This window comes from Bos indicus, chromosome 3 (genome assembly GCF_029378745.1).
Source record: "Bos indicus isolate NIAB-ARS_2022 breed Sahiwal x Tharparkar chromosome 3, NIAB-ARS_B.indTharparkar_mat_pri_1.0, whole genome shotgun sequence".
NCBI lineage: Eukaryota > Metazoa > Chordata > Mammalia > Artiodactyla > Bovidae > Bos > Bos indicus.
This window is the reverse complement of record NC_091762.1, coordinates 12,783,781-12,901,599: the sequence shown is the minus strand read 5'-3', so window position 1 is coordinate 12,901,599 and position 117,819 is coordinate 12,783,781. Positions and strand designations below refer to the sequence as shown.

Below are 117,819 nucleotides of genomic sequence, written 5' to 3'. Positions count from 1 at the left end.
AGAGACATTACTTTTCCAACAAAGGCCCATCTAGTAAAGACTATGGTTTTTCCATCGGTCATCTCTGGATGTGAGAGTTGGACTATAAAGAAAGCTGAGTGCCGAAGAATTGATGCTTTTGAACTGTGGTGTTGGAGAAGACTCTTGAGAGTCCCTTGGACTGCAAGGAGATTCAACCAGTCCATCCTAAAGGAGATCAGTCGTGGGTGTTCATTGGAAGGACTGATGTTGAAGCTGAAATTCCAATACTTTGGCCACCTGATGCGAAGAGCTGACTCATTTGAAAAGACCCTGATGCTGGGAAAGATTGAGGGCAGAAGGAGAAGGGGACAACAGAGGATGAGATCGCATCACCTACTCGATGGACATGGGTTTGGGTGGACTCTGGGAGTTGGTGATGGACAGGGAGGCCTGGCATGCTGTGGTTCATAGGGTTGCAAAGAGTCAGACACGACAGAGCGACTGAACTGAACTGAATTTACATACAGTAAAAGTCACCTATTTTAAACATACAAGATTTTCTTGTGTTTCGTAGAGAAAAATATTAATTTTTATGCAACGGTGTTTTAGATCCATTCAGGTTTTTACCTCCTGGGTTGGAGTGGGGACATTTGGGTCTGGTATTTGCCTCCATTTATTATGAGTAAGGCCGTGCCCCCTTTCTGTTTGGATCTCCCCCTTAGAACCTAAATGTTAGGGCCAGGTGGTGTTGTCTGCGTAGCTACTCAGTTGCTGAAACAGGTGGGGTTAGACATGGGAACCATTCTGAGAGCTAAGCCTCTGTGGCTTTTCTCTGAATTTGCTAGAAACACTTGCATTTCAGGCCAGTACCCTTGGCTTTTATGTGCTAAGTCACTTCAGCCGTGTCTGACTCTTTGTGACCCTATGGACTGTAGCCCTCCAAGCTCCTCTGTCCATGGGATTCTCCAGGCAAGAATACTGGAGTGGGCTGCCATGCCCTCCTCCAGGGGATCTTCCTGACCCTGGGGTCAAACACATGGGGTCGAACATGTCTCTTACATCTCCTGTTTTGGCAGGAAGGTTCTTTACCACCAGTGCCACCTGGGTTTATAAGCTGGTTCTATTTCCTGGTGAGAGGAGTGCCCCTTTGAGTTTTGTGTGTGTGTGTCTTTCCATTTCCACATGACCCAGCCACTCTGGGAGCCATCATTGCTAATATCGTCATCTCTAGGAGCCAAGCTTGGAGAAAACAGCATGCTGGCAAACACCGCTCCCTGAAAACCCCCTTTGAGAGAAATCCTTGGGTGAGATTGAAGAGATTTGCAGAAGTTACAATGCTGTTGTTGGTTTTTTTTTTTTCCCTGTACCGGATACAGCAGGCTATTTTGTCTTTTGCAGGACTGATATTTGGGTTCACTTGGAATTAAGCAGTTTCCCACACTTGAGAAGTTCGTCTGTGTTGGTGCAGAGAATCCCCAATGCAAAAGTTCGGCAAGAATGTTGAAGCTACAATGGAAGTTGGGAAACTTTTTTCAACAAATGTTCAGACACGTCCTCACATGTCTGATTGTGTACAGTAGCACCACAGGAAAGAGCTAATAGCTCAGGTGAGCTGATGGGGCTACTCTCCTTATCCTTTAATTTTCAGAAACTGGGAGTGAGTGGACCCCTCTCATGGATTCCTAGCTTTTCGCTTGATTCCGCAGCATTGAATGCGGTTCTGCCCAGTCCCCTTTCAGACCCTGCCTCTGAAGACCCAGAACTAAGGCTGTTGAGCCGAGCTGAGTCAAGCTAGGAGAAGAACCCAGATACTTGGCCTCACAGATGAGACCAGCTGCAGAGGCTCGTAGCTCTGGAGCCAGTAGTGTTTGAAGCAAAAGCTGGTGGAGGCAGCTATGGTGGGGCCTTGGGGCTAGGAGGACCTCCAGAGCAGGGGTGAAGCAGCTATGCATCTGCACCTCGTGGGGCTGTCAGGAAGGATGGAGGGGATCTGGTAGTTTTTGCTGCTCAGGGTCTGACCAGCTCTCATTGGCTGAGAAGCACAAAGAAAATGTTAATAGTAATTGTAACAGTTTATAACTCTTTTAGGAGGATATTTCAAAAATAATTAGCATTATAATGAATTAAAACTGCAAGAGACTGTGTAGAATGGGATATGAGTACATTCAGTTAATGAGATTGCTTTCTTCAAATTATTGGCTCATCAAAGAATGGGTTGATAGTTTAAAATGAGTACATTTTTATATAAGCATTTTAAAAGTGATTTTAATGATGATCCATCGTGTTTGTTCCCTAAAGTGTTAGTTTCCCTGGTGGCTCAGATGGTAAAAGGTTTGCCTGCAATGCGCGAGACCTGGCTTGGATCCCTGGGTGGCAAAGATCCCGTGGAGAAGGAAATGACAACCCACTCCAGTATTCTTGCCTAGAGAATCCCATGGACGGAGGAGCCTGGCAGGCTACAGTCCATGGGGTCACAAAGAATTGTACACGACTGAGCGACTTCACTTTATCGTATTTGTAGACTCAAGTCCATAGCCAGTAGACCCCCCAAAAGTGTGAATACACATTCATCCAATTAAATTAGAAATTGCCAACTTAGTTCTGACAGAATGACACTATCCACCACATTAAACTTATATTAATTATATTGCTCCATTTCTATTTTATACTTAAAAATTTTTATTTTTATGAAATAGCCATATGGTGTATAGATTTTTTATTTGTATACCTTTGAGTAATGTAGTAATGAAATAAGTTTGTGAAAATTGCAGTTCAGAGTGTGCATGCTGCTGCTGCTAAGTCACTTCAGTTGTGTCTGACTCCATGTGACCCCATAGACGGCAGCCCACCAGGCTCCCCCATCCCTGGGATTCTCCAGGCAAGAACACTGGAGTGGGTTGCCATTTCCTTCTCCAATGCATGAAAGTGAAAAGTGAAAGTGAAGTCTCTTGGTCGTGTCCGACTCTTCGAGACCCCATAGACTGCAGCCTACCAGGCTCCTCCGCCCATGGGATTTTCCAGGCAAGAGTACTGGAATGGGTTGCCATTGCCTTCTCCGTCAAAGTGTGCATGGTGACTTTTAAAAAGAAATAGAACTGCCATACGACCCAGCAATCCCACTGCTGGGCATACACACCGAGGAAACCAGAATTGAAAGAGACATGTGTACCCCAATGTTCATCGCAGCGCTGTTTATAATAGCCAGGACGTGGAAGCAACCTAGCTGTCCATCAGCAGATGAATGGATAAGAAAGCTGTGGTTCATATACACAATGGAGTATTACTCAGCCATTAAAAAGAACACATTTGAATCAGTTCTAATGAGGTGGATGAAACTGGAGCCTATTATACAGAGTGAAGTAAGCCAGAAAGAAAAACACCAATACAGTATACTAACGCATATATATGGAATTTAGAAAGATGGTAATGACAACCCTGTATGCAAGACAGCAAAAGAGACACAGTATAGAACAGTCTTTTGGATTCTGTGGGAGAGGGAGGGGGGGATGATTTGGGAGAATGGCATTAAAACATGTATAATATCATATAAGAAACGAATTGCCAGTCCCGGTTCGATGCAGGATACAGGAAGCTTGGGGCTGGTGCACTGGGATGACCCAGAGGGATGGTATGGAGAGGGAGGTGGGGGTGGGGTTCAGGATGGGGAACACGTGTACACCCGTGGTGGATGCTTGTTGATGTATGGCAAAACCAATACAATATTGTAAAGTAAAATAATAATAATAAGTAAAAAATAAAATAAATAAGTAAATAAATAAAACAAAAAAATAAAAGAAATCTGATTCTCAGCCTAAGGCGCAAGTAGTATCTGTCACGCTTGATGTCAGTGACACCTAGTAGCCTGAGGCAGAACTGCACATTCACTGGTGATTTAAACAGCCTCCTCTTGAATAAATTTTAGTATTTATCTGGTCTTGAAATGAGGTGACCACCAGTCCCTGTGGCTCTGCAGCTATTTGAAGCAACTATATGGAACAGCGAATTACATTTCTGTGCTAGGAACAGGACGTGGAAACAAATGATGACTTTTAGAGTGAGGAAGTCTTCAGGAAGGCATTTCTCACATTACAGTGGGCTGACAATACACACAGTTTGACTTGAAATTCTCCTGTTTTTTTCTTTTTGTATGTGTGGTGGCTCTAACATTCCTTGAACTTGTGCCCTCTGGGTAATAAGCTACCCACCACCGGAAGTGTTTAACCATCAGATAATGACCAGTTAGGGATTCTATTGGGTTAGCCAAAAAGTTCATTCAGATTTTTCCATAAGATAGTACAAAAACTCAGATGAACTTTTTGGCCAACCAAGTATTAAAGTGTCTTCTGCACTGGACGAGGAGATGGATTAGACAGCCTCTTGGTCCCCTTGCTGCCTTGAGAATCTTTGAACTCAGAACTGAATCTGATTCCAGTGAGTCTGTGGCAGATAGAGATGAGAAAGAAGGGACTGCTTCACAGCAGGTGGGCAGGACCCCTGGATCCAGGGCATGGGCCCAGGCCCACTCTGCTCCATCCCCTTCTGAAATGTGTCCATTCAAGTCTCCACTTTCACCATCTCCACATCAGGGGCTTATATCAGGGAGCTCTTATCAGGGTCAGTTGAACAAAAAGTTGCCACTGCCCTCTCCCCTGGGGTATCCTAGAAGGCACTTTGCCTCCCAGAGGACAGTGGTGCTCAGGCCGTGGACTGTCCTGAGCCAGACCTGAGGGGGTACTGCTCTGTCTTATGGGATGGGAGTCTTGCCAAATGAATGAGGAGATAACCCAGTCAGCTCAGGGCAGGTTGGGCTCATAATCCTTGTCCTGCTGGTTAAGGATGGTCTCGCCTTCACTCAGACACAGTGCAGGAGCTCCATGGAGCTTGAGACAGGACATGCTCTATGGATGGAAACCAAGGAGGCCTTTCCCTGACCCTGTCTTGAGCGGCCCCAGGAGAAAAAGGAGAAAAGTGCAGCATTTTACTTATAGTGAACAGTGGCTGAAAAACAAGACCTGTTGTTTACATGAGAAATCTTAATGACGTGAGGTTACAGAGCACTGATGTGTCATTGCATTAGTTTTATACCTGGTATTTGTGTGATGATGACAGCCCAAAATAGGTACAAGATTAACCAAAACACTGGGGACACTCCCCAAATCAACTTAATGGGGGACATACTCCAAAATACAAAATATTGTGTGGGAGATATGTGTTGAAGACTGCCCCACAGATGACTCTGACCTCCTGTTTGCCTCCCACATGGGTGTGACTCTTCTCAGCTCCCTGAAATTGAAGGTGTCCTGCCTGGATGAAGTAGGTTTCCTCCCCAGAAGTAATGGAGCAGAGGCTGAAGGAACTCTTGGCAAGGACCAGAGATTCTCAAATGTTTTTGCCCCTGACCCACAGTAAGAAATACATATTACATCACTGACCCTATGACATACGATGAACCTTGATGGTGTCTATTGTTTTCTATTCTACTTCACTTTACCATTTTATGGCCCACTAATTTGCTTTTAGAACATTGGGACTTTGAGATTTTGCTTTTTTAATTAGTGTATCCTTAGCTGCAGAAGATGGCTTGGAATACAGTAAATGCCTAATAAACACTGGTTAAATGATGGAGAATTAATATGGACTTATGACTTGTGCCAGGACACTTGTGGTTTGTGATGCCTTCAACAGTTTGTGACTTGTTTGTGTGTGTTTTAAAGTTACCTGTTGCATCTGACTGTTTTGTGACTCATTAATTTTATTTGGAGAGTGTAACTTTTTGTCTTTTTAAAAGTAGTTCCCTGTATGGAATTGATTTGGAGTAGGTGTGTGTCCCCAGTTATTTTTGGTTAATTGGGTGTATGTGAGTGTGAAAAAAGTGTGTGTGGTTTTGACTGCCGTAGTCACAGAAGTACCAGATATAAAACTAAAGCAATGACACACTCGTACTTTGTAACTGACGTAATCAAAGTTCCACATATAAAAACTGTGTCTTATTCTTCAGGCTGTTATTTACCACATACACATAAGGTTCCACTTAGAAGACTCTTCCTGCATCTCTTGACTCACAGGGCCTGGTAAAGGACGTCTCCTCTGCATCAGGACATGTGATGCCCCTGACTCTGGAGGCCAGTGGGTAAAAGACTATGTGACACAGTGACCCAGTGGGGAAGAGGCACATGTGCTTCAAACCAAGTTTCTCTGCTCCAGAGACAACGGTACTGCTTAAACCAGTGGTTCTGAGTGGGTCTCTGTACCAGCAGCATGGCCATCACCTGGAACTTACTGGAAATGCAAACTCGTGGGCTCTATGTCAGAGCATCATAAATTCTTTGAGTAGGGCCAGGCAATCCATGGTCCAGTAGGCCGTCCAGGTGAGTCTGATGCCGCCTGGAGTTTGAGAACCACTGCACTGGAGGAAGATGCCTGAGCCTGGAGAAGGGTCTTTCTTTTTTGAGTGTTAATTCTTGGCGTGTTTTTTTTTTTTTTTTTTTTTAGTTTTATTGAAGTATACTTGATTTACAACATTCTGTTAATTTCTGCTATAGAGCAAAGTGATTCAGTTATACGTACATATTCTTTTTCATATTCTTTTCCACTATGATTTATCACGGGATATTGAGTATAGTTCCCTGTGCTCTACAGTAGGACCTTTTGTTTATTCATCCTATACACAGGAGGTTTGAAAAGCTCTTTTTGAAAAGAGGAGCTGTGCTCCAAATTGTGAACAGACCAAGGGAAAAAATTATGCTTTTGTCACTGTGAAAGGGTCAAAGGTGGCCATGGGCTTAATGTGTCCAATGGAGATCCAGGGGTCAGGGCAGTAGACTGACCGAGTAATCCCAATAAGAACACAAGCGTGAGGCTAACTAACATGCCTTAACAAAGGCTAGGAAGGAGAATGACAACAATATAAAGCTGTTCAAAACAAATGTGATAAATTTACAGAGGTCATGGAGAGAGAGGTGTTGAAAGGATAGGAGACATTCATAACAAGTGCCGCTGTGACTGAGGTCCTATTTATACAGGAGAGAGTTACAGGGATCCTGAGATAAGAACTTGTGTTCTAAAGAAATGTTGAAAACAAAAAAGAACAAAGGAGAGTGTGGGCAGCACAAGAGAATTCTCATTAAGTGAAAGAGGCGCCTATCACTAAGAGGAGCGTGGTGGCCTCGTTGCTGCAGGCTCTCCAGAATCGGGAAGAGATCAGCTGCACAGAGTTTCTGCATAGCCCTTCTCAGCAATGCCCTGAGGACTTTCCTTGGAATTGGGTTCCAGGCCATTGAGCCCTGTGCTGTAGGCCCTGGGTCTGTGCTGTTGGAGGGAGATGCTACGCACCCTGGAAGATCTACCTAACCTAAGCTCTGAGATCCACATGTTATGCACGATGACCTGACCATCCCCTCCGTGATTTGTTTCCTGCCTACCAACGACCAACTGTAGATTGTGTGTGTGACTTGACTGAGCTTGACAAGAATTATCTCAGGATCAAGTAACCTTGAGCCCTGGGAGACTTGGAGCTGAGCAGGACCCCTCCCCCATACTCTCTGCTTTACCTCTCTCTAAAGTACCTAGATAACAGTACCTGGTGCAAATTTCCTGAGTTGTTTTACAGATGCTCAACCCCCACCAAAGTGGAAGATGTTAACTGTTTGATGACCATGAGCTTGTAGCGTCCAGACATACTGGAGCTTACGGATTGATACCATTAATCCCTCGACACCATCCTGTTATCTCACCATCAATCAGTCAAACAATTGTGCATAAACTGACCACACATCCTGCAACTCCTCTCCCTCACCTTGTCTTTAAAAATGCCTCCCTGAAACCCACTGGGAAGTTCAGGCTTTTTGAGCATTAGCTGCTTGAACTACTTGTCTGGCTCAATAAACTCTTTGTCAGCCTACTGTAAAGTCTACACTTTCCTTCAGTACAACCTGTGTTAGTAGATTTGCTTTACTGTGCCTGGGTGAGCAGACCCAAATTGGGTTCCATAATACACCAGAATTCTTCAGGGAGTCTGACCTTTGGGCTCACTTGGGAGCCCCTGGCAGCATGGCAGCATTGAGTGCAATCCTAGGGTTTCCACGTGGGGACAGGATGGTCCCTATGGAGACATGAGGGGTGGGGGGTGTCTGATGTCCCACAAGGATTGGAGTTGGTTGTTTAGCCTGGGGATGAAGCACAGGTTTGTGGGTCCCACATATTCTGGACCAACTGGTGACCATGCAGGCTCTGCAGAGACCCAGCTAGGTCACATCCTAACTGGGTGAGCTCAGGCAGGGTACTGAACTTCACTGAGTCTCTGTTTCCCTTTTCTCTAAAATGAGAAAATGAATATATTAGTTGCACCTACCCCATAGTGCCGGGCTTCCTTGGTGGCTCAGTCAGTAAAGAACCTGCCTGCAATGCAGGAGACTGCTTCAGTCCCTGGGTCGGGAAGATCTCCTGGAGGAGGGAATGGCAACCCACTCCAGTATTCTTGCCTGGAGAATCCCATGGACAAGTGAGCCCTGTGGGCTAGAGCCCATGGGGTTGCAAAGAGTCGGACCGACTGAAGTGACTTAGTATGCATGCCCTGCTTTAAGGAGGCTCTAACCCTTTTGACCCTTTTCACCATCATGGCTGACGAAGCAAGTGAACTAATAAATTCACTCTTCTCACCTCTTGCCCCTGGCTGAGAGAAACACACATGCATGCCCCCTCCAGAAGGTACTGGGCACTGGCACACTTTCTTTCATCGGGTTGAATGTTTCTCAGCTCCTTTACATACAGCACAAAGGCAAATTTTCTGGTATGTTTGTGGATGTCAGTCCAAAGACCAGGGAGCAGTTCAGGTGAGGAATTGAGCCACCTTACCTCCCCATTCTGCCATTGCCCTACTCAGAAGCTTTCTTTCTGGATGCTTCTGGCTTTGTCTTTTTACAAGTCTCCTTTTCTTTTAATACAGGCATGCTCCTTTGCTGAGTGTTCATGGGAACATTGGTAATAGCCCCACACAGTATAGCCTGTGTCTGTTTGCTTGATAAATTCTTCCATATGTGCTGGGGCAAGCTGATGTTCTTACATACATTGATCACTGTCCTAGTCAAGCCTCTTCCCGCAGTATTACCAAGGGCCCTTTTGCAATTGTATGTAGATGGCCAGACTGGAGTGATGGTCTGGTTGTGAGAGAGGGAAAGTATAAATTTCTCCATTGAGAAGCCACCAGCCCTTTAGTGGCTCTGCTGGTGCCTGCTTGGTGGATATGAGGCTATCCTGAGTTCATCTGTCAGGCTGAGACTGCTTCCCATCATTTTTCTTGAGTTGTTTTTTTTTTTTTTCCTATTTGTTTGAAAGAACTCATTTTATTACTTGAATTGTCAGTCTTACAAAAATAGCTTTCACAAACAACAAAGTGTAGGTGTTTCTCTATAAAATATATATGTATACTGTGAAAGCCTTTTGCATCCAAGTGGGGAGTTTTTGAGGCTTCAGACAGTAAGTCATTGATCATCAAAAGTTGACCTTCCCCTTGAGGAAATGGTTACTATCTTCAAGTGACAGCAGCAAGCTCGCCCCAAAGGGATGCATGAGAATTCGTGTTGTGTACCCTTACATAGCTGTGCCAAGGGCAGGAAAATGTTTCTTCAAGTCCATGTGATGATATTTTAATGTCATATTTTAATTTTTTTAGTTTTGGTTTCTGGTTTTCCTTTTTTAAATAGCCCTCTTACCAGAAATGGGCAGAGGCAGGTGGAGGTGAGAGGGCCTGGGGAAGTGGGAACCCACGAGAAGGGTGCTGCCAGCGTATGTCAGGGATTCAGAGACCCGAAGCCCAGTTTTTAAATTATCATTTGGATATTTTATGTATTTTCTTGATGTGCTTTTTTCCTCCAGCTTCCTCTCTTTCATTGAGCACTTCCTATTGTGCAACATCTCGCTTTGATGCTCGAATGCTTGCTTGTTATCATTGGCTTTTCTAGAAAACACGGCAGACAATGAAGCTGCCTCTGGAGACCTGATACCTGCCTCACCCGCTGGCCACACAGCTGCCACATGCCTTGCTTTTGGTCACCTGAACCCTGCAGATGTTCTGTTTCTATGCCCCCGTGGACCCACCACACAGGATTAGTGGTTTTCAAGGGCCTTAAAAGAAGGATGGAAACTGAAGGTTCCCTCCATTTTGAGGCCAGTGACCTAATGAATGTGGCTCCCGGTCCTGCTGTGGATTGAGAGCCTGAGTAGTATCTGTGATTTCGCCAGCCTTCCTGTCGGAATCCCAGATCTGCCTACACCCCCATCCCTTCCCTTCCACAGGGCCCAGGGCCTAACGTTTTTCTTTCCCTTTAAAGCTTTCCCCAGCCATTTTAACTGGACTTTTCTCTCCCCTGACTCTGACTCTGTACTCAGCTCCCTTGTGCCTGCTTATTCCTGGACCTCTTTGATTTGGGGATTTTGTTAATACTCCGTTGTTGTTGTTCAGTCATTCAGTCATGTCTGACTCTTTGCAACCCCATGGACTGCAGCATGCCAGGCTTCCCTGTCCTTCACCATCTCCTGGAGATTACTCAAATTCATGTCCATTGAGTTGGTGATACTGTCCAACCATCTTATCCTCTGTCATCCTCTTCTTCTCCTGCTTTCAATCTTTCCCAGCATCAGGGTCTTTTCCAATGAGTTGGCTCTTCCCATCAGGTGGCCAAAGTATTGGAGTTTCAGCTTCAGCATCAGTCCTTCCAATAAATACTCAGCGTTGATTTCCTTTAGAATTGACTGGTTTGATCTCCTTGCAGTCCAAGGGACTCTAAGGAGTCTTCTCCAAAACCATAGTTCAAAAGCATCAGTTCTTCTGTGCTCAGCCTTCTTTATGGTCCAATACCTTGCTCAGGAAATATAAGCTAGGGATACAAAAGTAGGCAAGGTATAAAGTTCAGTAACCTCTGAAACTTAATAGTAGTGTAACCTGAGGCTTAAGAGCTGCTGAGAGCTTTTGCGAAAACGTGGGTTGCAGGCCCTGGGGCAGCTGCCAACGTAAGGAAGGAGAGAACGGTTGGGAGTTATGGCCCCAAGTCTCAGGTGTATTTTTTTTCATCCTTCTTGAGAGCTGGGAATAGGGCAGGGTTTGTTTAAGAAGTGGAAGACAGTAATTACCAAATCACTACAAAGTGATCACCAAATTACACAATCATTACATTGGGTTTAGGTTTTAATTTTTTAAAATTCAGAAATTGCTTAAAATTTTGTTGTTGGAAGAGAGTAATGAAATCATTCCCTTGACACTACGACTATCTTTTCAGCATTCAAAATAAATCCTTGAATACTGTGTATTTTGGAAGTTTGACAAGTTTACTGAATTGTTTGTATCGACCTATGAAAATTTTCAAGTCACTTTTTATTCTTACCCTAATTATTTTTTATAACTTAACTTATCTAAAAGCATTTCCACACACTCATCTAAATGTGAGTAAAGCTCCTCCTGGTGGTGAGTCTGAGTATTGAAGTCCCACCATCCTTTTTTGTTCAAGGATTCCAGCAGTATATGACCCAAGCTGCCTTAAGTGCAGACTGTGCCAACATTTTGCTAAAGCTCTTATTTGCACTGACGGGTGTGTGTGTGTGTGTTAGGGGGTGGGTGGGCAGAATGTGCACAGAGGCTGTGGAGACAGAAAGACCATGGGTTGTATTTAGGCAGGACCAACTTGTCCCTCTGCATCCCAGTCCCTTTATCAGCAAGGCTGGATTCCTTGCCCCTGAAAGGACCCTCATTACACAGGGGAGTTGTGTGCTCCCCATTAACCTGAGGCTGCCCATGTCTGAGGCACTGCTGGCTATACACAGAATGCCAGCTCCTGCCGCTGGCAAAGCCACTGGCCGCCAGCTGCTGCCTCCCTCTGTCCTCCTTCCCAGTCCAAGCCCTGAGATTGTTACTGGGGACTCTGCTCCCAGACCTGCCACCAGCCCAGAGAGCAGTGACATCTAGTGGTCACTGGGTAGAACTGCAGCTTTACTTTGAATTTTCAATTTGCCGGTAATAACTACTTAGATGCACCTCCACGCTAAATAAACATATTTGTGTGTAAAAAATACATGTTAGCGAACTTATGGTTTCCAGGGGAGAAATAATGGGAGGAAGATATAGTTAGGAAGTTTGGGATGGACAGGGACACACTGCTATATTTTAAAAGGCTAAACAACAAGGACCTATTATATAGCACAGGGAACTCTGCTCATTTATGGGGCAGCCTGGATGGGAGGGGAGTTTGGGAGAGTAGGGATACATGTATATGTATAGCTCAGTTCCTTTGCTGTCCACCTGAAACTATCACAACATTGTTAATCGGCTAAAGTCTAATATAAAATAAAAAGTTAAAAAAAATTCATGTTCATGATTAAAACTAGAACAATAGATAAAGATATTCAGTTTTTAAAAAAGCTTAAATTCCATATATATGCGTTAGTATACTGTATTGGTGTTTTTCCTTCTGGCTTACTTCACTCTGTGTAATAGGCTCCAGTTTCATCCACCTCATTAGAACTGATTCAAATGTATTCTTTTTAATGGCTGAGTAATACTCGACCCAGAGGGATGGTATGGCGAGGGAGGAGGGAGGAGGGTTCAGGATGGGGAACACATGAGAAATAAAGGAATAAAAATAAATAAATAAAATAAAATAAAATTACTTACTTTCTGATATTAAAAAAAAATAAAAAAGCTTAAGTTTCTCTTCCTTGTTGCTCCATGTTTACTCCTGCAATGAGCAATTTCTGTTTTGAATAATCTGGATATTAGCCCACAAATGTAAATAATGTAATAATATGTAAATTCTTGATTTATCAACTTTAAGTAATATCTGTTAACTACCTTGAAGGAACGATAAGGAATTTAGGGCATTAGAAGGGCTTCCTTTCTCTCTGCCCCCTCTACTTGCTGGCTTTGATCTGTAAGGTTACTAGGTTTTCCAGTGGTTGTGTGTGTGTTAGTTGCTCTGTTGTGTCCGACTTTTTGCAGCCCCATGAACTGGAGCCCATCAGGCTCCTGTGTCCATGGACACAGGAGACACTTCTGTTTCTTGGTGTGTCACCGTTGGACAAAATCTACTGATTTTCCACTCCACAAAACAAGGAAATCAGTTCATGTATATGTCCCTCTGCTTTCCGCCTCCACATTTCTGTCAGCCATACTATCACTTTTATATTGAGCATGTTTATAGTAGCTAAATGCTGGAGTCACCATAATTAAGTGTCCTATGTTTTAGATTGATTCTGAAAACTGAAACCCCTTAAATAGTATTTAAGGCATTATGATTCTGTAAACATTATTCATTGCAGAAGCAACTGCTGTGATTAGCCCACAAAAAAGAAAAGTAACATGTAATTAAACCTTGGGCACTCAGAGGAGAATGTTCTATGAATGTAATCCACTTTTCTTCCACTCTGTCATTTTTCCAATTATCCCACACTTTAATTTGCACCAAATTTGAACCATGACTTTTCTTTTTTAAAAAATTAATTTATTTATTTTAATTGGAGGCTAATTACTTTACAATATTGTGGTGGTTTTTGCCACATGTTGACATGAATCAGCCACGGATGTACATGTGCCCCATCCTGAAGCCCTCTCCCAGCTCCCTCCCCATCCCATTCCTCAGGGTTGTCCCAGTGCACCGGCTTTGAGTGCCCTGTTTCATGCATCGAACCTGGACTGGTGATCTACTTCACATATGGTAATATACATGTTTCAATGCTGTTCTTTCAAATCATCCCACCCTCTCCTTCTCCCAGAGTCCAAAAGTCTGTTCTTTATATCTGTGTCTCTTTTGCTGTCTCACATATAGGGTCATTGTTATCATCTTTCTAAAATTCCATATATATGTGCTAATATACTATAATGGTGTTTTTCTTTCTGACTTACTTCACTCTGTATAATAAGCTCCAGGTTCATCTACCTCATTAGAACTGATTCAAATGTGTTCCTTTTAATAGCTAACCAATATTCCACTGTGTGTATGTACCACAGCTTTCTTGCCCATTCATCTGCCAATGGACATCTAGGTTGCTTCCATGACCTAGCTATTTTAAACAGTGCTGCTATAAACATTGGGATACACATGTGTCTTTCAATTCTGGTTTCCTCAGTGTGTATGCCCAGCAGTGGGATTGCTGGGTCATATGGCAATTCTTTTTCCAGTTGTTTAAGGAATCTCCACACTGTTCTCCATAGTGGCCGTACTAGTTTGCATTCCCATCAACAGTGTAAGAGGGTTCCCTTTTCTCTACACCCTCTCTGGTGTTTATTGTTTGTAGACTTTTTGATAGTAGCTATTCTGACTGGTGTGAGATGGTACCTCATGTGGTTTTGATTTGCATTTCTGTGATAATGAGTGATGTTGAGCATCTTTTCATGTGTTTGTTAGCCATCTGTATGTCTTCTTTGAAAGAAATCAAAGATGACACAAATAGATGGAGAAATATATAATGTTCATGGATCGGAAGAATCAATATAGTGAAAATGAGTATACTACCCAAAGCAATCTATAGATTCGATGCAATTCCTATCAAGCTACCAACAGTATTTTTCACAGAACTAGAACAAATAATTTCACAATTTTTATGGAAATACAAAGAAACCTCAAATAACCAAAGCAATCTTGAGAAAGAAGAATGGAACTGGAGGAATCAACCTGCCTGACTTCAGGCTCTACTATAAAGCCACAGTCATCAAGACAGTATGGTACTGGCACAAAGACAGAAATATAGATCAATGGAACAAAATAAAAAGCCCAGAGATAAATTCATGCACCTATGGACACCTTATCTTTGACAAAGGAGGCAAGAATATACAATAGAGAAAAGACAATCTCCTTAACAAGTAGTGCTGGGAAAACTAGTCAACCACCTGTAAAAGAATGAAACTAGAACACTTTCTAACACCATACACAAAAATATACTCAAAATGGATTAAAGATCTAAATGTAAGACCAGAAACTGTAAAACTCCTAGAGGAAAACATAGGCAAAACACTTTCCAACATAAGTCACAGCAGGATCCTCTATGACCCACCTCCCAGAGTAATGGAATTAGAAGCAAAAATAAACAAATGTGACCTAATTAAACTTAAAAGCTTTTTCACAATGAAAGAACCCCTAAGCAAGGTGAAAAGACAGCCTTCAGAATAGGAGAAAATAATAGCAAATGAAGCAACTGTCAAAGAACTAATATAAAAAATATACAAGCAGCTCATGCAGCTCAATACCAGAAAAATAAATCACCTAATCAAAAAATGGGCCAAAAAACTAAACAGACATTTCTCCAAAGAACCATGACTTTCTTATACTTGATTTCCCCCAAGGTTCCTAATTGTCATTTCAGTTGTTGTTATTGGAGAATCATATATCTTCATCTTATCTTTTAGAATTAACTCAGACCTGCCTAGGACCTTTGAGTTCTTATTCATATAATTTGTACAATATAGGTGACTTGCTTTCTGAATACAATCTTCACAGAACCCTCTGTCTTTGGACCATTGCTTTCTAGGGTTGCTATGCTGTTGTCAGCTTCAGATTTTTCTCATTCCACACCCAAGTCCCATGTTTTCTTGGATCTTGGATTGCTTTTCTTCTTTGAATTTATTTTTATTGCCAAAGTTTAGATTTGCTGGAGCACATACTCCCATGACATAGCAGTTAAGAGTTGACTTCCTGAGTTTGAAACCTGGCTTCATCATTTATTCATTTTGTGGTCTTAGACAACTGTGTGTGCAGGGCTTTGATATCATCATCTATAAAATGGGCATAATTCAGCTCCCTCACTGCTTATTTAAGGATGGGCTAAGATAATACAAAGCTTTGGTTTTTCTAGTAATCATATATGGATGTGAGAGTTGGACTATAAAGAAAGCTGAGGGCCGAAGAATTGATGCTTTTGAACTGTGGTGTTGGAGAAGACTCCTGAGAGTCCCTTGGACTGCAAGGAGATCAAACCAGTCAATCCTAAAGGAAATCAGTCCTGAATGTTCATTGGAAGGACTGACATTGAAGCTGAAGCTCCAATTCTTTGGCCACCTAATGTGAAGAACTGACTCCATTGGAAAAGACCCTGATGCTGAGAAACATTGAAGGCAGTAGGAGAATAGGATGACAGAGGATGAGATGGTTGGATAGGATCACTGACTCGATGGACATGAGTTTGAATAAGCTCCGGGAGTTGGTGATAGATAGGGAAGCCTGGCGTGCTGCAGTCCATGGGTTTGCAAAGAGTTGGACATGACTGAGTGACTGAACTGAAGATAATACATGCAAACTGTTAGGACAGTCACAAATAAATGATAAAAATTAATATTTTGGTGGATTTAGAGAAAGAGAGGAGTAAATTGTTGTGCTCATTGACCATTTGACCATCCTAAAACATGGCAGGCCACCAAAGTGAATTTTTGAAGTGGTCATGAAGGAGTTCCCTGCCACTGGGCACTCCCTTGATGGTCTTGTGCTGTCTTTATGCCAATGATTCCCACATGCATGTCTCCAGACCTCTCTTTCCATCCCAGACTTTCATCCCTGACTGTCTATTTGACATCTCCACTTACACATCCAATACATATCTCAAATGCAACTTGTTCAAAACTAAACTCCTGATCTTTTCCCCCAAACTTGTTTCACTTCCACCATTCTCCAGCTCAGGACTGAGTTGTCATCCTTCTTGTTGCTCAGGTCAACTATTTCACAGTCATGTTGAGTTTTTTTTTTTTTTTTCTCTTTCATATTTTACATCTACTCTATCAGGAAATCCTGTACACTCTGTGTCCAAAATATATCCAGTATCCCGCCCCTTCTGATCACCCCCCTTATCTGAGCCATCATGCCGTCATCACCTCTCACCTGGACCATGCAGTAGCCTCCTAACTGGTCTCTCCACCTCCACCATTGTTCCCTGCCATCTATTCTAAAACTTGTCAGATATAATACTGCCTTGCAGCCTATGCCCTCTTCCCAGGATCCTCCTCCCTTGAAGGCCTATTAGCTGTCCAGTGAACCTATCCTGCCTTTGTTCAGATGTCACCTTTTCAGTGAGGACTTCCTTGACCACCCTACTTAAAACTGCAGCCTGCTGGCCACTCCTGGTCCTCCTTACTCTGCTCTACATCTTCTTTCTCCATGGCACATGTCACCCTCTAAATTACTACATCTATTACTTATTATCATGTTTATTGTTTCATATATTTTCCTCAGCTAGGTTGTCAGCTTCTTGAAGGCAGAGTCTTGAACTATTGTGTTCACCAATGTATTCCAAGTGCCTAGTGCGCTGCCAGACTCAGTTGTAGGCAAAATAAAATTTGGTGAACTAGTGAAAGAATGGCAGCGAGGAGAACTGGGGTTCTCCCACACTGGTGTACTCCACCAGCCCAGCTGTTTGAAGGTGACCCCTGGAGGAAGCAATCTAGTTAATAAGTCCAAGGAGCAGAATCTCCTTAAAGGTGACAGTTACAGGGAGGTGGCTTCCAGAGTGCAAGGTTAACAGGCAGCATGAGGATTTTCCACGACAACATTCACTGGTCCAGTTGGTCTCAAGGCTTCCCTCCACCTCCAACCTTCTGTAATTTCAGACCATGTGAAGTGCTGAGCTTCCTGTACCTTGATATATTCCATCATAGGCTGGATGGTGTCTCAGGAAGGATAATGTGGAGGGAATCAAGCATGAGAAAAGTATTAATAGTGGATGACCTTCAAGTTCTCCTCTAAAAATAAGATTTGATCACATCCCTCAAATCCTGAGTCACAGCCTTGGAATCCCTGGTCCTGCTGGGTTCCCCGAGCCATTCCCTGACCTTCTCTACACCCCTGTTATTCCATGGTTATGGGCACAGAAGTTCTCCTCCTCCTGCCCCCACACATAGAACTTATTCTATTTTTGCCAAGGCACTGTAAAGTGTCCTTGATGAAGAGAGGGTAGCCTGGACCAATAGAAGGAGGGTAAGTGAGGGATATCTTCCTTTCAACCTTATTCTTCATCTCTTCTAATTCTCACCCAGTCTCATTGACATGGCCACATGGCCAGTTCTGGACCAGACCTATCCATTGGGTTTGTACTGTGATTCTCCACTTGAAGACTTAAGTGGACATGCAGGTTCATAAGTGTGGAACAAGCACAGGAGAGATGTGAATGAGAATGGTAATGGTCAAGCAGAAAGGGAAGCTGAGAGCTGGAGCATGGAGGAAAAGCCTTGAAATACCCATCAACCCAAGCACTCTCATTTTCTCTCTTTCATACCAGCCTTTGATCTCCTCAGCTACCAGATACCAGCAAACCTAGAGCTACAGGATATTCTGGGCCCTGGCCCAAGGAATTAGAATTTATTCAAAGCTCTTTTGTGAGCAAACAACATGATCTTTTGTCAATAAGAGACCTGGGAGAGTATATCTAGCAAAATCACCCTTTTGCTTTTATTTCTCCGCTAAATGATCAGATAAAATCCAGATTACATAGGTCAGTCCCTGAAATACTAAAGGCACATATTCTGACACCTCCAATCTAATTATCCCATTCCTTTCACATTAAAAGGGCTAACAAATTATTTTCCACTCTCTTCTTCTGGAGTATCTTTTTGGCAGTTCAGCAGCTGCTTCACTGTAATGATGGAGTAGGGACCAATAACAGCAAACAGATAGCAATACAAACTTTGTAATGAACACAGGTACCTCACCACCTGCTCTGAGAACACCTGCACAATGTTTATACAAACATTATCTCTTTCGATAAATTACACAGCCAAGCAGCTGTTGTTATTTTTTCTGTTTTATGGGTGAGGGAAACAGAGCTTGGAGAGGCCAGATAGTTAGCAGTAGGAGACCGTACAGGAGCCAGGCCTCTGACTCCAGGTGTCATGATTCATGTAGCCCTCTACTACTGATTCATGAAGCCCTCTAAGGACCCTGGGTGAAGAGGCGAAGAGTATGCACTGAAGAGCTATGAAGCTGCTAGCTCCAACTTACTAGTGCGTGCTCTTTTCTTTCTATGGCTAAAATGTATTTATCTATTTATTTATTTTAAAAATGTAATTGAAGTATAGTTGATTTACAATGTTGTGTTAGTTTCAGGTATACAGCAAAGTGATTCAGTTATATAATATATATATGTGTGTGTGTGTATATATATATTCAGTTATATATTATATGTAAGGGGCTTCCCAGGTGGCGCTAGTGGTAAAGAATCTGCCTGCGATGCAGGAGACATAAGCACCGTGGGTTCGATCCTTGGGTTGGGAAGATCCCCTGGAGGAGGGCATGGCAACTCACTCCAATATTCATGTCTGGAGAATCCATTCAATCATACATATATATTCTTTTTCAGGTTGTTTTCCCTTATAGCTTAGTACAAAATATTGAATATATTTTCCTGTGCTGTATAGTAGATCCTTGTTGGTCATCTATTTTATATACAGTAGTATGTATATGTTTACTCCAATTTCCTAATTTATCCTTCCCCCATGCCCTTTCCCCTTTGGTAATCACAAGTTTGTTTTCTATGTCTGTGCATCTATTTCTGTTTTGTACATAATTTCATTTGTGTCATTTTTTTTTAGATTCCACATAATCATGATATCATATATTTGTCTTTGTCTGACTTACTTCACTTAGTATGATAATCTCTAGGACCATCCATGTTACTGAAAATGGCATTATTTCATCCTTTTTATGTCTGACTAGTATTCTATTATATATATGTACCTCATCTTTATCCATGAACATCTAGGTTACTTCCATTTCTAGCATAATGCCCTAGCATGCTGCCTTATATTTATTAATTCTTCAATAAATCACAACTATTCTTATGAATTAGATCTCTGCTGAGTGGGTAGTATTGATCAGAGGCGATCAGAAGAGCGGAAAGACAGCAAGGTTGTCTAGTCGACATAGAAGTTAAATCAGGAGATTTTGTATGAGTCAGCCAGATATCAAAGAGAAAGATGGACTTTGAGAAAGGACAAAGGACAAAAACAGAAAGAGAAAGCCAGTGTATCTTTGAAATGCTTAGCATTCTTTTAATCACCAAAGTGATGGAGGCCAGGCAGGTACCTCTCCTCTTTGAGGATATCCTCACCCCCTGCCCCCAAAGAAACACTACTCTTCCCTGTCAGAGTTCTGAACCAATTAAGAAGAAAACCAAAACATATATTGTAGCCTGTAGATCGCTTTTATGTTGATGATGATAAATTTTACATACAACTTGATTGGGCCATGTGGTGCCTAGACAGTTGTACAAATACTGTTCTAGGTATGTCTGTGAAGGTGTTTTTGAATGAGATTAGCATTTGCATTGGCCAACTGAGTAAAGCAGACTGTCCTTCTTAATATGGGTGGACCTCATCAATCAATTGAAAGCTGGAAAGAACAAAAAAGGCTGGCCCTCTTCTAAGTGAGAGAGAATTTCTCCTGCCTGACTAGCAGGGACATCCACTTTTCTCCAATTTTGGACTCAAATGGAAATATTGGCTCTTCCTAGGTCTCTAACCTTTTGGCGTTGGAACTAGAATTACACCAACAGCTCTTCTGGTTCTCCAGATTTGCATTTGGCAAACTGGGGACTTGTCAGCCTCCATAATTGCATGAGCCAACTCCTTATAATAAACCAATCCCTCTTCTAGATAGATAGATAGATAGTAGATAGATCTACTACCGGCTCTGTTTCTCTGGAGAATCTTAATGCAATGATTAATAAAGCTGAAGCATGAGAACCAAATGGGGTGGCTAACTACCTCTCCCCAGGCTGGAACTTGAGACAGGCCACCTGAAGGAAAGTTTCAGCCCTCAGAGAAGACACACTTATCTAGATTACAGGCTCACACTGGTCCTGGGTAGAGAGGAAGAAAACAGGGAACAAATCCCATGCCTAGAATTTGGATAGAATAGACTTGTCAGTTAAGACATGTGGACAAATGGCCATCATCCACTAACTGGGGAAGAATAGGGAGTGTTTAGAGAAAATCTTAAAGCTCCCTAGATTTTGGTTCAGCTCACTGTTGTTGTTAAGCCTGTGGTCAGTTACAGGTGTGGGCAACAAAAAAAAAATATCTACTGATCCCATCTATGTATCCCCAAACCAAATATTCCATCTCTGTATAGCCTCCTGGGAACAGAGCTGGGAAGCTGGGGTTTTATAGAGAGCTCCAAAATGGGTCAGAGCAGTGACTAACAAAAGTCCACTCCAGCTCACGGTGCACCTGAAGCTGAGAGTTTCTTCTCTATTACCCATAACTACTTATTTCATCTATATTTCCTAACCATCTATCAGAGGTCCTGTAGTGAGGTCTGGTGATATTTACTTCTCCAATCATAACATGCCAACACAAAGATACTCTGATGTTGAAAACAAACTCCACCCCATTAGGAAATGTTCAGGAAAGAAAGGCAGTTCAAAAATTAAATTCTCAAGGATTCTAAAGTAAAATATTTTAGATGAAAAGCCTCAGTCATCGTCCCTGGTGTCCTGTGTGGCTTTATCCTTGGCCAACGTGTCTCAGTGCCTGAGCCAAACAGGATTCTCATGACCCCAGTAGTGGGAAATCATGGCACGAAGGGCTGGGTGAGTTCTTTCAGCACCTCAGGGCGCCTATCAGTTTGATGCCAAGTGTCTGAGGTGCTTCTCCCCTACCTGATTTATTTTAAAAGTTTTCAAACCTCAGAAAAGCTGGAAAAGAGAACAGTACAATGAAAATCTGTATGCCCTCCCTTCATTCACCAATTAAGTTTTTTGCCACATTTGTGCTCTTTCTTTCACATGAATCATTTGAAAGCATTCAAAATATATTTTAAAATATTTATATAATAATATTAGGTTATTGATTCAATATTATCAATAATGTATAGCCCATATTCAATGTCCCCTAATTTCTCCTACGGCTTTTTTGGGATCCAGAATCCAATCACGGTTCCTATGAGATCGTCATGTCTCTTCAGTCTCCCTTGGTCTCATTGCTCTTTTCTTTTCATCTTTTGTGACACTGGCAGTTTTGAGGAATCTCCCTCAGAATGGCCCACATTCGAAATTTGTCTCCTCACGTAGGTTCTCGGTCAGCTTCTTTGACAACAACTCTGTGAAAGGGAGACTGGACTTCCCATTGCACCACATTAGAGATCACCCATGGGCCCCCACTACTGGTGATGCCACATTTGATCACTTAGTGAAGACTGGCCCTGCCAGATCTCTCCATTGCAAAGGTAAAATTCCCCTTTTGATTAGCAAGTACTGTGGACAGAGATGAATTGAGACCATGTGGATCTCTCAAGCAGCCTCTCATCCAATAATTTTAACATCCATGGGTGATCCTTGGCTGAGTCTATTGTTACCATGGGATTGCAAAGTGGTGATTTCCTAATGTCAGCATTTTTTCTACATTTATTATTTGTTGTCTTCTGTAAATAAGAGCTTTTGCCTGCTCTTTTTTTCCTTTGAGAATAATTATCTCATACATTCTTTTAAAGCTTAATGTGTTATCATTTATTACTACTAATATTATTTTTCATGCTCCAATTATCCAAAGGCAAACTTATAGATTGTGTACCTTACAATTTGCTATATACTGAATGCTTGTGACCCCTTCAAATTTATATGTTGAAACCTAATCCTCAATATAATAGTATTAGGAGGTGAGGGCCTTTGGTAGGTGGGTAGGTCATGCAGGCAGAGACCCTCATGAAGGGGATTAATGCCTTTATGAAAAGACCCCAGGGAGCTCTTTTTACCCTTTCTGCCATGTGAAGACATATTTAAGTACCAAAAAGCAAACGCTCACCAGATACTAAATCTGCCAGCACCTTGATTGTGGATTTCACAGATTCTAGCACCCTAAAGGAATAAGTTTCTGCTGTTCATAAGCTACTCTGTCTATGGTATTTTTGTTATGGCAGCCAGAGTGGACAAATATACTATTTAAAAGAATCCAGAGAGTTAATAGGACATGTCAGAGTATCTGGTGCCACCAGACCTTACACTTACCGACTTTAGAAAAGAAGCTAATATCAAGGTCCTAAAACATTTATCCCAACATAATTGGGCCCCAAGAGTGTAGTTTTAGCATTACCAAAGAGACTGGTGTCTGAATCATGGAGGGTAGATGGAAAAGATTCCCCAGAATTAAATCTTTATAAAGTTTAGAGTCTATAATTCTTGACCTACCACAAAACTAAAATGGAAGAAATCTTAAGATTTGTTTGCAACTATGAATTCACCATCCTGGGAAAGGGGTAGAAATTCACCTAGGAGACATCTTTCTTTTCCACTGAAGTATTTTAAAATTTCCTTTTTAGAGCCTGGTAGCACCACCTTCTCAGAGCTGCACTGAGTATGAACTTTATTGGGTCTGTGGCCCCAAAATCAGAGACAGTGAGCAGATCTTTTCCTTTAGTCCTGAGTTGTTCTTGCTGTTGTCATCTCTCAATTTGCAGCCAGGCCTGAAACCCTGGCTCCCAGGGATGCATTCCCCGTGTTCTGTCTTTGTATTAGTTGAAGTTCTGTAGTGGAGACAAGTGTCCTCCCTTATGCTCTGTAAGGCAGCACAGGGCTGCAGTTCAGGCTCATGTCTCTAGTGTTTGGTGTCCTTGTCGGTTAGATCAGCAGACCCAGCCCTGCCTATCTTGGCAAGGCCCTAATGTTGAACAGCTTGCAAAGCTCTGTGACACACATGGAAATAGCTGCCATTACACTGAAAGCAGAAAAGACTGCCCTGGCTTTCAATACACCAAAGGCCTTGAATGAACGTATTCTGTTTAATGGCTGAAGCTTGGCCACAGACCATAGCTGTTCAGAAAAACCGTTTGGTTGAAGGAAAAATGAGCCCCTTTTCCAGGCTGCTATCTTTGCTGGGCCCTTGACTTTCATCTAGAAGATAGCCTGAAGCAGAAGCTCATGAGCTGACACACTATGGGTGAGTATAATCTCAGGGAAGCAGGAGGGAGAGGGGGTAGGACAGAGGCTGGGAAAGAATACATAAGATTGTGTAGCACTCCAGTGTTCTTGCCTGGAGAATCCCAGGGACGGGGGAGCCTGGTGGGCTGCTGTCTATGGGGTCGCACGGAGTCGGACACGACTGAAGCAACTTAGCAGCAGCAGCCCTAACTCGGGATTTGCCACTAGGTGGCACCAGTGGTTAAAAAGAACTCAAAAACAAAACCTGCTTGCCAATACAGGAGACCTAAGAGACAGGTTCAATCCTTAAGTTGGGAAGATCCCCTGGAGAAGGGCACGCCAACCCACTTAGTATTCTTGCATGGAGAATCCCATCGAGGAGCCTGGCTGTCTACAGTCCATAGGGTGGCAAAGATTTGGACACGACTGAAGCAGCTTGGCATGCATGCACCCTAAACTTGCCACAGTTTTGCAACAAATCAATTGCTTTTTCACTCAGGGAGCCCTCAAAGAAGTTATGTAAATAAAGCTTTGCAGCACTGAATGGTGCATTTAGGCAGGGGACTGTGGAGAGGAGAAAAGGGGCAAAATCTTTCCATTGCTTCCAATATCCCATTGTCAGAATCAACTTCTCTGCACATTTGCACTTCAGCCTGATTGGGAGCCCTAGACTATAGAGGGAAGGTTCATGGCATGAGTATGAGAGAGGTTCTGCCTCCGAGTGCCAGAAGGAACTGGAACCTTTGACCAGCAGAAGCAGCTGCCTGAATTCACAACCACAGGAATAGTGCTCTATGTCTGGGGCCGCTGCAACCAGAAGAGTATGTGCACTTGCTCACCATAGCTTAATGGTCAATGTGTGCATCCCCAGCCCTACAGCCCTTGGTCAAAACTTTGCCCAAGTTCTAGTGACCTGCCACCAAACAGTGCATTCTGAGGCTTAGAGCTCCTCTCTCAAGTTCAGCCCCCGAAAGCCAACTCAGCTCCAAACATTGTCATTAAAAAAAAAAAAAAAACAGTAAAAAATACCCACATGGTTTATATCTGGTAAACACCACCAAAGCGTAGAGCTGTCTGCCCTGCCTGGAACAGAAACCTCCATCTCTTGCTATGCATTTGGTTCCCCTGAATTCTTTATTTTGCTTCTCAATGTTTGAAGCCTCCTGTGCAAAACACTGAGGTCAGGGTTATACCTGTGAAACTGTCAGTATTCCATTGTAGAGGCAGACCCTTTGGAATTTAGAACAGAGAGGAACATGCAATCCTGCGGGTCGCTCTTGGCCATAAAAAAAGAGGGGCTGGACTATGCTCTCCTTCTAAAACCACTGGAGGCCAGAAGTGTGATGCTAATAGAACTCTCTTCGCATCAGAGGAAACTACAAGAGTGGGAAATAAAGTGTGCTCTCTAACATCCCCAAGCCCCAGGGCACTCATGTCAGGATCTCTTAAATGCTCTCTCATTGGCTCTGCTCTCTGTTTGAGGATCAACAGTTCTCCTTGAGTGGTAAGGTGAGGGGTGGAGTCCTGCCTTCTCCTGGCTGGAGTGGGGAGAGAAAGTAAAATGCCCATTGCTCCTCACCAACCACCATCTCCTCCCCCATCACCCATTTCAGCAAACTCTGACCAACAGCTGATAGAGGAGGTGTAAGAAGCCAGGGAGGTGCTCAAGAATCATGCAGCCACTTCCGAGTCAATCCTGTGGGATTGTGTCAAAAGTTCCTCTGCAGCACATGTAAGTTGCTATCAACTTTTGAGCTCAGCTTTGAGGCTTTAGGTGTTATTCTGAGGAAAATAGGGAAAGTCTATTCAATACTGTTGCACATTCATTTATTCACTATAAACTGAGTCTCTGTGATTCACCAGGCCCTGTGTTGTATGCTGAGGCTGATATGAGGATGATAGGAGGGTTATACACTAGAACTAGCTGTAACACTCAACTCTAGATAGGCTTTAAGTAGTCTGGGGAGAGAAGTATATGTGCACGTGTGCACACACACACACTTTTGTACGAAGTATAAGAAACATAGATGCCAAAGGTTATGGAAACCCATTGAGAGAAATGAGGCCTCACTGAGTGGTGACTTTTGAATTAGGTGTTGAAGGATGAGTGAGTTTGGTAGAAAAAAAGGGGGGAAAAGTCATGGCTTCTTGAAAGAAGGTGGTGTGTGTAGGAAATGGAAAGAAGTTTGTGTGGCCGGAATACATGGTAAGTGTTCTTGTCTGTTAAAGGAGATATTGGGAGACAGTGCTGTAAATGTAAGTTGGATCTAGGTCAGGAAGAGCTTTATACCCCATGATGGAGCCTGAACTCTGAATAACTGAAGGATTTCAAGCAGAGTAATAAGTGGAGCTGGGTTTTAGAAAGATCATACTAGCAACTCTGTTGGGAGGGCATCCTGGCACATCTGTTGGGAGTGGTTGTGCCAGGAGGGAATCCGGAAGTGGAGAAAGCACTTGTGAGACTACTATGTAGTCCTGGTGGTAGGTGACAAGGGCGTGTACTAAGGCAGTGGGGGTGGACACTAAAGGGAGATGTGATTTGGGAGATAGTTCAAAAATAAAGTTGACTAGGAATTCCATGGTGGTCCAGTGATTAAGACTCCATGCTTCTATTGCATGCCCCCCCACCCCCGGATTTGATTCCTCATCGGGGGCCTAGGGTCCTGCATGCTGTGTGGTGTGTCCAAGGAAAGACAGTTGACTGAACTGGCTTGGGCGACCAATTCGATGTAGAGACTCGGAGATGGCTATGCATCTTCTGTCTTGGGTGATTAGATAGAGTGCTATCTGCAACTAGGAAAAGAAGAAGATGGAAAACACAGAGAGAGGGGGGCAGAGAGAAGACAAAGAAAAGCAGAAGAAGAAGGGGGAAGGGAGGATAAGAAGAAGGGAAAGGGAGGAGCAGGGAGGAAGAGATAGGGAAGGAGATAAGGAAGAAAAGGAAGAGAGGAGGGAAGGAAGGAAGGAAGAGAACACAGGAAGGAGAGCAGATTTCATGGGGACAACAGACTGGGTTTTATGTCATGTTTGAGATACCTGCAGGTCACTCAGGTTTGAACAAAACACAGCACTCATCTCAAACTGATAGATGGCTCTCATAACAATGATTTTTACTGAGATTATATGTATGTATGTATGTATGTATGTATGTATGTATGTATATATATAAAAGCTCTGAGATTGAAGGACATATATGCACTTCTCTGGGTTATAGATGAATTTGTGGAGGTGATGTTTATTTGTCAGGGGATTTGATAGACATCCAATTTGACAACCATTCGTTGAGCATCAGTTGATACCAGGCACCATGCTGGCTACCCGGGCTTTGCTTTTAAGGAACTCAGTCTTGTTGATGACCCAAAAATGCACATGTCTTTGTAGCAGAGGAACCATGTAGAGGAAAGAGCACTCTCCTGGGTTTAGTTTAGTTTAGTATGTGCTTTGCCACTAACTGGTTGCTTAATTTTCAGCTAGTTACACTTCCTCTCTGGTTCTCAACTTCCAACCACAAAGTTAGAGAAGTGGTTTAGATTAAACTATGCTGGGAGGGATTGGGGGCAGGAGGAGAAGGGGACGACAGAGGATGAGATGGCTGGATGGCATCACTGACTCAATGGACATGAGTCTGAGTGAACTCCGGGAGTTGGTGATGGACAGGGAGGCCTGGCGTGCTGTGATTCATGGGGTCGCAAAGAGTCAGACATGACTGAGCAACTGAACTAAACTGATGTTCCCTCCAAACATCAACCATTAGTGATTCCAAGTCTCACTGTATAGAAGTGCTATGGGTTCTCTGAGTTACACAGCAAATCCCTACTGGCTGTCTCACGTATGGTATTATAAATTTCCCTGTTACCGTCTCCATACATCTCACCCTCTCCCTCCTCCCCTCCTGCTGTGTCCTGAGGTCTGTTTTCTATGTCTGTTTCTCCATTGCTGCCCTGAAAATAAATTCATCAGTACCATCTTTCTAGATTCCGGGTATGTGCATCTGTATATGATACTTATATTTCTCTTTCTGACTTACCTCACTCTGCATAATAGGCTCTAGGTATGACTCAGGGGACTCAAACAGGGGCTCTGTGACAATCCAGAAGAGTGGGGTGAGGAGGGAGATGAGAGAGAGGTTCAGGAGGGAAGGGAGATGGGTGTACCTATGACTGATTTTTGTTGATGTATGACAGAAAACCACAAAATTCTGTGAAGCAAATATCATTCAGTTAAAAAAACAAAGTGGGCCAAAAAAAAAAAAAAAAATGCTATAACATCCCGAAGACAGATCCGTCCTAGGAAGGGCTGACATTTGACTCAGGGCTTGGTGAATGAACAGGATTCCAGGATATGCAAATAACAGGAAAGCCCTTCTATGGAGGAAGTACAAAGAGTCTATATTAGAAAATGGGGAAGATCACCCTGCGACTGAGAATAGGGTGTGGTGAACAACAACTGTGGGAAAGCCTGGAGAGGGAAGTGGGCAGCACTGGGTGGAGAAGGATCATGAACTCCTTGCTAAGGGTTTTATTCTAGGCAATGGGGCTTGGAAATGATTCCCTCTGTACAATCCACTGGAGGTGGAGATCAAGATAAGGTGTGATGGGCATCATAAAAATGGAGCAAAGCATCCTATGGCTCAGAGGTGAGACAGATCAACTTTGAATGAAGAAGGCTAAGGGGTGTATTTATTCACAGTGTATTCAATCCCTTTATGGGAAAAATATGAGGCCCAAGGTGAGGAAACAAAGATAGTGGCGGCTACTTTTTCCCGGACCCAGGGTGACTGATGCATCCCAGCATATATAAGAGAAGTTCTTTTAGCAACAGCAGCTGATGGTGTTCTGGTGGAAGAACAGTGCAGAAATCCTGTGAGCTATATCAGTGGCCCACATGAAGTTGGGCAATGGACAGACAGAGCCCTCGCCACTTCTCCATGAACCTCTGCCAAAACCTACAAGGTCTGGGTATTTGGTAGACTCCTAGGATTAGTAGACTCTTAGGATCAGTAGCATCAGCATCATATGGGAGCTTGCTATACATACAGGGTCTTAGCCTCCATCCAGACCCACTGAATAAGACTCTGTGATCCCCAGGTGACCCATAAGCACTTTGAAGTTTGAGAAACCTTCTTGCTTTCTGAACAGATCTCTCCTCACTCAAACTCCTTCTCTGAATTTACTTCCTATTTCCTGGATTTCCTAGGAAGCACACTGTATCAGATGCCAGTTTGAGGGTAAAAATATATCATAATGATCCACAATATCTTCCTCATTTATTTATTCATTCATTCATTCAAATAGTAATAAAGCACCTGCTATATTTCAATGTGCATTCTATTTGCATCTCTGGTCCTCCTGGCCATGACTGTGCTAGGTTCCTTCTGGCAGGATGGGAAGGATCTAGGTCCGAGTGTGTGAAATCCACATACTTGGACAGGTAGATATTGTTACATGGGCAGGAGAGAAGTTATCCTGGTGTCAGATACTGAGCTTAGAGTTTCAGACACACAGGTGAGTATGGAACGCAGTCCCACCATGGAGAGGTCTATAACAAATCCAGTGTACACATCTCATGGGTGTGTGCTATCGCATTCGGCAGAGCCCACCATAGCCATACCAGACTGATGGCAACTGAGAAAAGCATTGACTGAGAGCAGGTTGTATTCATGGCAGAGCTTGGGTGTTGTCATCATGGAAGAATAGTGGGGATATGTCTGAAGCTCAAGCACAATAAGGAAGCCAGGCAACATCATGGGCCCTGGGTTGGGAACAATATGCTGTTTGGGATATGTGGCAGGGCTGTCAATTTGGAAGTAGACAGGAGTCCCTTGGGGCCCTGTGTTTTGTTCAGATGAGGGTGTGGGCACTTGGGGCACTGGCTGCTGGGTGTGGCCTGGGGTGGCTTAAATCTTCCCACTTCAATGTCCCTTCCACGACCCTGCAAGAATGGCTCTGGAGTGCAGAGGTTGAGGCAGCAGTCTGGAGCTATGTGGACTCATCTGTGAGGAGTTAATGGATCCAAGAACTGGGGCTTAGAGGCTGCGGTGGAAGCTCCCTTCACCTGGGAGTAGATGACACATGAATCCTGGGAGAAAGAGCACACAGGTGAGGGCCAGAGACCGGTGGGCCTGAGATGGGAGGGTGCACAGGGCATGGGACTCACCGTGTTCTTAAAAGGCTCTGGTTCAGAGGCCGCTGTGGAAAGAAGGGAAGCATTCAAATGTGAACTCAATTCTCCACTTGTATCCAAGCTACAAGAAGGCCCAGCCACAGCCTTCTCCATGGGGCCCGCACAGCCACTGAACCTTTTCTAAGACCCTCAGCCTCACAGCTTCCACCAGCTATCTCTGCAGCATCACTACACTCTTTGTTCCCCATGCAGAGCTCCCCCAGGGGCTCTCAAAAGGAAGAAATCAACTTTTATTTTGTTTATGCTTTGATCATAGATTAATAGTGAATATTATGGAGAGGGGCTTCCCATGTGGCTCAATGGTAAAGAAGCCACCTGCCAGCGTAGATGTGGGTTCAATCCCTGGGTCGAGAAGATCCCCTGGAGGAGGAAATGGCAACCCACTCCAGTATTCTTGCCATGAGAACCCCATGGACAGAGGAGCCTGGTGGGTTACAGACCACGGGATCACTAAGTCAGACACTGACTGAGCATGCACGCACATTATGGAGAAGCAGCTGGCTTCGAGCAGATTCCAGATCCAGACCACCTAAACTGAGCTCCAGGACAGCTGTGCCACCTCTGTGGCCTTGGATAAGTCACTCAGTATCTCCTGCTTTAGTTGTCTCATCTGTATGATGGGAATAATAATATCTATCTATAGGGTTGTGTGTCCATGTGATTTCTAATATCTGTTATACATTGAGCAATTCCAATGTGAGGGTACAATTCTGAAGGCTATTAACAAACAAACTATAAATATGTATGTATATTTTTAAGGCATATACAATTTAACATTTATTTATAGTACTCAGAACTGTACCAGGCACATAAGAACTGCTCAACACATGTTGATATGATACTAGAAGTTGCTAGTATTATTACTATATTTTCTTAAAGCTGGAAGGAAATATGGCATTCATCAAGCAGGACTTTGTCTTTTAGCTTGGAGTGAATTCTAAGGCTCCCTGGAACTGTCCTGAGAAGCAGAGCTTGGCCCAACACTTGGATTCTGGAGACAAACTGTTCTGTGACTTCAGGCTGGTCATTTAAGGTCTCTTTGCCTCCATTTCCTCATCTAAGAAGTGGGGATAATAGCAATACTCTCATCAAAGGGGATTATAAGTGTGAATAGTTCATTCATGTTAGAGGTCAAGAGGCCACTGAACCAAGAATAGAACAAAAAAAACAGTTCATTTGTCATTTGATTTTATATAAGAGGGATCAAAAAAAGGGGGGGGGGGAGCAGAATAGCTAAAATCACGTGGCAGATTTTTTCAGAATAGAATTAGAACAGCCCCAAAAGTTGTTCTTTCCTTTGGCTGCAGGCAGAAGCCAGGCTGGGATTGTTCACTGCAGACCATCTACCAGGGGGGAGAAATAATGATGCAGCCAGACAACCAGCATAGACTCATCATAAAAGGTGCTCAGATTCTGTTGCTGCTATAGCATCTCTACATCTGCTTCCTCATCTGGTCCTTACAATAACCCTATGAGAGAGTGTGTTTAGCTGAATAATGTCTCCCACAAAGATGTCCATGTCCTGACCCCTAGAACCTGTGAATATGTGACTCTAGATGGTGAAAGGGATTTTTGCACATGTGATTAAGATTAAGGACCTTGAAATGGAGGGATTTTCCTAGATTACCCAGGTGGGACTTTAAGGAGAACTTTAAAATCTGAGAACCTTTCCTAGCTGTGATCAGAGGCAGCACTGACTATTGAAGGAATGGTTAGATAGATGCCACATTGCTGCTTTAAGGACAGAGGGATGGGACCATGAGCCATGGAAAGGGGTATCCTTTAGAAGCTGGAAAAGGCAAGGAAATATATTCTTCCCTGGAGCTTCCAGGAAGGAACTCTGTGGACACTTATTTTGGTCCAGTGAGACCTGAGTTAGATGTCTGATTTACAGCACAGTAAGATAATTAACTAGTATTGTTTAAGCCCTTGTGGTTGTTTGCCACAGCAGCAGTAAAAAAAAGATACAGGCATTAAAGACAGTCCTGTCTCATTTCACAGACAGGACATGGAAGCTCTGAGGGATTAAGTGACTGCCCAGGGCAATGGATTCATTACTCAGATGATGCTGAGGCCATCGATAGAGAATGGAGAAAGCAGTTCTGCACAATAAGCTTGAGTTAATCCCAGTAATATAGCTGGGCATAACTCAAGAAGTCCAGTGACCCAGAACAAGGGGCACATCTATGTCTGGTTGGCCCAGACCCACTGAAGGGGTGGAGACTGAGCCACACACAGCAATCAACCACCAAAATCAAGGGTCCTTGGGTCTTACCTGTGAGTTTGTTCTCCTTCTTCACACTCCAGACTTCCGAGTACACCACCTCTCCTCTGTTAGGATTTACTTGGAGAGAAGTTGACACTTGAGAGGATTCTAAGATTCTTGCCCCCTTGTCTTGCTACTTCTTTGTCCCCCAGTCATAGCTTATTCTCTAGAGGGAGCAGAGCCCTCTGAGCCTCTGCACTGTCCCTTCCTCATTTCCTGTCCCACCCCTTCCCAGACCAACCCTGGGGTCCCTGCCGAAATGGAGGGTCTTCAGTCCTCACCATTGCTGTATACTGGTTGCAGTTCTATCCAGCCTGGTACATTGTGGTAGGTGGACTCTTGGGGATCTGGGGCTGAAGGATTCCTATGAAACAGAAACATTGATGTTTCCCAGAAATCCTGAAAAAGTAGATCTAAGGATCATTCCCTGTTAGCAAGTCTTTATCACAGGATAGTTGCCAAGCCTGGAAACATAGATGAGTGTACAATAAATACTCTATTGTTAGAGATGATTAAATTATAAATCATAATATTAATCCAGACTTTATGGTATGTATCTGGTATGTACTAAGCACTGTGCTAGTACCTATAACAATATTAAGTTGATTCTGTTTTTTTCTCTATTTTATAGATGGGAAAAAAATGGAGGTTCTAACAGATGATCTGCTGAAGACTATGTAACTAGAAAAGGAAAGAACCAAGATTCAAACCTGGCTCCAAAGTCTATACTTTCAGAAATATTGGTATCTCAGAGAAATCCATAATCAGAAAGGCTCAGAGGAACTCGGGATGGTTTGGATGTTGCTACTATGAGCTTGCCCAGGAATAGTTGTGGTGTGGCTCCTAAAGTCAACCTTGGGAATCCAAGATGGCAGCCCCTTCTTCACAGGCCCCACCTCCTATTAGCAGAGAGGTGTCTCTGGATGGCCAAGTTGTGTGACTTCATCTTCTTGGCTGTCATCACAACAGATATTGGTTAGGCTGGGCTGGCCATGACCTAATCAGAGCTTTCCAGGCTTATTAACCTTAGAGCATGTTAGGAAATAGATGGGTTCTGTGCTCATGGTGATCACTCATACAAACTAGGCAACAGTGGACCAAGGACGTAAGTTTATAAATAAAAAGCAATCACTTGCTGAAAGGGAAAAAAAAATGGAGAAGGAAATGGCAGTATTCTTGCCTGGAGAAGTCCATGGACAGAGGAGCCTGGAGGGTTACAGTCCATGGGGTTGCAAAGAGTCAGACGCAACTGAGCATACAGGCATGAAAGAAAAAAAGGCCTGTTTAGCTAAGTTGGTGGGTGAGAAAGTCCAGGGAATTGCCTTGAGATAACCCAAGGGAGGTGGCAACATGGAATTGGTATAACCCATCTCAGTGACATGAAGCAGTGACTGTGCTCTCAGCAGTGAAAGTGAAAGTGTTAGTCCCTCAGTCATGTCCCACTCTTTAAGACCCCATGGACTGTAGCATGCCAGGCTCCTCTGTCCTTGGAATTCTCCAGGCAAGAATACTGGAGTGGGTAGCTATATCCTTCTCCCAGGGATCTTCCCAACCCAGGGATCAAATCCAGGTCTCCCACATTGAGAGCGGATTCTTTACCATCTGAGCCACCAGGGAATCCCCGTTCTTAGCAGTAGCCAGATTCAATTTCATTTTTATACCCAGTGGCATTTCATTAACCATATGGGAATACAGCCAGGCCTTACCTGGAGGAGTCAACTGTAGGCTTTCCTCCTGAAAGGAAAGCAGAGAAGCATTGAGTCCAGGAAAAGGAAGACTTCACAAGTCTTCCTGTGAGCAGAGCTCATAGGAAGCTCATCTAGAACCTGCCAGAAGTCACTGTCACTAAAATGTGAACCATGCTTTGATATTCACAATGGAGGTAGCAGATTGGGCAAAAACTACTGATCCTGGCTTCCAGAAGTTTATAGTTATAATGCAAAAGGGTAGCCCACAATCCATAATTGTTTAACCTGGAGTTTGTGAAGAACAATGCTCAATAGCTGGATTGGGAAAAGAGACTTATCTACTATGAAAGTACAATACATTTACAAAATTAATAAGTTATCAAAATTTCATTTGATTTCTGTTCTTGCTCCCATTTCTCAGAGTTTTTCTTCTTCTATTCCTGTTCCTAGGGAGTCTTTCAAGGGTAGCAAGGGAGATACACTGCAATTTGTCACGTTGGATAAACTACATCTTGTAAAAGCAACTTCCACCCAAAAGGGCTGTTTTGGCAACTTGGCATTTGAAGAAGACAAATTCTGGAGGATCTAGAGGGGAAGGTAGGAGATGTGGAATTGTGCAGAAAGGAACTGTTGAGAGCTTGGGGGTGGTTCCAAAGGCAGCATGAGCCTAAAGGAACAGAGATGGGAAGGACAGGGACTCAAGCAAAGGTTAGCCAGGGAGTCACCCACCTGCTTTTCTCAGGAGCCAGCAGTAGAACAGCAGTGCCACGGCAGCAATGGCCATCATGCTGAGCAGCCCCCCGGTGACACTGGTGGCAATAAGGCTGTTTTTGCTCCCTGTCAGTCCTGAGGGGGAGACCCCAGGCATGAGCCAGAGGGAGAGGCTTGTGGTCTTGAACTGCCTGACCCCTGAAGCTGATGCCTGGGAGAGAGGATGAACCAAGGGGAGCAGGACTCTTGAGATTAAGCAGGTATAGATGTGGCCCAGGAAATGGCTCTTCTCTTTGTGGGGAAGACTATATCTGTGGCTGATGCAAGGGTTGAGGGTCAGGATGGATGATACTAACTGATGAACATTAAATTCAATGGTCCTCCTTGGCTTTCCTTTCCCATCCAAATTACATGCTCTCAGAAACACTTCTGAAATTAACAACTTGGAATGCTTCCTGCTTTGTGTACCTGTTCCTGAGAGGCACCACCCTGGTCAAGTATTGAGAGGGCACTCAGAGCATCCTTGGAGGACATTTTTTGTCCTCCATGCCCTGGGGCCTGGGCATGGAAAACTTACCCATGACCGAAAGTGTCACTGCCTCACTGCGCTGGGGACCCAGGCCATTGTCGGCCTCACAGGAGTAGGTCCCAGAATGATCTGCAGTCAGCGAGAGGTTTAAGGACACTCCTTGTCCAGAGTGAGACGTGCTGGTCTCCAGGGTGATGTTATTGTGATAAAACCAGTACAGGATCGGGGTAGAGCCTCTCTGAGCCTCACAGCGAAGTTCTAATACATCACCCACCACAACCTGGGCCCTGGCGGTCCTCAGGGTGAGGACAGGGCGAGACACTGGAACTGGGGGAAAACAAAAAGTCAACAGAAGGTCCTATTGCCAACATATTTATAAAGGAACAAAAAATAATGTAAACAAATAATAAAAGTCAGTTCACAACCTAGGAAAATGGGTTGAAAACATGTATGACAGACAAAGCTAGTGACCTGAATCCACGAACAGCTTTTAATGCACAAGAATATCCAACAGGAAAGTGTGAAAAGGCTATGAGCCACTAGAAACTTCAAATAGCCAATAAATATATAAAAATATTATCTTCCTCATTATTTATTAACTGTTTACACACAAAATACCCATCAGATTGGCAAAGGTTAATACAGGCAGATAATTATGATGGAGTTGTGGATTAACAGGCACCTTGATAGGCTCTTGGTGGGAACGCATATTTGAGACACTTTCTTGAATGGAGATTTGGCAGTATTGACCAAATTGAAAATGCACTTAAATTTTGACCCAGCAAATCTACTTATAAGACTATTTTCTTTAGGGCTACTAACATGAGTAACATGGGAGAACAAGATGGCAGAGGAGTTGGTGGACATGGAGTACATCTCTCCCCACGGATACATCAGGAATGCACCTTCAGACACAGAAGTGCACGCAGAACACCAGCTGCGAGACGACAGAAATACATGACCAGCGGAAAAGAATATATAGACCCATGCAAAACTCGGTAGGATGAAGGAACTAGGGGGGAAAACAGAAGTGTTACTAGGACTGGACCTACCCTCCTAGGTGGGGGAACTGAAACAGGGGTCCGGTCCCCACATTGGGGCAATGTCTGAGTCGGAGGAGAAACATTTAAGGTTGAGAGGGAAACAGCTCATCTGCGGCAGCCTAAATGGAATGAGAACCAGAGAGTCCTTGCCACAGCCATATATACCCTGGACAGGGACACAGGTCCCCTGGAAGGTTCAGTAGCTGGGAGCTGAAGTGTAGGGATTGTGGAGCAATCCCAGGGTGAGGGCTGCTGTTGACTGTGGAGAAACAGATTGAGGGGATATGAAGGAGGAGATTGTGGTGGGAAATGTGGAGGAAAGCCGGACAGCCATGGAAGCAAGGCGATACTGCTGAGTCACACTTAGGGGGTGGAGTCATCACCATACCCTTTCTCTCCCAACATGCCAGCATCTGCAGCTAAACAATAGAGAGGCTGGCCCATCAAATGCCTGATGAACTGAGGACCCCACCCAGGGTGCCCCTTAAAATGCCTGATATGCTGATCTACAGAGTAGGAACCCAGTCAAGGGGGGCCCTCTATGTGTCAGACACACCAAACAACAGAGAAGGACCCCAGGCAAGGGAGCCCTCTAAGTGCCAGAACAGGTGGAGCTATGGAGAAAAACTAGTCAAAGAGGCTTTTTGATCGCCAGCTACAAGAGGCTTGAAGAAAGACTCTGATAGGGCCATAACTCCTGTGGTTATGTGCCTCCTGTGGAGGCAGTCCATGTCCTGGACTTGTCCACACCAAGTGTGCCACCAGGGTCCCCACAAGTCAAGCAGCTGCACCACCTTCACACTCAACCCTCACTGGGGCAGAGCTGCCATAGGCAAAAAAAAAAAAAAAAAAAAATCTTGCATCTATGCACTCAGGGTTGCTTCAGTCGTGTCTAATTCTTCTCTGTGAGGGGGGATCTCCAGGCAAGAATACTGGAGCGTATTGGCCAATACTGGTTGCCATACCCTTTTAGAGCACTATATTTCCTGCTGCCATAGCCTCCAACTCCCCTGAGTACCTGGTGCTGCCAGAACCCCTGAGACCCAAGCAGCTGCACCACCTCCACATCTAGCCCTCACTGAGGCAGGCCCAAGTCCTCCAGGGCAGCCTCAGGAACAAACCCCAGTGGACAATCCACATCAGACGTGGAAATAAAGCCACAATTGAAACCCAGGGGCAGTGTGGCTAAGGAAGAAGACCCCAAACCTTCCCACCAGCTGTACAAGCTGCAGATTAAATCTATATGATCAACTAGGCAGACTATGTGTCTATGGAATATATAAAAGGACATTGAGAGCTCCCACAAAAGAAAACGCACTAGTTCTGATAGGTGGACATTGGAGGCAAGAACACACAGGAGTAAGACCAGATTAGAATCTGAGTTGCCCCCACAGCAGGTCCAGAGATCAGCACAGTGTTAGAGGGCATCCTAGGGAGGTGAGAAGAAAAAGATCTACAAAATCAACCCCAAACAATTAAGAAAATGGCAATAGGTACATATATATCAATAATTACTTTAAGTGTTAATGGATTAAATGCTCCCACCAAAAGACACAGACTGGCTGAATGGATAAAAAAACAAGACCTATATATATGCTGTCTACAAGAAACCCACTTCAGACCTAAAGACACTTACAGACTGAAAGTGAGAAGATGGAAAAATATATTCCATGCAAATGGGAAGCAAAAGAAAGCTGGAGTAGCAATCCTCATATCAGACAAAATAGACTTTAAGATAAAGAAGATTACAGGAGATAAGGAAGGACACTACTTAATGATCAAGGGATCAATCCAAGAGGGAGACATAACAATTGTAAATATCTGTGTACCCAATATAGGAGCACCTCAATACATAAGACAAACGCTAACATACATAAAAGGAGAAATTGATAGTAACACAATAATGCTAGGAGATTTTAACACGCCACTCACACCAATGGACAGATCATCAAAACAGAAAATTAATAAGGAAACACAAGTCTTAAATGATACATTAGATGAGATGGGTCTCATTGATGTCTACAGCACATTCCATCCAAATGCAGAAGAATACACATTCTTCTCAAGTACACATGGAACATTCTCCAGAATAGACCACATATTGGGTCACAAATAAAACTTCAGTAAATTTAAGAAAATTGAAGTCATATCAAGTATCTTCTCTGACCACAACACTATGAGACTAGGTCTCAATTACAAGAAAAAACTGTAAAAACACAAACACATGGAGATTAAACAATAAATTTCTAAATAACCAACAGGTTACTGAAGAAACCAAAAGGGAAATAAAAAAATTTATAGAAATAAATGACAATGAAAACACAACAACTCAAAACCTATGGGATGCAGCAAAAGCCGTTCTAAGAGGGAAGTTTATAGCAATACAATCCTACCTCAAAAAATAAGAAAAACATCAAATAGACAACCTAACTTTACACCTAAAACAACTGGAAAGTGAAGAACAAAAAAACCCCAAAATTAGTAGAAGGAAAGAAATCATAAAGATCTGAGCAGAAATAAATGAAAAAGAAATGAAAGAAACAGTAGTAAAGATTCATACAACTAAAAGCTGGTTCTTTGAGAAGATAAACAAAATTGACAAATCTTTAGCCACACTCATCAAGAAAAAAGAGAGAAGAATCAAATCAACAAAATTAGAAATGAAAAAATTGAAGTTACAACAGAGAAGGCAGAAATACAAAGGATTATGAGACAATTATGAACAGTCATATGGCAGTAAAATGGATAGCCTGGGAGAAATGGACAGATTCTTAGAAAAGTTCAATCTTCCAAGACTGAGCCAGGAAGAAATAGAAATTATGAACAACCCAATTACAAGCATTGAAATTGAAGCTGTGATCAAAAATCTCCCAAAAGCCCAGGACCAGATGGCTTCACAGGAGAATTCTATCAAACGTTTAGAAAAGAGCTAATGCCTATCCTTCTAAAACTCTTTCAAAATCTTGCAGAGGAAGGAACACTTCCAAACTCACTCTACAAGACCACCCTCACCCTGATACCAAAACCAGACAAAGACAACACAAAAAAAGAAAACTACAGGTGAATATAACTGATGAGCATAGATGCAAAACTCCTCAACAAAATTTTAGCAAATAAAATTCAGGAACACATCAAAAAGCTCATACACCATAATCAAGTTGGATTTATTCCAGGGATGCAAGGATTCTTCAATATATGGAAATCAATCAATGTGATATACCATATTAACAAATTGAAAGATAAAAACCATATGATAATCTCAATAGAGGTAGAAAAAGCCTTTGACAAAATTCAGCACCTGTTTATACTTAAAACTCTTCAAAAAACTGGCATAGAAAAAAATCTACCTCAGTTAAGGCCAAATATGATAAGCCTACAGCAAACATTACTCTCAATGGTGAAAAACTGAAAGCATTCTCCCTATATCAGGAACAAGACAAGAGTGTTCACTTTCACCACTATTATTCAACATAGTTCTGGAAGTCCTAGCTACAGCAATCATAGAAGAACAAGAAATAAAAGGAATCTAGATCAGAAAAAAAGAAGTAAAGCTCTCACTGTTTGCAGATGACATGGTACTGTACATAGAAAACCCTAAGGATAGTATCAGAAAATTATTAGAGCTAATCAGTAAATTTCACAAAGTTTTAGGATACAAAATCAATACACAGAAATCACTTGAGTTTCTATATGCTAACAATGAAAACTCAGAAAGAGAATTTAAGGAATCAATCCCATTCAGCACTGCAACAAAAAAGAATTAAATGTCTAGGAATAAACTTACCTAAGGAGACAAAACAACTGTACACAGAAAATTATAAGACACTAATGAAAGAAATCAAATATGGAATAAATAGATGGAGAGATATTCCATGTACCTGGGTAGGAAGAATCAATATTGTGAAAATGACTATACTGCCAAACGCAATCTATAGACTCAATACGATCCCTATTAAATTACCAATGGCATTTTTCACAGAACTAGAACAAAAAAATTCACAATTTAAATGGAAACACAAAAGACCCCAAATAGTCAAAACAGTCTTGAGAAAGAAGAATGTAGCTGATGGAATCAACCTTCGTGACTTCAGATTATACTACAAAGCTACAGTCATCAAGATAATATGATACTGACACAAACAAAAATATAGACTAATGGAACCCATAGGTGCATGGGTTTATTTCTAGGCTTTCTATCTAGAAATAAACCCATGCACCTATAGGTACCTTATTTTTGACAAAGGAGGCAAGAATATACAATGGGGCAAAGACAGCCTCTTCAATAAATGGTGCTGGGAAAACTGGACAGCTACATGTAAAAGAATGAAATGAGAACACTTCCTAACACCACACACAGAGATAAACTCAAAATGGATTACAGACCTAAGTGTAAGACCAGAAACTATAAAACTCTTAGAGAAAAACATAGGCAGAACACTCAGTGACATGAATCAAAGCAAGATCCTCTATGACACACCTCCTAGAGTAATGGAAATGAAAATAAAAGTAAACAAGTGAGACCTGATTAAACTTAAAAGTTTTGCACAGCAAACGAAACTATAAGCAAGGTGAAAAGACAACCTTCAGAATGGGAGAAAATAATGGCAAATGAAGCAACTGACAAAGGATTAATTTTCAAAATATACAAGCAGTTCATACAACTCAATACCAGAAAAACAACCAACCCAATTAAAAAGTGGGAAAAGGACCTAAACAGACTTTTCTCCAAAGACATACAGATGGCTAACAAACACATGAAAAGATGTTTAGTATTGCTCACTATTAGAGAAATGCAAATCAAAACTACAATGAGATATCACCTCACACTGGTCAGAATGGCTGTCCTCCAAAAGTCTCCAAACAATAAATGCTGGAGAGGCTGTGGAGAAAAGGGAATGCTCTTGCACTGTTGGTGGGAATGTAAATTGATACAGCCACTATGGAAGACGGTATGGAGATTCCTTTAAAAAACTAGGAATAAAACCACCATCAGTTCAGTTCAGTTCAGTCACTCAGACGTGTCCGTCTCTTTGCGACCCCATGAATCGCAGCATGCCAGGCCTCCCTGTCCATCACCAACTTCCAGAGGTCACTCAGACTCATATCCATCGAGTCAGTGATACCATCCAGCCATCTCATCCTCTGTCGTCCCCTTCTCCTCCTGCCCGCAATCCCTCCCAGCACCTGACTCTTTTCCAATGAGTCAATTCTTCGCATGAGGTGGCCAAAGTATTGGAGTTTCAACTTTATTATCATTCCTTCCAAAGAAATCCCAGGGCTGATCTCCTTCAGAATGGACTGGTTGGATCTCCTTGCAGTCCAAGGGACTCTCAAGAGTCTTCTCCAATACCACAGTCCAAAATCATCAATTCTTTGGTGTTCAGCTTTCTTCACAGACTAACTCTCATATCCATACATGACCACTGGAGAAACCATAGCCTTGACTAGACGGACCTTTGTTGGCAAAGTAATGTCTCTGCTTTTGAATATGCTATCTAGGTTGGTCATAACTTTCCTTCCAAGGAGTAAGCGTCTTTTAATTTCATGGCTGCAGTCACCATCTGCAGTGATTTTGGAGCCCCCCAAAATAAAGTCTGACACTGTTTCCACTGTTTCCCCATCTATTTCCCATGAAGTGATGGGACCGGATGCCATGATCTTAGTTTTCTGAATGTTGAGTTTTAAGCCAACTTTTTCACTCTCCTCTTTTGCCTTCATCAAGAGGCCTTTTAGTTCCTCTTCACTTTCTGCCATAGGGTGGTGTCATCTGCATATCTGAGGTTATTGAGATTTCTCCCAGCAATCTTGATTCCAGCTTGTGCTTCTTCCAGCCCAGCGTTTCTCATGATGTACTCTGCATAGAAGTTAAATAAGCAGGGTAACAATATACAGCCTTGACATACTCCTTTTCCTATTTGGAACCAGTCTGTTGTTCCATGTCCAGTTCTAGCTGTTGCTTCCTGACCTGCATATAGGTTTCTCAAGAGGCAGGTCAGGTGGTCTGGTATTTCCATCTCTTTCAGAATTTTCCACAGTTTCTTGTGATCCACACAGTCAAAGGCTTTGGCATAGTCAATAAAGCAGAAATAGATGTTTTTCTGGAACTCTCTTGCTTTTTCTATGATCCAGAGGATGTTGGCAATTTGATCTCTAATTCCTCTGCCTTTTCTAAAACCAGCTTGAACATCAGGAAGTTCACGGTTCACGTATTGCTGAAGCCTGGCTTGGAGAATTTTAAGCATTTCTTTACTAGCATGTGAGATGAGTGCAATTGTGTGGTAGTTTGAGCATTCTTTGGCATTGCCTTTCTTTGGGATTGGAATGAAAACTGACCTTTTCCAGTCCTGTGGCCACTGCTGAGTTTTCCAAATTTGCTGGCATATTGAGTGCAGCACTTTCACAGCATCATCTTTCAGGATTTGAAAGAGCTCAACTGGAATTCCAGCACCTCTACTATCTTTGTTCGTAGTGATGCTTTCTAAGGCCCACTTGACTTCACATTCCAGGATATCTGGCTCTAGGTCAGTGATCACACCATTGTGATTATCTGGGTCATGATGATCTTTTTTGTACAGTTCTTTTGTGTATTCTTGCCACGTCTTCTTAATATCTTCTGCTTCTGTTTGGTCCATACCATTTCTGTCCTTTATTGAGCTCATCTTTGCATGAAATGTTCCCTTGGTATCTCTAATTTTCTTGAAGAGATCTCTAGTCTTTCCCATTCTGTTGTTTTCCTCTATTTCTTTGCATTGATTGCTGAGGAAGGCTTTCTGATTTCTTCTTGCTATTCTTTAGAACTCTGCATTCAGATGTTTATATCTTTCCTTTTCTCCTTTGCTTTTGGTTTCTTTTCTTTTCACAGCTATTTGTAAGGCCTCCCCAGACAGCCATTTTGCTTTTTTGCATTTCTTTTCCATGCGCGGGTGCAGGAGGGCCTAGAGGAGCTATTCTACTTTCAAGATCAGAAGGGGCAGCAGTGAGGAGATACCCCTCTTCCAACGTAAGGAGCAGTGGCTGCGCTTTGCTGGAGCAGCCATGAAGAGATACCCCACATCCAAGGTAAGAGAAACCCAAGTAAAACCATCATATGACCTAACAATCCCACTCCTAGGCATATACTCTGAGGAAATCAAAATTGAAAAAGACACATGTATCCCATTGTTCATTGAAGCACTATTTACAATAGCTAGAACATGGAAGCAACCTAGATGTCCATGAACAGATGAATGGATAAAGAAGTTGTGGTACATATACACAATGGAATATTAGTCATAAAAAAGAATGCATTTGAGTCATTTCTAATGAGGTGGATGAACCTAGAACCTATTATACAGAGTGAAGTAAGTCAGAGAAAGATAAATACCGTATTCTAATGCCTATATACATAATCTAGAAAAATGTTACTGAGGGATTTATTTATAGGGCAGCAATGGAGAAACAGACATAGAGAATAGACTTATGGACATAGGGAGAGGGGAGGAGAGGGTGAGATGAATGGAAAGAATAACATGGAAACTTATATTACCATATGTAAAATAGATAGCTAACAGGAATTTGATGTATGGCTCAGGAAACTCAAACAGGGGCTTTGCATCAACCTAGAGGGGTGGGGTGGGGAGGGAGATGGGAGGGAGATTCAAAAGGGAGGGGATATATGTATACCTATGGCTGATTCATGTTGTGGTTTGACAAAAAACAACAAAATTCTGTAAAGCAATTATCCTTCAATCAATCGATAAATAAATTAAAAAAAAAAAAGCATGACTAACACATCATTGTAAAATAACTATACTTCAATTTAGAGAAGGAGAGATTCCCTGGTGATGACAGTGGTTGAGAATATGTCTGCTAACACTGAGGATGTGGGTTTGATCCCTGGTTGGGAAAGTTTCCACATGCCATGGGGTGAGTGAGCCCGTGCACCACAACTCCTGAAGCCTGCATGCTCTAGAGCCTGTGCTCTGCAAAAGGACAGGTCACCACAATGAGAGCCCCCACACCGCAACTAGAGAGTATCCCCTGCTTGCTGCAACTGGAGCCCATGCACAGCAACAAAGACTCAGCACAGCCAGATATACATAAATAAACATGTAACTTTACAAAAGGATTTGCAAATATATCTGCACAAATATTTCTGTTGTAGGTTTTTTGCAATTGCTAAAAACTAGAGACAATCTAATCAACTTACTTATAAAACTTGAAAGACGCCCAAAATAAAATTTTAAGTAAAAAATGCAAGCTGCGTAACTATACATGTAGTATGATTCTACTTGTAAAATTTCTATGCCTTTATAATATATTTTAATATTTCTAGAAAAATACACCTGCAAATATTGACAGTGGTTATGTCTTGGAAGCATGTAGGTATGAAAGTGTGTCCACGCAGGTAGAAAGAGAACTTTACTTTTCATATTGTCCCTTTCGTACAATTTGATTTCTTTTTGTCATGAAGGTTCATGTATTCCTTCAAATAATAAATTATTAAAAAGTCGTGTTAAAGCATGAGATCACATCAAAGGGATGACAGGTGTCATAATGTAGATTTACATTAAGAGTTGGATAGGCTTGTTTTTCAATGTGGCTTTACCATTGTTAACTGTGTCTGTAAGCTCATTACTTCCCCTCTCTAAACTTCAGTTTCCTCTCCTGCAAACTGAAGATAAAAAATGATCTCATTTATAACTCAGTTCTTCATCTTAAAGATTAAAGGAGATGTGTGAGGCATATTTATCCCTGGTAGTGAAAAAGGCTCAAGTGTAGAGGTTAGTTGGGAGTCAGTGAAAGAAAAACCTGGCCCAACATTTTTGGAGCAGAAAAACCTATACTTAGAATTCTTTAGTTTCCCTTTTGTATCATAGTCATAGATCAAAATGCAGTCTATGTTCTTAAAAACCTTCTTTGCATTTTTACTGAGAGTTCTTTTTTTAATCACACTCAAGAAGACTTCTTTAACTGTGCTGTTGGGAAAGTCAAGGCTCCTAAACAGTAACCACAGTAAGGACCCCAGACTTCAGTTAGAGGTTCTGTGGGCAGGAAGTACGCTGGGCTGTTACCCAGCAAAGAGTAGTCCTGGAGCTCCGTTTTGGAGGCCAGGGAGAGAAGATAGTCAGTCCTTGGTTGTGATGCTGTGGGCAGGACCAACTCACTTCTGACACTGAGTGACACTGACTCACTACGCTGGACCCACAAGCCATTGTCAGCCTCACAGGAGTAGTTTCCAGAATGTTCTGTGGTCAGGGAGAGGTTGAAGGATGTTCCTCCTCCAGAGAGGCTTGAGAAGCTCCCCAGGGCGACATCCTCATGGTAAAACTGGTACCTGATGGGGGGAGAGCCTCTCTGGGTCTCACAGTGAATTTCCAGTATGTCCCCCACCACAGCCTGGACCCTGGGAGTCCTGAGGGTGAGGACAGGATGAGACACTGGAACTGAGGGAAGAAAAAGGGTTAACCATCATTTTCTATTGTATAAATGTGTTCCACCATAGAAAAGACATTTCAAACAGAAAAATATCTTTCTCAGTTTTTAATGACCTTGTGATATCACTAAGAACTGAGCTATAATTTCTTCAAATCTGAAGAAATAGTATCATTTGTGTAGTGTTATATATACATATATATATATAGTGTTATATAGTTTGGAGTACTTAATCAGTTCAGTTCAGTCTCTCAGTTGTGTCCAACCCTTTGCGACCCGTGGACTGTGGCACATCAAGCTTCCCTGTCTGTCACCAACTCCTGGAGCTTACTCAAACTCATGTCCATTGAGTCAGTGAGGCCATCCAACCATCTCATCCTGTCATCCCCTTCTCCTCCGGCCTTCAATCTTGCCCAGCATCAGGGTCTTTTCCAATGAGTCAGTTATTCATATCAGGTGGCCAAAGTATTGGAGTTTCAGCCTCAGCATCAGTCCTTCCAATGAGTATTTAGAACTGATTTCCTTTTGGACTGGTTGGCTCTCCTTGAAGTCCAAGGGATTCTCAAGAATCTTCTCCAACTCCATAGTTCAACAGCATCAATTTTTCAGTGCTCAGCTTTCTTTATAGTTCAACTCTCACATCCATACATGAGTACTGGAAACACTATAACTTTGACTAGACAGACCTTTGTTGGCAAAGTAATGTCTCTGCTTTTTAATATGCTGTCTATGTTTGCCATAGTTTTTCTTCCAAGGAGCAAGTGTCTTTTAATTTCATGGCTGCAGTCACCATCTGCAGTGATCTTGGAGCCTGAAAAAATAAAGTCTCTCACGGTTTCCATTGTTTCCGCATCTATTTGCCATGAGACCAGATGCCATAATCTTAGTTTTTTGAATGTTGAGTTTTAAGCCAGCTTTTTCACTCTCCTCTTTCACTTTCATCAAGAGGCTCTTTAGTTCCTCTTCACTTTCTGCCATAAGGGTGGGGTCATCTGCATATCTAAGGTTACTGATATTTCACACTATCATAGCAAACACCCTCTTCCAACAATACAAGAGACAACTCTATACATAGACATCACCAGATGTTCAATACTGAAATCAGGTTGATTATATTCTTTGCAACCGAAGATGAAGCAGCTATGCAGTCAGCAGAAACAAGACCAGGAGTGGACTGTGCCTCAGATCATGAACTCCTTATTGCAAAATTCAAATTTAAATTGAAGAAAGTAAAAGAAAACCACTAGACCATTCATGTATGACCTAAATCAAATCCCTTACAATTACACAGCAGAAGTGACAAATAGATTCAAGGGATTAGATCTGATAGACAGAGTGCCTGAAGAACTATGGATGAAGGTTCATAACATTGTACAGGAGTCAGTGATCAAAATCATCCCCAAGAAAAAGAAATGAAAAAGGCAAAATGATTGTCTGAGCAGGCCTTACAAATAGCTGAGAAAAGAAGAGAAGTGAAAGACAAAGGAGAAAAAAAAGATATGTCCAGCTGAATGCAGACTTCCAAAGAATAGCAGGGAGTACTTAATACACAATCTCAAAAATGTTTGAGGTATCTGAAAATAAAGATTAAATTGAAACTCAAGTATCAGAGTAGTCAAAAGAAGTAATCAGTTCAATAGAAAATGAGAAACAAGGAAGACTGTTGTTTATATAGCCAGGGATGTAATTGAGCCTTGGCTACATCAAAAATAAGACCCAAAAGAGAATAGATATTGATCAAATTATTGGCTCACTTTTATATTTATTCATCTATCAGAAATTAATTTAGCAATTAATAAGCCTTAGGAACAGGATGGTATACTGGGGATTCAACAGTAAGAAAGACACAGGCTCTCCTCTCATGAAGACTACAATCTAGATGAGATGTTAAGGAGCAGTTAAATAAAAATACAAGTATTTTTATTTTATTGATATAAAGAATAGGATGCTATGAAATGTATAGTACTGGGGCTTGATCTAGTATGGGTTAGTCAAGGAATGCTTCCTCACAAAGTGACATTTGGATTAATCAGGTGAAGAAGGGAATGAAGACTGCACAGGTGGGTAAACTGTATGTGCAAAGGCCCTGAGATGGTAGGAAAGTTGGAGCTTTTGTGTTATTGAAACAAGGTAACAGCAGCGCTATGGGAAGCATTTGAAGAATGCCAAGAAATAGGAGGCTGAAGAGCTAGGCAGAGCTTCACAAGCCATGGTATGGATTTTGATCCTTCTTCACAGAGCAATGGGAAATCTGTAAGTGTCTCTCTACAGAGGCATGAGATGATCAAAGCTATCTTAAAAAAAAAAAAAAAAAAAAGACAATTCTGATCTCAGTGTGTAAAATAGATCGTAATGGCACAAAATTGGAGTGGAAATGTTATTAGAAGTGGAGTGGAGTAGTGGCATTGCAGTAATTGAAATGATGGTAGATATAACTATGATAGTAGCAGTAAAGATAGAAAAAAAGATTTGAGAAATATTTAGAAAAAATAAAAGCAACAGGACTTAATGATTAACTGGCTATGGAGAGCAAGGGAGAGAAACGTCAAGGAAGACTCTTGGATTTTTTGCTTTGCGTATCTGAATGAACAGAGTTATCTTTCACAGAAGTGGGGATAATTTGAAAGAGGACCAGGTCTGGGGGGAATTCCATGCATTTTAAAAGTGTTTCAGGTCATGAACTTTTAAGAGATATGGCATAAGCATGTACTCACCTGGGAGGTTTTGTAGTTAAAAGTTTAATAATGAGAAAATAGAAAGAGAAATTAAGGAAACAATTCCATTCACCATTGCAACGAAAAGAATAAAATACTTAGGAATATATCTACCTAAAGAAACTAAAGACCTATATATAGAAAACTATAAAACACTGGTGAAAGAAATCAAAGAGGACACTAATAGATGGAGAAATATACCATGTTCATGGATTCGAAGAATCAATATAGTGAAAATGAGTATACTACCCAAAGCAATTTATAGATTCAATGCAATCCCTATCAAGCTACCAACAGTATTCTTCACAGAGCTAGAACAAATAATTTCACAATTTGTATGGAAATACAAAAAACCTTGAATAGCCAAAGCTATCTTGAGAAAGAAGAATGGAACTGGAGGAATCAACTTGCCTGACTTCAGGCTCTACTATAAAGCCACAGTCATCAAGACAGTATGGTACTGGCACAAAGACAGAAATATAGATCAATGGAACAAAATAGAAGGCCCAGAGATAAATCCACACACATATGGACACCTTATCTTTGACAAAGGAGGCAAGAATATACAATGGATTAAAGACAATCTCTTTAACAAGTGCTGCTGGGAAAACTGGTCAACCACTTGTAAAAGAATGAAACTAGAACACTTTCTAACACCATACACAAAAATAAACTCAAAATGGATTAAAGATCTAAATGTAAGACCAGAAACTATAAAACTCCTAGAGAAGAACATAGGCAAAACACTCTCCGACATACATCACAGCAGGATCCTCTATGATCCACCTCCCAGAATATTGGAAATAAAAGCAAAAATAAACAAATGGGACCTAATTAAACTTAAAAGCTTCTGCACAACAAAGGAAACTATTAGCAAGGTGAAAAGACAGCCTTCAGAGTGGGAGAAAATAATAGCAAATGAAGCAACAGACAAACAACTAATCTCAAAAATATACAAGCAACTCCTACAGCTCAATTCCAGAAAAATAAACGACCCGATCAAAAAATGGGCCAAAGAACTAAATAGACATTTCTCCAAAGAAGACATACATATGGCTAACAAACACATGAAAAGATGCTCAACATCACTCATTATCACAGAAATGCAAATCAAAACCACTATGAGGTACCATTTCACACCAGTCAGAATGGCTGTGATCCAAAAGTCTACAAGCAATAAATGCTGGAGAGGGTGTGGAGAAAAGGGAACCCTCTTACACTGTTGGTGGGAATGCAAACTAGTACAGCCACTATGGAGAACAGTGTGGAGATTCCTTAAAAAGCTGGAAATAGAACTGCCTTATGACCTAGCAATCGCACTGCTGGGCATACACACTGAGGAAACCAGAATTGAAAGAGACACGTGTACCCCAATGTTCATCGCAGCACTGTTTATAATAGCCAGGACATGGAAGCAACCTAGATGTCCATCAGCAGATGAATGGATAAGAAAGCTGTGGTACATATACACAATGGAGTATTACTCAGCCATTAAAAAGAAGATGTTTGAATCAGTTCTAATGAGGTGGATGACACTGGAGCCTATTATACACAGTGAAGCAAGCCAGAAAGAAAAACACCAATACAGTATACTAACGCATATATATGGAATTTAGAAAGATAGTAACAATAACCCTGTATACGAGACAGCAAAAGAGACACTGATATATAGAACAGTCTTTTGGACTCTGTGGGAGAGGGAGAGGGTGGGGTGATTTGGGAGAATGGCATTGGAATATGTATAATATCATATATGAAACGAGTCACCAGTCCAGGTTCGATGCACAAAACTGGATGCTTGGGGCTGTTGCACTGGGACAACCCAGAGGGATGGTATGGGGAGGGAGGAGGGAGGAGGGTTCAGGATGGGGAACACATGTATACCTGTGGCAGATTCATCTTGATATATGGCAAAACCAATACAGTATTGTAAAGTTAAATAAAATTAAATAAAAAAAAAATACACCACGAAACAAAATAAGACAATGCATTCAAAAATAGCTTGTATGAAAGTTACAGCAAAATCTTCCTCTGGCAGAACGGAATCTACCTACCAGGTTCAGGAACATAACGTTTGTTTATGCCATTACTGAAAAATGGGGAGCTGTTTGCTAAGATGGGAGCCTGGAGCCTGGGTCACTCTGGTGACTCACATAGAAAATTCTTTCCTCTGTTGTACAGCAGAAACTAACCCAACATTGGAAAGCAATTATATTCCAATTTTAAAAAAAAGAAAAGAATCACTTATATAGATGACATCCCCAGGATCATCCAGAGAAAGAACATATTAATATATAAGACAAGAGGATACATGCCGGACAAAATTCTGGAACACACCAATGCTTAGTTCATCTATAAGGTGAGGAGCTAGTAAAGGAGACTGAGAGGGAATGGCAGAGAGAGATGATCCAGGAGACAGTGAAATCATTGAAGACAAGGAAGGGATGGCTTCCAGAAGAATAAAAAGATAAACAACATAGACTGTTTCTGAGAGATCAAGTAAGGTGAGGATTGGAAAATGGCCATTGGATTTAAAGCCATGGAAGTCATTAGTGACCTTTGTAAGAATAATTTTGGTATAAAGTTCAGAAGAAACCAAGGCTTAATCTTAGTGGATAATAAGGAAATGGAGGCAACCTGTGCAACTGACTCTTCTTTTGGAAATTTAGTCATAAGAGAACAGTGGCTGGAGGGATGTGTACTTGGTTGCTCAGTCGTGTCCAGCTTATGGTCCCATGGACTGTAGCTTGCCAGGCTCTTCTGTACATAGAATTTCCCAGGCAAGAATGCTGGAATGGGTTGCCATTTCCTACTATAGAGGATCTTCCCTACCCAGGGACCAAACTCACCTCTTTTGTGTCTCTTGCATTAGCAGGTAAATTCTTTACCACCTGGGAAGCCCAACTGGAGACATAAATGAGATCAAATGGGTTTTTTTTCCCCTTAGACATGGGGGAGATATAGCATGTTAAACTAAATAGGAAGGATCCTATAGAGCAGGTGTTAAGGGACATAAGAGAGAAAGTTGTTCAAAATGTCTGAGAATGCAAGCAAGGATGGAATCTATTATAGAAATGAGATGGTGATTTTCACCTTTTATAGGAAGCAGTCTTCTATTCTGTACCTTAGGAAGAGGAAGGATAAGTTACTGGATGGATACAAAGACAAACAGGAGCCAAGGATGTGATTGTCTGGGAGGAAGTAAAGGTGCTAATGAACTGGGAGTTCTGTTGAGGTCTGAGGACAACAGTGATTAGAGGAGTTGAAGAAACAAGCAGAAGGACAGAAGGCTGTGGTCAGGTAAGTGGAGTAGTGTGTGTACGGGGGAGTGCATGAGAGTTGTGGAAAGGATGACAAGCCATGGTGTTGAGTGGGTCATCCATGTGGGGTTACAGTCATAGAAAGATGACAGAGTGTAGAGTGGAAGACTATGAGAGTGGTGTCAAGCTTGCACTGGAAGTGGGCATGACTAGGAGGCCACCCCATAATGGCCAGGTGGGAGAGAGTGCTACTGTTGAATGACAAGTAAAAGAGAATTCAGGAGAATGATGTTGAGAAGCCTTTTAGCAGGAGTTCAGGGTGAGGATCTGAGCTGCCCTGGGACAGTGGCAGGAGAGGCTAGAGCAAAATTTATGAGGCCGTGAAAGAATGAGTTGGTCTTTTTATTGATTGACAGATAGAGGAAAGCACAACTAAATCTCTTCTGAGACAAGCTGAACTTTATAATTTCTTTTAAACTTTTTTTTGCTCATCATTGTTGGCCAGGATGCAACTTGCATTTGAAAAGCCTTTATTCCTACATTAGGATACTTTGGGTCACAATGGCTGCAGTGTTGCTACCAGGAGAGGCAAAGCAAGCAAAACGAAGGCTCAAGTTCCTAAAAATGTAGAATATAGAACTCTCAGATGGAGGCTGTGTAGACAGCAGGCTAGCAATGATGTCCCACAGCAAGTGTCCCTGGGGTAACTCCAATCTCGGCTACTGGGAAAGGTGGGGGAGACGGTCAGTCTCTGGTTGTGCTGTAGTTGGGTCCACTTACCTCTGACACTGAGTGACACTGTGTAACTACGCTGGACTCCCTGGCCATTGTTGGCCTCACAGAAGTAGTTCCCAGAATGCTCTGTCTTCAGAATGAGGTTGAAGGAAGCACCCCCTCCAGAGGCACTTGAGCTGCTCCCGAGGGTGACATCCTCATGATAAAACTGGTACAGGATCGGGGGAGAGCCTCTCTGGACCTCACAGTGAAGCTCTACCACGTCCCCTACCACAGCCTGGTCCCTGGGAGGCCTGAGTGTGAGAACAGGGCGAGATACTGGAACTGAAAGCAAAAACGAGTTAGTTGATATCAGTATCTTTTCCCATTTCCTCTATTTTTGTTTTCCAGAGGTTACCTCTGCTGATAATTTGGTGACACTTTCTAGATCTTTTCTACGTGTAAGAACACTCAGCCTTATCAACACAAATAAATGCATAAAAAACCCACATATATGCATGGGAGCACAAGACACGTACTGGTCTACAAGCTGATTTTCCCAATTAGCAAAATATCATGACCATCATTCTATGTTATTACTTAAGGATCTATCTCACTTGCTTAAAAAATAAATTTTATTGAGGTATAATTTACACGCATAAAAAGCAACTCTTTTAAATTTAAAATTTGATATTTTAGGGTAAATATTGCTTGGTTATTTTTAACAACCACAAAGCATCCCACAGTATGAATTTACTGTAACACACTTAAGCAATCCCCCTTTATGGAACTTTAGGTTGCTATCTTTTTCTAATTTTGAATAAGGCTCCATACACAATTCTGTATATATATCATTGTGCTTTGTCAATACATTTCTTAGGATAAATTCTTACAAGTGGGATTTCTGGAACTGTGATATAAGTATTCAAATAATGATATATAATGCTACATTGTTCTTCAAAAAGTTTCAACCAATTTGCACTTACATTCATGGTTTATAAGAGTCTCCTTCCCCCACTCTCTGATCAATTATAGTCACATAAACACACAGACTTATTTTCCTTATTATGTCTCTTTTCCTAATCTTAAACTTTACAGTTGTTTGTCTGAAGAATTTACTTATTCTATCCTATGGGAACCTTACACTTTACTGATTTTTTATGGACTACTAGTGAATTATAATCCATTAATTGATGAGTTGCAGTCTGTAAAAGTATTCAATTATTTGCAGAATGAAAACTTTTGAATCTGTCATTAATTTTTCTAAATTACCAAATGAATTTTTGTCCTCCATTATGAAATAGGAATAAAATTGGTTTTTTTATTTCCTCAATTCCCTCTGACTGATTTTTCTTTGTTACATGTATTTTTAACTGTTTTCAGTTCAGTTAAGTTCAGTCGCTCAGTTGTGTCCAATTCTTTGTGACCCTATGGACTGCAGCACACCAGGCTTCCCTGTCCATCACCGACTCCCGGAACTTGCTCAAACTCATGTCCACCAAATCACTGATGCCATCCAACCATCCCATTCCCTGTTGTCCCCTTCTCCTCCTGCCTTCAATCTTTCCCAGCATCAGGGTCTTTTCCAATGAAGTCAGTTCTTCATATCAGGTGGCCAAAGTACTAGAGTTTCAGCTTCAGCATCAGTCCTTCCAATGAATATTCAGGACTAATTTCCTTTAGTATGGACTGGTTGGATCTCCTTGCAGTCCAAGGGACTCTCAAGAGTTTTCTCCAACATCACAGTTCAAAAGCATCACTTCTTTGGTGCTCAGCTTTCAGTATGGTCAACTCTCACATTCATACACAACTACTGGAAAAAACAGCTTTGACTAGATGGACCTTTGTTGCCTTTTACTGTTTTAACATTTATAATAGTTGCTTTCTATTCTGTAGCCATAACTCTTATATTGCCTAGCCTTTGTTTTTTGTCTTAATCAGTGATTTTCAACCCTATTTGTACAATATTTTCAACTGAGGATGTGTTAAAAAAAAAAAAAAAAAGGATTATGAGTCCTCATCTGAAAGATTCTGAAGTAAACTGGTCTGGAGAGAGCTTAATAAAATATCTTTTTCAATATTCCTAGGTGACTCTTTTTTTATTTAATTTTTAATTGGAGGATAATCACTTTATAATATTGTGATGGTTCTTCCATACATCAACATCAGTCTAATATGGAGCCAAGGCTGAGACCTACTGATGTGAATAGATTCAGTATTCACTTTTCATATCACAGTTTCTTCATTTTGAGTCTTTTATATTAATTTTTATCTCTGCTAGGCTAGAATTTGTCATCAAATAATTTTTCAAGAGGGGTTAATGGGTACTAAGTTCTTTGAATCCTTGCACATTTGAAAATGTCTTTTTGATTTGATATCAGTTCAGTTCAGTTCAGTCACTCAGTCGTGTCCGACTTTTTGCCACCCCATGAACTGCAGCATGCCAGGCCTCCCTGTCCATCACCAAATCCCACAGTCCACCCAAACCCATGTCCATTGTGTCGGTGATGCCATCCAACCATCTCATCCTCTGTCATCCCCTTCTCCTCCTGCCCTCAATCTTTCCAGCATCGTGGTCTTTTCAAATGAGTCAGCTCTTCGCATCAGGTGGCCAAAGTATTGGAGTTTCAGCTTCAAAATCAGTCCTACCAATGAACACCCAGGACTGATCTCCTTTAAGATGGACTGATTGGATCTCCTTGCAGTCCAAGGGGCTCTCAAGAGTCTTCTCCAACACCACAGTTGAACCACTGTTTTGAACCACAGTTCAAAAGCATCATTTCTTCTGCATTCAGCTTTTTTATAGTCCAACTCTCACATCCATACATGACCACTGGAAAAACCATAGCCTTGAATAGACGGACCTTTGTTGACAAAATAATGTCTCTGCTTTTTAATATGCTGTCTAGGTTGGTCATAACTTTCCTTCCGAGGAGTAAGCATCTTTTAATTTCATGGCTGCAGTCACCATCTGCAGTGATTTTGGAGCCCAGAAAAATAAAGTCTCTCACTGTTTCCACTGTTTCTCCATCTATTTGCCATAAAGTGATGGGACCGGATGCCATGATCTTTGTTTTCTGAATGTTGAGGTTTGTTGTTGTTGTTTTTTTTTTTTTAATTTAATTAATTTATTTATTTTACTTTACAATATTGTATTGGTTTTGCCATACATTGACTTGAATCTGCCATGAGTGTACATGTGTTCCCCATCCTGAACCCCCCTCCCACCTCTCTCCCCATCCCATCCCTCTGGGTCATCCCAGTGCACCAGCCCTGAGCACCCTATATCATGCATCAAACCTGGACTGGCGATTTATTTCACATATGATATTTTACATGTTTCAATGCCATTCTCCCATATCTTCCCACCCTTGCCCTGAGTTTTAAGCCAACTTTTTCACTTTCCTCTTTCACTTTCAAGAGGCTCTTTAGTTCTTCAGTTTCTGCCATAAGAGTGGTGTCATCTGTATATCTGAGGTTATTGATAAAACTCTCAATTCTCATTTCTCCTCTGAAACTGCCAGTATGAACATTGCTTCTCTCTTTTAGTATTGACTTCTATGTAAAATCTAAGACAACTTAATATTTTTTCTTTCTGAGATGACTGGGTTGTGATTTTTTTGCCATGATCATACACACACACACACACACTCGTGCATGTGCACGTGGATATTTTTAGCCTTGAAAATCAATAACCTCATCAAGATATGTCTTTTAATCTACATACTCAAGTTTTCTTCAAGTCAAGAAATTTTTAAGTAAATCTTTGAGTTTTGTTTCTCTCTTTAGACACTTAATTATCGACACTTGTGGTCTTCATTATCTGATCTCCATATTTTAATTTCTTTTTCCTTTTTCTGTGTCTTCCTACCTTGGGTTCCATATTATTTTCTCATACCAACTCCATTCAGTTAACAGATTTCAGAAGTATGCATTTCCGTCAAATTTGGATTTTATTTCTAAAATAGCTTTATTGTTTTCTTTGGTTTCTCTCCTGACCTCTGATATATATATATATATATACACACATACATACTTGTTTTTCTTTTATGTTATCTTATCATCTCTTCTTTAACCTCATTAATTTCCCCATTGTACTTTTCTCCCCCTGGAGTCCATAAGTCTTTATGGACATAAGTCTTTTCTTTAATTGTATTAAGAATATCCAGAAAACTTTTTTGTTCCCTAAAGCAATTCTTCTTCTTAAAGTTATTAGGAATTTTGTGCTTTTTCTCTCCCTTTTATAGTTTTAAATGCATCGAAGCAAAAATTCCCATATTAGACTTCTTTTGTTTATGGCTTATACTTCAATGAATAAAGTTATATTCAGGCTCTTGTATTTGCTTGAGAATGCTCTGTGTATGTGTGTGTGTTGATAGATTCAAAATGGGCATATCTTATCAGTTTATATTCCCACGAAATTTCCATGTCTTCTCTTTGGGGTATATTCCCTCAAAAAGAAAAAAAAACACACACACAAAACAAATTATTTTGTCAGAGAGTCTGCATGGCTCAGTGTGAAGCTGCTCAATTTGTGTGTTAATTTAAGGCTCATTTATTTCTGTTCAGTTGGTATAAGCAGATGCGAAGACCAGTATTCTCTCCCTAGTCTTTTCTTCCTCATCTCACCTGAAAGACTTTTTGTCCAAGGAATTACAAATGCTCACTGAAGACCTACTTTGTGCCAGACACCGAGTAGGTACAGGGATGCAGAGCAGACCAAAACTAAAAAGGTTCCATTTTCATGAAGCTTATACTCTGGTATTCAGAAAGATACACATGAAACAAGAAATAAAACGGTTTTAGATAACATTAAATTTGAGAAGAAAATAAAACATGGTCATGAGAAAGAGGATGTCTTTAGGACTTGGGACTTTCCTTGATAGCTCAGCTTCAGGCTTTAGAGTTTGAATCTCAGAGCATTTACATTTCATAAGTAATCTCTTTACTCAACAATTTATATAGAGGCAGTGTCTTCCTTTGGTCATGTTTTACTATGATCTGAAACAAGAACTGTCAAGGAGCAAGAGATCTTTCAGACTGATCACTTTCAAGATAGGACCATAGTAATAAGGACTCCAGATGGACTCATGGGTTCCTAACAGGAACCCACAGACCATAACAGGAACTTGCCTAATTTAAAGTCTGACCAGACCACACTTGCAGTTACCATCATATTCTGACTAATTCCTGTTTCTCAAACCCTAAAAGTGATTCCCCTAACTCCTCCCCACCACCTTGAAGGATGATGAGACTCTGTCAAAGTGATGCTCTCCTTTGCTTTTCCAGGTAAAAAAAAAAGGGACACCCACCTTATTTCTTCCAGAGAATCATGAATTCATTACCTTTGGGTTCTTATTCCAACTCAAATCACAGAATGCTGGGGCTTTAAGGAACACTAATTACTGTCTTACCTAACTTTCAAGAGAAAGTTAAACAGTAAGACAAAGAAAATTTTAAAATTTTGCCTAAATTTTGAACTAGCTATTTTCACAACTAGGGCTAGAATTCGGGTATTCTTATCCAAACTGATATCACACAACTCAAGCAAGATGTTTTACATGTACACTGCTCATTCTAGGAAACCTCAGAGGCCCTGCTGTGTATATCATTCCTAGAAAAACTATTTTCTTCAATGTAGTTCATTATATGTCATGCTGTCCCAATTGACCCTGCTCCCTCTGCTACCACTTGTTGAACTGGAGGTGGGCAGTTGGTTTAAGAAAATTTCATGTGTAGACTTGCCTGTGGCTTATGAGGTGTCTTAGAGCTAGGCTGCTTGGCTAATTAGACTTGTTAGAAGCACTGCTTTGGTAGCAAACCATACAGCATTGGCAGCTGGGGCAGACGTTAAAATACAGAGCAGGATATCCTATTGCAAAGTCTAAGACAGTCACTGATGAAATTTTCAGGAGGTTTGAGGCAAGATAAGTTCATAAGGTAGAGTCTTAAGAATAAGAGTGAAAGCACTTAGGAGCAATACGAAAAATAGGGCAGAAGGACAGAGAAAGGAAACAGATGGCAGGGCTAGGAGTAGATAATAATGAAAGGATCTAGCTCATCAAGCATCAATATAACCTGTTTTTGAGAAATAAGTTGAATTCTGAGAAATCTCTCAGTTCTTATTCCATGAATCTAGATATGTTGTCTTCCTTTTTTTTTATTCCCTGGATTTACTTAGCAAACCCTCACCCCCCAGAGACATCAAGGTCTTTTTATTTCTTATCTAAAATGATCTGATACATCTGACTCAAGATTTCTCTGTCTTTCTTTCTGCTTCTATGAAAAGAAAACTGAACTTTCACTCTCTTCTACACGAAGATTCCAAAAGTAAACGGAAGCAATTTTGATCCTAAAATGACACTTTTTCACGGTTCTATAGGCAACCATGAACTGTACACTGATAATTCGTATACATGTACAAATATATGTCATACTGCAACAAAACTGTTGAAAACATAATACAAAGAAATGACACGTGTTATTACTGAGTTAAGTCAAAATATCCCAGAAACCCCAGAAAAACCAGTGAGTTGGCTTCTAGGAGGCCATTTCTTCTCTTCCTTTCACTTTCAGCCCTCTTTAAACCTACTGTAAGAGTCTGAACTGGAGAAGGCAATGGCACCCCACTCCAGTACTCTTGCCTGGAAAATCCCATGGATGGAGGGTAAAAGCCTGGTAGGCTGTAGTCCATGGGGTCGCTAAGAGTCGGACATGACTGAGCGACTTCACTTTCACTTTTCACTTTCATGCATTGGAGAAGGAAATGGCAACCCACTCCAGCCTGGAGAATCCCATGGATGGGGAAGCCTGGTGGGCTGCCATCTATGAGGTCACACAGAGTCAGACACCATTGAAGCGACTTAGCAGCAGCAGCAGCAGCAGCAAGAGTCTGAACTGCTGCAGAAGCTTTTGGAGAAAGTAAGCTCTTGCCCACTATATGTCCATATGCCTGAGCTTGTAGCTAAATTAATATGTAGGTATTAGTGGGGAGATATGAGATGCTTCTGTGCATCCAGTTAAGAGAAATTGGTTTGGAGACTGAACATGCAGGGCCTGAAAAAATAATTTGGGAACATAAAAGTGTTAGTCTCTCAGTCATGTCCAACTCTTTGTGATCCCATGGCCTGTAACCAGCCAGGCTCCTCTGTCCATGGAATTTTCCAGGCAAGTATACTGGAGTAGGTTGCCATTTCCTACTCCAGGGTATCTTCCTGACCCAGGGCTGAAAACTGGGTCTTCTGCACTGTAGGCATATTCTTTACCATCTGAGCCACCAGGGACTTTTGGGAAAATAAATTCATTTGGTAAAAGTGGGGGAAGGTGTTGAGCTATCTTAGGGGCCTAGTTGAGTGAGGGCTGAATGAGGACTGAAGCCCACAGACAGATGGTTCTTTGAGAAGGGAAACAAGATGACCATTAGGTTGATGGTGTAGGAAACAGGGAGATCCATGAAAATCTCTGAAAGGAGTTGGCATGACAAGGATCTGGGTCAGGGATGGGTCACTAACAGGAATCCAGAACTTACCAATGACAGAGAGGTTAATGGTCTCACTGCTCTGAGGGCCAAAGCCATTGTCAGCTGTGCAGTAGTAGTTCCCAGAATGCTCTGCAGCCACAGAGAAGCTATAGGACCTTGTTCTCCATGAAGTAGCTTCTATCCTTGTGAGCAACACATCTTCATGAAAAAACTGGTACCAGATGGGCGAAGACCCTCTCTGAACTTCACACTGAAGTCTCACCTCATTTCCCACAAGAGTCCAGGTTCCAGGAGGGCTGAGGGTGAGGACAGGTTGAGACACGGGCACTGAGGGAGAGAAAAACTTAGTCGACAGTTGCTTCTGCCACTGCCTGGAACTGTTAATCAGTGACTAGTGAAATATCCAGTCTTATGTCCACCGGCCCTCAGGACAGCATGAATCACACTGCCCCCTAAAATTGGGCTTGGAGTTTGGCCACACATAGATGGCAAAAAAAAAAAAAAAAAAAACCCCGAGATTCAAGGCTCAACAGAAACCATTTTAACTTCATACTGAGCTGACAGTCACTTTCATGGATTTGGGGACCTTAAGCCAAGCAAGCAGAGGTGAATTCTTGACTCAGAATGGATGCCCCTTGCCCTGCTTCCAGCCCCTCCCCTCTGTGTCCTCTCACACTGCTGCCTAAACAACTCTAAAAGTGCTTACTCAAGAAGGACATCTTTGGTATAACTATGATCCTGCTCCCTGTCTTTGTATCTTTTATGGTTGTGTATCTGTAAATGATCAGTGCTTGTGTGCTCAGTTGCTCAGTCATGTCCAACTCTTTGTGACCACATGGACTGCAGCCTACCAGGCTCCTCTGTCCATGGAATATTTTCAAGCAAGAATACTGGAGAGGGTTACCATTTCCTACTCCAGACTATCTTTCCAACCCAGGAATCAAAACAGCATCTCCTGTATCTCTTGCTTGGGCAGGCAGATTCTTTACCACTGAACCATCTAGGAGTATCTGATAGGAAAGGGACAAGTGACAACTCAATGACCATGGGAACTGATTTTGTAGCTATGGGGAACAATGTGGTTAATGAAAATCAGAAATCTGTGGATTAGCAGGACAAGAGGACAGAAAAAGAGAAACACTGGGGCTCCTCAGAGTTGGGGTCCAGGAGAGAGCTGCCCTGCAGGAAGCTAGGGGTGTGATAACATCTGAGTTGCTCATAGTACAAGGCTCAAAAGCAACAGACAGCTGTCTCAAGAGAACCTGGGTATTGAGAATGACATAAGTTTGGTCAGAGGAAGAATCAGGGAAAACTTGAAGGTGGGAACACATTTTTGGAGGGGTCAAGGATATAGGCCAGCCTTCCCTTGTGGCTCGGCTGGTAAAGAATCTGCCTGCAATGTGGAAGACCTAGGTTTGATCCTTGGGTTGGGAAGATACCCGGGAGAAGGGAAAGGCTACACACTCCAGTATTCTGGCCTGGAGAATTCCATGGACTGTATAGTCCATGGGGTCACAAAGAGTTGGACATGACTGAGTGACTTTTACTTTCACAAGGATAGAGGCCAGGGATGAGTCACTAACAGAACTAGGGCTTACCGGTGACAGAGAGGCTTATGGCCTCACTTCTCTGAGGGCCAAAGCCATTGTCAGCTGTGCAGTAGTAGTTCCCAGAATGCTCTGCGATCAGAGAGAAGCTATAGGATTCTGTTATCCATGAAATGGCTTCTCTCTTTTTGAGCAAATCATCTTCATGAAAAAACTGGTACCAGATGGGCAGAGAACCTCTCTGAACTTCACACTGAAGGCTCATCTTATCTCCCACAAAAGTCCTGGTCCCAGGAGAGCTGAAGGTGAGGACAGGTTTAGACACAGGGACTGAGGGAGAGGAAAAACCTTAGTCAGCAGTTGCTTCTGCCACTTTCTGAAGCTGTCAATCAGTGGCTAGTGAAATGTTCAGTCTCATGTCCACTGGCCATCAGGGCACCCCAGAGCCTTCCTGGCTTTTCTCCCCACCTCTCTTCTGTTCTCCTTGTTGGTCTTCTCCTTTCCCATTAGACCTGGCCCTTCTCCTTTCCTGTCTCCTCTTGTTAGGTCACCTCACTCCCATTTTCCAGAGGAATTGATGTTATTGAGGAAGAAGTCCCTTAGTTTGCTGCCACCAGACTCACACCATTTACCTGCATCAGCCCCTTGCTTCTCCCCTGTCTGGTGACCTTGGACAAGCTGCCCCTCCACCAACTCAAGGAGGATCCTGCTCTTTCTTGACCCTGAGCTCACCTCCATGTGTCCCAGATATAAATTCTCTGCATCTATTCACTTCTTCCAAACACCACTTAGATGTGCTTAATCCTCTCCCCTTTAGTAAAACAACAAAACAAAACCCTATCTACATTTAATGTTCTCAATGTTTCTTTTCTGTGGAAAGACTCATAGAAGAAGCACTGTCTCTACTTTTTTCTCTCACTCTGATAATTTGCTCAATACAACCTTGTTTTTATCCCCACCAACATACTAAAGTTGATTTTTCATGTTTGTGATTATAATGATAATGATGATAATAATAGACACTTATGATATAATATGGGAGAAAGAAATGGCAACCCACTCCAGCACTCTTGCCTAGAAAATTCCATGGACAGAGGAGCCTGATAGGCTACAGTCCATGGGGCTGCAAAGAGTTGGACACAACTGAGCGACTTCACTCACTCACATGATATAATATAATGTTTTTAACTATGTGTATGGTGTGCATTTGTCATATATTATTTGTAAACATATGTAGACAAACACTAATTTAATCATCAAAACAATCCTGAGAAGCTATTATCACTGCCTTTATTTCACACATGAGGAAACTGAGGCCCACTGGGGTTAAGCTGCATAGCTAGTATGTGGTGAGGCAGCCATCAAACCCAGCTATCAAACCAGGTTCTCCCCTGTATTCTTCCACTTTCCTTTTCAGTGCTTTGTGGCTAAATTCAGGGGATGTGACTCAATTCTTATCTTTCATCATATATCAGCTGTGCCTTCTCTGACTTGGCCTCTACTGTCTTTTGCTTAAAACTCTCCCTCACTTGGTTTCACTTTGTTAAACACTCCTACAGTGTTGGTCTAGTCTATGTATTCTTAGATGTCAGTATAGTCTGACATACATACTACATGCAGTGATTACCTAGGAGGTGGATAAAGCAGCCATTCTATAGAACTTTGTGCATCTCTGAGAGCATCTGATGATGACATCCTGCCTCCAAATTCCTTGGGTCTGTGGATGTCAGGAGCACAGCTTCTCCGTCTCTTTCATTTGATGTCTCCTTCCAGGGTTCCCTGATCCTTTCCTTTAAAACTTTTGCATATTTATTGTGGGAGGGGCTGCATTCTGGCTTATCTCCAGCCTGGCTCAGCTTTTTTTTTTTTTAAACAGAAGAGAAAACAGGTTGCTTCCAGGACCAGCCAGGACTAGACTCTACCATCAATACAAACCCAAATCACACTGCTCCCTAAAATTGGGCTTGGGCTTTGGCCACACATAGATGACACAAAACTGAGATTCAGAGATCAACTGAAACCTATATAACTTGATTTTGAGCTGACATTCACTGTTAGGGCCTTAAATCAGGCAAGCAGAGGTGAGTTCCTCTTGGCTCACAGTGGTTATCCCTTGATCTGCTGCCAGCCCTTCCCCATTTGGGCCCCTTTCACATTGCTACCTAACCAACTCTAAAAGAGCTTACTCAATGTGGTTATGTTGAATTAAACTTATCGTTTACTTATGGTAAACTTGTGGTTACCAGGGGGTAAAGGAGTGAGGGAGGGAATAAATTGGGAGATCGGGACTGACATATACATTACTGCTATATATAAAAGGGATAACTAATAAAAACTACTGTAAAGCACAGGGAACTTAACTCAATATTATATAATGACCTATATTGGAAAAGAATCTAAAAATGAATGTGTATATATTTATGTATGACTGATCCACTTTGCTGTACACTTGAAACTAACATTACACTGTAATTCAACTACACTCTGATAAACATTTTCTTAAAAAGAGGGTCATATTTGAAGTAACTATGATCATGCTCCTTGTCTTTACATCTTACTTGGTTTTGTACATTGTAAATGATCAGTATCTGATATGAAAAGGACAAGAGACAAATCTGTGTGCCTCAGGGAGAACTTATTTTGTGGCTACAGGGGACAGTGTAATGGATGAAAATCAGGAATCTGGGGGGTTCACAAGACAAGAGGACAAAAAGAGAGAAGCACTTGACTCCTCAGAGGTTGGGGTCCAGGAAAGACAGAGCTGCTGTGTAGGCAGCCAGGGGCACTGTGGCACACGGGCTGCTGAAGGGACCAGGCTAAAAAGCAGCAGATAGCTGTCTCAGTGAGCTGGGGTGTTGAGAAGGACAATGGTTTGGCCAGATGAAAAAGTAGGTGAAACTTGAAGGTGGGAACACATTTCTGGAGCAGTCAGGGATAGAGGCCAAGTATAGGTCTCTAACAGATCCTGGGCTTACTAATGATAGGGAGGCTTACTTACTCACAGCCTCACTTCTCTGAGGGCCAAGGCCATTGTCAGCTGTGCAGTAGTACTTTCCAAAGTGATTTTCAGTCAGAGACAATCTATGGGACATTTTTCTCTCTGAAGTGGATTTTGTCTTCATAAGCAACACATCTTCGTGAAAAAACTGGTACCAGATAGGCAGAGAACCTCTCTGAACTTCACACTGAAGGCTTATCTTATCTCTCACAAGAGTCCAGGTCCCAGGAGGTCTGAGAGTGAGGACAGGTTGAGACACAGGGACTGAGGAAGAGAAAAAACTTAGTTAACAGTTGCTCCTGACACTTCATGAAGCTGTCAATCAGTGGCTAATGAAATGTCCAGTCTCATGTCCACTGGCTTTCAGGGCAGCTCACCGTCTCCTGACTTTTCTCCCCAGCTCTTTCCTATTCTCCTTGGTCTTGGTCTTCTTGGTCTTCTCCTTCTCCATCAGACCTGGCCCTTCTCCTCTCCTATCTCCCCTTGTTAGGTGACCTGACTCCAATTTTCCAGGGGAAATGATGTTCTTGGGGAAGAAATCCCTGATTTTGCTACCATCAGACTGACACATTTACCTTGCTCCTTCCCTCTGCCATATGACTTGGAAGATTTGTCCCCTCACCTGCCCAAGCCACTCTTAGTCTTCCTGTCAGTCCCTGCTCTCCTTTTTCCCTTTGCTGGGATTGGCCTTGGGCCTCTGCCCCTTTCTCTTTTCTGTCAGACATTCACATACTCTTCTAGAATCTTCTCCATTCCTACAATCTCCCTGTATCCAGCCTGACCCTCTCTATTTATAGGTGAGAAAACTGAGTCAGGAAGAGGTTAGGAGATCTGTCTGTGGTAACTCATCAGGATGTTTTCAGGGCCAGACAGGACCTAAGTCTGTCTCCTGACTCCTGTTCCAAAGTTAAATAACATTGACTCCTTAAAAGTGGAACTGGAGCTTGCCATCAATGAAGGGAACAGCACAGGGCTCTATCAAAGCTATTTTCCTATCACTACCACAACCACCTTAACAGTACTGAGGGTAAGATGGTGTTAGATACTGGTAAAGGAGGTAGGGTAGTTTGGGGTGGTGTAGTAACCATAGTTACATGGTTGGAGTAACTGATGTTACTACCTGTTGCTGTATCCTACATGGATTTGCACATTGGTTATTGAAAATAATTAACTGTTGATGGGAACAACAGATATCTCCATAACCCTGGGATAGAGGAATTATTTGAGAACTACTACGATTGATTGGAAACTCAAGCGTATGGGGATTCAATGGATAAAGAAAGAAAAGAGGAAAATGGTGAGTTCTACAGATGCTGGGGATCAAGAAAGGAGAGAGAGAGATGTTGCAGACATGTTAAGGGGTATGATAGTATCTGAACTGGTTGAAGGATGAAGCCCACAAGATAGAGACACTTATTCAAAGCCAATGGGGATGGTGTTATGGAGTGAACTGTGTCCCTCTTTAATACATATATTGAAGTCACAACCTCCAATATGACTGTATTTGGAGATAGAGCCTTTAAGGAAATAAGGTTAAATGACTGAAGCTTCAGCTTCTTGGCAGCTGAAGATTGTAAATCTCTATACAGTGAGCAAAAACAAGACCTTGAGTTGACCATGGTTCAGATCATGAGCTCCTTATTGCAAAATTCAGGCTTAAATTGAAGAAAGTAGGGGAAACCACTAGGCCATTCAGGTATGACCTAAATCAAATCCCTCGTGGTTATACAGTGAAAGTGATGAATAGATCTGGTAGACAGAGTGCCTGAAGAATGATGGATGGAAGCTCACACCACTGTAGAGGAGGCAGTTACCAAAACCATCCCCAAGAAAAAGCACTGCAAGAAGGCAAAGTGGTTGTCTGAGGAGGGTTTACAAATAGTTGAGGAAAGAAGAGAAGCAAAAGGTAAGCAAGAAAGGGAAATATATACCCAACTGAATGCAGAGTCACAGAGAACAGCAAGGAGAGATACACAGAACACAGACACAGAAGTTGCTCAGTCATGTTCGACTCTTTGCGACCCCATGGATTGTAGCCGACCAGGCTCCTCGGTCCATGGGATTTTCCAGGAATGAATACTGGAGTGGGTTGCCGTTTCCTTCTCCAGGAGAGATAAGCCCTTCTTAAATGAAAAGTGTAAAGAAACAGAGGAAAACAATAGAATGGGAAAGATTAGAGATCTCTTCAAGAAAGTTGGAGATGCCAAGGGAGCATATCATGCAAGGATAGGCACAATAAAGGACAGAAACAGTATGGACCTAACAGAAGCAGAAAAGATTAAGAAGAGGTGGCAAGAATACACAGTTGAACTATACAAAAGAGGTCTTAATGACTGGGATAACCACAATGGTGTGGTCACTCACCTAAAGCCAGAAATCCTGGAGTGTGAAGTCAAGTGGGCCTTAGGAAGCAATACTATGAACAAAGCTAGTGGAGATGATGGAATTCCAGCTGAGCTTTTTCAAATCCTAAAAGATGGTGCTGTCAAAGTGCTGCACTCAACATTTCAGCAAATTTAGAAAACAGCAGTGGCCATGGGACTGGAAAAGGTCAGTTTTCATTCCAATCTCAAAGAAGGGCAGTGCCAAAGAATGTTCCAGCTACCATACAGTTGTGCTCATTTCATGCACTTGCAAGGTTATGTTCAAAATCCTTCAATCTAGTCTTCAGCAATATGTGACCTGAGAACTTCCAGATGTACAAGATGGATTTAGAAAAGGCAGAGGAATCAGAGATCAAATTGCCAACATTCATTAGATCATAGAGAAAGCAAGGGAATTCTAGTAAAACATCTGCTTCTGACTATGCTCAAGACTTTGACTGTGGATTACAACAAAATATGGAAAATTCTTAAAGAGATGGGAATACCAGACTTCACTGGTGGCCCAGTGGTTAAGAATCTGCCTTGCAATGCAGGGGATACAGATTTGATCCCTGGTCCAGGAAGAGTCCCACATGCCATGGAGCAACTAGCCCTGTTTGTCACAACTACTGAACCTGAGCACCTAGATCCCATACTCCATAACAAAAGAAGCCACTGCAATGAGAAGCCTGCTCCCTGCAACAAAGAATAGCCCTCACTTCAATGAAGAGTAGCCCCTACCACAACTAGAGAAAGTCCAGATGCAGCAACAAAGACCCAGTGCAGCTATAAGTAAATAAAACTTTTTTGTTTTTTAAAGAAAGAGATGGAAATACCAGACCACCTTACCTGTCTCCTGAGGGACCTGTATGCAGGTCAAGAAGCAACAGTTAGAACCAGACAAGGAACAATGGACTAGTTCAAAATTGGGGAAAGAGTACAAGACTGTATATTGTCACCCTGCTTATTTAACTTATATGCAGAGCACATCATGTGAAATGCAAGACTGGATGAATTACAAGCTGAAATCAAGATTGCCAGGAGAAGTATGAACAACCTCAAGTATGCAGATGACACCACTCTAATGGCAGAAAGTAAAAAGGAGCTAAAGAGCCTCTTGAGGAGGGTGAAAGAGGAGAGTGAAAAAGCTGGCTTGAAATTCAACATTCAATAAATGAAGATCATGGCATCTGGTCCCATCACTTCATGGCAAAAAGAAGGGGGAAAAAGTGGAAGCAGTGACAGATTTTCTTTTCTTGGGCTCCAAAATCACTGCAGATGGTAACTGCAGCCGTAAAATTAAAACACGCTTATTCCTTGGAAGGAAAGCTATGACAAACCTAAAAGACAGCATATTAAACAGCAGAAATAGCACTTTACTGACAAAGGTCTGTATAGTTATCAGTGATATAGCTTTTCCAGTAGTCAGCCAGGTATGGATGTGAGAACTGAACCATAAAGAAGACTGAGTGCTGAAGAATTGATGCTTTCAAATTGTGGTGCTGGAGAAGACTCTTGAGAGTCTTTTGGACTGCAAGGAGATCAAACCAGTCAATCCTAAAGAAAATCAACCCTGAATATTCACTGGAAGGACTGATGATGAAGCTAAAGCTCCAATACTTTGGCCACCTGATGCAAAGAGCCAACTCATTGGAAAGGACCCTGATGCTAGGAAAGATTGAGGGCAAGAGGAGAAGGGGGTGGCAGGGGATGAGATGGTTAGATAGCATCACTGACTCTATGGATATGAATTTGAACTAACTCTGGAAGATAGTGAAGCATAGGGGAACCTGGCATGCTGCAGTCCATGGTGTTGCAAAGAGTCAGACACAACTTAGAGACTGAACAACAAAGGTTAAGTGAGGTCATAAGAGAAGATTGACCCCCTAATCAGATAGGACTGGCGTCCTTACAGGAGAGGAAGATACCAGAGACCTCTCTCTCTTCAAGGACAGGGAAGAAAGGTTATGTGAGGACACGGAGAGAATGTGACCTACTACAAGAGAAAGAGGGCCCTCCTATCAAGAGACATGGTCCCAGATCATTCCAGCTCTAAAATTCTATTTGTTCAAGAACCATTTCATTTAAAAAGAAAATTTTAAATATGAAGATCCCATACATATGGCAGTCCTTGAATACTTTTTCTGTCCTCCATTTCTAGGAGTTTCCAAAAGCTCCCACAACCCATTCTACCCCTAAATCCCCCTGCTGTTAATCTAACTTCTGGTAGATTATTCATAGCAGTAAATTATTGGCAACAATCAACACCCACTCCCACCCAACCACCTCATGGTCTTTACAGAGTTTGAAAAGCTGTTCTGCAAATGATACTTGGCAGACACACCTTTCACACTGATGATCACTAAGTTGCTCTCAAGGGAAAAGCGACCGTTTCTGGCAATACAGTAATACTCTCCAGCATCGCTGCTTTGCACCACAGGGACCTTGAATTCTGTTTTTGAGGAAGTTTGAAGCTCTCTGTCCTTCCAAAGGCTGGGTTGTTTTTTGTACCAGGAGACTGTGATGGGCCTTGGAACTCCATTTACTGAGCAGATGAGAACCAGCTCCTGACCTTCAAACACGAACTCTGGGTGGGAGCGTATTTGGACGTCACGAACAATTTCTAAATGAATATAAATGACATGTGGGATTCTTGGCATTGGGGTGTCACAGAATGAGACACAGAAGAAGAGTCACAGAATGGGAAGGGCTAAGTCTGCTGACCTGATGGGAAGTTGACCTGCGGTGGAATTGAGACTTCTTGGGAAGAGGGAGAAAGTGCTGGAGAGACAATGGTTTGAGAGAACTTCAATTCCTAATGAACTGGTGGAGCCAGTTCCTGAAATTGAGAGTGTTAGTTGCTCAGTCCTGTCCAACTCTTTGTGACCCCATGGACTAGAGTCCACCAGGCTCCTTTGTCTTGCCTGGAATTCCCCAGGCAAGAATACTGGAGTGGGTAGTCATTCCCTTCTCTAGGGGATCTTCCCAACCCAGGCATCAAACCCGGGTCTCCCACACTGCAGACAGATTCTTTACCATCTGAGCCACCAGGAAGCATTTATTCCACAAGGAATAAAATGCCCACCCTCTCCTTATGCCCTACCTGACAGAGCATGGGCCAGTCATCCTGGAAATTACACCCAGTGCCTAACATTGAAGTGGTCGGAATGGAAAGGACAGGAAGACTTGGCACTGGAGGTACTTGCTCTGCAGCTGTGACAACTTCGGTGCTTTGTTGGAAATCAATCATTGACATATACAGCAAGCTTGCCCTGGAGTAAGCACTTCTTAACATCTCTGCCTGTCAGTTAGATGGTCAGAGGAGGTGGACCTGTGACAGTCCTCCTAAAATAGGAAAATCTGGGATGAAAGTGTTCTACACTCCAGGTGGTTATGGTTTTACACTAGGATATTGGCTAAGGGCAATGCCTTTTTGAGTCATCTTGCAGGCTTGAAGAACAAGGGAAGATACCTGGGAACAGATAAGGAGTAGGATTTGGGGTCTGGGTTCCATCAGTAACATGAAGGGAGATCCTATGCTAGAAATCACTGTGTTGCAACTGTTGAGTAACATCCTCTACTTCCTCTCAATTGTCCAGTCCAAATCATATACATAAGAAAAAAATGTTGCCTATGATTACAAAACAAAGATTAATAGTATCTAGACAGTTTCAAGGACTTCCCTGGTGGCTCAAATGGCAAAGAATCTGCCTGCAATATGGGAGACCCGGGTTTGATCCCTGGTTTGGGAAGATCCCCTGGAGAAGGGAATGACTACCCACTCCAGTATTCTTGCCTGGGGAATTCCATGGACAGAGGGGCCTGGTGGGCTCTAGTCCATGGGGTCGCAAAGAGTTAGACAGGACAGAGCAACTAACACTTCCAAGTTCAGACAGTTTGAAAGAAACATGGAACCATCTCTTTTGCCTGGGAATGGGAGCAAATTGATGGAGAATGCTAACCACTCTCACTATTTCCTCACTCAGGAGAGCATGCACCCCAGATCTGCATCCTTCCTAGTGCTCCTATGAGATATCAATAGGTCAAAATAAATCAGAAGAGGCATTTGACCACTGGTTGGCATTCATGCTTGAAGACCTATACAGTTTCAGAGACTTAGGAAAAAGCAATAGGGGTACAAAGTGAAAGTGAATGTCACTCAGTCATGTCCGACTCTTTGCGACCCCATGAATTGTACAGTCCATAGACTTCTCCAGGCCAAAATACTGCAGCGTACAGCTTTTCCCTTCTCCAGGGGATCTTCCCAACCCAGGGATCGAACCCAGGTCTTCCGCATTGCAGGCAGATTCTTTACCATCTGATCCACAAGGGAAGCCCAGTGGGGACAACATCATCCCTAAATACATCTAGTTAGAAATATTTGTTCCCCAAGCTCTTGTCCTTTAGTTTTCTTATTCTTAAGTGCTCACCTCCAGGCATCTAGCATTCTAAGAATCTGTCCATCTGGCTAAGCAGAGTCCATCTAGCTCAGTCAAAGGGCTCTGTGGTTTATGCCTATAGTATATGTGTGTGTGCTCAGTCACTTCAGTTGTGTCCAGCTGTTTGTGACCCTATGGGCTGTAGCCCGCCAGGCTCCTCTGTCCATGGAACTCTCCAGGCAAGAATACTGGAGTGGGTTGCCATGCCCTCCTCCAAGGGATCTTCCCCACCAGGGATCAAACCCGGGGCTCTTATGTCTCCTGCACTGGTAGGCGGGTTCTTTACCACTAGCACCACCTGGGAAGCCCATGCCTATAGGCCCACCAGGAAAAAAGACAGAAAAATGATGTCAAGGAAGCCTAACTTCAGAGGAAAAAGAACGAGTTGTGTCTCACAGTACTGAAAGAAAAACAAACTGTTGTGTCATTCTGCCCGGCCCTTCCCAGCCCCATTCTGGCAAATCTCAGAACCCACTACCACTCACCTTGTACCTGTATCTGTAATTCCTGGCTCTGTTTCTGGACAAGGGAATTCAATCTCCGTGCCTCACACCAGTAAGACCCTGAGTTTTCTCTACGTATGGGAGAGAACTGGAATTCTGGGGAGATTTTCCATTCTGACCACATGGATGTTTTGACGAAACGGAACAGGAGCTGGCTTTCTGGCCTCTGTAGAGAGAGCTGGGTCTCACAGGTCAAGGTCACTGTGTTCCCCTCAGTGGGCTGGGTGGAGCTGGCTTTCAGCACGGGACTTGGAAACAGCTCTAGAGAGAAGGATCACAATATTTCTCAGCAAAGTGAGTCTTGGAACTGCTTTGGAGAAAACCACAGTTCATCCTCCGCACCCGCAAGCAGAACATACAAAAGCAGGCAGAAAAGATGCCGCCTTTGATTACTAATATCCTTCAGCCCAAAGCACAACAGTACTTTCTCTATGCCTTGTAGGAATGCTTCCTGAGATTCAGTAGTATTTCAGACCGCCCTTTTTATCCTCTACAATCTCAGGAGTCCTCATTTTGACTAACCTATTTCACAAAATAAAGAACGCTTTACCTTGGACTACGATTTTAATTTTGTTTGAAGAAACCACGTGAGTATCTTTAAATCCACTACAGTGATAGTCACCATTGTCCTTCATACTTGCTTGATAAATATGGAAGTCAGAAGTTTTGTCAAGGACTTGCAGGACTTTTCCATTCTTGTACAATGTCATGTTATTTAGTATTACGTTTGCCTTTGCTTGGCATCTCAGAACCACAGAGTCAGCTTCAAACACATCAGATGGAGCCTGCAGGATCAGGCTGGCTGTAGGAAACACAAGGGCAGTTGTTTGTTTCTTCTGATTGTTTCTCCCTTCTTTTTGCTATTATTCTAAAAGATTTTATAAGCCTGGGAACTAGGGAAAAGGATTCTTAAAGTAATCATCATTTCTTTTTCTGATTTTATCTATTTAATTAATTTACTTATTTTTGGCCATGCCACATGTCTTGTGGGATCTTAATTCCCCAACCAGGGATCAAATCCATGCTCCCTGAAATGAAAGCACAGAGTCCTAACCACTGGACCACCAGGGAAATCCCTTTTTTCCCCCTCGCTTTAAAAGGAACACATATGCTTGAGAAAATGCTTAAAACAGAAATGCAAATTAATCTTATCAACTCACCAGATTTTGGCATATAGTTTTCTACTTCTTTTATCTCTGTGCATGTATGTAAGAGTCTGTATGTATTTCTTTTTATGAAATTAAAGTATTTATCCACTTGATAATTTGCTTTTCACTTACTTTACTATGAATACTTTCCTATGTCATCAATATCATTCTTTAACCTGGTTTTCAATGACCACATTTTCCTTCAATGTCAGTAAGAATATTTAATGAATTTTTTCTCTTTTTGACCATTTAAGATTCTTCAATTTTGGTTGTATATATCTATGACTATTTCAGTAGGTAAGTTCTTAAGAGAAGAATTGTCAGGTCAAAGAGGCTAAGCATTTTCTTAGCTCTTTGCTACTATACTGTTCCTTGTTCACTAACTTAAAGAGCATTATATTATAACTAGAAAGATTATATAACTGCCTCAAATTCATTCAAAATAGGTGGTTTTAGGACAGAAATGGAAATTACTCCCTCTCTATCTTCTATCTACCTATCTATAAAATATTAATAAATCCTCACATAGATTTTTATTCCAAATAAATTTATAAGCCTCAAACTAAACATAGATTCAGAAACCATTCAAATAAATTGCTTCTCAAATTTTCTTTTACCTGAGGAGCTTGTAAAATATATAAATTCTTGTACCCTATTTCTAGAGCTTTTGAATTAGTAAATGCAGCTGGGTTTTGAGTCACTTTATTATTCCTAAACTTTTTTTTTCTTTCATTTCTTTCCTACCTGTAGTAAAGAGCAAGTCCACACGGTCACTTGAGTGTGAGTCCTGGGCCTGGCATTTGTACCCTCCAGATTCACGGGCCTCATAGGTGTTTTCTGTTGTCTCACTTTGTATTTCTCCAGGAAGATACCAACGGTACCATTTTCTTTTCTGTGGTGCATTGAACTGAAATGCTTTGCAAGTCAGTGTCACAGTCTCTCCTTGGAAGAGAGTGGTCCATGGAGGATGGAGGGAAATTACAGATTTTATTTCACTTGCTGTGGAGGAAAAAGAAAGAATCTGAGGTGGAGTGGCCTACAGTTCCCATCACAGTGGTTTGTGAGGCACAGTCTAGAGGCCTTGACTTTGGAGAATCTCCAAGAAATCCCCAGGAAGGTCACTGTTCATGGCTTTGTTTCAACCAGAGTTCTCACCCAGGAGAAAGTGACTGCTGAGGAATGGCAGTGAGCAAAGAGATTTCAAGATTGCAATACCAGCAAGATTCACTGCCAAATGTCAATAGGAAAAATGGTTGGTTAGTCTGTTATGGAATTGCATTCTGGAAAAAGTCATCCTCTGCCACTTTATCATGTTCATAAACTCATAAGAACTTCACAAGGAGTTGTTAAAATCACAGTTTTGCACTTTGCACAAAAGAAGGGATAAATCATATTAAGATTTTGGCACTGACAAAAGCTTGAGAGATTAACTTGCTTAGCACTTTCATTTTATAGATGATATACAGAAAAAGATAAAGATAAGACCACATATTTCTCATTCTCAAAGTCAAGAAAGCCTTCCCAACTAGAAAGCTCCTTGGAAGTCAAAAGAGAGTGATGATCCTAGTAGGGGACTATAGATAGAGAAGGAAACTTAGGAAACTTTGGGAGGCCATTGAAAGTTAATGATAGCCCAAGAAAGCTATTGGAACATTGTTCAACGAAGCAAGCTTGCTTAATTATAAAACCATAAACAAAACCACAGATATGCCCCAGGCCACTAGATGGAAGAACTGTCACCACCCTTCCACTAATATGATAATCCTAGTTTGACCTCATAGGGTCAGACAGTTTTCTGCCTAATATGAAGGAGGAGCTAATGATGTATGCCTTATGTCTGCATCTACATGTACTTGAAGAAGGAGGTCTTCTCCCCTCCTCTTTTTTTCATTATAAAACTGTAGCCCACTCAATCCTCGGGACAGAGCTCCCTCGCCTGTCCGTTTGCATCTCTTACAAGCACCCTATATTAATAAATTTACTTCTTGCCTATCAGAAAAAAAAAAAAAAGAGCGATGCTCAGTCTACACATAGGTCTCTTCACCACAATCCATCTTGGCTAAGAGATGTTTACACACACATGGGAGGATCCTTAGATATATCAAATACAGGTAAATCAAAGTGATTGGCCAAAGGGAACCAGGAAGAAATGCCCCATGTAAGTGATTTAAATTACCATGATGGAGCAATTCTCTCTCTGTCTGCCCGTGTATCTATCCACATGCACTGTACCCTTTTTCCTCCTAATAAACACTTAACTGTTTCACTATCAAAAATAAATAAATAAAAAGTCTATCATAGATAATTATGGTAAAGCAAGGAATGGACAAGGTGTTAGCTAGAATCCAGAGATGATCTAGACAAGGATGAAACACTGATGCATCTGATTTTGGACAGGAGAGAGGTTGTAGACAGTTCTTGCTATTCATGGGTCTTCAAATATCCAAGATACCCTCTGATCCAAACGAATGTCAATGAAGAGTCAGAACTCTAAAAAAATGTAGGAAACAGACAATTTATCTTCTCCCCCAATCTCCTCTTACTGTGCATTTCTTCCTTTTAAGAGCCCATCTGTTGGATGATCTATTTTCCACACATTTCCTGGAGAGAAAACTGTAGAGAATGAAACATTCCCACTGTGATGTTTTCAGAGCAATTTTTTGAGTTTGATGACTGGAGAACATCTTATCCCAAGTCCTAAACATTTGACATGGAGTTAAGATGTCCTGCCTTGTGATCTGAGGTTCATTTGCAATAGGAGTAAGTGCAGGGCCCAGTGAAAGCCTGTAGCTGCTTGAGCATTTGCTACTTCTCCTGGGAAGGGTCTGAGGATGACTATATAGCTATCCAGGCCGTAGGGCAATGCCAGTAAACCGGGTGACACTTTCACATCCTTGTCGATGTCAGCGAGAGAAACAGGAGATATTAGAGATCCTCAGACAATTGTCACAAGTATTTCATATTTATTAGAGAGACACTCTTTATCCAGTGACACTGAAGAACATAAGGAGAACTCACCAAACTGTCCACCGACAGGAGCTGTAAAAATATAAAGAGTCAGAGATGAGCACAGAGCAGAGATTCTTTGGCTTTTCAAAAGTAATGCTTGCTTTTTTCCCATTCACTTATTATTTTTTTGTTAGAATTTATTTTAAAAATATAACAGTCATTTAACAAATGTCTATATATATATATACTGGTCATTGTGCTTGGACTATTAAGATGAATTTAAAAAATAGTATCTGGTAGCAAGAAGTTAATTGGGCGGGGTGGGTGGTAAACAGAAACCTGAAGAATAAGTATTATAATACAGGGTGTAAATACTAAAAATACACATGGGGGCATCATAAAGGCAGAAGGGCCACCCATCCCAATATGGAGGGTCTGTGTGTGGGAGCGAGTGTGTAGCAAAGGAAGTGATGCTTGAGAAAACTGGATGAGAACATAGGAGTCAGCCAGGGAAAGGTGTTTCTGTGTGGGAAGAGATGATGGGGAGGTCAGTCGAGACAGAAAGGCCCCAGATGTGAAGAAATAGCACTGGGTGTTCATCTGGGTAGGAGAGTGGTTCTGGAAGGTAGAGAATTTAAGGGAAATCAGATTGGACAAGCAGACAGGGTCTAAGTTATGAGAGGTAAGCAGCTATAGTTTCATCATAAAAGTAACAGGGAACCATGGAAACGTTTCAAGAGGAGGAGTGACAAGATTAAAAATTGTATCTTCGTTGGAGCACTCTGGAAGAGGTAAAGCAGAAGGACTGGAGAGAAGGCAGAGCAAGATATAATGATACTTAATTTTCTTCAGAGTATTTATCTGAAATCATCTTGTTTGTTTGTTCACTTTCCCTTCTCTACAATAGAATCTGCATGACAGCGGGGACTTCTTATTTTCACCATACATCACACAGAATTTATAACAGTGCCTAACTCATCAGACCTGTTTCATAAATGATTATTGAACAATGAATTAATTAGAAGTACTAGATCAGTAAGTATCTCTCCTTGAGAGGATATGGGTTTTTTAAATTATTTTAATTGAAGGATAACTACTTTACAATATTGTGATGGTTTTTGCTGGTTTTTGCCATATATCAACATGAGTTGGCCACAGGTACCTGTGGTCCCTACATCCTGAACCCCTCCCTCCCTTCCCTATTCCTCTGGGTTGTCCCAGAGCACTGCCTTTGGGTACCCTGTTTCATGCATCGAACTTGCACTGGTCATCTATTTTACATATGGTAATGTAGATGTTTCAGTGTTATTCTCTCAAATCATCCCACCCTCACCTTCTCCCACTGAATCCAAAAATCTGTTCTCCTTTCTTCTCCATCTGTGCCTCCTTTGTTGCCCTGCACATAGTATTGCTGGTACTGTCTTTCTAAATTCCATACATATGCATTAAAATACAGTATTTGTCTTTCTCTTTCTGACTTACTTCACTCTGTATAATAAGCTCCAATTTCATCCACTTCATTAAAACTGACTCTAAAGGGTTCCTTTTTATAGCTGAGTAATATTCCATTGTGTATATGGACCACAACTTCTTATCCATCCATCTGCTGATGGGCATCTATGTTGCCTCCATATCCTGGGTATTGTAAACAGTGCTGCAATTAACACTGGGGTACATGTCTCTCTTTCAATTCTGGTTTGAGAGGATACAGGTTTGAGAAAGGGGGAATCAAGAGGCAGAGAAGGCAAAACTGACAGGTTTGTACATTAATTACACATTCCAATGAGGAACAGACTTGAGTCGTTCATTCAACAGGAATTTGTGGAATTTGTCTAACCATATCTAGGAACTGGACAAGGCAATGGAAATCCAGCAGTGAGCAAAAGGGATATTATTTCTGTCCACATGGGGCTAATGGAGAAGTAATCCAAACCTAAGTGTTATAATCAGAACAATGGATTATTTGCCATTTTCTGAAAACCTTGACACCATGGATTTTGTATTGTTCTATAAGTAGTGATTGTTTTTCTGAGTGTATTCTATATAGTAGATATGCAACCTATATCATTCCATGTAATCTATTCACTATCCATATGAGGAAAGTTTGATGATCATCCTCATTTTACAGACAAGAAACTGTTTAGGCTAGCAGAGATGTCACTATGCCAACAAAGGTCCATATAGTCAAAGCATGGATATGAGTTTGAACAAACTGTGGGAGACAGTGGACAGAGGAGCCTGGTGTGCTACTGTCCATGGGGTCACAAGAGTTGAATGCAACTTAGCAACTGAATGACAAACAACAACAACAAATACTTTTTTGAGTGTATTCTATATGGTAGATATTCACCTATGTTATTTCATGTAATTTTGTCACTACCCCTATGAGGAAAATTCTATGATTATCCCCATTTTACAGATTAAAAACTGTTTGATAGCTGGTAGGGGCAGAAGACTCTACACATGGACATCACCAAATGGTCAATACTAAAATCAGATTGATTATATTCTTTGCAGCCAAAGATGGAGAAGCTCTATACAGCCAGCAAAAATAAGACCAGGAGCTAACTATGGCTCAAATCGTGAACTCCTTATTGCCAAATTCAACCTTTAATTGAAGAAAGTAGGGAAAACCACTAGACCATTCATGTATAACCTAAATCAAACCCCTGACAGTTGTACAGTGGAAGTGACAAATAGACTCAAGGGACTAGATCTGATAGAGTGCTTGAAGAACTAAGGATGGAGATTCATGACATTGTACAGGAGGCAGTGATCAAGACCATCCCCAAGAAAGAGAAATGCAAAAAGGCAAAATGTTTGTCTGAGGAAGCTTTACAAATGTCTGTGAAAAGAAGAGAAGTGAAAGGCAAAGGAGAAAAGGAAGCATATACCCATCTGAATGGAGAGTTCCAAAGAATAGCAAGGAGAGATAAGAAAGCTGTGGTGGATTCATTTCAATATTTGGCAAAACTAATACAATATTGTAAAGTTTAAAAATAAAATAAAATTAAAAAAAAAAAAGAAAGCCTTCCTCAGTGATCAATGCAATGAAATAGAGAAAACAACAGAATGGGAAAGACTATAGATATTTTCAAGAAAATTAGAGATACCAAGGGAATATTTCATCCAAAGATGGGCACAATAAAAGATAGAAATGGTATGGACCTAATGGAAGCAGAAGATATTAAGAAGAGGTGGCAAGCATACACAGAAAAACTATACAAAAAAGATCATCACAACCCAGTAATCACAATGGGGTGATCACTCGCCTAGAGCCACACACCCTGGAATGTGAAGTCAAGTGGGCCTTAGGAAGCATCATTATGAACAAAGCTAATGGAGGTGATGGAATTCTAGTTGAGCTATTTCAAATCCTAAAAGATGCTGCTGCTAAGTGCTGCACTCTATATGCTAGCATATTTGGAAAACTCAGCAGTGGCCACAGGACTGGAAAAACTCAGTTTTCATTCCAATCCCCAAAAAAGTCAATGCCAAAGAATGTTCAAACTACCGCACAATTGCACTCATCTCACACTCTAGCAAAATGATGCTCAAAATTCTCCAAGCCAGGCTTAAACAGTATGCGAACTGTGAACTTCCAGATGTTCAAGCTGGATTTAGAAAAGGCAGAGGAACCAGAGATCAAATTGCCAACATCCGCTGGATCATCAAAAAAGCAAGAAAGTTCCAGAAAAAATAGCTGCTTTATTGACTATACTAAAGCCTTTGACTGTGTGGATCACAACAAACTGTGGAAAATTCTGAAAGAGATGGGAATACCAGACCACCTGACCTGCCTCCTGAGAAACCTGTATGCAGGTCAAGAAGCAACAGTTAGAACTGGACATGGAACAACAGACTGGTTCCAAGTTGGAAAAGGAGTACGTCAAGGCTGTATATTGTCACCCTGCTTATTTAACTAACATGTAGAGTACGTCATGAGAAACACTGGGCTGGAAAAAGTACAAGCTGGAATCAAGATTGCCAGGAGAAATATCAATAACCTCAGATATGCAGATGACACTACCCTTATGGCAGAAAGTGAAGTATAACTAAAGAGCCTCTTGATGAAAGTGAAAGAAGAGAGTGAAAAAGTTGGCTTAAAACTCAACATTCAGGAAACTAAGATCATGGCATCTGGCCCTATCACTTCATGGCAAATAGATGGGGAAACAGGGAAAGACTTTATTTTTGAGGGCTCCAAAATCACTGCAGATGGTGATTGCAGCCATGAAATTAAAAGACATTTGCTCCTTGGAATAAATGTTATGACCAACTTCGACAGCATATTAAAAAGCAGAGATATTACTCTGCCAACAAAGGTCTATCTAGTCAAAGCTATAATTTTCCCAGTAGTCATGTATGGATGTGAGAGTTGGACATAAAGAAAGCTGAGCAGTGAAGAATTGATGCTTTTAAACTGTGGTGTTGGAGAAGATTCTTGAGAGTCCTTTAGACAGCAAGGAGATCCAACCAGTCCTTCCTAAAGGAAATCCATCCTGAACATTCATTGGAAGGACTGATGCTGAAGTGAAACTCCAATAGTTTGGCCACCTGATGAGAAGAACTGACTTTTGAAAAGACCCTGATGCTGGAAAAGATTGAAGTCAGGAAGACAAGGGGACAACAGAGGATAAAATGGTTGGATGGCATCACTGACTCAATGGACATGAGTTTGAGCAAACCGGGGGAAGTGGTGATGGACAGGGAGGTCTGGCATGCTGCAGTCCACGGGATCACAAAGTCAGACACGACTGAGTGAACTGAACTGAACTGAACTGAGGGGCAGAATATAATTTTTAACCCATTTATTTGAACTCATCTTGTTTGATTCCAAAGCATATGCTCCTAGCCATTACCCTATTCTGCTCCTCTGTTTTGGTGCCACACTAGGACGTCTTCCCATTTCTGGAGTATTCCATGCAGCTTCCAACTATGAGGTCCCTTTTTATTACATTTTCCTGCACTCCATCCCTGCCCCCTCCAGCTCTTACTGTCCCTCTGTTTCATGAAGTCATTACCAACGACTTGGCATATAGCTTACTATCCACTTTTACCATCATTGGTAACTTTTGCTTGAACAATTGTTTACATGAGATCTTGCTGCATAGATATATCTTGTACATTGTCCTTGTAGAATAAAGATCCTTATATATCGTGAGCTTCCTAGGTACAAAATGCTGTTTCCCATGTCTTCTCAATGTAAACACTGTGAGAAAGCATACAGATACCACATTTCTCTTTGATTCCATGAAAGGAGTCACACTGGAGAGAAATCCTATGTAAACAATGTGAAAAAACTTTTTGCAGTCATAAAAGCTTTCAATCACATGAAAGATTTCACACCAGAGAGAAACCCTATCAATATAAACACTGTGAGAAACCATTCAGAAACTGCAAGTCTCTTTGAATCCATGAAAGGACTCACATTGGAGAGAAGCCTTTAACAGTGTTAAAAAGAGGGTCAAAGGTCATGAAGAACCCATATTTGAGAAGAACCCTCAGTTGCAGCTTGTGGACTCTTAGTTGTGGCATGTGGGATCTCATTCCCTGACCAGGTATTGAACCCAGGCCCCCTGCGTTGGGAGTTCAGAGTCTTAGCCATGGGACCACCAGGAAAGTCTCAGGTGTATAGTTTTTGTTTTCTGAGGGTTGAGTTTTTGTTTGTTTGTTTTGGTAGTTAACTTTTCACTTTTCATATTACAGTAGTAACAGTCTCACAAAATAAGTGTGAAGTATAACCTAGATAGCATATTCAAAAGCAGAGACATTACTTTGCCAACAAAGGTCCATCTAGTCAAGGCTATTGTTTTTCCTGTGGTCATGTATGGATATGAGAGTTGGACTGTGAAGAAGGCTGAGTGCCGAAGAATTGATGCCTTTGAACTGTGGTGTTGGAGAAGACTCTTGAGAGTCCCTTGGACTGCAAGGAGATCCAACCAGTCCATTCTGAAGGAGATCAGCTCTGGGATTTCTTTGGAAGGAATGATGCTAACGCTGAAACTCCAGTACTTTGGCCACCTCATGCGAAGAGTTGACTCATTGGAAAAGACTCTGATGCTGGGAGGGATTGAGGGCAGGAGGAGAAGGGGACAACAGAGGTTGAGATGGCTGGATGGCATCACTGACTCGATGGGTGTGAGTCTGGGTGAACTCCGGGAGTTGGTGATGGACAGGGAGGCCTGGCGTGCTGCGATTCATGGGTTCACAAAGAGTCGGACACGACTGAGCGACTGAACTGAACTGAACTGATTGTCTCCTTTGAGAAGACTTTGTGAACAACAGTAACATATATTGTTGAAAACTTTTGAAGAACTTTGTATAGACGTTATCTACTCAGAGGTACAGTCTGGGTTTATTTTATGGGTGTTTTCTGGTTTAATAATTCAGACACTTCACCTTTTAAAAATATATTTTTATACTTATTTGGCTGCATCAGGTGTTAGTTGTGGTGCACAGGCTTGGTTGCCCTGAGGCATTGGCATCACAGTTCCCCAAACAGGGATCCAAGCCCTATCCCCTGCATTGGAACAGGGATTCTTTTTTTTTTTTTTTTTTTTTTAATTTTATTTTATTTTTAAACTTTACAATATTGTATTAGTTTTGCCAAATATAGAAATGAATCCGCCACAGGTATACCCGCGTTCCCCATCCTGAACCCTCCTCCCTCCTCCCTCCTTCCTTCCCTACCCTCCCTCTGGGTCGTCCCAGTGCACCAGCCCCAAGCATCCAGTACCGTGCATCGAACCTGGACTGGCGACTCGTTTCATACATGATATTATACATGTTTCAATGCTATTCTCCCAAATCTCCCCACCCTCTCCCTCTCCCACAGAGTCCATAAGACTGATCTATATATCGGTGTCTCTTTTGCTGTCTCGTACACAGGGTTATTGTTACCATCTTTCTAAATTCCATATATATGCGTTAGTATACTGTATTGGTGTTTTTCTTTCTGGCTTACTTCATTCTGTATAATAGATTCCAGTTTCATCCATCTCATTAGAACTGATTCAAATGTATTCTTTTTAATGGCTGAGTAATACTCCATTGTGTATATGTACCACAGCTTTCTTATCCATTCATCTGCTGATGGGCATCTAGGTTGCTTCCATGTCCTGGCTATTATAAACAGTGCTGCGATGAACATTGGGGTACACGTGTCTCTTTCCCTTCTGGTTTCCTCAGTGTGTATGCCCAGCAGTGGGATTGCTGGATCATAAGGCAGTTCTATTTCCAGTTTTTTAAGGAATCTCCACACTGTTCTCCATAGTAAAGTTGCAGGATATAAAATCAACACACAGAAATCCCTTGCATTCCTATACACTAATAATGAGAAAATTGAAAGAGAAATTAAGGAAACAATTCCATTCACCATTGCAATGGAAAGAATAAAATACTTAGGAATATATCTACCTAAGGAAAATAAAGACCTATATATAGAAAACTATAAAACACTGGTGAAAGAAATCAAAGAGGACACTAATAGATGGAGAAATATACCATGTTCATGGATTGGAAGAATCAATATAGTGAAAATGAGTATACTACCCAAAGCAATTTATAGATTCAATGCAATCCCTATCAAGCTACCAACGGTATTCTTCACAGAGCTAGAACAAATAATTTCACAATTTGTATGGAAATACAAAAAACCTCGAATAGCCAAAGCTATCTTGAGAAAGAAGAATGGAACTGGAGGAATCAACCTACCTGACTTCAGGCTCTATTACAAAGCCACAGTTATCAAGACAGTATGGTACTGGCACAAAGACAGAAATATAGATCAATGGAACAAAATAGAAGGCCCAGAGATAAATCCACGCACATATGGACACCTTATCTTTGACAAAGGAGGCAAGAATATACAATGGATTAAAGACAATCTCTTTAACAAGTGGTGCTGGGAAAACTGGTCAACCACGTGTAAAAGAATGAAACTAGAACACTTTCTGACACCATACACAAAAATAAACTCAAAATGGATTAAAGATCTAAACATAAGATCAGAAACTATAAAACTCCTAGAGGAGAACATAGGCAAAACACTCTCCGACATACATCACAGCAGGATCCTCTATGACCCACCTCCCAGAATATTGGAAATAAAAGCAAAAATAAACAAATGGGACCTAATTAAACTTAAAAGCTTCTGCACAACTAAGGAAACTATTAGCAAGGTGAAAAGACAGCCTTCAGAATGGGAGAAAATAATAGCAAATGAAGCAACAGACAAACAACTAATCTCAAAAATATACAAACAACTCCTACAGCTCAACTCCAGAAAAATAAATGACCCAATCAAAAAATGGGCCAAAGAACTAAATAGACATTTCTCCAAAGAAGACATACAGATGGCTAACAAACACATGAAAAGATGCTCAACATCACTCATTATCACAGAAATGCAAATCAAAACCACTATGAGGTACCATTTCACGCCAGTCAGAATGGCTGCAATCCAAAAGTCTACAAGCAATAAATGCTGGAGAGGGTGTGGAGAAAAGGGAACTCTCTTACACTGGAACAGGGATTCTTAACCACTGAACCACCAGGGAAGTCCCTCAAGCACTTCACTTTTTGTAGTTCTGTTTTGATTTGGGGTTTTATGGTTTATTTATTTTTGTTTTAGTTTCATAGTTTCAATAATTTGTTTCCTTCAGGGAAATTATGTGTCTCATGTAAGTCGTCTTAGCTTTTGGCATATACTTGTTCACTGAATTCTTTCATAGTCCTTTTCTATTTATGCAATGTCTGTAGTAATATCCCTCAGTCTTCCTGACTGTATACATTTGAATATTCCCTCTTTTTCCTAGATCAACCTTGCTTAAGATTTGTCAATTTTGTTAATTTTTCTATAAAACTCACTTTTGGTTTCACTGGTTTTTCTCTATGATTTTTTCACTCCCCATTTCATTCATCCCTACTTTAAATTTTATTATTTCCTTTCCTCCTCAAATCAGGTTTGGTGAGTCATCTTTAACGTCTGTGAAGGTCAATAGACATGGTACTGATTTTCAGTCTCTCTCACTTGCTAACAGAGGCATGAAAAAGGCTACACCTTTTTTTTAGGTTTCACTTCAGATGCAAGCCATAACATTTGAGACTTTGGGAACCATATAATATCCCTCAATATCTCTATTAATAATTTTTGTTTTCAAGTGCATTTTGCACAATGTTTATACAACCTCTTTTCATGTTGGTGTCATTCACATGTATATCTATCACACAGTTGGACTTTCACTCAGTATCTTTCATCTAAAGTGTGCTTTCTAGACTTCCCTGGTGGCCTGGTGGTTAAGAATCTGCCTGCCAGAGCACAGGACACAGATTTGATCCCTGGTCCAGGAAGATTCCACATGCCTCAGGGCAACTAAGGACATGCTATGCAACTAATGAGCCAGTGTTCTAGAGCCTGTGCTCCACAACAGGAGAAGCCACTGCAAATGAGAAGACCAAGCATCCCAACTAGAAAAAAGCCCATGCTCAGCAATAAAGAGACAGCACAGCTGAAAATAAATGAATAAATAAATAAAATTAAATTAAAAATATAATAAAAAATACAGTCTACTTCTTCTACATAGTACATACTTAGATCAGGGTTTGTCTATTTCATATGAGGTGAAACTCTCTTCCTCCTGTTTGGACCATATCATTCATTCACTCTTAGTATTATTGACATAGATGCAATACACCTGGCATTTGCCTTTTGTGTTTTACAGCTCTTAAATTTTTAACTCTTCCAGAAGGTAAAGAATCTGCCTGCAATACAGTAAACCCAGGTTCAATCACTGGGTAGGGAAGATCCCCTGGAGAAGGGAATGGCTACTCACTCCAGTATTCTTGCCTGGAGAAACCCATGGACAGAGGAGCCTGGTAGGCTATTGTCCATGGGGTTGCAAAGAGTTGGACATGACTGAGCAACTAACACTTTTAATTCTTATGCTATGCTAAGTTACTTCAGTAGTATCCGACTCTGTGCGACCCCATAGACGGTAGCCCACCAGGCTCCCCCGTCCCTGGGATTCTCCAGGCAAGAACACTGGAGTGGGTTGCCATTTCCTTCTCCAATGCATGAAAGTGAAAAAAGAAAGTGAAGTCGCTCAGTCGTGTCTGACTCTTAGTGACCCCATGGACTGCAGCCCCCCAGGCTCCTCCATCCATGGGATTTTCCAGGCAAGAGTACTGGAGTGGGGTGCCATTGCCTTCTCTTAGTCCTTTATAAATTTATTTTTCATTAAATGAATATATTCTAGTACTTTCATTTCTAAATGGCTTCTCCATTAGATATTTTTAAAAAATTTAGAGGTTCCTCTTTAAAAATATATGCATTGATTACATATTATCATAGCTTAATTCCAGGGATACAAGAAAGCATTCATATAAAGCTTTATTCTTTTCCCTTTTTTTATTATTGTCATGCAGATTATATTAATGATATAATCCTCTCAAATATTTTGGTACACTTGTGTACCATCTGTGGTCATTTCCTTTGCTCAGTACAGTTTACTCTTACACTTGTGCTTTTGAATGGCAAATGTCCTAACATGGGTATCACATTGCTATATATTGTAGTGTACTAACACATGACACACATATTTAAAAAGGAACTTTTTTACATAGTTCCTTTCACATCAATTGAAAGAAAATTGTATTACTTCTGCCTTTTATTCTTATGGCATTAAATATACAGGTGTTTTTCTTTGTTAACATTAATATGAACCACTTTCTGGAATCCCTGGTATTCAAGCTAAAGAACTCGTCCTGTAATTCCTGTGAGGCAATTGTCTATTAATATATTTTTTCAGTTGTTATTGATTTGAGAGCATCTTTGTTTTGTCTCTATCTTTCAGAAGGTAGTTTTGGTCAAGATGGACTTCTTGGTTGATAGGTTTTTTTCTTAGCACACCTTGAATGTTTCCCTCTGCCTTTTGGCCTCCCCATTTTTTTGCTGAGATATCACCTAATTTTACTAGGGTAATTTTACTGGTCATTTTTCAAATGCCCTTTATCCCCACTATACAGTTCCAACTCCTATTTCTATGCATGCCTAATATTTCTGTTATAAACTGGATATTTTAGGCAATATAATGCAGATACTCTGGGTACTGGACATATTTCTTCAGGACTTTGTTATAATGAGTACCAGCTTTATCAGTTTTTTGTTTGTTTTTTGGTGGAGAATGTGAGTAATGATCCAGCATTATTTTAATGAAGCTTGATCCCTACGTTTTGAGAAGACAGAGTTAGTGTATTGAATTATGGATATGCAGATTATGATCTTGGAGAAGGCAATGGCACCCCACTCCAGTACTCTTGCCTGGAGAATCCCAGGGATGGGGGAGTCTGGTGGGCTGCCATCTAGGGGGTCGCACAGAGTCGGACACAACTGAAGTGACTTAGCAGCAGCAACAGCAACTTGAAAACACATGAAATTGTAAAACTCACTAGTAAAGGTGAATATTCAGATGGTTTGACCTATGATTTTTCAACTTTGTGATGGTGCAAAAGCAATATGCATTTGGTAGAAGCCAGACTTTGAATTTTGATCTTTTCTTGGGCCAGCAACACACAGTATGTTACTCTCTTGCGATGCTGGACAGCAGCAGTGTGCCAGTGCTCCCAGTCAGCCACATAGTCACAGGGATAAACAACAGACACACTTACAACAATTCTGTATCTATGCAGTTATTGTATTTTTCACTTTCAGTGCAGTATTCAGTAAATTACATGAATTATTCAACATTCTATTATAAAATAGGCTTTGTGTTAGCTGATTTTACCCAACTATCAGCTAAGGTAGTGTCCTGAGCATGTTTAAAGCAGTCTAGGTTAGGCTATAATATTTGATAGGCTGAGTGTATTAAATGCATTTTAGACTTATGATATTTTCTACTTATAATGAGTTTATTAGGATATACCTCCATCATGAATTGAGGAAGAGGAGGTGAGTTTGAGTGAACTCCGGGAGTTGGTGATGGACAGGGAGGCCTGGTGTGCTGCAATTCATGGGGTCGCAAAGAGTTGGACACGACTGAGCAACTGAACTGAACTGAACTGAACTGAGTATAATCAAATTCAGAATATGTTAAATACTGTGTCTTAGTCTATACAATTTGTTATGACAAAAGTGCTGTACTGGGTAACCTATAAACAACACAAATTTATTTCTCAAAGTTCTGGAGATTAGTAACTCTGGCTGACTCTCTCTGGCACAGTCCACTTCATCATAGACAGCCACTTTCTCACTATAATCTCACATGGAAGAAGCATAACAGGACTCTCTTTGACCTCTTTTATAAGGGCACTAATCTGTTTTATGATGGTTGTCTCCTCATGACATACTCATCTCCCAAAGGCCCCTCCATCTCCTAATACTATCACTTTCAGTGTCAAAATTTTAATATATGAAGTTTGAGGGGAAATAAACATTCATAAAATCCTATATAGTGGTATGTAAAACACTTTTAACTCTAGCAAAAAGTTTAAAAAGACAAAAGTGCTAAAAATTAACTATAGCTACAATAAATTGTTAATGTATACACAATGTAAAAGTATGTAAATTGTGATATCTATAATAAAATGGGGGATAATTAAAGGATAGAGTTTTAATACTTGATTTAAATAAATTTATTAATTTAAATTCTTATATTTTATATAGGTCCCATAGCAATCACAAAGAAAAAATCTGAATAGATTTTTCAGATACAAAGGACCCTCCAAAAGTCAAAACTATCTTGAGCCAGAAGAACAAAACTGGAAAATACAATTTCTGACTTCTAACTATTACAAAGCTGTGGTAATAATCAAAACTATTCATGTTGATATATGGCAGAGGCCAACACAACATTGCAAGAATACACAGAAGAACTGTACAAAAAGAATACACAGAAGGACTGTACAAAAAAGATCTTCATGACCTAGATAATCACGATGGTGTGATCACTGACCTAGAGCCAGACATCCTGGAATGTGAAGTCAAGTGGGCCTTAGAAAGCATTGCTACAAACAAAGCTAGTGGAGGTGATGGAATTCCAGTTGAGCTATTTCAAATCCTGAAAGATGATGCTGTGAAAGTGCTGCACTCAATATGCCAACAAATTTGGAAAACTCAGCCTTGGCCACAGGACTGGAAAAAGTCAGTTTTCATTCCAATCCCAAAGAAAGGCAATGCCAAAGAAGGCTCAAACTACTGCACAATTGCACTAATCAAACACGCTAGTAAAGTAATGCTCAAAATTCTCCAAGCCAGTCTTCAACAATACATGAACCGTGGACTTCCTGATGTTCAAGCTGGTTTTAGAAAAGGCAGAGGAACCAGAGATCAAATTGCCAACATCCACTGGATAATTGAAAAAGCAAGAGAGTTTCATAAAAACATCTATTTCTGCTTTATTGACTATGCCAAAGCCTTTGACTATGTCGATCACAAGAAACTGTGGAAAATTCTTCAAGAGATGGGAATACCAGACCACCTGACCTGCCTCTTGAGAAACTTATATGCAGGTCAGGAAGCAACAGTTAGAACTGGACATGGAACAACAGACTGGTTCCAAATAGGAAAAGGAGTACGTCAAAGCTATATATTGTCACCCTGCTTATTTAACTTCTATGCAGAGTACATCATGAGAAACGCTGGGCTCAAAGAAGCACAAGCTGGAATCCAGATTGCCCGAAAAAATATCAGTAACCTCAGATATGCAGATGACACCACCCTTATGGCAGAAAGTGAAGAAGAACTAAAAATCTTCTTGATGAAAGTGAAAGTGGAGAGTGAAAAAGTTGGCTTAAAGCTTAACGTTCAGAAAACTAAAATGGCATCTGGTCCCATCACTTCATGGGAAATAGATGGGGGAACAGTGGAACCAGTGTCAGACTTTATTTTTTGGGGCTTCAAAATCACTGCAGATGGTGATTGCAGCCATGAAATTAAAAGATGCCTACTCCTTGGAAGGAAAGTTATGACCAACCTAGATAACATATTCAAAAGCAGAGACATTACTTTGCCAACAAAGGTCCATCTAGTCAAGGCTATGGTTTTTCCAGTGGTCATGTATGGATGTGAGAGTTAGACTGTGAAGAAGGCTGAGTGCCGAAGAATTGATGCTTTTGAACTGTGGTGTTGGAGAAGACTCTTGAGAGTCCCTTGGACTACAAGGAGATCCAACCAGTCCATTCTAAAGGAGATAAGTCCTGGGTGTTCTTTGGAAGGAATGATGCTAAAGCTGAAACTCCAATACTTTGGCCACCTCATGCGAAGAGTTGACTCATTGGAAAAGACCCTGATGCTGGGAGGGATTGGGGGCAGGAGGACAAGGGGACGACATAGGTGAGATGGCTGAATGGCATCACTGACTCGATGGACGTGAGTTTGAGTGAACTCCGGGAGTTGGTGATGGACAGGGAGGGCTGGCGTGCTGCAGTTCATGGGGTCACAAAGAGTCGGACATGACTGAACGACTGAACTGAACTGAACACAGTATTGTAGAAAAATTATTTTCCAATAAAAAACAATCTAAACTAAAATAAAAATAGACATATAGATCAATGGATCAGAACAGAGAGCCTAGAAATGAATGCACACTTTTATAGTCAACTGATCTTCAAAATTAACTGTGGAAAATTCTGAAAGAGATGGGAATACCAGACCACCTGACCTGCCTCTTGAGAAACCTGTATGCAGATCAGGAAGCAACAGTTAGAACTGGACATGGACCAACAGACTAGTTCTAAATAGGAAAAGGAGTACGTCAAGGCTGTATACTGTCAACCTGATTATTTAACTTATATGCAGAGTACATCATGAGAAACTGGGCTGGAGAAAGCACTAGTTGGAATCAAGATTGCCAGGAGAAATATAAACAACCTCAGATATGCAGATAACACCACCCTCAGATATAAGCATCTGAATTCAGAGATCCAAAGAATAGATGAGATGGTTGGATAGCATCACCGACTCAACGGACATGAGTTTGGGTGAACTCTGGGAGTTGATGATGGACAGGGAGGCCTGGTGTGCTGAGGTTCATGGGCAAAAAGTCAGACGCAACTGAGCAGCTGAACTGAACTGAACTGATCTTCAAAATCTGTACCAAAAACACACAAAGGGGAAAGAAGAGTTCCTTCCATAAATCACTCTGTGAAAACTGAATTTCCACATGAAAACAAATAAAATTGGATTCTTGTATCTCATCATGTACAAAAATCAATTTGAAATAGATGACTTAAATGTATGACCTGAAACTGTAAAACTGCTAAAAGGGAACACATGGAGAAAGCTTCTTGGCATTGACCTAGTACGTGAGTTTTGGATATGACCCCAAAAGCATAGGCAACAATAACAAGAACTAAAACAAATGGGAGTGCATCAAAAATAAAAATTTTGCAAACAAAGGAAATAATCAACAATATTGTAACCTATGAAATGGGAGAAAATAAAAGAAAACCATCTATCCAATAAGGGGTTAAAATGTCTAAGGAACTTTAACAAATAAACAGCAAAATACAAATAACCTGATTAAAAAATAGTTAAGAATATGAATAGATATTCTCAATACAAGATGTACAAATCTCCAAAAGTTTATAAAAAGATGCTCAAACATTGCTGCTGCTGCGTCGCTTCAGTCGTGTCTGACTCTGCACGACCCCATAGACGGCAGCCTACCAGGCTCCTCTGTCCCTGGGATTCTCTAGGCAAGAACATGGAGTGGGTTGCCATTTCCTTCCCCACTCAAACATTAAAGAAACACAAATCAAAACCAGGAGATAACACCTCACACTAATTAGATTGGCTATTATCAAATAGACAAAAGATAACAAGCGTTGATAAAGGAACCTTATACATTGTTGGCAAGAATATAATTCACACAGTCATAATGCAGAAATAGTCTGGAAGTTCCTTAAAAATTAAAAGTAAAATTATCATATGATCCAGTAATCCCACTTCTGGGTATATATCTGAAGGAAATGAAATTAGTATATCAATGAGATTCCTGCACTCCCATATTCATTACAACATTACTCACAGTAGCTAGAATATTGAAACAAGCTAAGTGTCTGTCTTTTGTTTAATGGATAAATAAAAGGTAGCATGTGTATACACACACACACATATATGCAATGGAATATTATTCAACTTTTAAAGAAAGAAAGAAATCCTGACATTGCAACAACATGGATAAACCTGGAGGACATTATGCTAAGTGAAATAAGCCAGACAGAGAAAGACAAATACTACATGATCTCACTTACATGTTCAATCTGAAAAAGTTGAACTCACAAAAGCAGAGACTAAAATGGTGTTTGCCAGCAGTGAGTACGCTGTAGGAGAACTGAGGACATGTTGGTCAAAGGAACAAACTTTCAGTTGTAAGATGAAGCAGTACTGGAGATCTAATGTAGAGTATGGTGACTAGTTAATAATAACGTTAAGTTGAAATTTGCTAAGAGAATTGATCCTGAGTGTTCTTACCACACACACAAGGTGACTATGTGAAGTGAGAGGAATGCTAACTAGTTGATTGTGGTAATTATTGCATAATATATGTGTATCAAGACATCTTACACATCTTAAATACATAAAATTTTAATTTGTCAATTATGCTTCAATAAACCTGAAGGGGAAAAGAAAAATATCAAGCATCTTAGGTTTTTCCCCTGCCTTGCTCACTTCCCCCTGTGAGTCCCTGTCTTCATCTCCCTTTCTTTGTGCTCTTAAACTGCCAATCACTGATATCATTTGCATTTGTGTGCAAAAGAAGGAGACATCTTTTGTCTTAGAAAACTTGTCCTCTCATGTCCAGCACCACAGCCTTGGATTGTCACATAAGGAATAAACACACCTCCTTTACAGACAGAAAGGTAAGGTCTTCTCTGAATGAGACCATATGAACAAGCAAACAGAACACTCTTGCTGTACTTCATGATGTAGTATTTTTTGTAGAAAAAAATGAATAATCCCTTAGTGCTGTGGTCACTGTGGTTTCCTTTTTTTGTAAAGTTGAGGCTCTGACCACTCTTGCAGCCTCAAAGTAAGAATCTCTGAGCTATACGGTGAAGTCAGAGAACATAATCTCTCGAGTCAGGAAAGAATCTTTGAGAAGGGGCTGAGCCCCCCGAAAAAGCCAGGTCTGTGGTAGAGAGATGCTGTCCTAACCCCACCCAGGGCTCATGTTGAGCTTTTCTACTTACCCAAGATCAGCAGTGATACCCACAGCAGCATGAAGACTTGGTCTGCCCAAGGCAGAGGCCAAAAGAGAAGCTTTCTCAGGAATAGCGCTTTTGTCGTTGATCTCAAAGTTGTACACTATCACCCTAGCCCGAAGATAGGCATCTGTGAAATAGCTTTTTCAAAGAGGAGGATGCATTAGTAAACTAGAAAAAAGGAAGTGGGAGTTCCCATTTTTAACTACTAATCAAAGTTTCCTGCCCTGTGATCAAAGTGATAAAAATAAATGTTAGGGTTTTTGACACCACGTTTCTATTGCTGGAAAAATCGCTTAAGGAAAGCATGGAAGATAGCTCTAAAATAATGTTTATTATGACATCATTCATAATAGCTGAACACTGGAAGAAATATTATAGGACTGAATAAACATGGTGGTGGTTTAGTCACTAAGTTGTGTCCGACTCTTGTGGCCCCAAGGACTGTAGCCTACAAGGCTCCTCTGTCCCTGGGATTCTCCAGGCAAGAATACTGGAGTGGGTTGCCATTTCCTTCTCCAGAATAAACATAGGACTGCTTAAGAATATTCTGATACATCTAAATAATGACACACCATGAAGACATTAACAATGAGATAAGCTTGTACATGTAAGAAAGCAAGACAACCTTGATCAATGTGAAGAGAAAAACGTGGGGAGTAGATTGGTATTTATACTAATATTACATTGGGGTAAATGTAAAATATAGAGTACATGTATAAATAAATTGATATAAGAATCCTTTCTTATTTCCTGGGAAATAAACCTAAAATAGTGGTTATATTTTCAGAACTATGGAATGGAAGAAGATATTTTATTTTATGTCTTTCTATACATGCTATCCTGAGAAGGCAATGGCACCCCACTCCAGTACTCTTGCCTGGAAAATCCCATGGACAGAGGAGCCTGGTAGGCTGCAGTCCATGGGGTCTCGAAGATTCAGACACGACTGAGTGACTTCACTTTCACTTTTCACTTTCATGCATTGGAGAAGGAAATGGCAACCCACTCCAGTGTTCTTGCCTGGAGAATCCCAGGGACGGGGGAGCCTGGTGGGCTGCCGTCTATGGGGTTGCACAGAGTCGGACACGACTGAAGCGACATAGCAGCAGCAGCAGAAGCATACATGCTATATGCTTAGTCGCTCAGTTGTGTCTGACTCTTTGTGACCCCATGGACTCCTCTGTCCATGGGATTTTCAAGGCAAGAATACTGGAGTGGGTTGCCATTTCATTCTCCAATGTCTTTCTATACAGTTTTGTTTGTTTGTTTGTTTTTAATTTCTGTATATGTGAATTGCTTCGATAACTTTTTAAAAGTCAGGTTTTCATCCTGGTATACTGACATTACCTGCCATGAGGAATGCCAGTTTCTTATTTTCAAATAGTTTTCCCCACCTTTTCTTTCTGGGTCTGTATTCTGGTCTTCTTAAAGTGAAAGTGAAAGTGGCTCAGTCATGTCTAACTCTTTGCAATCCCACTGACTGTAGCCTGCCAGGCTCCTCTGTCCATGGAATTCTCCAGACAAGAATACTGTGAGTGAGTGAGTGTGAAGTCATTCAGTAGAGTCTGACTCTTTGCGACCCCATGAACTGTAGCCCACTAGGTTTCTCTGTCCATGAAATTTTTCAGGCAAGAGTACTGGAGTGGGCATTTCCTTCTTCAAAGAATATTGTAGTGGATGGCTGTTCCCTTCTCCAGGGGATCTTCCCAACCCAGGGATGGAACCCAGGTCTCCCTTATTGCAGGTGGATTCTTTGCCATCTGAGCCACCAAGGAATCCCTTAAGGGACCATTTAATTTCATATTAAAATGGCAGAAGTTAACGATGAAGAGAAAATATTAAAAGCATCTAGAGTAAGCATTTTGTTACATACAAGGGAACATTCATAAGATTATCAGTAGATTATATAGTAGAAATTTTGCAGGCCAGAAGGGAGTGAAGTGATATATTCAAAGTGCTTAAACAAAAGAATTTTTTAAAAAATCCAACCAGTAATACTCTACCCAGAAAAGTTAGAATAGAAGGAGAGGGAAGCACAGGCTAAAGGACTTTTCACCACTAAACTGGCTTTACAAGCAGTGTAAAAAGGGACTTACTTAAACAGAAAAGAAAGCTTAATTTCTTTAAAAAAAAAAATAATATATATATATATGAAAGAAAATATTTCAGTAAAAAGGTAAATATATAGTAAGCCAGTCAATCAGTTCAGTTGCTTAGTCATGTCTCACTCTTTGCAACACCATGGACTGAACATGCCAGGCTTCCCTGTCCACCACCAATTCCTGGGGCATTTGCATCGAGTTGGTGATACCACCCAATCACCTCACCCTGTCATGCCCTTCTCCTCCTGCCTTCAATATTGCCCAGCATCAGGATCTTTTCCAATGAATCAGCTCTTCACATCAGGTGACCAAAGTATTGGAGTTTCAGCTTCAGCATCAGCCCTTCCAATGAATATTCAGGACTTATTTCCTTTAAGATTGACTCGTTCAATCTCCTTGCCATCCAAGGGCCTCTTGAGAGTCTTCTCCAAAACCACAGTTCAAAAGCATCAATTCTTCACTGCTCAGCTTTCTTTATGGTCCAACACTATCATCCATACATGACTATTGGAGAAGTCATAGCTTTGACTAGACAGACCTTTGTCAGCAAAGTTATGTCTCTGCTTTTTAGCATGCTGTCTAGGTTGATCATAGCTTTTCTTCCAAGGAGCAAGTGTCTTTTAATTTCATGGCTGCAGTCACCATCTGAAGTGATTTTGGAGCCCAAGAAAATAAGGTCTGACACTGTTTCCATTGCTTTCCTGTCCAATTATTTGCCATGAAGTGTGGGGACCAGATGCTATGATCTTAGTTTTTTGAATGTTGAGTTTTAAGCTAGCTTTTTCACTCTCCTCTTTAATTTTCATCAAAAAGCTCTTCACGATACTGGATGCTTGGGGCTGGTGCACTGGGACGACCCAGAGGAATGGTATGGGGAGGGAGGTGGGAGGAGGGTTCAGGATGGGGAACACATGTATACCTGTGGTGGAAGCATTTTGATATATGGCAAAACCAATACAATATTGTAAAGTTAAAAAATAAAAATTAAAAAAAAAAAAAGCTCTTCAGTTTATCTTCACTTTCTGCCATAAGGGTGGTGTCTTCTGCATATCTGAGGTTATTGAGATTTCTCCCAGCAATCTTGATTCCAGTTTGTGCTTCATCCAGCCCAGCATTTCGCATGATGTAGTCTGAATATAAGTTAAATAAGCAGGGTGACCATATACAGCCTTGACGTACTCCTTTTCCTATTTGGAACCAGTCTGTTGTTCCATGTCTGGTTCTAACTGTTGCTTCTTGACCTGCATACAGATTTCTCAGGAGGCAGGTCAGGGGGTCTGGTATTCCCACCTCTTGAAGAATTTTCCACAGTTTCTTGTGATCCACACAGTCAAAGGCTTTGGCATAGTCAGTAAAGCAGAAGCAGATGTTTTTCTGGAACTCTCTTGCTTTTTGTGTGATCCAATGGATGCTGGCTCTTTTGATCTCCGGTTCCTCTGCCTTTTCTAAAACCAGCTTGAACATCTGGAAGTTCATGGTTCATGTACTGTTGAAGCCTGGCTTGGAGAATTTTGAGCATTACTTTGCTAGCCTGTGAGATGAGTGCAGTTGTGCAGTAGTTTGAACATTCTTTGGCATTGACTTTTCTTAGGATTGGAATGAAAACTGACCTTTTCCAGTCCTGTGGCCACTGCTGAGTTTTCCATATTTATTGGCATATTGAATGCAACACTTTAACAGCAACATCTTTTAGGATTTGAAATAGCTCAACTGGAATTTCATCACCTCCACTAGCTTTGTTCTTAGTGATGTTTCCTAAGGTGAAGGGCAAAGTAAATGAAAGGCAAAGCCTGGCGACCCCACCATGGGGATACAGGGTGGGAAGGGGTTGGGGGTGTAGGGGTGGGCGTGGAAGTGATAAGTCTCATCTTAGATTTCCAGTCCTAGGAGGATATTGGAAAGGACCAAAACAAGGCGGGGGATGGGAAGTAGGGGAAAAGCATCTTAGCTTTCTTACTCTGTCGCCTTAAATTTGTTGTGTAAGATGACAGGAGCATATTATGATCTTTGTCCCAACTGTGCTTCATGGGAGATTTAAGGAATCCCCAGTCACCAGGAAAAATGGTGTCCAGGCTTAGGCTCCAAATAGGTTTGATTCAAGAGTAGCTATGTGTCCACTCTCTGGGACTGTGCTGTGAGATCCAGAATAAGCAAGACCCTAGGGAAGGTAAAGATGGCAGAGTAGAAGGATGTGTGCTCACCTACTCCTGTGAGAACTCCAAAATTTCAGCTCACTGCTGAACAACCATCAACAAGAGAATGTTGAATTCCATTAGAAAAGGATTACCCCACATCCAAGGGCAAAGGAGAAACCCCAACAAGACAGTGCGAGGGGCAAATTCTTGTTTATAATCAAACCCCATATCCACCAGAGATGCTTGGAGGGCTCAAATGAAAACTTATGTGCACCAGGACCCAGAGACACTGCAGTGACTGAACCAGACCTGCCTTTGAGTGTTTGAGTGTCCCCTGCAGAGCTATGGGTCAGCAGTGGCTTGCCATGGGGATAGGGGCTCTTGGTGCAGCAGACCTGGGTCATGCAGCATGTGGCACAAGCCCTCTTGGAGGAGGTCACCATTAGCCCCACCATAGATCTCCTGACTGACCTACCCACAAACTGTAGAACAACTATACCAAGAAATTCTCATACTGTTAAGAAAGTTCTAGGACCCACAACAGATTTCCCAACCTGGAGATCTGGCAAAGGGACTAAGATCCCCCAGGGAATTTGACTTTGGAGGCCAATGGGATTTAATTACAGAATTTCCACAGGACTGGGGAAACAGACTCTTAGAGGGCACAAACAAAACCTTGTGCAAGTGAGCCAGGAGCCAGGAGAAAGGAACAGTGTCCCAACAAGAGACTAAACCAGACTTGCCTGTGAATGTCCAGGAGTCTCCAGTGGAGGCATGGGTTGACAGTGGCCTGCTGCAGGGTCATGGGAACTGGATACAGAATACAAATATATAGTAAAGGTAGTGGTTCAATCACCTACAAAGCTAGTATAAAAATTAAATACAAAAGTAGTTAAAATAACTATTATAATCACTACTTAAGGGATACACAAGATATAAAGATATAAACTGTCATGAGGAAAATAAAAATGTTGAGCTTTAGGGATCAAATTTAAGTTCTTACCAACTTCAAATAGAGTGCTATGTTATTATATGAAAGCCTCCTGGTAACCACGAAGCTATCCTATAGTAAATACTAAAGCAAACAAACAAATCAGAATGAGAGAAAGACAAAGTAACATAAATATAACAGTTAAAAAAAGAAAGAAAGAAAAAGTCATTAAACCACAAGAAAGAGAGCACATTCAGTAAGTGGTGCTGGGAAACCAGACTGTTACATGTGAAAGGATGAAATTAGTATAATTTCTCAAAACATATTCCAAAAAAACTTAAAAGGGATTAAGATCTGAAAAAAATTCTTAGGAGAGAACATAGGCAGAACACTCTTTGATATCAACTATAGCAATATTTTTTATGGATCAATTGCCTAAGGGAAAAGAAACAAAGGCAAAAATAAACAAATGGGACCTAATGAAAAGCTTTTGCATGTCAAAGGAGAAAATATTTGCAAATAATATAACCAATAAGGGGTTAATATCCGATAAGCTCATACAACTCAACTCCAAAAAAAAAAAAAAAAAAACATTTTAAATGGGCAGAAGAATTCAATAAATATTTTTCCAAAGAGGAAATGCAGATGGTCAACAGGTATATTACTAATTATCAGGAAAATGCAAATCAAAGCCACAATGAGATATCACCTCACACATACCTGAATGGCTATCATAAAAAAATAATAATAATAACAAATGTTGGCAAGGATATGGAGGAAAAGGAACCCTTGTACATGGTTGGTTCGGTTCAGTTCAGTTCAGTCGCTCAGTCGTGTCTGACTCTTTGCGACCACATGAACCTCAGTACACCAGGCCTCCCTGTCCATCACCAACTCCCAAAGTCTACCCAAACCCATGTCCATTGAGTCAGTGATGCCATACAACCATCTCATCCTCTGTCATCCTCTTCTCCTCCTGCCCTCAATCTTTCCCAGAATCAGAGTCATTTCCAATGAGTCAGCTCTTTTCATGAGGTGGCCAAAGTATTGGAGTTTCAGCTTCAACATTAGTCCTTCCAATGTACACCCAGGACTGATCTCCTTTCAGATGGACTGGTTGGATCTCCTTGCAGCCCAAGGGACTCTCGAGAGTCTTCTCCAACACCACAGTTCAAAAGCATAAATTCTTCTGTGCTTAGCTTTCTTTATAGTCCAACTCTCACATCCATACATGACCAATGGAAAAACCATAGCCTTGACTAGATGGACCTTTTTTTGGCAAAGTAATGTCTCTGCTTTTAATATGCAGTCAATGTAGGTCATAACCTTCCTTCCAAGGAGTAAGCATCTTTTAATTTTATGGCTGCAATTACCATCTGCAGTGATTTTGGAGCCCAGAAAAATAGAGTCAGCCACTGTTTCCCCATCTATTTCCCATGAAGTGATGAGACTGCATGCCATGATCTTAGTTTTCTGAATGTTGAGCTTTAAGCTAACTTTTTCACTCTCCTCTTTCACTTTCATCAAGAGGCACTTTAGTTCTTCTTCACTTTCTGCCATAAGGGTGATGTCATCTGCATATCTGAGGTTATTGATATTTCTCCCGGCAATCATCTTGATTCCAGCTTGTGCTTCTTCCAGCCCAGTGTTTCTCATGATGTACTCTGCATAGAAGTTAAATAAGCAGGGTGACCATATACAGCCTTGACGTACTCCTTTTCCTATTTGGAACCAGTCTGTTGTTCCACGTCCAATTCTAACTGTTGCTTCTTGACCTGCATACAGGTTTCTCAAGAAGCAGGTCAGGTGGTCTGGTATTCCCAACTCTTGAAGAATTTTCCACAGTTTCTTGTGATCCACACAGTCAAAGGCTTTGGCATAGTCAATAAAGCAGAAATAGATGTTTTTCTGGAACTCTCTTGCTTTTTCGATGATCCAGCTGATGTTGGCAATTTGATCTCTGGTTTCTCTGCCTTTTCTAAAACCAGCTTGAACTTCTGGAAGTTCATGGTTCATGTATTGCTGAAGCCTGGCTTGGATAATTTTAAGCATTTCTTTACTAGCATGTGAGATGAGTGCAATTGTGCGGTAGTTTGAGAATTCTTTGACACTGCCTTTCTTTGGGATTGGAATGAAAACTGACATTTTCCAGTCCTGTGGCCACTGCTGAGTTTTTCAAATTTGCTGGCATATCAAGTGCAGCACTTTCACAGTGTCATCTTTCAGGATTTGAAAGAGCTCAACTGGAATTCCATCACCTCCACTAGCTTTGTTCATAGTGATGCTTTCTAAGGCCCAGTTGACTTCACATTCCAGGATGTCTGGCTCTAGGTGAGTGATCACACCATCGTGATTATCTGGATCATGAAGATCTTTTTTGTACAGTTCTTCTGTGTATTCTTGCCACCTCTTCTTAATATCCTCTGCTTCTTTTAGGTCCCTACCATCTCTGTCCTTTATTGAGTCCATCTTTACATGAAATGTTCCCTTGGTATCTCTAATTTTCTTGAAGAGATCTTTAGTCTTTCCCATTCTATTGTTTTCCTCTATTTCTTTGCATTGATCACTGAGGAAGGCTTTCTTATCTCTCCTTGGTATTCTTTGGAACTCTGCATTCAAATGGATATATGTTTCCTTTTCTCTTTTGCTTTTTGCTTCCCTTATTTTCACATGGTTGGTAAGAGTGCAAATTGGTGCAGCCACTGTGGAAAACAGTATGGAGGCTTCTCAAAAAACTAAAACTTGAACTACCATATGATCCAGTAATTCCACTCATGGGTATACATCCAAAAAAAAAAAATGCTAATAAAAAAATACATGTACCCCAATGTTCATAACAGTATTATTTACAATAGGCAAATATGAAAGCAGCCTATGAATGAATAAAGAAGATGATATATTTGTTATAACTGTTGCTGCTGCTGCTGCTAAGTCGCTTCAGTCGTGTCCGACTCTGTGCGACCCCATAGACAGCAGCTCAACAGGCTCCCCCATCCCTGGGATTCTCCAGGCAAGAACACTGGAGTGGGTTGCCATTTCCTTCTCCAATGCATGAAAGTGAAAAGTGAAAGTGAAGTCGTTCAGTCGTGTTTGAGTCTTAGCGACCCCATGGACTCCAGCCTACCAGGCTCCTCCGTCCATGGTGTTTTCCAGGCAAGAGTACTGGAAAATTGTTAGGTAGTTATAATAGGAGAAAGGAATCCAAAATAGCAGTGGCTAAAAGACAAACAAGGGGAAAGCCCACAAAAATAAAATAAAGAAAGGTCCAAGGACTGGAATAAGAACCTAAGGTGAAGCGAATAGCCCTCCTGGCTAGCCCAGCTTACATAGGGCAGACTCAGGGGCAGGAGAAAAAACATATAAAAACAGGAGCCATATTGAGCTTCTTCTCCTCTCTTCTCTCTCTCTGTGCTTCTTTTGTGTTGGTCCACCCTCACGCCTTGAGGATGTATTTTCCTTCGCTTGCCAAATAAAACTGAGCTGTAATACTGAGCTGTAACACTGGTCCATCTGTTGCTTCAAATTTTTGCTGTGTCAAGACAAAACCAAGGAAATTATAAACTCCCCTGACATGATGGAACTTCCCTAGTGGCTCAGACAGTAAAGCATCTACCTACAATGCAGGAGACCCAGGTTCAATCCCTGGGTTGGGAAGATCCTCTGGAGAAGGAAATGGCAATCCGGTACTCTTGCCTGGAAAATCTCATGGACAGGTACTCTTGCCTGGAAAATCTCATGGACAGAGGAGCATAGTAGGCTACAGTCCATGGGCTCGCAAAGAGTTGGACACGACTGAGCAACTTCACTTTCACTTTCACTTTGACATAATGGAATGTTACTCAGCCAAAAAAACAAAAATGAAATTCCGCCATTTACAGAAACACGGATGGACCTAGAGCTTACTATACTTAGTGAAATAAGTCAAACAGAGAAAGATAAATCCTGTATCTCATCACTTATAGATGGAATCTAAAAAATAAAACAAACTTAAAAATAACAAAACAGGAAAAGACTCAAAGGTATAGAGAACAAAGAAGTGGTTACCAACAGGGAGAAGGAAGGGGGATGGGCAAGATAGGGGTAATAAAGTAAGAGATATAAACTGCTGTATAAAATAAATACTTTTATTGTATGGCATTGGAAAATGTAGCCATTGTTTCGTAATAACTGTAAAGGGAGCATAATTTATAAAAATATTGAATTAGTATGTTGTATACTAGAAACTAATGTAATATTGTAAATCAACTAAACATCAATTAAAAATAATTATAATTTAAACTGGTACACTCTTACAGAGAGACCAAAGGTGATTTTGAAACTAATCTGAAAGATGACATTCAAATTTCTAAAAAATTATAAAGATTGCTTAAGATGAAAAGCTTACTCTTGTAAATTTGGCATGAGAAGTTTACAAGAACTAACCTTCATGCAAACACATGAATGATTGTAATTTAATTTTGTTGAACATATAAATTCACTTGCTTGTATATTTAAATTTTGTTGATAAAGAGTATCACTTTAAGAGTAAAAAATGATGTAAAATTGGAATAGTCTGTTAAAAAGGAAAAACTCAAGATAAGAAAAAGAGAACTATAGAAGAACTACAGAAAACAACTAAGAATGGATTAGCAAAGTGGCAATATGTACATATCTATCAATAATTATTTTAAATTCAAATTTGTTAAATGCTCCAACCAAAATGCATAGAATGACTGACTGATAAGAAAACAAGACCCATATATATAATGCCTACAGGAGAGTCATTTCAGATGTAAGGACAGGAGCACACACACTCAAAATGAAGGGAAAGTAGTCTATGCAAATGAAACCAAAAGAAAGTTGGAATCAGTTAAGTTCAGTTCAGTCACTCAGTCGTGTCCGACTCTTTGAGACCCCATGAATCACAGCACGCTAGCCCTCCCTGTCCATTACCAATTCCCGGAGTTCAGCCAAACTGATGTCCATCAAGTGGGTGATGCCATCCAGCCATCTCATGCTCTGTCGTCCCCTTGTCCTCCTGCCCCCAATCCCTCCCAGCATCAGGGTCTTTTCCAATGAGTCAACTCTTCGCATGAGGTGGCCAAAGTATTGGAGTTTCAGCTTTAGCATCATTCCTTCCGAAGAACACCCAGGGCTGATCTCCTTCAGAATGGACTGGTTGTATCTCTTTGCAGTCCAAGGGGCTCTCAAGAGTCTTCTCCAACACCACAGTTCAAAAGCATCAGTTCTTCGGCGCTCAGCTTTCTTCACGGTCCAACTCTCACATCCATACATGACTACTGGAAAAACCATAGCCTTGACTAGACAGACCTTTGTTGGCAAAGTAATGTCTCTGCTTTTGAATATGCTATCTAGGTTGGTCATAACTTTCCTTCCAAGGAGTAAGCGTCTTTTAATTTCATGGCTGATCACCATCTGCAGTGATGCTGCTGCTAAGTCGCTTCAGTCGTGTCTGACTCTGTTCGACCCCATAGACGGCAGCCCATCAGGCTCCCCCGTCCCTGGGATTCTCCAGGCAAGAACACTGGAGTGGGTTGCCATTTCCTTCTCCAATGCATAAAAGTGAAAAGTGAAAAGTGAAAGTGAAGTCGCTCAGTCGTGTCTGACTCCTAGCGACCTCATGGACTGCACCCTACCAGGCTCCTCGGTCCATGGGATTTGCCAGGAAAGAGTACTGGAGTGGGGTGCCATCCTGTACTTATATCAGAGAAAATAGACTTTAAAACAAACAGTGAAGTAGGAGACAAAGATGGACATTACATAATGATAATGGAGTCGATCCAACAAGAGAATATAACATTTGTAAATATATTTGTGCATCCAACATAGGAGAACATAAATGTATAAAGCAAATTTAATCAGATTTAAAGAAAGAAATAAACAATAATAGTAGTAGGAGATTTTAATGTTCCATTTACATGAATGAATAGATCATCCAGAGAGAAAATTAATAAGGAAATACTGGCCTTAAAGGACATGTTAGCTAGATGGACCTAACATATATATTAGAGATACATAGAGATACAAAGGAACATTCCATGCAAAGATGGGCACAATAAAGGACAGAAATGGTATGGGCCTAACAGAAGCAAAAGATATTAAGAAAAGGTGGCAAGAATACAAGACGAACTATACAAAAAAGATCTTAATGACCCAGATAAATACGATGGTGTGATCACTCACCTAGACCCAGATATCTGGGAGTCCAAAGTCAAGTGGGACTTAGGAAGCATCACTACAAATAAAGCTATTGGAGGTGATGGAATTCCAGTTGAGCTATTTCAAATCCTAAAAGATGATGCTGCACTCAATATGCCAGCAAATTTGGAAAACCCAGCAGTGGCTATAGGCTTGGAAAAGGCCAGTTTTCACTCTAATTCAAAAGAAAGGCAATGCCAAAAAAATGTTCAAGCTAATGCACAATTGCAGTCATCTCACATGCTATCAAAGTAATGCTCAAAATTCTCCAAGCCGAACTTCAACAGTACATGAACCATGAACTTCCAGATGTTTAAGCTGGATTTAGAAAAGACAGAGGAACCAGAGATCAAATTGCCAACATCCAGTGGATCACAGAAAAATCAAGAGAGTTCCAGAAAATCATCTGCTTCTGCTTTATTGACTATACCAAAGCCTTTGACTGTGTGGATCACAACAAACTGTGGAAAATTCTTCAAGAGATGGGAATACCAGACCCCCTGACCTGCCTCCTGAGAAATATGTATGCAGGTCAAGAAGCAATAGTTAGAACTGGACATGGAACAACAGAATGGTTCCAAATAGGAAAAGGAGTGTGTCAAGGCTGCATATTGTCACCCTGCTTATTTAACTTCTATGCAGAGTACATTATGAGAAATGCTGGGCTGGAAGAAGCACAAGCTGGAATCAAGATTGCTGGGAGAAATATCAATAACCTCAGATATGCAGATGACACCACCCTTATGGCAGAAAGTGAAGAAGAACTAAAGAGCCTCTTGATAATAGTGAAAGAGGAGAGTGAAAAAGTTGGCTTAAAGCTCAACATTCAGAAAACTAAGATCATGGCATGCAGTCCCATCACTTCATGGCAAATAGATGGAAGGGTAAGCAATGGAATCAGTGACAGATTTTTTTTTGCTGGGGGAGGGGGGCTCCAAAATCACTTCAGATGGTGACTGTAGCCATGAAATTAAAAGACACTTGCTCCTTGGAAGAAAAGCTATGACCAACTTAGACAGCATACTAAAAAGCAGAGACATTACTTTGCCAACAAAGGTTTATCTAGTCAAAGCTATGGTTTTTTCAGTAGTAATGTATGGATGTGAGAGTTAGACTGTAAAGAAAGCTGAGAACTGAAGAATTGATTCTTTTGAAATGTGGTGTTGGAGAAGACTCTTGAGAGTCCCTTGGACTGCAAGGAGATCCAACCAGCCCATCCTACAGGAAATCAGTCCTGAATATTCATTGGAAGGACTGATGCTGAAGTGAAACTCCAATACTTTGGCCACCTGATGCGAAGAGTTGACTCCTTGGAAAAGACCCTGATGCTGGGAAAGATTGAAGGTGGGAAGAGAAGGGGACGACAGAGGATGAGGTGATTGGAAGACATCACCAACTTGATGGACATGAGTTTGAGTAAGCTCCAGGAGTTGGTGACTGACAGGGAAGCCTGGTGTGCTGCAGTCCATGGGGTCTCAAAGAGTTGGACAGGACTGGGCAACTAAACTGAACTGAACTGAGTCTACCTTCTCCCAGATGGCTGACATTCTGATTAAAAGCAACTTTCCTTTCTACCCACATTTGCTTCTCTTAGGTAATGATTTTTGAGCAGTTGGACCTGATTAGGTAGTACTTTAAAAAAATTATAAAATTTATTGACATAAAAAAGCTAGATAAATTGAGAGTTGCATCATTTTTGTGAAGAGCAGCACAATGACCTTAAATCTTACCAAATTAATCTACAAATTTAAGATGAAAAAAAGAAGTAATAGAAGTTTAAGGAGGATGATAGGGAGTGACCTGGATACTCAATAACTCTTCTGCAGAAACATCCTACTAAGTTAAGCATAAATGAATCAGAAAAAGATGGATTTTTTTTCTTGAAATACACATGAGTTAATTTTACATGAGTTTAAATACCAAGACAAAATATGCTTGGAAAAATTGTTTTGTTAAAGCCTTTCCTCCCCCAAAAAAGTTTCACTCAAGGTAGATTTTTTTTTAGCTAATTTTTATCATTTGTGATTTGTCTCAGAAAGTAAAATGTGGTAGATATGCTCTTATTCTGAACTCAAAGTGATGGTTTTCCTAATAGTTACCATATTTTGGATGCTTACTGTAATACAACATCACACCAGGTACTATGCATATATTATCTTATTTAATGTTTGCATCAACACTATAACAGTTAAATAATGAAATAAGAGAGGCAATATTCTTTCAGGTCAGTATTATCATCTTCATTTTATATATGAGAAAAACTGAAGCTCAAAGAAATTAAGTACCTTAATTTCAAGTACCTTGTAAGCCTGAAGACTCTTAAGCAGTAGTGAAGCAGGCTTTCATCCCAGATCTGTCTGAGACTGAACCTAACCAATTCAATAAAGAGATTCAACAGGCATTAACATTTGAATAGGAATCTAGATACAACATTGCCCTTGTTGGAGAAGACTCTTGAGAGTCCCTTGGACTGCAAGGAGATCCAACCAGTCCTGGGTGTTCACTGGTAGGACTGATGTTGAAGCTGAAACTCCAATACTTTGGCCACCTCATGGGAAGAGCTGACTCATTTGAAAAGACCCTGATGCTGGGGAAAATTGAGGGCAGAGGGAGAAGGGGACAACAGAGGATGAGATGGTTGGATGGCATCACCAACTCAATGGACATGAGTTTGGGTAGGCTCCGGGAGTTGGTGATGGACAGGGAGGCCTGGCGTGCTGGGGTTCATGGGGTCACAAAGAGTTGAACACAACTGAGCGACTGAACTAAACTGAAAGCCATCTGTAACAGCAACATTTTCCATGGTCAAATGATTATATCTCAAAGGCAATTACTAAGGACCTATTCTGGGTCCCTGGTGGCAGGAAATGCAAACTTGGTTTTATGAAGTCTATAAATAAATGCTGTACTCTCTATAACAGTACAGGTTAAAGCTAAAAGGTTTTGGAAGACAAAGGAAGAGACATATTTAAACTAGGATGTGAGGAATTAGCCACAGTAATCTCATGATCATTGGATAAACCATGTAGCTCAAGGGCTCTGTCAATCATTGTGGAAAAGGGTTGGAACCTCTCCATTCTCTGGCTATCAACAGCTGGAGGGAAAATCTCAGATGCAGTGATGAAAGAGGATTGATAGAGATGAATAAGGAGTGCTGGCAGCATAAACAAATCTAGACAAAGGTAGGATTTACTTTAAATGTTACCATCACGTCATTTTCCAGGGGGAAAATGTAACAGGCATGGTTCTATCATGACAGAGAGGTAAAGAAGCACAGGCTGTGTTACCAGAAAGACTCAGAGCGCTTCCGCTTACAAGAGGGATGACCTCAAGCACGTTTTCAAACTTGACCTCAGGCCTCTTCATCTTTATAAAGGAAACAACACCACCCTTCTAGGTAGGTTGGTGCCAACCTATTCAAAACTCAGACCTGCATGAAACCAAAACGCGCTATTGTTTTAAATATGCACTTTCTACTCTACAACTTTTTACCAAATTGCCTTTATTTGTGGTGATGAACACTTACTGAAAATCACTGAATGAATCTATATATATTTAACAATTCTACTGAAGTATAATTTTCAATGATGTAATCCACTTGTTTTATCACGACAATCTAATTTTTAAAAAATTTCCACCACCCCAAATAGGAACTTGGCACCCATTTGTACTCTCCATTCCCACCCACAGCCCAGGCAACAGATTACTAATTTACTTTCTTTCTCTGTAGATTTACCTATTCTGAGCATAGAAATCAATTTACAATATGTGGTTTTTTGTGTCTGGTTTCTTTCACTCAGTATGTTTCCAAGTCTCATTCATGTTTTAGCATTCATGAGTATTTCTGTGAATATGTGTTGTTTTTTGAATCTTATTGGCTAGGATAACAAGATTTATTAATAATACACTTGAATATTTCACAATTTCCATGAAGGTACTGTCTACATCAACCTGAGTCTGATAAGAGCAACAGTCAGAGATAACAGAAGAAATGGAGAAGGGAATGGCAACCCACTCCAGTATTCTTGCCTGGAGAATCCCATGGACAGAGGAGCCTGGCAAGCTACAGTCCATTGGGTCCCAAGAGTCGGATATGACTTAGCGACTAGATCATCATCATCAGAGATAACAAAGAAAGAACATATCTGATATCTACCACTGAATTTTGTAGGGTTCTGAGGGGAGCTACCCATCCCTAGGGGTCAATTTGCATACTTGCTACCATTTTTCTGACCATGTTCAGAAAAGATATAAGGTCAGATTAGGCTGCCCTTAACCTCTATCTTGGCATGCTGGACATTCTTTTCGTGTGCTGTGGCTTTGCTACCTTAAACAGGTAGCAAAGAACAAAAGCTCCCCAGCCTTCCAACTTTTTATTAGTTCTCTAATCTATGTCCTTTTCCTCCACCTAATTTAACCTCTAAATATGTGCTATTCATCATTTTCTATTGACTTTTATTTCTTATTAATTTATCTACCTGATTACATTTTAAAAGGTAATCCAAAGAGGCACCCTTCACTGGGATGGTCAAGCAAATCTCTCCCCATCTTAAAATACTTGCTGGACCTGCCAAGATGAACCTCACCTACAATGTCTGTGCAAAGACTCTTTTCTCTGTGTTTTTCTTTTTTTCCAATTTGGCCATCTCAATACATCATCTGCCTTGTATAAACTGATCATTGGTCAGAGAGGAAGCTTGGTGTATGGGGAGAACATTGGGATTCAAATTCGATGGACATGAAGCTCAATCTTAGCTGTCAGTTACCCTCTGGGTGACTTTTGGAAAACTAGGCAGGATTTTTAGCCCTGGTTTTCTCATTTATAGGGCTTCCCACATAGCTCAGTTGGTAAAGCATCTGCCTGCAATGCAGGAGACCTGGGTTCAACTCCTGGGTCGGGAAGATTCTGTGGGGAAGGAAATGGCAACCCTCAAGTATTCTTGCCTGGAGAATCTCATGGACAGAAGAGATTTTGAGCCCGAGTTTTCTCATCTATAAAGCTAATATTAATTATACTTGCCTTCTAGTTATTGTTGACATTAAATGAGATAATAGCAAAGTATATATCATAAGCATATAGTAGATACTGCATAAATGGCAGTTATGAAGTTTATTAACCTGTCACACTGAACTCAGCTCTCTCTTTTTTTTTTTTTTTCATTCCTGTAACCAACCAGGAGCTTTTGGAGCTTACCCAGAACAGACCCCTCCCCCGTATCCTCAGCTTTAGCTTCTTTCTGAAGTACCCAGATATTAGTATCTCATGCGTATTTCCTGAGTTTTTCAGATACTAAAAACCACCACCAACTGTAAGAAATTAACTTATCGGTGATCATGAGAACATAGCACGCAGATCTACTGACACACAAGGACTGATAAAATTAACCACCCCGTTACTTCAACATCAACCAATCAGAGAACTGTGTACAAGCTGATCACTTAACCTGTCGCCCCCCTCCCTCACCTGGCCTTTAAAATGCTTTGCTGAAACCCTTTGAGGAGTTCAAGTTTGGGAGGAGGGGGCATGAGCCACCCATCTCCTTGAATGGCCCTGCAATAAATCTTTCTCTGCTCCAAACTCTGACGTTTCATTTTTTTTGGCCTCACTGCTCGTGGAGCACATGAACTTGTGTTCGGTAATGTTCACTCAGTGACTCTTTCATCGAGGCTGCCCTCAGCCCAAGGTTTTCAGATCCAATCGCCTTCTCATACCAGCACCAGCATGATCACAAATTCCAATGATGGGTTCAAATAATTAGAAAGAATTTATAAAAAGGGAATTAGAACTTGTGTTGGGCCTGTTTGATTCTGGAAGTTCCATTGGAGAAGACCTCTGACTAGCCACTTGTGACTTGCTGGAAGCATCAAAACTATATCCAGTTCCATGAGCTTATGACCTGTGCAGTTACACAGGGTCCTGCACTATAAAGGGTTTAATGCTCTGCTGTTGCCATCTTGAAATTTCTAATACCTTTATGTTTAAATTTGTGCTTTGTAAATGAAGCCTAATGGGACAATGGAGTCAGCACATGAGCAGAGAAGATACTTACAATAGGTGTATCCACTTTCCTTGCTGCCTAAATGCAAATAGCATTTAAATATCCCATGAACACAGAATTCCAGTTCGATCCACCATGCTCAGGAAGACTCAAAGGGAGTACAAACTAAACATTAGATCAATAACTAACAGCCCCCAAAAGCCACACTTTCAATTTGAGCCAGAACTTGATTCAAACACAGTAAGAAGGAAGTTGCGTTCTAAGAAACTTGAACAACCAAGAAACCCTATTGTATCCTTTCTTATGGTACTTCCCTATATCAGTTAATCATGTATGTTGAAAATAACATAGAAGGAAAAGGAAATATAAGGCAATCTCAGTATTTCAGACTTTCCTTACTTGTCAGTAATCCACAAATAGAAAGTATTGGCATAATGTGCTTATATTAAGAAACTAAATTTTAAGTGAGACGTTGTTTTTTTTTTTTTTTTTTTCCCCAGAATTTCCACTGTTCTTGTAAGAACAAAATGCCTATGCATGAATGAACTATGAAATACCAATTGTCTAATTTCTGTGGTTCTACATATGAGTGAAATACTCTCATATTTCCAGTTAAAGCTGGCATTGCAAAATATAGAGGTGATCCTTTATATTGCTAATGATTTAAATTTTTGTTTTTTCTTTTCTTATGATGACCTTAAATAGCAAATAAGAAACATCATGGCAAGAAGAGGGAGAGACCATGGAAGAAAGAAAAAAAAGTTTTATATATTAGTACTTTTAGCATCACTTTTTTTCTCTTGGTTTTTGAACAAGGGGTCTTCCATTTTTGCTGGGAGCCAGTACGGGAGTTCCCACCCATGACAAAGTCATGTGGGAGAGCCCTGACAGGCAAGGCGAGTCAGGGCTTGAGGACCCCTCTGGATCTGCCTGAGCGTCTACCCCAAAACCAGAATCTGTCTGTTTTACTATTTTACAACTTTCACCAACTCCTCTGACATCAATGGGGGGCTATTCCTGACCACCTTTCTCTGAAAGAAATCAACTTAAAGCTCTAGTTAAATACCCTCCTGGGCATAATAGGAGTGTTTCAATCCAAACCCCTCAGATGGCTCTCTAACTTGCCTGACAGGTTTACCCGGACTCCTACAGCTACGCTGTTTACAGCCTCCCAACAGCGAGAGGCATGGGAAGCTTAAGATATTCAAACAGTATAGAGCCTCTCAGAGAGTTAGAAATTGTTAGAATAGAACTAGTAGAAGATTTCATTGTTGAGCCAATGCTTGCTGCCAAGTTTCCACATCCCCTGTATTGTATCCTCCGAAGTGTATTAATTAATATAGTTGGTATATGGAAAAAAATAAGTAGTGGCCTTGGTGTTAACAACTTTAGACCCTTAAGGTAATAAATTATTTCCTTTGTTGTAAGCCCACTCCACCTTTGCCCTATAGGAATGCAACTTTATCTAACACCTTCGGAGGATGGCGCCAAACTTTAAAATAATTACTCTTAGAGAAAATAAGTCTTACAGTTGACAAACCTTTATCAGAGTCATAAAATGTTAACAGGCCTTCTGGCCAGAAGATGATGTAAATCACCTAAACCATTTGTATACGATAAGTTTGCAGAAAAGAAAGCCTGGTCTCGATAAGGATCAAAGACTGCTGACTTTGCATGATTTTACACCCCCTATTATCCTCTATGCACAACTTAAGGTATATAAGCTCCCTTTGAAAATAAAGCTACAGGCCTTGCTCAAAGCTTGGTCTCCCCGTGTCATTCTTTCTTCCTTCTTTTTCTCTCCTTTTCTTCTCTGTTCTTCCTTCATGGTAACTGACTTGGAGCGTGGGGGTTCTCTGAGACTACTTACTTGCCTGGGCTTCTAAGACCCACTCAAGAAGGTGCCTAAGGTGGGGCACCTTCCGCTATTCTAGAGGGTGCCTGCGGCCTCCGTGGTCAGTGCAAACCTGGTGTCACAGGTTTTATTAGTTTCCCATGTAAACCAGTCAGATCAAACGTCTGTGTCTTTTTCCTTTTATCTATCTTTTTCGCCAATGCCGTCCTCCTGAGGGAATCCCTGGATCCAACCGGGGCTGGACCCCAGTACGTTTTCACTTTTCACTGGGTCATAAAAGTTATATAATGTCCTGAATCTAACTCTGCCCTCCTCTTCATGACCCTGAATAGCTTCTTGGGGAGAACTTGGACTTCCTGTGTTCTCAGGGAAGGAGGCCCTGTGCAAATGAGCTGATTTCCTCTCATAATGAAAATTCTATTTTTTTTCTTTTTTTAGCTAGAAAATAATAGAAGCCAACTGGTTTGAGGCTTTCCCCTTGCCCCTCCAGCTTATGTAAATTTTTGAGGTGTTATTTTTCCATGCCTCTGGCAAGTCTGAAGACATAACACAATTTTGCATAAACATAAATGATATATTTATCTTGGGGTTCCTCTTTCTGAGACTCTTGAGCTGACATTTGGGTAGGGGCTGTTTTTACATCTTATCTCAAGGCCATGCTTAGCTTTAGAGATTTTATTAAATATAATAAGCAAGAAGCTGGGATGGTGCTAATGAGACCAAAGGCTGGTGGCAAGCACAGCAGAATCATCAAAAACACAAGATGCAATTATCATAGTGATTATCTAGGTAAACTTCCTAACAACTCGAGAGTGAAGGCAATGAATCAAATTCTTAAAGAAAAGGAAAAAGACTAGGCCCCAAAGTGATTGGCCAGGAGGAGAGAGACGTGATGTGAATCTCAAATTTTCCACAAAGTTTTTGGCAAATAAAGTCCCAGTGCATAAAATGCAACACTGAGCAAAACTGGGTGAGGCTGCAGTTTTGCCAAGAAGTTTTTGAATTATACTCCAGTTTGTCTCCATCTATGGCATCATAGTTCCCCTGAGCAGCCTAAGCCAAATTCCTGGGAGCTGTCCTCGATGCCTTTCTTCACTTCTAATCGATCAATTACTTTTACTGAGTTTCTCAAAAAACAAGTTTTGTGCCCCTCCCCTGTACTGTGTCTGTGGCTCTACCCTGTTCATCTAACAGTGAACAGTACCTAAGCGCTCTCCCTGTCACCAGGCTCACCCACCATGAAGCTGTGACACAACCACCAGAAAGAGCTCTCTGAAGGACACAAATCTGAGACACACTGTTAGACTAAATCATCCTTGGTTCCTGATGGTTACAAGATAAATTTCCTTATGGTGCCAAGGTTACTGGGATAGCTACCTTTCCAGACTGACACAATTTTCCAGTAAGCAGATTTTTACTCTGAACATATACTAATCTGCTTATAAGTTCCTGAACACATTTTTCTGTTTTATACCTGAGCACAGTTATCTATGTCTGTCTAGGCAACCCACTCCAGTGTTCTTGCCTGGAGAATCCGAGGGACGGAGGAGCCTGGTGGGCTGTCGTCTCTGGGGTCGCACAGGGTTAGACACGACTGAAGCGACTTAGCAGCAGCAGCAGCAGCAAAGCCCTTCGCTTCATTTCCTAGCCCATTCTTTCTGTGTTTAGTTTTCTAATTCAGTTTCCTTTTCCTCTCATTACTGTTCCTTCCTTTCTCCTCTTCCTGACAGCTAATATTTCTTATTAATAAATGTTTACTGTGTCTTAAACTTTATGCTTAAGACTCCACACATTTAATCCTCACAGCATGTTTATGAATTAGGTTCTACTGCTCTCTCATTTTTAATCTCTAAGGAGATATTTGAGTAACTTAACAGTCAATCCTAAAGGAAATCAACACAGAATATTTATTGTAAGGACTGATGCTGAAGCTGAAGCTCCAATACTCTGGTCACCTGATGCAAAGAGCTAACTCATGGGAAAAGATCCTGATTCTGGCAAAGGTAGAAGGCAGGAGGAGAAGGGGACAACGAAGGATGAGATAGTTGGATGGCATCACTGACTCAGTGGACGTGAGTTTGAGCAGACTCCGGGAGCTGGTAATGGACAAGTCCATGGATCACAAAGAGTTGGTCACAACTTTGCAACTGAACAACAACAGCTAAGGTTACATAGATATGAACTGTGACCTGGATCTGAACTCAGATCCGGTTGGTTCCTACATGTTAATATTCTCTTGCTCACTGTGTGCTATCTCTTCCAGAAAAAATTTCCCTGAAAATTTCCCTTGGTTGAGTCACACAGTGACTAGCTGGGGTGTCCATAAGATCTGTGTCCTCTGATTTCCAGGCCTCAGCTGGATTCCTACTCCCACTCCTGAGTTAGGTAGGGAAACTGTGGCTAAGTTCTGGTCAGTGGCCTGTGGGAGCAATGAAATGTATTCCACTTTCAGGACTGGGCCCTAAAGTCTTTTGGCTGACCTTCCATGCTCTCCCCTTTTGCAGAGGAACTGGAAGCACTGAAGATGGCAGTACCATGAGATGTAAGCAACCTATGTTCCTGAGTGGCTCTGAGAGCAACTGATGATTTGTTTGGAAAGTTCCTGAGTCTTCTGGGCTCACCTGTTACAACTGTTAATGTTACTTTCCCTAACACATGGGCTAAGTGCTCCATCTAATCATGCTGCTAAGTCGCTTCAGTCGTGTCCGACTCTTCGAGACCCCATGGATGGCAGCCTACCAGGCTCCTCCATCCATGGGATTTTCCAGGCAAGGGTACTGGAGTGGGTTGCCATTGCCTTCTCCCCATCTAATCATACTTTCCCATTATACTGGAATTATCTCTTTATGTATCTATCTCTTCCAGTGCGTTACTTTGGAAACTTCTTTTTAATTTTATTTTTAATTGAAGAATAATTGCTTTACAATAGTGTGTCGGTTTCTGCCACACATCAATATGAATCAGCCATAGGCATATATAGCCCCTCCCTCATGAACCTTCCTCCCACCCCCCACCCCTTTCCACGCCTCTAGGTTATCACAGAGCCCTGGTGAGTTCCCTGAATCATACAGCAAATCCCCACTGGCTCTGTATCTTACATTTGGCAGTGTAAATGTGTTCATGCTGCTCTGCCCATTTGTCCCACCCTCTCATTCCCCTTCCCTTGTATCCAGTCTGTTTTCTACTGGAAACTTCTTAAGGAGAAACAATTTTTCCTAATCTATCTTTATGTTTGGTATACTAAGTGCACAATAAATATTTTTTGACCTAGAAAATAAATCAGTGGCTTACTAAACACTGACAATTAATATGTGTTGAATGCTTATATGCAAAAGGCACATTATCAGACACTTACATTGATTGCTTTATATAATTCTCATAATTCATAAATGTTAACTAAGTGCTTATCATGTGTTGGGCTCTGAAAGAGGCACTAAGGGTACATTCTTAAACAAAACAAATAAAATTCTTGTTTACATAGAGCATAAATTATGCTTTGGGTAATCAGATAATAAACAAATAAAAATTTATAATGTCAGATGACAAAAGTGCTTTGGATAAATATGAGGTAGCATAAGAAGAAGAGTTGATGAAGATTAGATGATGTGTCTATCATAATCAGGTAATAAGGGAAGACTTTATGGAGATTACATTTGAGTAAGCTCTAAAGGATGAGAGGAAACAAGTAGTGGTTATCAAGAGGAAAGGCATTACAGATAGAGGGAACTGCAAGGACAAAAGCCTTGATTAGGAATGTGCTCACAGTGGTCATACAAGGTATGAGCATGTGTGCTAAGTCGCTTCAGTTGTGTCAGAGTCTGCTATCCTTTGGACTGTCGCACACCAGGCTCCTCTGTCCTTGGGATTCTCCTGGCAAGAATACTGAAGTGGGTTGCCATGCCCACCTCCAGGAGATCTTTCTGAGCCAAGGATCAAACCCGCGTCTCATGTCTCCTGCATTGGCAGGTAGGTTCTGAGAGTCAATCCTTAGGCAGGTTGATAAGAAGTCCAGGGTCCCCAAGGAGGAGTAAGGGGTCTGGAATTCTCAAGGAGGAGGAAAGGACAAGGTTTTTTTCTACATTCCTTAGTAGGGATTATATAACTATAATGTATCCTGCTTTGAGGACATGTTTCTCTTTCCTGAAAACCTTCTGACTAATCCTGTTGTCTTAAAATGTATATTGTGGAAATAGATCTAGTAATATCTTTACAACCTTGAGACATCCTTTTAATTTATTGTAATAAACAATTAAAAGTAAATAACTCTCTTGCTAAGACTAAGAATGGGGGCACTCTCCAGTCCCTTCCTGATGTCTATGTCAGAAGCTTTCTCTGTTCCTTTTTCACTTTAATAAAACTCTGCTACACAAAAGCTGTTGAGTGATCAAGCCTGATGCCTGGTCCCAAAGTTAAATCTTCTTCGGAGACCACAAATTCACCATCGTTCACCATAAGCTATCAGTTCTTACTACTTGGGAAGCCCATGAGGTACATAGTATCTTCATTTTGCATAGAGGGAAATTAGATGCAAAAAATGTATATAATTTATCTAAGAAATTATAAGTGGCAATTCAAGTCTTGAACTAAAATCTTTTGGATTTAAAACCCATATTCATTTTGATACACTGCTTTTACTAGCTACACTAAAAGTACACACACATACACACACACACACACACACCATTCTAAAAGAACTGTCATGGCAGATATTTTAGAATAAAATAGGCAATTCAGATATTCAAAAGTATTTATTAAGCACCTAGAATGTATCAAGCATAGTTCTAGGTGCTTGGGATGTGTCAGTGAATGAAAAAGACAAACGTTGTTTCCCTTAATTTACTTTCCAGAGGACTGACATACAATAAGCATAGTACATAAGCAAATTATATGGTATATTTTAAAGTGATAAATGCTTGAGGGATAAAAGTAAAGCAGAGTATGGGAGATTGGGAGTGCTTAACATTCTTTTTAACTTTTTATTTTGTATTGGAGTATAGCCAATATTAATGCATATTATAGTTTCAACTAGACAGCAAAGGAACTCAGCAACACATATACATGTATCTGTTCTCCCCCCAGACTCTCCTTCCATCTAGGCTGCCACATAACATTGAGCAGAGTTTCCCATGCTATTCACAGTAGGACATTGTCAGCTATACATTTTAAATATAGCAGTGTGTACATGCCCATCCCAAACTCCCTAACTATCCCGTCCACCCTAGGTCTTATTATCTTTTTAAATTTTATTTATTTTTAATTGGAGGATATTGCTTTACACTACTGTGTCAGTTTCTGCCATACATCAACATGATTCAGCCATAAGTGTGCATATGTCTTCTCCCTCTTGAACCTCCCTCCCAGCCCATCCCACCCCTCCAGCTTGTCACAGAGCCCTGGTTTGAGTTCTCTCAATCATACAACAATTCCTACTGGCTATCTACTTTACATATGGCTTTTACATACTTTACATATTTGTTTTTCTCTTTCTGACTTACTTCACTCTGTATAATAGGCTCTAGGTTCATCCACCTCATTAACATTGACTCAAATGTGTTCCTTTTTATGACTGAGCAATGTTCAAAGAAGACATACAGATGGCTAATGAAC

The 117,819-nt window shown here is 41.2% G+C and overlaps 1 protein-coding gene across 8 annotated transcripts; it reads right to left on the bottom strand.

Moving 5' to 3' along the window:
- Positions 1-9,040: 9,040 nt before the first annotated feature.
- Positions 9,041-93,137, bottom strand: FCRL5 (Fc receptor like 5). Of its 8 annotated transcripts, XM_019988640.2 has the most exons (18): positions 92,978-93,137; positions 75,854-75,874; positions 73,580-73,834; positions 72,238-72,489; positions 71,670-71,948; positions 69,090-69,368; positions 64,383-64,646; positions 61,436-61,714; positions 59,886-60,164; positions 52,424-52,702; positions 45,402-45,680; positions 35,261-35,539; positions 34,702-34,818; positions 33,991-34,018; positions 32,566-32,648; positions 32,294-32,362; positions 29,992-30,023; positions 29,083-29,913 (listed from the first exon to the last, which is right to left on the bottom strand). In XM_019988640.2, the coding sequence occupies exons 1-18, from the start codon at positions 93,006-93,008 to the stop codon at positions 29,824-29,826; spliced, it is 3,195 nt and encodes a 1,064-aa protein (XP_019844199.2). In that variant the 5' UTR covers positions 93,009-93,137; the 3' UTR covers positions 29,083-29,823. The 8 variants fall into 8 exon arrangements, 7 of the variants coding, with proteins under 7 accessions (XP_070640246.1, XP_019844199.2, XP_019844167.2 ...); XM_070784145.1 differs by lacking the exons at positions 29,083-29,913; positions 45,402-45,680 and adding an exon at positions 9,041-10,835; XM_019988608.2 differs by lacking the exon at positions 45,402-45,680.
- Between the last annotated feature and the right edge of the window lie 24,682 nt (positions 93,138-117,819).

Excerpts from the sequence above, each read along its gene's own strand:
- FCRL5 (XM_019988640.2), bottom strand. The coding sequence starts at position 93,008 with ATGCTGCTGTGGGTATCACTGCTGATCTTGG. Across the intron at positions 61,715-64,382 it reads TCAGAGAAGTGAGGCTGTGA|TCCCTGTGTCTAAACCTGTC; the intron begins GTAAGTAAGCCT and ends CCTCTCCCTCAG. Across the intron at positions 60,165-61,435 it reads CATAAGCCTCTCTGTCACCG|TGCCCGTGTCTCAACCTGTC; the intron begins GTAAGCCCTAGT and ends TCTCTCCCTCAG.